General features: G+C 44.4%; 2 protein-coding genes across 8 annotated transcripts in view; both read left to right on the top strand.

Moving 5' to 3' along the window:
* Positions 1-5943, top strand: part of GORAB (golgin, RAB6 interacting) — a 14232-nt gene extending 8289 nt beyond the window's left edge. For 4 of the 6 annotated variants that reach the window (XM_050963327.1, XM_050963329.1, XM_050963332.1 and 1 more), the window contains 2 exons: positions 1262-1402; positions 4123-5943. In XM_050963327.1, the coding sequence (XP_050819284.1) occupies positions 1262-1402; positions 4123-4573 (592 nt within the window). In that variant the 3' untranslated portion in view covers positions 4574-5943. Of the gene's footprint in view, positions 1-1261; positions 1407-4122 lie in introns of those variants that run through there. The other 2 variants (XM_050963328.1, XM_050963331.1) reach the window with 2 other exon arrangements.
* A 42427-nt stretch (positions 5944-48370) lies between these two features.
* PRRX1 (paired related homeobox 1) lies at positions 48371-142080 on the top strand. Of its 2 annotated transcripts, XM_050963409.1 has the most exons (5): positions 48373-49442; positions 128639-128814; positions 131545-131726; positions 134057-134125; positions 141092-141183. In XM_050963409.1, exons 1-4 carry the CDS (start codon positions 49202-49204, stop codon positions 134109-134111), a joined length of 654 nt encoding a protein of 217 aa, XP_050819366.1. In that variant the 5' UTR covers positions 48373-49201; the 3' UTR covers positions 134112-134125; positions 141092-141183. The 2 variants fall into 2 exon arrangements, with proteins under 2 accessions (XP_050819365.1, XP_050819366.1); XM_050963408.1 differs by lacking the exon at positions 134057-134125 and having other exon boundaries at positions 48371-49442; positions 141092-142080.
* Positions 142081-144179: the final 2099 nt, after the last annotated feature.

Genomic DNA, 144179 nt, shown 5'->3' with positions numbered 1-144179 from the left:
TTCTCTGGAATGGAGAGGATCTCCGTTAAAAACATCTTAATGAAAAATGCAGCAAGTTGAATCTGATAGAAGAGGACAACCAGCTGTGCTAAGTTCAGACTGAATGCACACTGTGCAAGAAACAAGTGTTGGTATTAAGTCAGAGACCTTTAATGCTAAGTGAAGAAGATGTGTAGAGATAAATGAAGCAGCAGTGTCCAACAGGCTTCAGAGTATGGGACTAGAGAATACAAGAATTGGGTGAGTGAAACAGAGAAGACTAGAAGATGTAGTTGACGGGGCTAATATGTAGTTTGGAAAAAGTGGTTGAGCTAAAAAGGCTTATTAGTCTACTGGTAGAAGAGTGAAAGATAGGGCTGAGTTAACGTTTAGTTGTGGGAATATCAGGATAAGTCTCTGTTATAGTTGAACGTAAAGGAATTGATACAAGGGGCATTTGGAGGTGCAAAGATGGTATGTATCTGGATACAGGTGATGTGAGAAAAGTATTGGTTGCATGACGAGTTGATGATAGAATTGGTGAATTGATTAAAAAGGTGACAGTGGTTTGCTAATGCTGGTCAGTCAGACTGGAGATTTTAAGATACCCAAGGCTACTTTATGGAAAATCAAACGTGGTTCACTGATATGATGAGCAGGGGTAGTATGGCCTAGTATGAGATCTCTGAAAATTACTTAAGGTGCTTGGGTCTGAACATGCTTCCTGTAGATAGTTTCGGTTCTTGAAAACTTACAAATGTAATAAACGGAGTTGAAGAAGATTATGTAGGGCTTGATTGAAATCTTTCATATTTGATGTGAATCTTTCCATTGACTTCATTCGGCTTTGGATCAAGCCTATAGAGAATAATCCTACAAAATGGAAATAAGTACATTTGGGTTAGGTGACCCAGTCTCTTTTTGGCTCCTGCTGTCTGGGATTCTTTGAAGGGGGAAGTTTGCAGGACAAAGTGCCCTTTTCCTTTCTAGCAATTTTCTATGTTCTTATGCTTAAAGTTACTTAGTTTCAGAGAGTGAGTTTTCCGAGTGAAGGAATACAGTCCATTTTAGGCACTTTGATTGCAGTCATTACATATTTTTGTTTGACTGTTAACAGCAGACACTTTAGATCCCCATAGATATGGGAAGAAAGATCAAAAGTCTTAAACTACAAAAGAGAAATCTTTGAGCAACTTCTAATGAGCTGGTGGGTCTGTAATTTAAACACATCTCTTGTGTAGGATGCTTCTAAAGAGAGAGAACTTGCATCTTGTTTTTTCAGATCCAAAAGAACTCAGGCTGAAACAGTGAAACTAAAGCGGATCCAAAAAGAGCTACAGGCTCTGGATGACATGGTGTCTGCTGACATTGGGATCTTAAGAAACCGAATCGATCAGGCCAGCATGGATTATTCATTTGCTCGGTAAGCAATTAACAGACAGAGCAGCAAGTACTCTTGGGAAAATGTATGCAGTTTCCTTTCACTGAAGAAAGCTGAAGGGAGTCATGTCATTAAAAGACACAGTGCAGGTGTATTTAATAAGTTTTAATATACAGTGGTTTCTCTTTAGATCATAGTGGCCTAAACAGAAGCTTGCAACTAACATAAGTTTCCTGAATGAAAACTTTATTTGCCATTCCCCCACCTCCCTGCCACCCACCCCTTTCATCGTACATATGTGCTGGTCCATTATGGTAGAGTTATACATAAGCACTTCTGTGTTATAGGGTAGTTTTGTTGTTGGCTTTATTCCTGGGAAAGGAGCAGTTTTAAAAGAAGAATCAAACACATGTAACGTATTACATCAACTCTGTAAACAAAAGTCCTGAGTCAGTTAAGCACCCTAATTCAGGACAGCACTTAAGTTCTATTGAAATCTTTCACTTGCATACATGCCTAAAGCTAAGTAGGTACTTTCTTGAATTGGGACCAAATGTAGGTCAGTCTTCAAGGTTCTCAATGTCTCTTTCCATCATTTGAGGGTTTTTTTATTACTATTCTTTTTATTACTACTACTACTGCTACTACAAGGGACTGCAACTCTGACGGTTCCCTTTTGCAGCATCCTTCAACATGTAAAATTAATCGAGTGCCTCATTAGTATAGGGTAAACCACAACATAAGTGCGTAAATATAAGCATGTTTATATAGGCATTTACTGAAATGGAAAATGTCTGGTTGTGATTTTAGTTCACTATTCAACATGTAGAAATTGTAGTTTTCCCTGTGACTTTTGCTGTGCATTGACCCACAGGCCAATAAACATGGTAATTAGCTTTTAAATGAATACCAGTGGTAGCTAAGAACTGAGGATGGCTATCGACCAATTATCATTTTAAAATGGCAGGGACTAGCTGACATTATGTAGTTCCACTATTTTAGGATATTTTGGAAAAATCTCTGTTTCAGATCTATGTCAGAGAAGACTTTTCAATGCCAATGTGTTTGAAGGATTTACTCATAGATTTCAGAAATACATGTCTAAATGTTTCATGATCATAAAACATTACACCCCTTTGAACTCTGCATCTTAAATTCTCAGTGATAGGGAAAAATCATACAGAATGTTTACAGGAAACTGTACTTAGATAACAAAGATGGAAAAAGGAAGGTTACTAGGGAAGGAAGGCAAAGCTTTAAAAATATGCCTCATGAGATTGCTGTGTTTTTGTATAATCAGTTTTTCATGATTTGGAAAGTAGTTACACCTGGATTTTCAGTGTTGTAGAATATGCCACCCACCATTAAAAGCTTTCATTTACCTAACAAGCAATGCCTTTCTGAGCAATTATTGAAGTTTTGCCTTATATATTAAGGCTAAATGCCAAATCAGTTTAAGCCAACAAGTGCAATATTTATGGTCCTAGTTGCATAGTTTGGACATCTGAATGTTATAAAATGGAATATTTATAAATATTCCAATGGGGGGAAAAAAAACCTGTGTTCATGCAGGTTAAAGTTTTAATTGGACACGTTTCCACAGTAACCTTAATTTTGTTCCTTGCATGCATGCTTCATTTCTGAGTCCTTCATTACATCATCTCTGTGACTCACTTGTGACAGAAAGAGGAGTGGGTATTTTGGGGCCCTGTGGACATGACTTTGTCATTCACTGCCAGGGATAGAGCTCCAGCTGGGAGCAGAATCCTGCAGTTATTTATTACTGGAATATACTCTGAAAGAATCCTGCTTCATTTTGTTCTGCGTCCTCAAACAAAAGAACCACTGTGTCCCTCTATTGCTTGGTAATGAGACACCTGAATATGGCTTTACGAAGCAGCTCTGTTTTTACAGGCACTTTTGTGATTGAGCATCCACAAATACAATGTCACAAGATGCAATACAGGGTCATGGTTCGTATGGTCCACAGCCTCCCTCCTCTCTTAGCCAGCCTGTGGTATCCTTCTACTAGTTAAGTCCTTCCACCCTTATGTTGCCCCGCAAAATATTTGTAATTGTTGCTTTACATTAGAAAGTTTGTCATGTCAGAATGTACAAACTGATAAGTGTCCATGCTGATGATACGATTATTTCTACATTGGTGGCTCTGCAAAAGCTGTGGTTGTTATATGGTGTCATGTGCTGTGCCCATCTGTACTGCTAGTGACATAGGTAAATGTTTTTTTGAATGACGGAAAGTACACTTTCAGAAAAGACTGAAGTAGCAATGTAACTACTTCATTAATTACATAGAATTTATATCTGTTGGATTGTTAATCTGTTTAGCTAACAATAAAATGAACATGAATCGCTTTGGTATCTTTCTGAATAGTTAATTTTCCATTGGAATACATGGAGCAGTTACCAGTGATGATTTCTTTCAGCATGCTGGAGATGAATCTCATACAAAAGTCAACAAAATTGTTTGCCACCTGTGCATTTCAGACAAGGGAATTTACTCCTAGAATGCAGCAGCAGTGGAAACTGATGGAGTGGACTTTCTTCTGCTGGCACATTCTCCTTTCCATCCCTTGCCTTATAATTGTTGAACAATGTTTGTGTGTGCTATTAAATAGCTGTCATTGCCCACTCCAGAGGAAAATGCCTTTCACTAATTGATCAAGTATTCATCCATGTGTGTAACTTGTAAAGTACTTTGGGATTCTTCAGGATGAATAACACCAAAAAAATTATTTTTGCAGGAAGCGATATGATAAGGCAGAGTCAGAGTATGTAGCAGCAAAGCTAGATTTCCAACGGAAGACTGAAATCAAGGAGCGTCTCACAGAGCATCTATGCACTATAATACAGCAGAATGAACTCCGTAAGGCCAAGAAGCTGGAAGAGTTAATGAAGCAGCTGGAAGTGGAGGCAGATGAAGAAAATCTGGAACTTGAGATTGAGGTGGAGCAGATGCTGCAGCAGCAGGAGGTAGAAGCAAGGAGACAGGCTGCCCAGTCTCAGAATCTGTCTCGGACTGCTGAGGAAAATGCAGCTCCATGTGCTACAGTGAAGGAGAATGAGCATGCTGGTGCTGCTTCTGAACAGTTAGTGGAGCAGCCTGGAAATTCCTGTAGCAAGTCACTTTCAAATATGGGTAGCCAAAATCAATCAGTAAACACTACTCGGGATGAAACCCCCAGCTCACTCTGATACATTATTGTTATATGCAGATAAGGTAGCATCTGATGGATGATACACTTGATTTACTGCATGCTGTAGGTTACTCCAAGGCTTCTGCAGTGTCAGTAACATCCCTCTTACATTACCTCTATTTTTAATTTGATTTAAAATAATCTATTTTTAGTGACCTGTCAATCTTCCATTCTGGGTCACCTGTCTGTCCTGTTTTGTATTTTTAGGTCCATTCATCCCTGGATTTGCTCACTATTTATGGAGCTTTGTGAGACTGGGGCTTGCGAGGAGAGAGTACTAAGAAGGGAGCAGCAATGTTTGTCTGTAGGCTGGGCTTGTGTGAGAATGAAAATTCCCAGCTGACCATTGCAGACATCAAACCAAGAAAGGGAGATGTTTGTTTTCTTGAGAAGGTGTCATGAAAGGTTAGGTTTTATTACAGAGATGTTCTTTTCCTCATGTACGTAAGAAATTTCCAATGTGTCCACAAATTTCCTTTGCAAATTTCTTTTAATCGTGTAAAACCCAGCAAGTTTTCCGAGACATCCTTGGATATGGTAGCTGATACTTCAGTCTGTAGAGAATTATAAACAAATTTAGATTTTTATGTTGCTACAAAGGCCAGATTGGCTATAATATTTCCTGTTTATAACTGGTGTCTATTTTTACAAATTATTGTAAAATTCATAATATCTGGTCTTTGGAGTCTGATTTGTGAAATTACAGCATCAAATGTGTTACAAGAGTATCAGCTTAATGTATGGTAGAAAGGAGGTGGTTGCAGACAGAAACAGTACACTAGAGATCTAGCTAGTATTGACAAATGCGGTTACAAATATTTTCTCATTTTCAGTAACATCATAGCTGCCTTAAATCCGAGACATCAAACTGGTGTTGATAAAATCATGAATAACCCCAAAAGTAAATGGGAACTAAGCCTTTCCATACATTATGTAATGTTCAGTAAATTCAAGTTAACAACTTCCTTGTCCTAAGGGTGGGTGTGTATAACCCCAGTAGAACCTTGTTAATTTGCTCAATTATTGTTTTCAAAGGGATTTTAAAAAATCATTCCAGATGGGGAAAGACAAAAATACAATTCTGGTTTTGCAATGACCTCTTGGAGTAAGGTGGTTTGCAGAGAGCCTATGATGCAACCATGAACCAGACAGAAATTTTCATTTCTTCTCTGCTACACAATCTGCAGCTCTCTTTCACTATGGAAATTTTAACTCTCTCTTATACTGAAGGTTTGTGTCTCACAGTTTGACAATCACTGGAGTGACCCCACCAAATGCGATTGTGAGGGACCAATTATCTATTCAGTCATTGAAAGCCATGACACTTTATTCACAATTTTTATTGTAAAAATAAATTAATGTATCTTCCATGTGGCTTGTTTACTTTCAGTTATAGTATTTGGTGTTCAAGAGATGGGACAAGAATAGGTTCTGAATAATGTAGCAAGCTTGAAAGATAGACCCTTTGATAGCCTTCACTCTATATACAACCAACACCCCAAGGGTAGCTCTTCCAAACAAAAAACTGTGTAAAATAGCTTTGGAGAGCTGTGTCCCATAACATGGAACTCCAGCTAACAGCAATCTGGAGGAGCAATAGGGAACTTCTTTGTCACAGTGGCTGCAACAAGCATCTTCCAGGGGGAAACAGTCTCAAGAGAAGTTCTCCCACACACATTCCACAATTACTATTTGTCTCATGGATGGCTTATAAAACGAGACTAGAAAATTCAAAACCCATCTTTGTTATATATGAAATATTCTTGTATCTGGGGCACTGTGTGGCACCACAGTACTATGGGAATCCTATTACTCTCCTGGACAGAACCTAGAGATCCACCTGTGTTCTGCAGAATTAGGATTGGACACATTAATTCATGCTGCAATTATGAACTGGCTTGTGGCTGATGGTGACAGCTGACAAAATTGGAGACCACGTTCAATAAAAGCATTTGGCAGGTGCTTGGAAAAGGAGATAGTGCTTAATTCAACACCCAGGTCTGCTGTCCCAAACCCTTCTGCTATATTATATGTTTTTCAACTTCAACTGGAGAAGGGCCCTAGCTGGAGCACTGACAGGTAATTGAAATAGGCAGAGAGGGACAAGCCACAAGTTTTAGTTAAGATTGTACCTCTGATAACATAGTTTCCACCCACAACATTCAGACTAATTTTAAATCTGATCTCTGCTGCTACACTAGCTTAACTTTCTAGCTGTAACATCTCAGCCCTGACTTGACCCAGATAGTTTGGAGGGGAAAAAACGTGTCCCCAAAATTGCTTAATCCTGCTGATTGGATGAAAATCAATTCACTTTGAAGATGGAAGCCAATCAGGGAGCAGAAACAAGAGCATCTCCCTGAAATTACCTAATTGCACAATGGTGGTAATGAATAACACATGCCCACAGTGAACATGCAGTGTGAGCATCTGATAGGCAGAAATGTGTCTGTAAAATGCTCTTCCAATAATTGCAACAAAGTGAACACTTCAAAACAGAAACAGAGGGCAAAATTTATCAATTTAGGAGATTTAAGAGTAGCTAAGAGATCTTAAGCACAAGTTCTATTAAAAGTCATTTCTATAGCATGAACAATCTTATATACAGCTGAAACATCTGAAAAACAGCACCCACAATGGCATCCAAACATAATGCTGAGGATTTTTACTGTGTCAGAGAGCAAAGTGTTCTGAATCAGCAGTGCCAATTTGTGTAATATGGGGGTTTTCTTTTCTGGTCCCTCCCTTCCCCCCATCTAACTTCTGACCAAGTCTAGCTCTGGTTAGCTTCTGAGATTGCAAACTGAAGTTGTCTGGCTAGAAGCCATAAGGAGATATTAAATGCAAATGGATAACATTTGATCATTTTTCTCTGCAGGAAAGAGTTAAATTGTTTTTTCTCTTGTTTGCTCTGACAAGTGATATAAAACACTACAGTTGTGTCATTTCCACTTCAGCCTGACCCAGTTTGAGTAAGTTCACAAATATTTTGATGGGTGCCAGTCCGACAGTTTTAAATTCTCCCCATGCAGGAATTAAGCAGTCCAATCATAACAAGATGTACATTAGTCAGAAGTTCCAAGAAATGGTTTGGGGGAACTAAAGAGTTTTCTCCTCAAAAGAAATAAAAATTGAAATCAAGCAAAAGCTACTCTTAGCTTCATAGTTAGGGTCCTACTAAATTCAGGGTCCATACTGATCAATTTCACAGCCATAGGATTTGAAAATTAGTCTATTTCATGTTTTCAGATGGTATGTTGTAAGCATGAGGATCTTAACGCAAAAGGGGGTCATGGGGGTATTGCAAAACTGTTGGGGGAGGTGGGATCATGGATTGCCACCTTCAGTTCTGTGCTGGGCTCCAAAGGCAGCAGCACCAGAGCTGCTTCCAGCCACAGCAGGTTCCTGGAGATGAAGGAGTCTCTGATCTCCCCTATACTGTTGGGAGCGCTGCAGCTGGAGGCTCCTTACTGCTAGTCCTGGCTGGACTGGGAGGAACAGGACTTGCTCTTCTGCTTGACTGTGCTTGCAGGGAGGTCAGGCCCACCTCTGGGTACCTACCCTGACTGCAGAATGTTGCTGGAGATGGAAGTGAGTGATCTCCCTGGTGCTACTGGGAGCACCCCAGCCAAGGGAGGTATCTGGAGGTGGGTCTGATTGCCTCCCAAGTGCTGCCATGCAGGGGAAGAGTCCTGACCCTCTCCAGCCTGGAGGGGACTAGCAGCTGGAGCTGGGGGCACAGTAGGAGCGCACAGCTGGGGTGCCCCCAGCCCTGCCCGTCCCCTCCAATAGCTAGATTTCACAGGGGAGGTCTGATTTCCATGGTCTGAGACACATTTTTCACAGCCCTGAATTTGGTAGAGTCCTATTCATACTATTTAATACATTTCACAGCATTCAGTCTACTGCATTGTGGAGTGCTCTGATGAGCATTATGAGTGTTACAGCATGGCAATATTCAAATGGATGTCTTCAGAATTTTGAAGATTTTTGTGGGTAGATTAGTAATGGATGTGCTGATTCCTCAGTCACAATCTGTTGTATAAAGGTCTGACTTTGGGAGTACAATCAGCGTGTCCATTCTCAACCCAGGGTTGAGCACATCTTAGTGAAAGATTGGGGGACGGTAGCAATTTACAATATCTTAAGGTTGTATTGAATGTTTCATCCCAAAGCACTTTACAGCCAAAAATCACTTGACCCATTTGTGATGCTGACAGACCAGACAGGCGTCAGCTCATGCCAAGGTCCCAGGGTCTCAACTGAACACAGACAAATGCATAACTGGAACCAGTCTGGCTCCCAGGAGCGGCGCCAGGGTTTTTGGCGCCCTAGGCGGGGGTCCTTCTGCCCTCCCGGTCGGCAGCAATTCGGCGGCGGGGGGTCCTTCCGCGCTCCCGGTCTTCGGCGGCAATTCTGCGGCAGGTCCTTCACTCGCTCTGGGACCGGCCGCTGAAGTGCCCCGAAGACCGGGAGCGCGGAAGGACCCCCCGCCGCCGAATTGCCGCTGAGGGCGGCAAAATGCCGCCCCCCCCCCAAATCCTGGCCCCCTACAGTCGCCTAAATGGAATCGCTGGCCCTGCTGGCTCCCCTGTGTGTTTGTATTGTTAAAACAGTTATTAGAGTTATAACAGTGTGTTTAGACTTTATGAAATGCTTGTAAATTGCTGCATGCATTAATCTCACTTAGAATATCTGTATCTCATGTTGTCAAAGAAGTATATGAGTGTTTGTACCTGTAAATCACCAGACAGGAGAGAAGCATTAATGAGTGTGAAATACTAGTTTCCAACATGAAGTGTTAGCTCCTGCCTAACAAAAAAGGCCCATCAACACCAGATGAATGCTTGTGGAACATCAGAGGACAAAAAGCTAATGCAGTCCTAGGATGCATCAGGCAAGGTAGTTCCAGTAGCGACAGGGAAGTGTTAGTACTATTATACAAGGCACAGGTGAGATCTCATCTGAAATACTGTGTGCAGTTCTGGTGTTTAAGAAAGATGAATTCAAACCGGAACAAGTGCAGAGAAGGGCTACTAGGATGATCAGAGGAATGGAAAACCTACCTTATGAGACGAGACTCAAAGAATTTGGCTTGTTTAGCCTAACCAAACAAAGGCTGAGGGGAGATGTGATTGTTTTCTATAAACACATCAGAGGGACAAATATCAGGGCAGGAGAGGAGTTATTTAAGTGCCAAGAACAAGAACTAATGGCTATAAATTGGCCATCAACAGGTTTAGCCTTGAAATTAGGCAAAAGTTTCTAACCCTCAAAGGAGCCAAGTTCTGGAACAGCCGTCCAAGGGGAGCGGCAGGAGCAAAAACCCTATCTGGCATCAAGACTTAACTTGATGAGTTTATGGAGGGGATATTGTGATGGGACTGCCTATGATGGCATGTGGCCGGTTGGTGACTGCCAGTAGCAAAAGTGCCCAATTGCTGGAGACAGGACACTAGATGGGGAGGGCTCTGAGTTACTACAGAGAATTCTTTCCCAGGTATTCCACATTCTCAGGGTCTAACTGATTGCCGTATTTGGGGCCAGGAAGGAATTTTCCCCCGTGTCAAATTGGCAGAGATCCTGGGGGGTTTTGCCTTCCTCTGCAGCATAGGGCGTGGGTCACTTGTAGGTGTAAACTTGTCATAAACAGATAGTTAAGGGTTAATGTCTCTTTTACCTGTAAGGGGTTAAGAAACTCAGTAAACCTGGCTGACACCTGACCAGAGGACCAATGAGGGGACAAGATACTTTCAAATCTTGGTGGAAGGAAGTCTTTGTTTGTGCTCTTTTGTTTTTGTTCGTTGTTCACTCTTGGGACTAAGAGGGACCAGACCTACAGCCAGGCTCTCCAAGTCTTTCTAAATCAGTCTCTCATGTTTCAAACTTGTAAGTAAGCAGCCAGGCAAGGCCTGTTAGTCTTATGTTTATTTTCTCAACTTGTAAATGTCTCTTTTTGCTGGAAGGATTTTTACCTCTGTTTGCTGTAACTTTGAATCTAAGGCTAAGGGGGTTTCCTCTGGGCTATATGAATCTGAGTACCCTGTAAAGTATTTTCCATCCTGATTTTACAGAGATGATTTTTACCTCTCTTTTTATGAACCTGATTTATTTTTCCTCATTTTAAGATCCAAGGGGATTGGGTCTGGACTCCCCAGGGAATTGGTGAAGTCCCTCAAGGCAGCCCAGGGAGGGGAAAGTTTTTTTTGGGGGGACAGGTAGTGCCCCGGACACTGAAATTTCTGGCTGGTGGCAGTGTTACCAGATCTAAGCTAGTAATTAAGCTTAGAAGTGTTCATGCAGGTCCCCACATTTGTGTTCTAAAGTTCAAAGTAGGGGAAAAAACCTTGACAAAACTAGTGTAAATGGTGAATTCTCTGTAATTTGAAGTCTTCAAATCATGATCTGAGGATGTCAGTAACTCAGCCAGAGGTTAGAATAGGTGAGGTTCTCTGGCCTGCAATGTGCAGGTGGTCAGACTAGATGATCATGATGGTCCCTTCTGACCTTAAAGTTTATGAGTCTACAAGATTTTGTTGATTACTCCCCTCACCCAAGAAAAGGAGATATGCAAGTGAATTCTTCCCAGTACCTGAATTTACAACTCAAATCAGAAGAGGAAAAGGAATAAAAATCTCTAACAAGGAGGAACTGTAATTTTATGCTGCTTGGACTCAGACGCAAGCATTACTAAGCATAAACAACGGAGCCTCCGTGCTTGACCCGGGTTAGCCCTAAAGTACAAACAGAGCTTTGCACGTTATAGAAGCTTCTATTACTTTTTTAAATCATAGAAGATTAAGATTGGAAGAGATCTCAGGAGGTCATCTAATCCACCCCTCTGCTTAACGCAGGACCAACCCCAACTAAATCATCCCAGCCAGGGCTTTGTCAAGCTTGGCCTTAAAAACCTCTATGGATGGAGACTCCACCATCTCCCTAGGTAACCCATTCCAGTGCTTCACCACCCTCCTAGTGAAATAGTTTTTCCTAATATCCGACCTAGATCTCCCCCACTGCAATTTGAGACCATTGCTTCTTGTTCTGTCATCTGCCACCACTGAGGACAGCCTAGCTCCATTCTCTTTGGAACACCCCTTCAGGTATTTGAAGGCTGCTATCAAATCCCACCCTCACTCTTCTCTTCTGCAGACTAAATAACCCCAATTCCCTCAGTCTTTCTGTGCCCCAGCCCCCTAATCATTTCCGTTGCCCTCTTCTGGACTGTCTCCAATTAGTCCACATCCTTTTTGTAGTGGGGGGCCTAAAAACTGGACACAATACTCCAGATGTGGCCTCACTAGTGCCAAATAGAGGGAAATAATCACTTCCCTTGATCTGCTGGCAATGGCCCTAATAATGCAGTCCAATATGCTGTTAGCCTTCTTGGCAATAAGAGCACACTGTTGACTGTTGACTCATCCAGCTTCTGGTCCACTGTAATCCCCAGGTCCTTTTCTGAAGAACTGTCACTTAGCCAGTCAGTCCCCAGCCTGTAGCGGTGCATAGGATTCTTCCATCTTAAGTGCAGGACTCTGCACTTGTCCTTGTTGAACTTCATCAGATTTCTTTTGTCCCAATCCTCCAATTTGTCTAGGTCACTCTGGACCCTATCTACCTTTCCCCCCAGCTTAGTGTCATCTGCGAACTTGCTGAGGATGCAATCCATCCCATCATCCAGATCATTAATGAGGATGTTGAACAAAACTGGCCCCAGGACAGACCTCCTGGAGCACTCCGATTGATACCGGCTGCCAACTAGACATTGTGCCATTGATCATTACCTGTTGAGGCTGACGATCTAGCCAGCTTTATCCTCCTTATAGTCCATTCATCCAATCCATACTTTTTTAACTTGCTGGTAAGAATACTGTGGGAGACCATATCAAAAGCTTTGCTAAAGTCAAAATATATCACATCCACTGCTTTCCCTTATAGCCAGTTATCTTATCATAGAAGGCAATCAGGTTAGTCAAGCCTGACTTGCCCTTGATGAATACATGTTCACTATTCCTGATCACCTTCCTCTCCTCCAAGTGCTTCAAAATGGATTCCTTGAGGACCTGCTCCATGATTTTTCTGTGGACTAAGGTGAGGCTGACTGATCTGTAGTTCCCCAGATTCTCCTCCTTCCCTTTTCTAAAGAAATTTAAAATCAGAACTCATTTGTGTTTGTATGTATGTTTACCTGCTTTAATCTTATATGTAACTCTTATTTCCTTTTCCTAGTTAATGAATCTTCAGATAGTTTATTATAGGATTAGTTACAAATGTTGGCTTTGGTGTGAGATCTGAAGTGCAACTGACCTGGGGTAAGTGGCTGGTTCTTTGGAATAGACAGTAACCTGAATATTGCTGTGATCTTTGGTGTAAGGGACCATCTATCACAAAGGCAGGTTTTCCTGGGTGGCAAGACAGATCGGAATGTCCAAGGGGACTGTGTGTGGCTCCATGTTAAGGCTTGAGGAGTTCATACTTGGTAGTCAGTAGGTGAAATATAAGTATGGAACTCACAGCCATTTTGGAGGTTGGTGTTCTGGAGCCCTGCAGGACAGCTTGACACCACTAGCAGGCGCTTCTGCACAGCCCGCCAACACCACACAATAATTTAAGGGAGGAAGTGCAAAAGAATGTCACATTCAAATGAAGCAGCCAAGGGAATGTAAGGAAGCAGAATATAATTTCCTCAGATGAAATGGGGTCACGACATTGGTGCTAACCTACTTCCTCCTATACCAAGGGATCTTGTTCCAGTGGTCAAGACCAGAACAAGACATGGCACCTCCGGCAGCATAGTACCATCCGAAAGCATCTGGTATAGGGTTTGGCTTTTGATTGGTCCAAAAGTAATTGACTGGTCAAATATTGATCAAATATTGTCAAATAATATCAAAAATGGTCAAATATTTTAAACTTATTAGAACAACGAGTAAGACTTTATGACCTAGGTTTAGCTTTGTCATTTTTTTAATGTCTAATTACAAAAGACAGGTTATTTAACTTAGTTATTTGAACTCAGAAAAATGTGAAACACAATGAAATGAAGTTTTAAAAAATGAAAGAATGGCTCCATGATGTGATCAAAAAAGCAGGCTACTGCCTACATCAGGGCATTCTTACTGGAATATTTGACTGTAGTCAAATAATAGGCAGTCACTTGACTGGCTTGCCAAATCTAATCTGGGGTATCGTTTCAGTTCTGGTTCAGGGAGAGGAATGCTACTCACTATATAACCAATAAAACTCCCTACTGTGTGCTGGGTTTTTGTCTGGCTCCCATCTGATTACTGATTCAGCAGATCCCTGCTTAGTTTATGAGACCTGAAGAGCTCTCAGCCCAAGGTGATTGTCTCAGAAAAGATTTAAGTTCTATAAGATAAACTTTCTAATACTTTCCGAAATACAAGGCTATTCTTTCTGTGAAGCTCTTACACATCCTCAGGGGTAATAAAGTGAAAACACAAGGAGGTCAGACTAGGTGATCATGATGGTCCCTTCTCGTCTATAAGCATGAAGAGCGCTTACCAGCTAGATGTGGTGTGTGATACAGCCAGCAGCAATAAACTGACTATTTTAGGCCTCCAGCTGCTTGCGTCTGCAAATGTAAACGGGACAACTCCAAAGAAAAGCATGCTGGGAAAGGTGCCTACTAGAAGAGGACCCTACCCTGGGGGGTTTCAGAAGCCACAAAGGCACAGAACCTCAGCTATTGGACACCTCACCTCCATCAATGAAACCAATGAGAGTTAGGTACCTAAATATCTTTAAGGATGTGGGCCCAAGCAGTCACAAAGCAAATTGCTTTAACAGAAAGCAGCAGGACAATGTCAGTCTACCTGCAGTGTTGGAATACCCTTTCTCCTTCGTCTCCTGCTTGGTCCAATAGAGCCTACACCCTAAGACCAGTTTGTTCCCTAAACCTTATGAGAAAGAATTGGGTTAAAAGGGATTTAATGTGGATTAAGGTGCTTTTGGTGGATTCTTGTTTAATTGTGATTGGGTTATCAGGTCTTTATTATCTATCTAAGGTACTTATCTGCACTCCAATTGTGTAGTACTGGAGCGCCTCACACTCTTTAGTGTGTTTATTCTGACAATACCCTTCCATTGCCACTATCCACTGAATTCTACTAGCACTCTTTAGTTTCCAGAGTGTCAGTTGCTAGTCTGGGACCTTTCAGCAGCACTGACTTCTTAGCACAAGGGTGAGCAAACTGCAGGCCGGATGTGACCCATCAGGGCTTTGGAATCCGGCCTGCAGGATTGCCATGCCCCATGGTGCCATGGGGCTAAGGCAGGCTCCCTGCCTGTCCTGGCCCCATGTTGCTCCCAGAAGCGGATGGCACTACATCCCTGCAGCCCCTGAGAAAGTGGAGGACAGAGGGCTCTGCACGTTTCCCTCACCTGCAGACACCGCCCCCTGCAGCTCCTACTGCTGGGAATGGGGAACTGTGGCCAATGGGAGCTGAGGGTGGTGGTGCCTGCAGGTGAAGGCAGCGCAGAGCCCTCTGCCTCTCTCTTCACCTCACAGGCTTTAGGGACTTGGTGCCAGCCGCTTCTGGGAGTGGCATGGGACCAGGGCAGGCAGGGAGCCTACCTTAGCCCTGCTGTGTGCTGCTGCCACCCCGGAGCCACTCAAAGGTAAGTGGTGCCAGGCTGGAGAATGCACCCTGAACCCCTTCTTCACCCTACACCCCAACCTCATGCCCTGAGCCTCTTGCTGCACCCTGCACCCCTCCTGTACCCCAACCCCCTGCCCTGAGCCCCCTTCCACACCCCAACCCCCTGCCCCAGCCCTGCATGCCATTTCCCCACACAGATGTGGGCCTTGGGACAAAAAGTTTGCCCACCCCTGTCTTAGCATATTTGTGGGAGATGAAACTACTAGTAAAATATCAAATATACAACTCTCTACCAGACCCAGTGACTGACTGAATGTTATTCCAGGCCATCAGGAGAAAAATCTTTGGAAGAAAATTTATGTCACTGGAAAAAAAAAAAAAACCAAAAAAAACACAAACAACCACCTATTTTGAGAATTAAGATTTGTTTTAAAAAGTTCAGCATTGCAAAGACTGTGTGTGTGTGTGTGTGTGTGTGTGTGTATAAACTATGTTTTTATCCAAACTGCAATGAAAAAGGAGGCATTGAAAAACCTGACTTTGGCTGAAAATTTTGAAAGATATTCAAATCACAAGCCAGTGGGTGTGTTTCAAACACTGCATAATGCAAACTTTTTGTTTTTGAATCCCCCTCCCCACCCTTTTTCACCAGCTCTACTTCAAGGAAAAAGTTGCATGTAAGGGCCTAGTCTTACAGTTCTTGCACAGATGAAACTCCCTTTGACTTCAGTAAGCCAAATCAGGAATAATTTGGGAGGTTCAAAAAAAACCTCCAGTCACCACTTTTTCTAGAGATTGACCCAGCTCAACCCTCAGGATCCAGACCAACAGAAGAAATCTTGTAATTCCACATACAATGCTATTCTTGTGGCATTTCAGGGGGCAGCCTGGTCTCGCAAACTTTCCATCACACTGTTTTGTAGATGTAAGAGGTTCTGAATAATGATAATTAAAAGTACTGGAGTCTCAGTCCTGGGGCAGGAGCTCATTGTGCTAGGTGCTGTACAAACACAGAGCAAGACTGTTTCTGTACCACAGAGCTTGTAATCCACGTAATAAAGTGTGGATGAGCACCTGGCCTTTTGGGTGGTGATCTAAACCAACCATCCTCTTGGAATCACGTTCATCAATAATACCTAAAGGAAACACTTGAACGCTCTTTGCTGCCAGTATTCCCCAAACTGAAGTGACACTAATAGGTAACAAATAGACTTAGATAAATGTTCATAATGTGCCCTATCTTCTCTCCACCCATAGGAGTGAAGTTAATTATTCTTGTGTGACAGAGGGGAGTCGTTGAAGCACAGAGCTTAGACTATCGCAAGGCCCCAGAGGCAGTTGGTGGAAGAAGCTGACTGGGAACCCCAGAGAGTGTAGCTTTGCAGACTTGTCTCCTTCCACTACACAACACTGCCTGTCCTGAGGTCGGGGGTTTTCTCCGAGGGGAGGGCTTTGGGGAGAGCTGTAGCCATTTTTCTTGGCATAATGACAACCACATGCTTGCTAATTGCCTTCTTCTTCTAACTCTATTAAGGTGGGTGCAGGTTCCTTTGAAGGGGAACAAGACTGGTTTCTTCTGGCATTTCTCCTGATTTATGTCCCAGGAGCAACCTCCCCCAGGCAGGATGGGAAAGGCCTCGTAACTGGAGAAGTGAAGCTTTAAAAAAAAAATACATATGTATATATAGGATGTCAGACAAAACTTTTTTCTTCAAATCCTTGCCTTTGGCAGCCTGTTAAATCATACCTTTAAAATACAGATTGAGACACTAAAAGGCTCAGGGGCTCTATGAACTGAAGACTGGATAGAAGAGTTAGTCATTTTCTCAATTAGCTGAACATAAATCAGCAGTAATGAGCCACTTTAGGAGAATGGGCAGGTTTAGTGCCCCTGCTTCTTTCCTCTCCTAGAATCCCCCACTCACCAGCTCCCACCTGTTTGTTAGGCAGCGCTGTCAGCTATTTTATTGTTCCATCGCTACAAATCTGAGCACTGGTTTTAATGTCTCCAAACTGACTGCAGCACCTGGCGCGTGTGTGGAGGGGAAGCGTGTCCAAAATATTCTACCTGGGGAAAACATTTGTATTCAATAAGTAGAATGCAGTGCTTGTGTTTAACAAGGGAACAGAAAATGAGGCAACCTTGAGGTGTTTTCCTCCTGTATGTGGGGAAAGGCTCAGAGTGAGTAGGAACTGGAGAAAGGATGTCAAGTTTCAGGAAGGGCATAGTTTGGTGTGACACCAGGCCTCTCAGTTTAGATCTCTTTCCTACAACTCTGCCTGCCACATGCTTTTTGTTAAGAGAACAGGGTACAGGAGGAAGAGGGTTAGGCATCATGATAGCTGTGAGGTTTGATCACAGAAACTCCCTTGGGACTGTCACCTGATGTGCTGAGAGACTACCTCTGAGCCTGTTTTCTCTGCTAGTTTGGGCCTCCAGAACCCTGCCTTGTTGAGCCAGACACACCAGTCTGCTCCAGCACAGACCAAGGGTCAGAACCCCACACACCAAAGCTGAAGACTTAAAACAGCTTAAGAAGTGCTCCTGTCTCCAGCACCCAGACACCCAACTTCCAAACGGGCTCCAAAACCCAAATGAATCCATTTTACTTTGTATAAAACAAACTTACAGGATCAACTCATGTCTGCCCTCTAACAGAGAGATATGCACAGTTGTTTGCTCCCCCAGGTATTACTTACTCTGGGTTAATAAAAATCACTTTTTCCTCTTATTAGTTAAGTATAAAAAGTAAGTGGTTCCAAGGAACAGACAGAACAAAGTTACCAAGCAAAACAAAACATGCAAGTCTAAGCCTAATACATTAAGAAACTGATTACAGATAAAACCTCACCCTCAGATGTTTCAATAAGCTTCTTTCACAGACTAGACTCCTTCCTAGTCTGGGCCTAATCCTTTTCCCCGGTACAGTTTTGTTAGCTCCAGCTCAGGTGGTAACTAGGGGATTTCTCATGGCTGGAACCTCCTTTGTTCTGTTGCACCCCCTTATATGGCTTTGGCACAAGGGGGAATCTTGTCACTGAGGGTCTCCACCCCTCCTTCTAAATGGAAAAGCACCAGGTTTAAGATGGATTCCAGTACTAGGTGACATGGCCACATGTTCTGTGAGACCCCAAGACTTCGTTCTTCCTGACCTGACTCACAGGAAGCCTTGCAAGTAAACAGAAGCACAAGGAGGGGAAGGTACTGTGAGCTGAGGTGCTTAGAGTGCACCCCTCACTGAAAATGTGGCTGCAAAAAGGAGATTAGATTCTCCCAAACCTGGTGGTGAACACTGAATTTAGACTTGTCAACCAGTTAAACTGTGCTTCTGATCCCCCACAGTGGCTATCAAGAAGCTAAAAAGAAATACCACAACTCCATTTATTGCATTCCAGTTCCCTGACTCCCAATTAGCACATCGGTCCAGTACAGTGAGCAGTTATTTAAAACCTCTGCACCCTATACAAAATATTCTGACTCCAAAGGGCCACTCATTACAAGGCCAATATTGGTTTGGATCTTACCCAAAATACCATGCTGCCAGCCAATCCTTTAGCATCTAAACTTAAAGCTTTATTATAAAAGAACGAACAAGAAGAGAGTTGTTGAATGGTCAAGCAATCAGTGCATCTAAAAGACTTCAAAATCCATATATCAGGTTCTTAGCAGCATTGGTGGGTTTGCTGGCTTGAAAGTTCCTCTGGAACATATCCACAGCTTGGATGGGTCATTCAGTCCTTTGTTCAGAGCTTCAGTTCGTAGAGAAGTTGCTCCAGAGGTAAGAAGCATGGATGAAGACAAAATGGAGATGATGCAGCTGTCTTATATCCTTTGTCATGTGGCTTGTACTTCCTGTGTTCCAAACACAAGCACGGAAAAGCCAGAGAGTTCAGTCCATAGGCATGCCTTTATATACCTTGCTGACTCATAAGGTGTATCCTCTGGCTCCTTTCAATGGGGTTTTGTACAGTTGACCCTTGCTGGACCATTGAACAAGCTAGGCAGTGCTGATGCCATCTGTCTGAGGTGGTCACCCAGAAACACAGCAAAGTTTGGAACTAGATATATACCATGCATTTCTATAGCTCACAATAGAACAGTGGTACAAACACATAAGATGATTATACCTGGCAAAATCAATATTTTCACTGAACTCTTACATGGCATCTTCATCACAATTCATTGATATTTTAATATAAGTGGTCTCCCATATTCCATACAGTGCCAGTGGTCCCACCCACAGTCAGAGGCACACCCAGGATAGAACCCACATTTCTTGACTACCAGCATATCTGTAATGACTAATAGGAGGTAGTGTTGCAGTCCTCTGTTTTGTATCCACTAGGCAACAAAAATTGGGGGATGGAAAACCAGGTAAAACAAAAATTCCCTTAACCTGCCTTACAGTTCTTTCCCTACTGAACCTTGTATTACTTTTGCTGCTCTTCTCTCTTTTGCTCTAAACAAAGTTGCCTAGAGCTGAATCCATTATTTCAAATCAGGTATCACCAATAGGGAGCTATTTTATTACTGTGATTATCTTTATTTGTATTACCATAGTGCCTAGGAATCCCAGTTACAGCCCTCCTCATTGTGCTAGGGATTGTAAAGTACTAGGGATTGAAAAGTGACTTTGCTGCTTTTAGCTAGAAGACTGTATTGCTGTGCTCCAACCCAGCATTTGCCTCTTCTGCAGCAGCATTCAATCATCAACTCACATGCAATTTATCTTCCCCGCTAACTTGCCCCTTCTGTGTGGTGCTGCCTACCTAAAGTTCCCCTATTCTGTGCTGTGTATTTGAATTACTTTGGCTCCATTTTTTTTTCAGCCCGTTCCTCCAATGTAGCAAACTTCAGTCTGCATTTTGATCTTATCTGCCAGAGCTTTTATGATCCCTCTGAGCTCCAATCTGATATGGGAATGCTTCACTCCATCCCCCAAGTCATTTAATGATTATGATAAATAGTCCTGGACCCAGAACAAATCCCTGAAGGAACAAATTTGATGACTTCTCCCAGCTTGATATTGGACCATTCATAAATTTCTGTCTGGGTTCAATTTTTGTAGCCATCTGTGAATCCAGCCCTCTTTAGTCCTTTGCCAGTATGTCATTTGGGACTGCATCAGATATCTTACTTAAAAATGAGACAAAATATTCACTGCATTTCCTTTATCCACTCATCTTGTTATCATGTGCAAGACAGATATGAAATACTCATGCCAATCTTAGCAATATTTTGAGTAACCTGCCAGCACTCAGCATAGTGTTAGATCTACTGATAGGTTAATCTAACCCAGGCATCCTACTCTTCAAAGTATCTTCCAGGTGTTTTGTGGAAACAGGCTTGTCTGGGGCTGTCAACTTTCTTCATGCAGGGATGGACTCTGGTTTCCAAAATACTGATCTGGATCCAGCTTTATTTTTTTTAAAGCACCACATTTAAGGATTTGTTTAGCTCATGTTTGTGCTGGGTTTGCATATACATACATCTATGGTACTGTTAGCATCACACAAGCTGCATCTCCAACACACCAAGATCCTCTCAGCACAGGAGGTCCAGCATGCAATACATTTTGATGGTTATCTTCACTGCAGGGAGGGAGATGCACATAGGTGCTGAGCTCTGCACATAGAGATCTTGTTTGTCTGCAGGGTTTTTATAACACTGTATAAACAGGTAAATCTTACCATTGTTTGAAGAGCTAGTCCAGATTCCTAGCAGGGATTCCACTTTGCCTCCACTTGTGGGGGTTTTTTGGCACCCCCCCCAGCTCCCAAAACAACAGTTTCTGCTTTTCTCAAATCAAAATATTTAGCAACAGCGATTTTTCCATCATAAAAATCACATGATACCTTCAGCCTGTCAGGGGAAGTCCATCAAGCCAGATGATGCTAAGCCAGGAAGGCAGATGCCAGCAAAGGCAAGACTATTAGCAGAAGCTAGCTTTCCCTGTAAGACTTGCTCAGGTGTCCAGCTCTAGGAGTAGGGCTCCAAAGGATCAGTTTTTAGGGTTTGGGTAAGGGTACCTGGTGTGGGGCTTCCTGGCCCAAGGCTCAGGGCAAAGGGCAGGGGTCACAAGGGTAGGACTCTAGCATTGGGGTTTGAAAGAGCAGGGCTCTGTGCCCAAGAATCAGGGTTAGGGTTTTCAAAGTGTAGGTATTGGGGCTTGGGGGTCCAAAGGGCTTAGCTCCCCAGACCAGGGGTAGGGATAGTATTCCAAAGGGCAGTCAAAAGATCAGGCTCTAGGGTCTTGATTAGGGTTCCAACAGGTAGTGGTGTGGAACACAAGGGGTTAGGTTTCTAATGGATAGGGTGACAAAGCTCTGTCCTTGTCTCTGTGGGTTCCACATTTTCTAGCAGATTTCACTAGCCTCAGAGGCTCACTGTGACCCTCCACATGACCCTTGCTTTAGGGAAAGAAGGGTTACAGCCTACTTATCCATTTTCATCATAAGCCAACAAGGGAGGTAAGGAGAATCTATCCTCCCTTGTACAGTCTCTGTCTCTCAGTCTCAGTGATTAATCGGGGGGAGAAGGGTGATCCCAGGCCCAGCCTCTACTCCAGTCCAGGAGCCTAAGAGTATCAGCTATGGTAGCTGACCTTTTAAGAAGGACACATACAATTCCCTGGGCTACTTACCCAGAGCAGCCTCCACTTCACCATTACCTCAGGGCCTTCTTCCTTGTGCCTGATATGGTATGTACCACTCATTGCCTCCACCAGCACAACCTCTTCCCACCACTTCTTCCATGCATACCCACCTGACTAACTGGGACATTTTTAACTAGTTTCAGCCAGCCCCTGATTGGCTTCAGGTGTCCCAATCAACCTAGCTCTCACCACTGCTTTCTGGAAGGATCTTAATTGGCCCCAGGTGTCTTGATTAACCTGGAGCAACTGTCATTTGGTTACCATAGTAACAGGGATTTGTTTAGCCTGGGGCTAACATACCTGTTTCTTACTACTTTCCTTTAGCTATCTTGCCCCATCACAGTAGATACATGGCCCTCTTTGAAGCATGCTGGGAGATAAACTAACAGGGCTGTTTGAATCCTATTAACCAGGTTACAGCTTTGCTAGATATCAAACAAATTATCTCATGTGTAACTTTTGCATTATTTCATCAGCTAGACAGCTGGTAGGGTGTGTTTGAGAAATCAGGCATTATTCAGCTAATAGAGTGGCTTCCAAACATGAGTGGAAGGGGAGGTGGCATGCATGACTGAATGAGAATGGAAGTGTCTGCCAATCACTCTACTACTACTAATTGGTGATGACAAATACCAATTACCAATGCTTCATATTGCAGTAGCACCCAGGAGCCCCCGTCATGGCCTAGGACTCCACTGTGCTAACTGTTGTACAAACTTTGAACAAAAAGATGGTCCCTACCCTAAAGAACTTCCAATATAAAATGACAGTTGTTAGAGACCAATGGAGGAGCCCAAGGAAATCTATTAAGGTATGGTACACTGTATTTCTGAGAATGCTGGGTACAACATGTTTGACAAAAAACTTGCTTTATATAAGATCAAGTCTACTAACTAATTCATTTAATAGGCTTCAAAGAAATAGACTTAAAATCTCCCAAGTTCCCATCTCAGGCCTGTCACTGATTGAATGTATCTCCTTAGTCAGGTACCTTAATGTCTTTGGGCCTTAGCTGGAAAATAAGGGTACCAGTTACTTACCAGCCTCCTGCTATGTGTGCGGTGCTTGAAAATGTTCTCTGAAACTTCCATGGCACATATTGCCTTTGCATCTCCAAGTGCTTTACAAAGGTGTTAAGTATTATTAGCCTCACAACACCCCTACTTTCTATAAATGGGGAAACTGAGGCATGGAGTGCTTAAAGTGCAGTTTCCTGCTCCAGAAAGGAATTATGTGGATGTGGTTCCTCCTTACTCAACATATCAGTTCCTGTGTATTTTGAGTCATATCTACTTAATTTATTACAATTTATTATCTGTATCCTGATAGCCCCTAAAGGCCTCAGTTGAGATAAGTGCTGTGCACTTTCCTGCCCCCCCAAAACTTTCAGGACAGACAAAAGGTGGGGAAAGGAAACTGAGACATGGACAGGAAGTGATTTGCCCAAGAAGAGACACAGGCCAGTGGCAGAACCAGGAATAGAACCCTGCTGCCCTTATCTACCAGACTGTCCTGCCTTTCAGACCCCAGTTTTACAACTGTGCAGTAGCCATAGTGGGATTACCCTTTTTCTTGGGTTGACTATAGATATCTGAGGCTTATGAGCTCTATTGACGTATACAAGGTTGTCTGCACAAATATTGGTGACATTTCTTCATCTCTTATTACTTATTTCAGACAACTGGAATGTTAGAAGTAGTCACAGGACTATGTTAATCATGGAAAATAAAACTATAATGATTTTATATGACTCTCTAACTGAAGTTTCTGAACATTTAACACACTATAACGAAAACCAGGAATTCCTAAAAGCTCAATGGCCAAATAGAAAAATGGAAAAGACTGATTTTTTTGTTTTGTAAAGGCATTGAAATATCAGAGATGGCTTATCCCATCCTGCTATGAACTGGGATATCAGAAATGGTGATCTGGGTTGGTCTTTTGGGGATTTTGATGAAATAGGGTCAGGTTTTCTAAACCTATCATCATTTTTGTTGCTCTCTGGACTTCTGCCAATGTGTCCACATCTTTCCTAAAGTGTGATGATTGGAATTGGAAGATTACCCCTGCTGAGATCTCACCACTGCCAAGTAGAGTGGGACAGTTACCTCCTATGTCTTGAGTAAGACTTTCCTATTACTACACCCCAGAATTGTTAGTATTTTTGCAGCTGTATCACATTGTTGACTTCTATTCAAATTGTGATCCATTATAACCTCCAGATCTTTCTCAGCAGCACTGTCACTAGCCAGTTATTCCCCATTGTGTAGTTGTAATTTTAATATATTTTTTCCTTCCTAAGTAAAGTGCTTTGCACTTGTTTTTCTTGAATTTCATTTGGTTAAATTTAGACCAATTGTCTAATTCTTCAAGGTGGTTTTGCATTCTAATCCTGTCCTCCAAGGTGCTTGCAACCCCTTGCAGCTTGGTGTCATCTTCAAATTTTATAAGCATACTCTCCACTCCATTATTCAAGTATTTAATTAAAATATTGAACAATACTAGACCCAGGCCTGTCCTCTGTGGGTCCCTACTAGATACATCCTTCCAGTTAGACAGCTAACCATTGAAAACTACGCTTTGATACGGTCTTTCAACTAGTTGTTCACCTTCCCTTTATTAATTTAATCTAGGTCACTTTTCTCTAACTTGTTTGAGACTATCATGTTGGGACTGTGTCAAAAGACTTACTAAAATCAAGATATATCATGTCTATTGCTTCCCTCCATCCACTAGGCCAGACAAAGAAGGAAATTAGATTGGTTTGGCATGATTGTCCTTGTTGTTGACAAATGCTGGCTATTGTTTATAACCTATTATCCTCCAGGTGCTTACAAACTGATTGTTTGATCTATCCGTATGGAGCGGTACTCCAGTGGGAACAGAGTTGGGCCACTGCTGACTGCTTTCAACTATCCCATCTTATACTCAGATATGTTCATGAGAAGTGTGTCTTACCAGCCATCATAAATGATCCAATCTCACCTGAGTCTCTTGGAGCTGAAGGCACAGTCACCACAAATTGAGACAAGACATTTACTGGATGAGGTTCTCTACCCTGTTTCATTCGGGAGTCAGACTAGATGGTCATAATGGTCTCTTCTGGCCTTAATCTGTGGCACTATTTCAACTTCTTTGAAACAAAAATGACCACAGTCACTCTTCAGCAGGTGACTTCCACATCCATAGCAGCAGATGGACAAGTCAATAACTCAGCCCAAACCTTTCTGCTGAAAATGTCTGGTCACAACTTCCTCCTTTCATCTTTTGTCCAGCTGTCCCTTCTCCCTCCCAACAATTGCTCAGAAATTTTCTGGATCAATCCAACTTACATTTCAGGCTTCTGATTGGTGCTCCATTGACCAGAGATGAAATTGTTGATAGCTCAGCTGGCCCTTAGTAGAGAGATCATGAGAGAATACATTGTGTGGGGTAATAAGAAGGATTGTGTTAGCACTCAGTTGAGTTAACTGCATTACACGCGTGTCAAAGGCATGAGTGGGGCAGGCAGGTCATTCTACTCTAAGGCCAGTAAAACACCATTCCATAATGTATTCCATATCTGCCATGTAAGTTTTAGAGAGTTTGAAAATTCCACTGGAACTATATCTTGCATTCTTTCCCCTAGAAAGCCAGAAGCTTTTGTTACCATAAGTCCAGCTAAACAGGACTCAGGCAGACTGGAAAAATTGTAACTAATACATCTTAGAAACCCTTTAAAAATGATGTAAAATTGCTTTTTGAGAGGGGGAAAAATACTCTGTCTTGAAAGTTTGATTTTCCCCGGACTGTCTGGCCTTAGAAGCAAGTACTGTCTCCTATGGAAAAGCTGGAAATCTCCCCTTTTGTATGGCCTGGAGCCCCCAACTCTAAGTCTGGGTGTTGTGTGAGAGCTTCCACCCATCAGCATGATAGAACTGATTATTGCCCATCCTGCACCATAGGCTAGGATAACTTTGGTGGGAGAATTCTACATTTGGTGGGGAAAGAAGGAAACAGCTCCCTGACAGGAGTCTACTCTTTATTTTTATTTTTTCCCCAAGAGGAAGATTAAAAATTTCAGCTTTTGGTGGGAGAAAGGGGCACCTGGCTTTGTCATGCCATAATATGCTGCAAGTGTTGAGAGAATGTGGTTACATAACACCATATTTTTTAATCCGACTGACAGACTGTCTTGAGATTTAAGTGGCTTTTGACAGTTTTTATGCACCTGTTAATTCAAAGCTCTTAACATGTGCCAGTTAAAAGGAGCCAGGCACTAAAACATCCAGCATTAGGATTTGAACGTGGCTCGGCTGCCGAAGTGTAGAGTTTGCACTCAAGATGGAATTTGGCCTCCTCTACGTGTCCAAAGGAATAATCAGTGGAGCAGCTCTGAGCCCTTGCACCTCCCATCTCTTGCAGACAGCTTATCATCTCCACACCCCTAGGAGGAATAGGTGCATACATGCCTATCACTTGCAGTATAGTCTAACAGAAAGAGTTCAATGGTTTAGGCCACAGTCCTGCAGGAGATGGCATGATTGCTAGGTCTGCATGGAGCCAGGTGAATTTCAACAAGCCTCTTTGTGGGCACAGTGGTCCGCATGTGAATTGCAGGCTCAGGGCCTTAGATTACAAGCTTTTTGAGACAGGGAATATCTTCTGGGGTGTGTGTGTGTGTACAGTGCCTAGCACACTAAGGCCCTGATCTTGGATAGGTGCTAATTATCAGTAATAATTCAGTGATCTGCTGGAAATGACTCCCAGATGCCCCTTGTTAAAATTCTGCCACCTATTTTAAGGGGTGGTATGGATGGTTTCCCTGTCTTTAATGGAGTTCAGGTCCCTCCAGATAATATCATACCCTTTCCCGGCAACTTGAGCAATACTGTAGTGAGCAGCTAGGACCAATCTCTGACCTCAGGTGTCTGAGGATACTAGGAAAGGAGAAAGGTAGCCACAGCCAGTGTCAGACCCTGAACACACTGCCCCCAGAGCTGACATGGTGGATCAAAGCGTTTGTGTGGATGACCCTCAGCACCAGTGGATCTGCTGGGATATATGGGGATTCACCAGGCTTCAGAGTGGGTTCCATGGGAGATTCCATAAGAAGGGAAAACTCTGATCTCCCTCTACCCCCATTGGAATGACTGAAGAGAACATAAGAACAAGCATAGTGGGTCAGACCAATGGTACATCTAGCCCAGTATCCTGGCTTCTGACAGTAGCCAGTGCCAGATACTTCAGAGGGAATGAACAGCAGGGGGTAATTGTCAAGAGATCCATCCAATGTTGTCCAGTCCCAGCTTCGGGCAGTCAGAGATGCTAGAAACACCCAGAGTGTGGGGTTGTGTCCCAGACCATCTTGGTTAATAGCCGTTGATAGAGCTATCTTTTGATGGACCAGAGAAGCTTCTTAAGTGACCAGAGAAGCTAGCAAACAAGGAGTCTAGAGATGGAGGGTGAGAGATATACACCCAATACGCATTTTCTAAACTTAGGCCAATAAACATACCTCCTCAAAAAGAGCAGACAACCCTGCAAGAGCAAACCAGAGCATGCAGAAGTCCAGCAGCAGAGTGAGCTATACAGTTTATTGCACCGTACAATTACCTGCCTTGTGGGCAGGTGGGGTGTGTGTGTGTGTGTGTGTGTGTGTGTGTGTGTGTGTGCATTCGATGCAAGCAGCTCATGGCCCTCAGAGACTGTGTTCAGGCTCTGGAGACCAGAGTTACTGAACTGGAGGAGCTAAGGGAGACTGAGGTACACAGATGAGACTTTCAGGGACATAATAGAGCGGTCTCAACCCTAGTCTGACACCTCTGTGCTGCTGAATGTCTCAGGGAAGGAGATGATCAAACTGGAGTGAAGGGAAATGATTCCATAGTTGATACCTTCCTTCCAGATGAAGTCCTGGTATCCTCTCACACTGAGGACAACTTCTGGGGGAAGAGGACTCCTGTTATTAGGAAGAGACAGGTAATAGTAATGTGGGATTTGATCATTAGAAATATAGATAGTTTGTGATGACCAGGAGAACCACATGGTGAATTGTCTGAGGGTATGAGGGTTGTGGATCTCTCAAGACATCTAGACAGGCTTTTGTGTAGTGCTGGGGAGGAACTGGTGATAGTGGTATATTAAGTTACTAGTGATCCTGGAGGCCAAATTTAGGCTGCTAGATAAGAGATTAAAGTCCAGGACCTCCATGGTATCGATCTCCGAAATGCTTCCAGTTCCACGCCTAGGGCCAGTAAGGCAGTCAGAACTGCAGGTGTCTCAATGCATGGATGAGACAATGGTTTTGAGAGGAGGGATTCTGGTTTATTAGTAACTGGGGAACCTTTTGAGAAAGGAGGATTCTATACAAGAAGAATGGGCTCCACCTAAAGCAAAATGGAACCAAATTGTTGGCATGTAAAATTAAGAAGGTTGTAGAACAGTTTTTAAACTAAGGGCTGGGGGAAAGCCAGTACTGAGGAGCGCACGGTTCAGATAGACACATCCCTTAGGGGAGGATTTATTAAAGGAGATTCTCTATATCCTAGTAAAGAGGAGAGGATAGAAGTTGGTAAAATATAATTAGGAACTGAAAACAGTCAAGCAAAAAAGATTCCCATTCAATTATCACATGAAGTCAGAGAGCAAAATATTGACAATTTTTTTTAAGTGCTTGTATACAAATGCAAGAAGTCTAAATATTAAGATGGGTGAACTTGAGTGCCTGGTATTAAATGAGGATTGGGAGTATTTTTTTCCAATGTGCGCTACTTAGTGTTTATCTACATTGATTTTCATCTGCTGTTTTGTTGCCGAGTCACCCAGTTTTGCGAGATCCCTTTGTAAGTCTAATTTTGTATTGTCAGCAAATTTTGCCACTTCACTGTTCATCCTCTTCTCCATAGCATTTATGTATATGCTGAGTAGTACAGATCCTTGGGAACACCACTATTTATCTCTCTGCATTGTGAAAACTGACCATTTATTCCTACCCTTTGTTTTCCTGTCTTTTAACCAGTTACTGATGCATGAGAGGTCCTTCCCTCTTCTCCCATAACAGCTTGCTTTGCTAAAGAGTCTTTGGTGAGGTACCTTGTCAAAGCCTTTCTAAAAGTCCAAGTACACTGTATTCACTGGATCACCCTTGTTCATATGCTTGCTGACACCCTCACAGAATTCTAATAGAGGTGGTGAGGCACAATTTCCATTTGCAAAAGCTGTGTTGACTCTACTCCAACAAATCATGTTCATCTGTGTATCTGATCATTCTGTTCTTAAAATTGTTTCAACCAACTCTGTAATCTACTCTCCTCTCCCACCGAGATTATTGTGGAGGGGGCAATCCAGCCCTCACTAATCATAAGCCTATTCACTTTGTATATGGCCCAAACTCCATTAGCAGTAGATGAACCAGCCCCAAACTGAAAAATCTAGAGATTAGCAGGAAATATCTTTACTTTATTCAGTGATTTCCAGAAAACAAACAAACAGGAGTCAAGGATTATTTTCCAGTGGCAGGGAAATGTCTGAAAACACCATGGAAAACAGCTAAGCAAGCTCCTAGCTCACAGAGGGAAGCAAGCATCTTTGCCAATGCTGCACGTCTGTGAGGCTGTTAAACTCCTAATCCTGCCTCTAATATCCCACCAGTGTGAAGATTCATAAAAAAAGAATGTGTGTGTGTGTGTGTAGCCAAAGGACATTAATTAGTTGGGTCTTTTTTCAAGAGGAATTTTGATGGCATATAATATTTTATTTCACACTTTGTAATTTAAATGCTACAAAACTTACAGCTTTAGTGGAGAAACTCCAAAACCAAATAAATCTGAAAACCACTGAAGAAGTCCAATTTACTGATCACAAAGTTCTAGTATCCCCCCCAGTCAACATACTTAGTTAAAATTTATATCCGCTGCAATGTTTATGCATCTTAAGCTTTGTTTATTTAAAGGATATGTAAATTGTGAGACCAATTTTAATGAGACATGTTGAAATCTGTAAGGCACAGTGCAACATTTGTTCTAATGAGTACTAAATCTCTTCTCTTTACCTCTTCTGTGTTTAAAAACAGTCATGCTGGTGAGGAAGGGGCATGTGTATATATAATATATTATAATAGGGAAAGCATTGCATCTGATTCTTTATTGCCTTACAGTCATCATTTACATCAGTGGAAACTCTTACATTGCATTCTAGGATCTGAGCCTCGTATAACAACCACTAATTGATTTTATCCATGCATCAGCCCTGTGAAATAGGGAAAGAAACTGAGGCAAAGAGCTAAACAGAAAAATGTTCAAATGTCCAAGTGGTTTAGAAACCTCCATTTTCAAAAGTGACTTATAAGCCTGAATTCCATTGGCTTTCAATGGAACTTAGGTTCCTATGGCCCAGATCCTCAAAGGTATTTATGATCTAAATACCTTTAAAAATCTGGCCCTAAGTTTCATTGAAAGGCCATGGAATTCAGGTTTAAAGTGGCTAAGTCACTTTTGAAAACAGTATGCAGCTTCCTAAATCATTTACAGAAATGACTGTCACCAATATATAGGTAAGGAAATGGATTATTATTTTTTGACAAAACTGAAAAATGTTCTCTTTTTATTTACGTTTCTCCAGTTTCATTTGTAAACCATCAAATTTTCAGTTTAAAAAAACTCAGTTGCCAAAAGCTAAGTACAAATTGGTTTCAATTTTTTTTTAAATATTTGGGTTTTTGTTAATGAAAAGGGAAATTTGCCTTCCACAAATGATCAAAAAGCCTTTTCTGGTAGAATATTCATCAGAGTTTCTCCTGAACATTTTCAGTCACCTCTGCTCAGACCCCTTAGCCCAGCCATACCAGTTTGGAAACGTGCTAAATTTTCAGATCAGATATCCTAGATTTTTTCCCCACCTCCCTTCCTCAACACACGAAACCATTTCTCTTCCCAATAATTTCCAGGTATAAAAATTCCTTGCAGAGTAAAATGAATTCTTTGGGGGCATGGAGCACCGTGGAGTCTGTTGCAGTGAGAATATTTGCTTTAGAATGAAAGGCACTTGGAGAGAGGGAGTGAAATGGGACCTAGAAGTGCCTGATCAAGGAACTAAAAGGGGGGCTTAACTGAAAGGGGGAGCTGAATAATAAAGCACAGATTTACTCTAACAAACTCCAGCACTCAGCAGATTTTTTTTTTTTTTTAGACATATGGAAATCTAGTTAGAAAGAAAATTGCTTGCAGCAGCTAATAAAGGCCTAATCCAAACCTCATTGGAGTCAATGGAAAGACTCCTGTTGATTTCAGTGGGCTTTGGATGAGGCCCATATAGGAACCCAGGTGCCCATTCAGCAAAGCACTCAGACATGTGCTGAATCAGCGGTCCCTTACTCACTCCAGTCAATGAGATTTCACTGCTGCTTGAGGAAAGGCAACTCAGTCAATTAAAGGGCTAGAAGCTCTGACTCACTGCAGCCATGACTAGCAGTAGAGCCCTAGATCCTCTAAGGTTTTTAGGCACCTCCCAGTGCTTGGTTTTGCTGGAAGTTGAGGTTCTGAGCTCATAGGCCTGATTCAACACCTATGGGCACATGGATCACTCCAAAGCAATGCTTTCCTCTCTCCTCCTTCCATTCCTGTCACACTCCCTCACTCCTATCCATATGGAAACCGTCTCACTTGAGAACGTGGCAAAGAAGAGAATTTGGCTGTGGTGCGATGTCGCTGTGTGGACCACTGCATTTTACTTCGAATTGATTGTCTGCAAATCAGATAATTAACACCTCAGCTTTGAACTTCTGGCTATGTTAAATGAAAATGTTATCTGGGTGCACCTGGGCCTTAGCTCGGAGTCAAACGCAGCTTCAATCACATCAGCATGCCAAGTGTATCCCCCAAGAAAAGCCTGAAAGAATGACTGACTGCCTGTGTTCTGACAGCCAGAGGCTTTATTTATTGCTGGCTGTAATTCTTTGACTTTGTTGTGTAATTGAATGTATTGGACGTGCTTATCTGGTGATCAGCCCCCTTAGTCTGTTACTTCGGCACAAACGCTCTGCTAATGTTGAATTGATACTCAGGCAATTGGGGGTCATGGGGAATCTAGCAGGGATATTTTCAGCAAGGGAAAGAAATAAGTTCTTTTGGAGTGCCTCATCCTGCCCTGCTCTGTGGAGGCCCTACTCCCATTGACTCAGCAATAGAAGTAAGTCAATAACTTGATTTTCAGTTTGGTGCCAGGTTTTGGGGCAAAAAATGCTCAGGTTTGGGTGGAACTGAATCTGAAAATTTTGGGTGTTTCAAAAAAATCCATTTTGAGTCTTTTCTAGAGCAGGGATCTGAACCAAGGTCTCCTACATTACAGGTGAGTGCCCTGCCCTCTGGGCTAAAAGTTATAGCATGGTAGAGGGGTGGGGCAAAGAACATACAGTAACTCCCCCTCCTCTTCTGGCTCTTTTTGTGATTGGCTGAAACTATTCATGTCAAATTTGAAAATAGTCTCAGGTAGACTGAATCTGCATTTTTTGTGGAATAAACTATTTGTCCAGAAAATTTCACCCAGCTCTACTCAGGAAGCAGTAAGGAACCTACCTAGCCATTTTCATCCCAACATTTCCTACCTCATCCCACCCATATCTACAGTCCCTTCCTTTTTATTGTAAATGGGTTCCATCAGAAATAACTCCTTTTAGGATCCAGGATTCTTTATCCCACAGTATTTTAACTGCATCTTTTTTGCATCCAGGTTTCAGGAGGTTAAAGCAAAAGCTGCAGTAATAGAGAATTACTGTAACTTTCAGGGAATGCTGATTTAGCTGGAGTTTGCACGAAAGAAAAATCTACCAGCAAAACACAAACTATGAGAGACTCTTTTAATCTGTGTCACAGGAGAAAGGTTAATACTAGGGAGGTCAATTATTCAGTTAACTCAAGCAATTAACTTGAAACAAATTAATGCAATTAAAAAAATTAATCGTAACTAATTGCAGTTTTAATCTCACTGTTAAACAATAATAGAATTTCAATTGAAATTCGATTATAACTATTTTTGGATGTTTTTTCTACATGTTTTTCTCCCAGAATGGAAGCATGTCCTCTGGAAGGGTGGTCAAAGCATGAAGTGGAATACAAATGTTTAGCATATCTAGCAAGTTGGTAACTTGCAACACCAGCTACAATAGTGCCATGTGACCGCCTGTTCTCACTTTCAGGTGACACTGTAAATAAGAAGTGGGAATTTATGGGAATTATCTCCCATAAATGTAAACAAACTTCTTCTCTTAGCGATTGGCTGAACAAGAAGTAGGACTGCGTGGACTTGTACGGTCTAAAGTTTTACATTGTTTGGTTTATTTTTGAGTGCAGTTATGTAACAAAAAAAAAATTCTACATTTGCAAGTTGACTTTCAAAATAGAGATTTCACTACAGTACTTGTATAAGGTGAATTGAAAAATACTATTTCTTTTTTACAGGGCAAATATTTGTAATAAAAATAATATAAAATGAGCACTGTACACTTTGTATTCTGTGTTGTAATTAAAATCAATATATTTGAAAATGTAGAAGACATCCAAAATATTTAAATAAATGGTATTTTATTATTGTTCAAGTGTGATTAAAATTGCAATTAATTAATTGCAAGATAAGAATTAACTGCAATTAATTTTTTAATCATTTTATAGTCCAGTATTAACATAATATATGCAGAAATGACAGAATTTCATTTGACAGTGGGGGAAATCGATATTTGTACCTTGCTGGGAAATAATCACAGATGGGGTGATAGGACACTGGACTGGGAGTCAGGAGTCCTGGGGTTTGTTCCCAGCTCTGCCGCTGACCTGCTGGTTGACCTTGGGCAAGTCACTTTCTCCTATATTTCCCTGCCCATCCTTTGTCTGTCTTGCCAATTTAGACAGTAGGCTCTTTGAGGCAGGGCCTGTTTTTCACTGTGTGTGTATACAGCACCTAGCACAACATGGTCCCCAAAGCTTGGTTGGGATCTCTAGATGCTACTGGAATAACAATATAGCTGTAATCTTCTATTCCTACCTTTCAATAATGCTGGGTGTGTGAGCACTCTTTTTTTTTTTTTTTCCTCGACTTCTCTGTAAAGTTTGAAGTTTTTCCCTGGCCAGTCTGGACAACCAGTGTGTTCATTGCAATGGAATTACATTATCCACTTCAGAAATAAAGCGGTGTGGTTTTATCCTCATTACAAAAACAAACAAGGCTGATATTTATTATGCTACAAGGCTATTCAGCAAGGGTTGGTTTGGACCCCTAATAAATTACTGAACAAACTTTGCAGCCATAGTCCTAAAGATGGATTAGATTTCTGAGCTCCTGGGATACATTATTTGTTTCCTGTTCTATTATTTGAAAGATGAACCCACAGCACTGGGCATTGTTAACGTTGTCCATCCCGCTTCAACATGAATTCACACCATGCATATTCATCCAGGTCTGAAGCAGTTAACAGTTTCTAATTAAAAACATACTTAATTATTAGTTTGAAAAATGTGGGATGGATTTTCACCCTTCCCACTCTGAGACTGGTATTTAGTTGTTTGCATCTCATTCGAGCTGCTTCAAAAAAAATGTGGCAAGTACTACTTTTTTTTAAACCAAATTCAGTTCCAGGTCTGCCAAATGCTAGCAATCTAAGATTCTGATCCACAACGTTTCATGCATGTACTTCTTAACTTGAAACGTGGGTGTAAAGTTGAGCATATTCATAAGTCTTTGCAGAATTGGGACCTAAAATCTAAGTATGCATTCGGCTCTGAGCCAACAAAGCACTTAAGCACATGCTTAACATTAAGCACGCACTGAAGTGTTTTCCTGGATTAGGGCCCTGGTATTTAAATATTTGCTTTTAAAAGAGCTCTAAATGCACTGAAAAGTTTTTGGTTTTTTTTTTTTTCCCTTTTCAATTCATTAATAGCTTGCAAATGACATCATTCATTTGTAAGATCCAAATGAGCATTTAAAATAGATTTTTAATTACATTAGATGCTATTTAATGGCCACTTACACCGGAGATTTATGGAAAAGCATAAACTCGCTTTCTGTGAGTGAAAGCTGAGCTTTTAAGAGTTACCTTCCTCTGTTCCCTCACCCCCTTGCAATATAATACCCCCAAATATTTGTAAGTTGTGACTAAACTCTGAGGACTTAGTCCTCGCTTGGAAAAAGAAAAAAAGCACTGGTGCCAATTTGTCTGCCCAAGCTCTGATTATGGGATGCATTTTTTGTCAGCAAGAGGGGTTTGGTGGGAAGGTTTCTTCCTTCAGGGTTAGCGATATCTGATATCCAGTCTGAAAGCCACTACAGGGCCAAACTTTCATCTCCAATTGCAAAGAGTGGGGGGAAAAAAATGTATGTGGACAAAAATTCTTGGCTAAATTTGCAGTTGGTCTGTAATTCCTGCTGGGCAATTACAGCTCTTCTAGCATTTCTGATTGTAAAGAACACTGATTTCTTTAAATATATAGATCACTTGAAGCGGGGCTTTAAATGCACTTATTTATTTATTTGGTTTCCCTCTTCACTACTCCTGTCTCCTGTCTCAGAGTGCTATCCAGTGACCCCTGGTGCTGATGAAAGTTTCTGGATGACCCCTGAGTGCTTTTGCAATGCTGGCTGGTAATAAAAACTGTTTAAACTGCTGGCTTATCCAAACTCTGGGTTTCTGCGCAGAAAGCGCCCAAGTCAGTTTCAGGTCTCAGCCAGAAAGAATGCACAGAGCAGCAGGAGTGAAACAGGAATGGGATTAATTCTGCTCCCTTTTCTCACAACAAGTAGCAACTCACTGTGCAGTTGATTTCAGGGAGACTCCTTGGGGAGTTGGGTCTGACTCAGCGCAAGTGAGGCTGGCAGAATCAGGTGCTCAATGGTCACCTACATCAGAAATATAAAGTAAGGGTGGAAATTTGCCTCCCTTGTTCAGGCTGAGTAAGTAACTTACCACATAAGTCACCCTAGTGAAGTCCATAGTAAGGTTCCGCCTAATAAGAGCTAGAATCAGGCTTCCTGTGTAATCTGGGTACTGGAGCCCCTTCAGTTGTAGTTATACACTCATCTTGTATTCTACCCCAAGTCTCTGATGCCCTTTGCCAGCTGACTATACTACCAATGACAAATCAAGAAACCCATCATCTCAGGCCAAGATCGGTGCTCAGCTTGCACTGATCCACACTCCAGCAGCTAGACAGTGGCCAATAGGGAGGCCATATTCATGTCCCCTCTACAGCTTGTTGTCATAAAGAAGCAGATTTTCTGTTTTGGCACTTCCTTGTTTCGGGTTTCATCCAACTCCTATTGAAGACAATGGGAGTTGGGCCCACTATAGTAACTGCTGCCAGCTTGTGCTCCTTTGTTTTAGCAGTGTTTTGTGTGCCTTCCCCTCCTCACCCAGGCATTTCTTAGTGCTGAATGGGACAAGAAGTCCTCGAGATTTGGGCTCTTTCATACAGAGATCCCATCACAGTTCTTTTCCAATGGACAGATCAGCCTGTGTTGAGGCTTTAAGGTGTGTGTGTGTGCATATTGGCGTAGATAGACTGTTTCCCCTTCTTCCCCCCTTCTCCTGCCGCCCAGTTCTACTTCTTTGCATCAAGTGCATCTTATACCTGACTAAAAGCCCTTTTGTTGAAACCCCTGGGAAACAATCCATTATGCTCTCCCGCCTTAATTTTGGGCAGAAAAGACAAGTGTGTGTTTGGGGGGGGTAATTTATTTTAACATTACTTTAATGCAGGTGTAAGATCCCTGGAAACTAAAGCCCTTTGGATAGCCACGAAACAGACATAACACAGATAGCAGCAAATCCCCCCCATGTCAACATGCCACAGTCCTGAACCACAGCGACCACTCTTAGAGATCACACAAGCCAGACGACTTCTTCAGTAGAAGGTAATACCTCCCAGGAGGCACTCAGCACCTGGCAGAGTCAGTCTCTTACAGGGATGATTCCAAACGCATTTAATTCTTAGCTGCACCATTGAGGTTGCTGAAGAAGCTGCTAGCTAGCTATCTACTGTAATGGCAGCTTTCTTGCTGGAGGCTGGGCTGAGACCACCCAGACACATTTCACACACAGTGTTATCATCTCTTGTGATTTTTTTTTGATGATTGGTGAGGAGAAGAGTATTAAAGTTCCAGCTCCTGGAGCCCTGTGATTATGTGAGAATCTCAGCTGACATCTTTTTAAAGTATTTTTCTAGGCCTTGGAAAGCAATGGGGATTGAAGATCTCATTCAGAAGGTACTGAGTACCTCAAAGGGTTAGGACCTAAGAGTACAGACCAGTAATATGATGATTTTTGTTAAGTAGGGGGAGGAACAGAAGAATTTTACAGCCTTTTAAACAGGATACCATGGCCATGAAGAGTGATCTGCTGCCTCATCCTGGCACTCTCTTCAGGCAACATTGTCTAGTGGATCAGGCCCTACACAGGGAATACAAAGACCTGGGTTCTAGCCCTGGTTTTCCCTTGAGAAAGTGTGACTTTGGGCAAACCAATTTCTGGCTGGTTCCTCTTCCATCTATTATCTATATAGATTGTAAACTCTTTGGGACAAGGACTGTCTCTAACTATGTCTGTACAACCCAAAGCACAACTGGGTCCTGCTCTACACTGGGGTCTGGAGGTGCTACTGTAATAACAGGGCAGGAGAAAGTGAGAAGTTTCCCCTACCACGTCTAGCTGTAAGAGGATCTTCAAGTGACATCGCCAATGCCGAGGTTGTCAACCATCACCTTCTGTCTTTCGCAGTCATGACAGATATGTAAAACTTCTGCTTTCCTTGGGATACCAGACCATCTGGTGGTGATTCCAGTGTAACTTGCTCTTTCTTCCTCTTCCTAGTTTACTTGTGATCTTGACGGATAGTATGAGTGCTGGAATTGAGTGGCTCTTTGATTGGCGAGTTGTGTGTCCTTACTAAGATGTTTAATCTTTTACCTACGGCAGGGGTGGGCAACCTTTTTGGCCTGAGGGCCACATCTGGGTGGGGAAATTGCATGCACAGCCATCAATGTAGGGCTGGGACAGGGAGTTTGGGTGCAAGAGGGAGTGTGGGATGTTGGGGGGGTGTGGAGTGCAGGAGGGGGCTCAGGGCAGAAGATTGGGGAGCAGAAGGGGTGTGGTAGAGTCTCAGGGCATGGGGTTGGGGTGCAGAGTGCAGGAGGCAGGGCCAGTGCAACCATTTAAGCCACCTAGGCGGTCGCCTAGGGTGCTGGGATTTAGGGGGCGCCATTTTCTTTGGCAGTGACCGCGGCGGCCGGATCTTCGGCCACCCCAATTGCCGCTGGCATTTAGGCAGAGGGAGCTGGGGCAGAGGAGCACGGGGAGGGCCACCTGCAACAGGGGAGGGGCAGCACGCAGGGGAACTCCCTGCCTCAGCTCACCCCCACCCCGCCTCCTCTCCGAGCATGCCCTGGCTGCTTCACTTCTCCCGCCTCCCAGGCTTGTGACGCCTAAGCTGATTGGGTGCAAGGTGGAAGTTTTGCCTAGGGCGTGAAACATCCTAGCACCAGCCCTGGCAGGAGTTGTTCAGGGTGCATGCTCCAGCCTGGTGCAGCTTACCTTGAGCGGCTCCAGGGTGGCAGCGGTGTGCTGCAGGGCTAAGGCAGGCTCGCCTGAAGGCACCACCCCCCACAGCTCCCATTGGCCGCGGTTCCCAATTTCTGGCCTATCAGAGCTGTGGGGGACAGTGCCTGCAGGCGAGGGCAGTGCACAGAGCCCTCTGCCACCCTCATTCCCCCAGAGGCTGCAGGGATCCTGCCTTAGCCCCACAGCACCATGGGGGTGGCAATCCCGCAAGCCAGATCCAAAGCCCTGCCATAGTTTGACCACCCCTGACCTAGGGTCTCAGGTAGTTGTGCTCCTTTAAAATTCATTCTCATAATTTGCAGTTTTGGCTAACAACAGATTTTTAACATTCTTCTAGAACACAAAACTTGAACACTCTGAGTTATCTCTAATCCTTTGTAAGTGTCCCACTCTCACATCCATACAGGAGGGTTGACCACTTCAGCCATCTAGTGTAGCTGCATGCTCTTAATTTTCTGGGACAACCCAGAAGTCTTTTAAAGTTGTCAAATACACTCTTTTTATAAGCTGTATCCTTCACTTAATTTCTTTGTTGCATCTTCTGTCTGATGTTACTAGACTTCCTAAGTAGGGGAAACTATTCATTTATTACAGCACTTGACTCTCCAGGTATAGATGTGGCCTACTTTGTGCATTGCTCTGTTTCCTTATTACCCTACTTTTGTCATTGTAACATTGATCATTATTCTGTATTTCTTGCTGCCATTGTTCACAGCAGCAAGTACGGTCTGAAGCTCTTCCCTATTGAAGTGCTGCCAACCAGGTTGTCGTCGTATCTGACTCCAGACAGGACAACGATTATTTCTGAATTTGTGTAACTTTTTGTATTCCTCATTTCTATCTTTGCATTCTTGTCTTTATTTATTAGGGTTACACTTTTGTTAGTCATCCAGGGTTGCTTAACATCACATCCTTTCTCTCCTAGTACCAACATAGTGGCTATATGACTCCTGTCTTAAACTTTTTCCAGTTTTCTTCTACAGTGTCTTCATTGTATTCATATGAGAAATCCAGATGTGGTTGACTTTTGAAGCGTGATCCATGCATGAGTCTATCCAAATCAATCTGTAGTCTTTTGTGTCATTTAGGTAGCTTTTGAAACAGTTTCAGATTCACAGCAAGCAGATTGAGATCACTAGTGCAGTCTGCCAGTGGAAATGTTCTAGTATCTAAAACTGCACTGTGAAATCTCTTTTGGATATTAAAACACAATCTATTAAGAGGATAAGAGTCTCAAAAGACATCAGTCTCAGACCAGTTAATCCAGCACCTTTCACCAACATTAAATCTGTTTTTAAATAGTTTTTAAAAAGGGATTTAACTTGGAAAGGGAAAAAAGTTTCCCTCTCCTGTTCCAATACAGGAATAATTACAGTAAAACAGAACTACCGTGCCATTATTGTACAATATTTATGGCAATCAACTCAAGAGAGAGATGGTAATCTTCAATGATAGTCTACGATCTGGCCTGGGACTTGAGATCTGTGTTCATTTCCTGGCTCTGCCAAAGACTCCCGAGGCCCTGATCTGGTGAAGCATGTAAGCATGCTCTTACATTTAAGCACCTGAGTAGTTCCATTGACATAAGTGCTTTGCTAGAAAAGGGCCGATTGACTACAGGCTTGACTGCATCTTTTAACATGTGGCAAGTCCCATTGATGTTAGCAAAATTACACAAAGGCTCCAGGATCACACCCAGGAACAACAACAAAAAGCGGGGACACAAACACAGAGAACCACAAAACCCAGGCAGCCTTCTTGGGGTTGCATGGCTGTAAACTTCTGCCCAGACTCTGGTGCACTGAACTCAAACTGTATGACTGTGATTTGGTTCAGTGTCTTTTTCTCATTTTTGTATTTGTTAGTCTCCAAAGCTCTCTGTATTTGCTATCCTGCCTGCCCGACCCACTAAGATAGGGACTTTGAAAGTCATTTAGCTACAGTTTGCAGTAACTGGAAAATCTTTCCCAACCAAGTGTAACCACAGTCTCCTAGAAGCACATATTTAAACAATAAGAAGAGTGAGCAGTGCATTTCTGAGTGATTATAATACACCTCAGGTAGCCTCATAAAAGAGAAGGGCTCATTTTTACTACTTGACAAGTGCACTGCCTGGAGTGTATCTTATTGCTGGTTTGAAATGGAATATATATCTATAAAAATACAGGAATTAGACCAGTCAATGGGCATTATAGACATGGCTATGATGTCACCAATGACCAATCAGAAGGCTCCAATTCTGTGTTCCAAAATCAAGGCAGGGTATATTGTTATCCTTCTAACCTCATCTTCTGCAATAATATATCACTTTTTTGTTCCTTTTCATTAAGATCACACTGTCAAATAATGCACTATAAAAGAATGTAATTTATAAAGTGAAATCTAGGCCTTGTGTTTTAAGAAGGGAATGCCATGAGAGTGACTCTAGATATATCATTTCTTTCCACTAGGTATTGATGGACACAAATTCACTGTAGGGGAGGAGGATAGGGGAGTCAGGAGCAAATCGCAGTAGCTAGTTTTACCCACCTATGTGCAGAATGAATTTTCTTATGTGCACCAATATGGAGGTGATGTGTGACACCTCACCTTCATATTGGTGCACATAACAAAATTCATGTTGTGGGGGTGAGGCTGAGGGGTTTGGAGGGGGGGAGAATCAGGGCTGGGGCAGAGGGTTGGAGTGCAGGGGGTGAGGGCTCCAGCTAGGGGTGCAGGCTCTGGGGTGGGACTGGGGATGAGGAGTTCGGAGTGTGGGAGTGGGCTTTGGATGGGAGAGAGGACTCTCCCCAGCTCTCTCTCTCCCTGCAGCAGCACCTGGGTCCGGGCTGATCACTCCAGCCACGGTTGGGTCTGGGCTGGGCTGCTCCACCTGGGTCCGGGCCAGGCACCCCAGCCATGGCAGGTTGGGGGTCAAGTCTAGGTGGGGGAAGGGGTGGCAGATCCCCAGGCAGAGTTCCTGAGCACCTGTGAGGTGCTAAATAGGCTGCTGTGCAGCCGCGCAGCTTACAGGGAATTTAAGTCAGTGATACTAATAAAAATATGAGCCAGGCCACTATTCACTGGTGACAACTGAGAGGACAGGCAAAATTGACTGCAGATTAGCCCTACAGTATCTGACTCCAGACAGGACAACAGTTATCTCAGGGACCCTCTGTCTCCACCATGTGACACCAGGGTGGGTGGAATCTTGTGCTGCTTGCATCAAAGCCACTGGGAGTCAAGAGTGGGCAAGAATTGCAGGACATCTTTTAAGATATAGGCCCAAATGAGTGAGAGGATGTACTAATCCAGGTGCTTAGTCTTTACTGAAGGATTTTTATATCCAGGAACAGTATAGGTCTTGGGAAAGATAGTGGGAGATGGATAGCACCAAGAAAGAGGTAGGACCTGCACTTTGCAAGGCCAACAGATGCTGATCTAGTGGTGCATGAAGGCATTAGCCAAAGGACTAGAAAAGCAGTCTGAGAAATATGAACAAAGGAGAAGTGGACCTCCAGAGAAGAATGAATGGAAAGTGCAGGACTGGAGGAAGGGTTTTAAGCAGAGCTGGATTTTTACAACCCAGGAGTGGTGGGAATGAGTGGTGAATTGGACAGTGAGCTGCCTCGAGGCAGCTCCTGTCCCATGGGACTGGGCTCAGCTCCCCACTCTGGGTATTGTGACCTGCCAAACAGGATCACAGAGCCATCCAGGTTTGGCCAAGTCACCTCTCCATCCTGGCCAAATTTGAGTGTTGTTGCGATATGGTCCATGGGGTCACCACCATGACCCTTTGTACCATGTGGCAATGCCTAGTCACAGCCGTGTGAGACAGGAACTTCCACTTCCTGGTGCTTGCAGTGCAGAGGGTTTCTGCCCATGTGAAAGTTGGTGTCCTACACCTCCTTTGGTCAATTGCACTTGAAAAGCCCATTTCTCCCCCCACCCCCAACACATGCAGCCAAAGCCCTGCTCCTGGTTTTAGGTGTTTTCTGGGCGAGATGGCAGCTGAACACAAGGAGGGGAATCATGTGTTCAGCTTGAAGTAGACTAGTGATAAGTCAGCAAGTGCTGAAATCACAGGTTCGCGACCAGGCAAGTGTTGAAATAACATGTTGTTTCAGCATTTGCGGTGTCATTGTTCAAGTACACCATATAAATCCTGTTATGTTATCCATACTGCCGGGGAGCACACAGGGCCGGAGAGTCTTGGGCTAAAGCTTAGGAGTCAAGAGAGCTGTGTTCTGTTCCCACCTCTGCTATTTGCTCATTTGTTTACTGAAGGCAAGACAGGTCACTGCCCTCTGCCTCCGTTTCCCCCACCTATATGGCCCACACGACTTGAGTCAATTAATATTTGTAAAATGTGCTGAGATCATTGTGCCTGGCCAGCGGCTTTATTCTGATGTATTATGGAGAGTCTTTGCAGAATTCAATTTTAATGTTTAATAATTGAGATAAAATGGATTATTTTAAGCATGTTTTTCAATCTTTATCTATTCAGATGTTCACACTTATGTGGAATTATGGATTTTAAACATTTTTTTTCTTTTTACATTTTCAGTTGCCAGAAATTAGGGGGAGGGGCCAAATAGTGAAAGAGTCAATTATTTAATAACAGTGGATGTTAATATCTTTTATTGTAGTAAGAAATCTTTCCCTTCCGCACCTTGTCTCTCTAATATCCTGGGACCAACATAGTTACAACCACACCTCAAACAAAATGCAAATGAAACGGACAGGTTAAGCTACTCTAGGGTTTGCTTTAGCCTTGACGCAAATCAACAGAAATGGCTAAAGTTTAGGGAGAAGGAAAGAAATCAGGCTCATTTTTGGACAGGTCCAGATTACATTTGTAATTAGGTCTGTGCGTTGAGATTATAAAGTTACTGCCGAATACTCATTCCCCTCAATCCACAGCAGCCAACCAGAGAGATAAGGAGAGATGAAATTTGCTTGTCTGGTCCAACTACAGTTTGTAGCCCTTGGCAAGCTTTGAAGCATCCCCTGGGCAGGGCTGGGCTGTAGAAGAAATGCAGGCAGGATGGGGGAACGGAATAGACCTAGATTATAGGCAGCAAAAGAATTGGCTTCTACGTTGTGTTGCATGCACAGAGAAACAAGCCAAAGCCAAAATAACTGCGCTGCGGAGGATTTGAGAGTTACTTTCGTTAACTGCATCGGAAGACAGGTGAAAAGAATGGGATGCCTAAATAGCTCCTTTGCACGCTTATTAGTTCAGGAGGATGCTGTTTTCCATCAATTTCCAAAAGAAGCTTACAAAAATAGAAGTAAAGTTTTGAGAGAGAACATTCCTTTCACATCTCCAAAGTTGTTTTGTGGAATTTAATGTTGCCATTTACAAAGGCTTCATTTTTGTTTCTCTTGCTCAGACAGATTTGAAAAGCTTAATCTCCAGTCAATTAAACGCGAAGGCAAAATAAGCAGGCGTGTAGGTTACATTTAAAGGGAAAAAAAGAGTGGGTGCTGTTGCAGTGCAAATATTAATTCATATGAATTAATACACGGTGTTTATCCCGTTGAATAGGGTTTTGGTGTAGAACGCAGGACAAAGTTCTTAATAGCTGATTGCAATATGGGCAGAAAATCCCGAATAAAAAAACAACCTTGACATTGATTTTATGTACATTTAATTATTGCATGTACCTGTGCCATGGTACTAACATGTTACATAGCTACATTTACTTGTATTATCAGCTGCTTTGGTGAAAACACGTAAAATAACATTCAATAAATGTGCTTTAATGAGGTAGGTTTGCGTGTTACCTATACAACGTACAGCAAGATTAAATCTATACCTCTTTGTATATTATGGTATCAACATACAAACATTTTAACTCACTAAGCTACGTCAAGTTTATTGCATACATGCTGTCATAGTAATATGCAAACATTAACACAGCAACATCTACACGTATGTATAATACATGTTACTGATACACAACATACCATATACGTCAATGGGGCCATGTAAAATGTTTTGCATGTTCTTACCAGGATAAACATACATTTCACGTAGCACCGTGCACATTTATTTTGCAGGCTAGGGCTCATGGTAGCAACGTACAAACATTTGACCCTACTACTTGTCCACGCCCGGCAGAGGTAGCCTAGGGAAACCTTTGCTCGTTCTCCCGACGCCAGCTCCACCGTCCCATCTCTGGCTGGCCCACTGAGGGGTCCCACCGGCGTGGCTCGTGTTTAAGGTACGCGGCACGTGCGTAAGGCTGTGCATTGCCCACGGCGCTGCAGGAACCCCAGCTCCTGCCTGCTGAGGGGTGCTCAGCAGCCGCGGGTGATGTTCAGTTTCCCTTCCAGCTACGGTTGGGCTGGAAGTGGTCTCAAGTTCAGGGGTGAGCGGAAGGGGATGATGGCCCCTTAGGAGAAGAGTTCGCAGCAGCCCCACCATCCTCAGCCACACCCAGGACGCAGCAGGGCCTCTCCCTCTGACCCAGCCGGTTCGGTGCGTTCAACTCGCAGAGGCCCACTCTCCTGGAGCAGCGATCACAGGGGGGATCGTTCCTGCCACCACCCGCCCCGATTTCAGTTCCCGTTCACACCGCTTAACTCCTGCAGTGCGCACAGCTAAAACGGATCTTCCCTCCTTCCCACAGGCACCCTCTCCCCTTCTCTCCATCCCTCTTGGGCAGCTGGGGTGAATTGCCACTGTGAAAGTCCAGGGGCCTGTACCTAACGCCCATTGATCCCCAGCTGAGGCTTTGGCCACTCATATCTGCACGGCTTGATTTGGTACACATGAAATGAGCTAATTTCTTGTCTCTCCCCTATGGCCTGTGTGCAATTCCACCCCCGTCTCCTAGAGGAGGTGTGTACCTGATAGAGATCCATTGCCTAGATGTGTCTCTCTCCTTTTATTTACCACCCTCTCTAATCACAAGCTGGGGAAATCTGGGGCTGATTTGAGTGTCTCCAGCCCTGTTCATTTTAAAGGGCGGGCCGGGACAGCGGGCTCTCCCCCGACTGGTTGTTTGTTGCAAAGAGCTGCGTTAAATAAACCCAACTCGCCTAGGTAGCTGTTTGAGGAATTAATGAAGATTTCGGAGTATCGTCTTGTTCCTCTCTCGCGTGGGGGAATTTAATTCCGCGACGGGGCGTGAAAATCGCCCCCCTTTCCGCTCATGTTATGCTGGCTGTGGGGAGTGGGTCACCTGGGGCTGGTTCTGAGCCCTGGGAGGTCTTACAGGCCGCAGCCCGATCCCTGCGCGGAGCTGGGTGCAGTTTATAGTCCCCTGTAAATACAGATAGGAGCGAGCCCTGGCGCTGGGCGCGGGGACTGGACACGCCATCACTCAGATCCGACTGCAAACCAGCTCTCCTTCCCATCTGGGGCACTGCGGGCGGGGCTGACCCTGCAGGTCTGGCCGAGAATCGCAGAATAAAGCCCATGGCTCGGTGTCTTGGCCCTATGCATCTGCTCTGGTCACGGGTTGGCTGCCGGCCCTAGATAGGGGTGAGCACCTCCCGGCTTGAGGGTGGAGGCGACAATAATTCATCCCGAAGGCACCCGGAGCGGAGAAGCTCCAGTGTCCTCCCCCCTTCCGTACTTTAAAGATCCCTCGTTTCTCGCAGCACCCACGCTGGCTCTCTGGTCTCAACCCCTTCGCCCGGTGCACCAGGCGCAGCTGCTTGGACCTAGCGCAGCCGGGATACTGCCCCTCGCCCGCAGCTGTCCCGGCCCGCGTGTCCCCCACGCGCGGCCTCTCTGCTGCCCCACGTGGCCAGCCGCGGCAGCTCGGGCTGCCCTCGGGAACAGTAACCCCACCTCCCCTCTGCACCTCGCGTGCAAACCCGCACCACCAGGTTGTCCGGCCACTCCCTAGCACCAGTGCGCACCAGCCGCCCGGCCAGGCATGGACGAGCGGAGCCAAATTCAAAGCGAAAGCAGCAGCATAGCGGTGAAAAAGCAGGAGTCGGGCTCAGCGTTGGGGAGCTGGCTGAGATGTGCCTAGCTACCTGGCTCCTGAAAGGCAGACTCGAGTAAGGGAAACACAAAGCTGCAGCTAGACAGGCACCCACGCGCAGATCCCCACATTCGTCCAAACACACCCAAACACAAATCTAGGCCCACAGGCAGACCCACTCAGGAAGGCAGACACTTGTGTTCAACACACAGACACGTTCTGCCCTGAGCTTCCGGACGGACACACACACAGAAAAACATTCCCTCCAACCCCAGGACACACACGGATTCCAAGCACGCATTTAATCACGCACACACAGGTCCGCGGATTCTCCAGCTAGCACAGATTTGTCCACGCAAAGAGAAAACGCGGCGCTGGCACTGCTCTGAGCGCTCCAGGCTGGGAAGGGGAAACTTTGGGAGGAGGAGGGGGGAGACCTAATAATGAAAAAGTCTCCTCTATCCCGCCTTCTTAATTAAATGCATGGAAAGAGCCTAGGAAAGCACATCTGGTTTCAATCTGCAGCCCTTTGATGGCATCAAATGTTCTTTTCCCAGATCAGGGGGCTGGAAATTCTGGGCTGGCTATGGCAGCTTGGAGCCCAGACTCCGGCCATTTAAACACATGGGTCTTTCTCTCTCCTGGGGAGTTCCCTCACTCAAAACTCACGCAACCCTCTTGGTTCTCGCTGACCCCTCTTCAATAGAAAAGAATTTTTTTGGAGAGAGAACGAGCCGCAATCTCTGCAAATAAGCAAGTCATATTTTACCTGCTGTCCGTGCAGTAATTCATCCCTTATGAGTCTATTCAAGCTGCTACAGCATTACACTTGTGGGGCATGTCAGACGCCCCTCTCTCTTGGTTCGACTGTTCAAGTCGAGGACAGAAGTTTGTGAGTACATCTTTCTGCAAAACGGGGCTCACGAAAACCTCTGAACTGGCTGAGCGCTAATTGAACGAATCAGACGTTTTCCCATTTCTCCACACAGCTCTCCCAGTCTATGGGCCCATCTCTTTATTCGGTCACAAGCCCCGTTGATGGCAAAGGGAGTTTTGCCTGGGTAGGAATTCAGGATCTGGGTTCAAGTTAAATGCCTTCGCCTACTCTCTCTGCGGCTTCAATGATTTCTGATCTGTCCAGAGTTAAGTGTAGATCAGGGGTCGACAACTTTTCAGTAGTGGTGTGCCCAGTCTTCATTTATTCACTCTGATTTAAGATTTCGGGTGCCAGTAATACATTGTAACGTTTTTAGAAGGTCTCTTTCTATAAGTCTATAATATATAACTAAACTATTGTTGAATGTAAAGTAAATACGTTTTTTCAAATGTTTAAGAAGTTTCATATAAAATTAAATTAAAATGCAGAGCCCTCCGGACCGGTGGCCAGGACTCAGGCAGTGTGAGTGCCACTGAAAATCAGCTCGCATGCTGCCCTTGGTATGCGTGCCATAGGTTGCCTACTCCTAGTGTAGATCGTTCAGATTTACTGAATGGGTTTTAATTATTTAAATAATCTCTTCCACTCCCCTATTTCTAAGGATTCTAACAGCAAGGAGACCTGTTCTCCCACATGTTGCTGAATGAAGGCTCCTGAAATATCCGTCCCACATCTTAAACAGATCGCCCTATCCATTAATTTTCATTAACAGTTGCTTGCTGATGCTTGTATTTAATAATATACTGTCTGGTTCAAATATCTGTATATTAAATCCAACCCCTTGTTTGGATTCTTCTCTTCTTTCTTAATAGCCTGAAGCCAAACGGTTGGAACAGCAGGAAACGTTAAAAAAATAGGAGAAAACTTGATTGGAATGGACATGGACTGTTTCCAAAAGTTTCCCCTGCAGCTGTTATCAAAACATGCAGATGAGAGTCTCCAACAAGATTTAAAACAAATCAGGAGGAGTTAATGCTGAAGCAAAATAATCAGCCTGTTTGAAGTGACTGTGGCTTTCAGTTTAACTTTTCTGCCAGAGATCCTAGTGCAAGGGGGGAGACAGAGATAATTCGATCGTTATTTAAGAAACGCAAAGGGTCTTCCCCGCTTGCTCGCTCGCAAGATCAGATGCTGGCGAAGGGGGGAGGGGAGTTCTTAATCCATGTGTTTTTGGTGGCGGAGGGAGAGTTTGCGCTGGAGAAGAGGGGTCTGTAAAACGTCAGAAACAGCACAAAGACTTTGCCACGTAATTACAGGCCCCTATTAAGTCTCGAGCTGCCCTCCCTTGGGTCTCCAATTTTCATGTATTCCCTGCAAAGTCTCCCCTGTGTGCCAGACTGGCCCTTTTGAAGTGCCAGAGAGCGGCTTGATCCAACTGAGAGGGGTGGGGGAGAGCAACTGAGAGCAAGATCAGGAGAGGGTGGGGGGCTCTCTCGGACTCCTGAAAACCCTCGTCTTCCCTTCGGTGAGAGTTAATACTCGCGAGTACATCTGCAAGACATCAGCACCCGTGACCTGAAACCTCAGTCACTCCCAAGACTCACCAGGAGCGCAAAGGGGGCAAAGCGCTCTCTTGGAGATGGTTTAAAGCCGGGACAAGCCTCCTGCCGCTGGTGCCTGCCTGGGAATACGCCGCTTCTCCTGTGAAGGACACGTTTCGATTCCTCTGCCCCCCTCCCCCATCCCCTCCCTCAATCTCTCTCTCTCTCTCTCTCACGCTTTCTGTGTCACTTTCGCTTGAGAACTGGGCAGACGGAGGCCTGATTCTCCCCCTGGAACCTGCCGAAGGAAACCCAGGGAGCGCCCCTGCTGCGGGGACAGAGTCTGAGATTTTGGGGAGGGTCCCTTGTATCCCCCCCCCTCCTGTTTTGCCTGCACTTCCCCTTTAAGACTTGGGGGAAACCATGACTTCCAGCTATGCCCACATCATGGAGAGACAGGCCGTCCTAGCCACCCGCTTGGAGAGCCCCAGCAACCTGGACAACTTACAGGCCAAAAAGAACTTCTCCGTCAGTCACCTGCTGGATCTGGAGGAAGCCGGAGACATGGTGGCGGCTCAGGCGGACGAGAGCGTAGGGGAAGCCGGCAGAAGCTTGCTGGAATCCCCGGGGCTAACCAGCGGCAGCGACACCCCGCAGCAGGACAGTAAGTGAGACCTGGGCTCCCCCGCGCGCGGCGCAGGGGCGCAGATAAAGCAGGCGGTAGCGCTCAGGGGGACAGCCTGGGATCAAACTAATTTTGGGGTGGGGGGATAAGGGGAAGGCTACCATAATGACACTATGCACAGCTCGAGCGGTGTCCTTTAGCAGAGGGATCGATATTCTGGGGGAATACTGGCCTTGAAAGGGACTGTCCTCGTCCTGGAAAGAGAGAGTCGGGCTGGGGGTTCAGCCTGAGCTCTGCGCGCCTGAACGGGTTGGAGACAGCCGGCTGGAAGTGAGCAATTGCAGTTATTGCTGGATCAGGCAAAGGGGCCGTTATCTGGTGGGGAACGGCTACATGTCCCGGGAAATCAGGCGCTAGTGTCAGTACCACAAGCTGGAAATCGGGGGGCTGGGCTGGGGAGGGACCGTGTGCGTCTGGCAGGAGAGGTTGGGGAGACGTTCACCAAGAACGCACGGTTGTTAATCGCACAGGGGGTGGCTGCAGTAGGGGTGCGCATGTGGGTTAGGTACCCAGGGAGCTAGCGCGGACACACCGCGCTGTGTAGGGGGACTGGCGGAGCAGTGAAATCAGCATCTAAAGCTGCATACCGGGGTTCTAGCGCCTTTCCACCCTTGGCAATGACTGCCCTTGAAAAGGAATCCGTAATCACAGCTCGGATTCAATCCGAATCGGTCTTTAAATAAGAAGACTTGTAAACTGAACTACAAACTAAAAAAAAAAATATTGGAACCCGAAGAGTTTTAATAAATCTCTGGGATTTGCTGGGGTGATGGTTCGGAACAGGGCCTTGGAGCAACCGGTAGCAGATACCTTTCCCCCATCCACCTCAACGCAAGCACCACAACTATACACAATCACATCGCTAAGATATCACACCAAAACCAAAGAACGTCCTTCCCCGTCTTCTCACTCTCGCACTAAAAAGATAATTATATTTTAGGGTCTCAATATTTATTTAAATTTGAGTGGAAATGTAGAGGAACAAACCTGCAGACTTTGCCCTGGCGGGATGCTTAGTTTTACTATCATTTCTTCTTCTCAATTTCCCTTTACTTTATAGAAGGAGATTGGCTTTTCATTCCACCCTCAGCTAGTAAAACCTGACTGCCCTAGTACATTCTGAAAAATAAATACAAATAAATCCTTCCTCCTTTACGTAGTAAGTAGTTGAAAAAGCAGATGCCCCATTAAAGTGGGAGACATGGGTTTCTTCTCCCATATTGGCCAGTTTTAATATATGAGCTCTTCAATTTTATTTCATGCTGATTTAAAAACCTTTGTCCCAGGTCAGCTGTAGTGAAAACGCTCTGTAGGATGGGGCGAAGAGAAAGAACTGGAGCTAGGGGAAGTCTCTGGTACTCTAGATACAGGACAAAGTGCCTTATTTTTAAACACGCCTTCCAACGAGTGTTTGAAGCCCGAAGAGAAAGGGCAGCCCGCGGGTGGGGATGGATTTCCTAGTCCTCTGCTCTCACTTAAGAGCCGGATCCTTGCTTGACTCCAGTGGGAGCATGATTGGATGGCGAGTAGCTGCTACTTGCTGGCTTTTTGGGAGGCGCTTTGCCGTTGGGAACAGGATCGGGATTTCGGCGTTCAATCCAGATTCCAGTCTCTATGGGCGTGGAGGGGGGTTGCTGGAGGAGCGAAGCCGAAGAGCCCAGAAACTCTCGCTCCAGCCTGGGTTTACCGGCACTGCCCGATTGACTGGACCGGGGTTTAATACTGAGACACAGGCGGTTCCAGTCCTGCCAGGCCAACTCGGACGTGAGGGGGGCAGGCCGGAGCTGGGGAGCCGGTTTAAACAGCGCTCCCCCTTTGCCATATTGGACGCCCGGAAGCTCCTTGTTTATCTGCCCAGCAAAGCCATCCCACCGGCCCCGGGTAGAACTGAGCATGGATTTAACCTGGGGGCTTTGGGTTAAGGGCTGATGGACTAAATCTTGGGGCATCCCAGCCACAGGGTCCTGACGCTGCCATAATGCCCATCCCTGTTATTTTCAAAGGGAATGGCTCAGGCGCAGGTAGGGCCATTATTTACTGTAGGGCCGCCCCAGGAGCCCCATTGTGCTAGGCGCTAGGGAGAGGCCAACAAGCGACCAGTGCGGCGGGTGTCTGGCTCGAGGGGATAGGCCAGGCAAGATCGCTGATTGTAACGGAGCCAGGAGGGCCGTGGCTGCGGGGGAAGGGGACAGAAACAGTCCCACACTCCTGCACCTTTCTGATAGGATCAAACCGATCACCTTTCCCTTCGAAAGAGGCCCCAGCAACCCCCACAGCGCGGAGATATGCATTGAAGCCAGCCAGCCACACGACTAAAGCTAACCCCCAAAACAGTGAGCCCTGTACTCGGCTGGCTCCGCTATTCACGGGTGCATCCCCCCAGCCATCCCTGCATGAGGCTACCCCTTCTGCCCACCAGTCCGGGGCTACAGGTTTGAGGAGCTTTGCTCTCGTGTGAGCCAGCATCCCAGACAAACCACGTTCGCTTTGGGACGTGTTTGCAAGTAAATGAAAAAAATGCAATTTTTACAAACATTGCATTTGACTGATGTGCAACATTAGAAACAAGAAGAGTACAGAAGACCCCATTCGGGCGTAGGGTTGCAAAAGCCAGCTACCCCCCCTTCCCCCCCCCCACACACACACACCAATCCCAGGCAAACATTACTGATCTAGCCATTCATCCAGACCTAAGCTGTGGTGGTTTCTTTTCAGTAGACAGGATCTTTCAGAAGTTCTGCGAAGCACAACAGAAATGGACATACTCAGCTCTTCTCAGTCCTCTGCTATTTCATGGCTAAGGCAGGCTGCGGGGAGGGGGTCATGTTAATATTTGCTTACCTAAGGGGGGGGGGCAATTCTACCGGTGGGCTTTGGGAGTAAACTGCACGCACCAACACAGCGAAGGAGACTAGGTACTGACCATGTACGCCCGAGGGAAGCTTTCCTTATGCCCTCATCAGATAGATTTAAAATATCCCTTTAGAGTCAGCCGCCTGGGAAGGGCTTTAGGCCTTGTCCCTCTGTGCCAAACTCCCCCCTAAATCCGAGAATTCATTGTCAGACGGCAGAGAGCGAGTGAAACACATGAGAAAGCTGAGCCATGTGTAGCGACGTGTCCTTAAACGTGTCTTCCTCGATCGGTCTCTGCGCGTGCATAACTTTCCCGTCTGAATCTTCCAACACATTTATGAAAATGTTGCTGTCTGTATTAAAAGAGTTGCGTTAGTTCTCACTGAGGCGGTGCTTTAAACAGTTTGTGGGTTAATTTTTTCCCCGTGTTGCTTTTCCTCTAACTGGGAGGGTTTTATTGATTTATTTAGACTGGTTGAGTTGAAATCGTAAAGCTAATGGTTCTGAGCACATGTGACATAGCAGCTCACAATTAATCAGCTTCCTAATTGGCACTTGCCCGTGTCTTGCTTTTCCTCGGACAGCTGAGTCCGGCAGCCCTTCCCCATGCGCGTAAGCTTTGCTCGGGCGAGTTCGCCTGGCGCGCAAGGGCTGATACAGGATCTCTGCCTAGGTAGCCTTTCACATGCTTTTTGGCGCTTCCCTGGGATCTGCGATGCGCTACAGGGGGTTAGAAATGGAATCATCTTCTGAGGAGGAGACTGGTTTGCCTTGGTTATTTGATCTTAGAGACCCGATGCAGAGTTTGCAGGGAACCTTTCCTTCCCTGAATCCTCTAGAGTTGGTGGATCTGAAAAACCAGCCTGCCTTCCGCATTCTGTAACTCTCAATTAGTGAAAGCAGCTTGTCCTAATAAGAGCTTTGTGAGAAACACATGTCGCCACTAAAAGGTAGACTAGAAGTCAATTAGAGACACCAGGCTGAAGTGGGGGCTGGGCTGTTCGTCCCCCTACCCAAAACAGAAACAAATCGGAGCCCTGGCAGGAGAAATCGGTTAATCATGAAGAAAGGGATTAAAGGGAAGATATTAATCATCTGAGCTCAGGGACAGCACGAATTGTAACTGAGTCTCTCCTGGACTGACACTTTGAGTGAAATGACTTCCCCCAAAGCAGGGATCGTTTTGAGGTATAAAAATAAATGCATCAGTGAGCGGGACTTGTGCTTTGAGACGGAATTCTTGCAAAGAAACCACATGACATGTGGTGCCCCGATCCAGCAGCACGAACTGTTGTCCGCACTGTGCGATAAATGCTTGATTACCTAGGAATACAATTCCTGAGATGCATTATTTTTCTCTAGGAAATTGCCATATGATGTGAAGCAGCCACAACCTACAGATCTGGTTTATAAATGCGATGTAGCCCACTTTGTAATGTATCTGATATTGGCCTCCACACTATTTCAAAATCTTTTCTAATTTCGGATCACAGGGCTCAGACTAACAGACCGCACCTTAAAATACCAATCTCTACAGCAGCGAGAAATTCTCCTGTACGCACAAATGGATCTCGCAGACATACTCCCACTTTCGCCACGTCTGGTCGCTTATACAGAGAACATTCCTGCAGATTTCAAATACCCGATCCTTTTTTAAAATCCCCCCAGCGTATTATAATTAATGACCCAGCTCGTTGTTTATCCCCTAAGTGGTATTTCCGTTAGCCGCTATTCTTAAAGGCTCGATCCTGCTTGTGTTGGAGATCGTGCTAAAATTCCCATTGACTTCAGTGAAAAATCCGGCCCTGATCGAATATGTATATCCGGCAACTTCATTTAGTGTGGTGTCATACTTCTTTGAATGCCTCCATATAGCTTTGCAAACTCCATTAGGGCTCGTTAAATTAAAAACATAAAATAACGTTGTCTGGTTTCCAGTAACCATCTAACCACAGCATGAAACAAGGTAGCACATTCCCAGTGTATCTGCTTAACTATCGTACCCAGGGAGGCAAATAACAACAGACAGGCACAACCACGGTATCTAGTTGCTGGGAGGCTGCATTTTATAGGCCTGTTTCTCAAACAAGCTTATCAAACACATGTAGGGCGCTGTGAGATCATTGCCGTTGTTAAATTTTTACTGAAGGGTGGAGAATGAACGCAGCCGCAAATAGACCCCGAGCCTGGAAAATGTTACAGCTCATGTGGAAAGGAGCCGCTTTGCAGGAGTCCCGAATGGAGAGGGGGGCGGGGGGGGGGTTTTACAACTCTGTCACCAACAGCTGCGCGTTACCCCGATCTCTCTCCGTGGGAAGCCAAAACGGCGAATGAGGGGGGCAGAGACTGGGACTGCAGATATCCACCGATCCCACGGGGAAGGGACCCAGCCCCTGACAGAATCCGGACCCTTAAGTCAGTTTGAATGCCCGGGCTGCAGTGAGTGCTCCGTGTGGGAGAAGCGATGGGGGAACGCGGCTGGTCTCTTTCAGGGATTATTCCAACGATTCTCCAATCTGGCCTCCCAGAAGAATTGACTATCCACTGTGAAACGTCAGGTTTTACTCTGATACTTGTGCTAAATAATCAGGTTGGTATCTGAATTTCAGCTCTTAGCTTCCTGTGTTCCCGATAGGATTTACAGACGAACACCACTATCGCTACGAAATCGACACCATCAGACTAACGTTCTGTATATCCCACTTTATTTCTCCTTTGCTGTAAGAGATACACTGAAATCGGGGCGCATGTCATATAATCTTGAGGCCAAACAAGTAAACGACGCAGCTGCGCCGTAGTGATTTCTCGATGTAGGAGAGAGAAACTAGTCGAGGTGAATTTAGGTTGGGACCAAAATGCTTTTCAAAATCCTTTCTATGCGGCGGCAAGAGGCTTGTCTGTTTGCCAGGAGTCCCGTTTCAGATTAAGTAACAAGGGTCATTAATAAGGCTTATGACAGGCTCATACAAAGCGTTAACGGGGTAGAGAGGACTGGAGGTTAAAAGACTGTTTGGATAAGGATTGCGTTTCCTCCTCCAGCCAGTCTCCAAACATTTACAAAGCAGGCAGGGATTAGACACACCAGCCACCCCGGCCCAGATCAATGGAACCTCCAGCCAGCCCTGCTTTTGACAGCGCTAAAAAGTCGCTGGAGTTTTTAAAAGTCTAGTATCTCTGTAGTCAGTCAGTCCTTACAATACTGCTGTGAACTCCAACGGGAACTGGAGAGCTGGGCCAGATCCTGGCTCCAGAGACGTGCGATTGGAGTTTTTCTATTTGGAATAGCAGCTAGTCTTTGCTATGTAAACCGCAAGAGCCTACACATTAAATAGACAAACCCACAGTAACAACAAGAGTATCTATCTATCTATCTATCTATCTATCTATCTATCTATCCAGGGCTGCCCAGAGGATTCAGGGGTCTTTGGGCAAAGTAATTCTGGGGGCCACTTCCATAAGAAAAGGTTGCAATACTATAGAATACTATATTCTCCTGAGGGCCCCTATGGGGCCTGGAGCAAATTACCCCACTTGCCCCCCCCCCTCCCGCGGCCATCTATCTATCTATCCTTCCAACAGTCCCAATATTAGCATAGCTATCATTGTCATTTCTTATCAAATCTGCTACCTTCTCGTTTGCTATTGTTGACATTTAAAAAAACTTACACTTTTTGGTTTTAAATAATTGTATGTATTGTATGTATACTAATGTCTATGTGGTCCAAAAATCTCCTTAGCTCTGTAGGGTTCTTCCTCCTGAAATTCTTTCTCCTGAAGCTATAAAAAGGGTTTGCTTAGCCTTAACCACACCAACAAGCAGATATACACAGCTAAAATGCATCCAGGTTGCGTGGATCTGCTCATATTTTATCCAGTGCAGCAGCACAGAGCAGGGAATTGTTAAAAAAAACTCGAACTTGATTTTAGAGGCGGCCGGATCTGAATAAAGCCACCGGTGTCAGTTCTATACCTCTCCTTACCGATCCGGTGAAATGAGATCTTTTCAGAGAAAAACTGAATTCCCGTGGAGGGCCCGATCCCGCAGCAAAAGTACCCGCAGCGACTTCTGCGAGATGCCTTTGTGAGCAACCTTTACTCCCTTGAGTAAGGTGCTGGGGGATTTAGCCCTGAAATCTATTCGGAGTATCTAAGGAATAAAGAATCGTGGAGTGAGGGTTTTCAAATGCCGTAAGAACTCGGGGGTAAACATAGTGATCTCACCCCTATCCCCCACCATGCCAGTAATTAAAGGTTTGTGCCTAACAGCCCTGTAGAACAAGAAACCTTCCTTTAAAACAGCATGTCCAGGTGCTTGCTACTTTATGACGGGCTGTTGTACGTAACCCCTAGTTGCCTGGGTTTCCAGGTTTGCTGGAGGTGGGCGGGGGGCAGAGGACAGACCTAAAAGCCCTGCTAGCTAAAGCACTTTGATGCCAATATGTCTCTGCTGTGTGGAGCTCGCTAGCTGGGCGCGCGTTTGCTGAATCCCCTCACCACTGCTGCACCACTTCTTGGGACGCTTACTAGAGATCGCTTCCCATTCGGGGGATGCACAGTGTCAGCCCCCAATTTACAGCTGGTTACTCCTCTGAGGATCCCCTGTGTGCATTGCATGGGGGCTGCCTACTCTGCTGGAAAGGCCGGATCCAAAGTGCAGTTGTAAAAATCTTGTTAAAGTCAACAACCTTTGGAACAGGTCTTAAGTTTCTCTAGGCTACTCTGAGCTCCAGGGCTCTGTCTGAAATCCGATTTTAAAGGGACTTCTTTCTTTTTCTGAGGAAGAAAAATATGAAGCTGGATTTACCCCTGAATTAGTAGCTTTCTGGGGTGGATATAGCAGCAGCCCCTGACATGAGGGTGGAAGAGATTGTAATATTCCAGTAAAACATTGCCCAGGATTGATCAGGGTACTAACTCTTCAGCTCAAAAAAGGCAAACTTGTGTAATCATTTAGTATTAGTGTGTTATTGTGTTTTGTTTTATTGAAGGTAAATCCAGCAACTGTAACCTGCAAATGTTGTTTACCCACAATGTTATCCTTATTTTCAATTGAAAGTCAAAAATCATCTATCAGATATCCCCAGTCAGTCTGAACTTCCACACCAAAATCAAAGCCAAGGTGGTTGTTATCATTATTATTTATGTTATTAACTAGCGCTCGGATTGTGCTTCTCATTGGCAAATTTCAAAATACAGTAAAAAGAGAATATTTACATCTCAATGTTACCAACACACACGTGTTTTGCTGAGTCAAACCAGACTTGGGGAGGGAGACTTGGGGAAACACTGAAAACCAGCCTTTGGGTTTTCTTGCCCTTATATCCAAAGTAAACTCCTCTGAAGCTGTTAAACTAACACAGCTGATAGAGTGACATTTTGAGCTGATACTGGAGAACTGAGCTTCCCCAGAGTCCAGGGCTGTTGTTTTCTCCTTGTCTGATGTATCTGAGCTTATGCTGCTGGCTGATTTTAGAATTAGATTGAGGGCTGGTGTACAAAGTTAATCGAAATGAGTTGCCTTGCATCCATCTAGTTGTGCATGTATCTACTTTTAAATTCATCTCCCACTGGTGTGATGTGAGTGCCCCATTATGGTGATGCAGTAACACCATGTCCCTGAACTGCATTGAGCCCTGGTCGATGTACTGAGGTTGATGCAGCATGAATGTAGCCACTGCATTACTTCTGTCTATCCTAACAGTCCTCCAGCAGCCGTCCCACAATGCCTGACACTGACCACTCTGGTCACAATTGTGAACTCCACTGCCCATCACAGAAACACGAAGGACCCCACCCTTTTAAAGCCCCACACATTTTTGAAATGCCTTTTCCTGATTGTCCAGCTTGGTGAGCACAACTAGCAGCTCTCCATTGTGTGCAGTTGCCCAGCTGGCCATGCTCCAGCAGCGCTCTGGCTTGGAGTAGACAGAAGATATTGGATCTCCTGGGCCTGTGGGGAGAAGAGGCTGTGCAGGCACAGTTACAGAACAGCTGTGGAAATATGGACATCTATGAGCAGATTGTAGGAGGGATACAGGAGAAGAGATAGAACAGGGATCAGCAGCAGTACTACATGAAAGCAAAGGAATTGTGGCAGATGAGGAAGGCAAACAGTCAGCCTGGTGCTGAGCTGCAGACCGGCGGCTTTGACAACGAGCAGCGTGCCATCCTTGGCGGAGACTCCACCACCACTTCACGAACCACTGTGACTACCTCTGAGGAACCCGAGTCACAGGCCCCTAGCATGAACAGCGAGGAGGTGGAGGAGGAAGCAGAGGAGGATAGAAGACATGGACAGGGGGTCCAGCTATACCTGAAGCCAGGACCTGTTTGAGACTCCAGTCCAGTCAGTCCTGGCAGTGGAGCACAGGCGAACCCAATGCAAGGAAAGGAACCTCTGGTAAGTGTATAATTGTATTTCCCCATTACAGTGATGTACTGATGGCCCCCCGCAATTTAACAGGACACAGCTATCACCTTTCATTAATTTACTCGCACTAGAAGAGGTAGCAGTAAAACAAAGAGAGATGGACTTGCTCTCTGCTTTTCATTCCCCTGTAGAGTTAGGTGTGTGTGGGCGGGGACGGACCATGTGGAGCAGTTTGTTTATGTACACAGGGACATTCCTTGAATCCTCCTGAGAGATCATGATGAAACTTCCATGGAGATACTCTGCAATGGCAGCTTTATTTCTTCCTCCGTGGTAGGACACTTTCTCATGCCAGTCAGCGATAACTTTGGCTTACACCATTGCAGTAAACAGGCTGGCAGCTACTGGCCCAGGCATCTTCAGGATGCCAGCAGCAGCTGTGCTCTCTGTGCCTTGGTTATTCTCAGGAGTGAGATATCAGCTAACATCACCTCTGCTGGTGCCAGTATTCAGTGCCATTACCCTGTGCTCATAGTTTCATGCAGCTGAGCGATTCCCTCCCCTCACCCCGGTGAGCCATACTCTCCATAGTGCTGTGAATGGTGCTGTGCACAAACACTCCAAACAGAAGTGTCAATAAGGGTGTCCTGTTCAAAACTTTAGGGGAGCAAGGGAGGGGAGTTCTGAATTTTAACTTTTGCTTTCTGTGGTGACTATAATGACAATGGTACCTGTGTGTGTTTTATCTGCAGCTACTGCCATTGTGGCCTTGAGGGGCTCTCCCTCCACACCTGTAGAACACCTGAACCAGATAAAGAGGAGAAGGAAGAGGACTTGGGATGACAGGTTCAGTGAGATCCTGCAAGGGCTGCATCAGACTAAGGTCCTGGAGGGTGAGCATTGCAGACAGCCCAGAGAAGGAAAGAGTGGGCAGGACAAAAGGCCCAGGAGTCCCAGCAGGAAAAGGAGAGGGAGACCTACCAGGACATAATGGGGCTTCTCTGCAAGCAAGCACAGATGCTGCAGACTCTGGTGGACCTATAAGTTCAACAATCCCAAATTTGCCTCCCTTTGAAGTCCATGAAGAATTCCATTGCAGCACCTCCTTATATCTCCCTTAACATTCCATATGGCATCAGGGTCTGCATTCCTACTTTTACCAGTGCACCCCAGGGGACATTAAGGACAACCAACCACAGCTTCACATACACTGACCTGTGAGAGCCACGGTTGATGTATACATAGGTAAAATTGATGTGAATGTTTTTTTCCTCCTGTTCTGTTCCATTTATTTATGAAGTTTTTAATGTATTTGCTTTTAAATTGCAAAGATTTTTCTTTGTGCTGGTTTTGTTACTGAATAAAATTCTATTATTTGGAAAATAATTCATCACAACATATGCTACAGAGTGCCTAGAAGTTCTGAACACACCTGACACAACTCACATGATCAGTGAAAAACACAGTGTTATTGTAAATGCACAGGAAGCACTGCAAAATTAATAGGTGCATTGACAGAGTTATATTCATAGATGTACTCCAAGGACCATACAGCTTCTAACTGACCCCAAACAGCAGGGCCAGGTAGAACACCGTACATCACAATGTATTACTGTTGGTCACTGTTACAGTGCTTGTTCAAAACTTTCCTGTGCTTTATAGCTCTGTGTTGAGCTTTTCTAATAACCCTTGTGTCTAGCTGTTCAAACTCAGCAGATAGCTGCTCTACCTCTGCCCTCAACCCCAGAAGCATCTTTTCTTCCTTTGCTTCACAGCTATTATATAGGACACAGGAGGCAGCTATACCTACTAGGATATTTTTTTTCGCTGAGGTCCAATCTTGTGAGTAAACAAAACCAATATCCCTTCAATCTACCGAAAGTGCATTAAATTGTCATTTTACACCTGCTGAACCAGCAGTTGGATCATTCCTTGGTGCTGTTGAGACAGCTGGTGTATGACTTCAGGAGCCAGGAAAGCAAGGGGTAGGCTGAGTCCCTCAGGATCACTGTTGGCATTTCAACATCAACAATGGAAAGCCACTGGTCGGGAAAGAAAGTTCGTGCTTTTAGCTTTCTGAGCAGTCCTGTGTTCTTAAAGATGCACTCATCATGCACCTTCCCTGACCAGCCAACACTGATGTCAGTGAAGCATCCTCTGTGATGCACCAGTGCCTGCATAACCATGAAAAAGTAGTCCTTTATGTTGATGTACTCTGCAGCAAGGTGGGCTGTAGCAAAATTGAGATATACATACTGTCTATCGCTACACTACAGTTTGGGAACCACATTGCTGCAAATCCATCTGCTATGTCCTGCACATTGCCAAGCATCACAGTCCCACACAGCAGGATATAATTAATGGCCCTACACATGTGCATGACAATCACCTCCACAGTGGATTTTCCAACTCCAAAATAATTTGCCACTGACAGATAGCAATTTGCATTGCAAGTTTCCACATTGCGATTACCACTCATTTCTCCACTGTCAGTGCAGCCTTCAGTTTGATGTCCCTGTGTTAGAAGGCTATGCTAAGCTCGGCACACAGGTCCAGGAATGTTGCCTTGCACATCCAAAAGTTCTGCAGCCACTGCTCATCTTCCGAAACTTACATTACAATGCAATCCCACCAGTAAATGCTTCTTTCTCTGGCTAGAAGTGGTGTTCCACCATCTGCAGCTGCTCCAGGAACACCACCAACAACCTTGAATTAGTTCTCCGAATGTCTCAAGGCAATCTGTCCTCCAAGAAATCATGTTCCCTGCTGATCTGGTTTTTTTGTAAGGCTCTGCAAATAACTAAGGATTGGGCATCCCGTGTTTGCAAAGTTTGACAATAGTGCATAGCTATGCAGGTTCCATGCTTCTGTCAGAGAAGTGCTGAGAAGATTCATAGGAGTTTTTAAAAAGATGCAAAAGTTATGGGAATTCGATAATATGATGGGATGGAGACAGTTGCATGCTGGGAAGCTGACCCCTTGCTCCCATTCACACATGCATGACTCCTTTCTGCCCCACCAGGCATTGCCAAAATGTCCAAAAAGACAGTGCACTGAATGGTGGCGAGTTGCATGCTGGGATGCATGCACCACACTGTACAGCGACACAAGCACTTCTGGTGAGTATATGCAGCGCCAACACTAGTAGCCTAGTATGCATGTGCACAAGTGATATATTAACTGCGGCGGCTTTACATTGACATAACTTGCGTCAACCAAAGTTTGTACTGTAGACATGGCCTGGAGGCAGGTTTGTGCATTTCTCGGGGGCTGGAGCACCTGGATTTAGCTCATATCTGGCTTCTGCATTCATCCTAGGTACAAAACATTGGAGAATAGAGCGTTCGAACTTTGACAAATCCCTGGAGTCTGAACCAGCTCCCGTTTAAGTTAATGGAAAGACTTCAGGGAAAGTTGGATCAGGCCTACCGAGAAATGGGAATCAGGAGGGGCTGCTCTTCTCCAGCTCCTAAAGACGAGTTCTTTCTCTGAAGGGCTGGAGCTATGTGTCAGCGGTGGTCTGGGTGAATGCGGAAAGGAATGGGCTTCTCTTCTCCTGGGAAATCCAACTTGAGAAGCAGATGTAAGGGGTTCACTGGGTCTTTGCATCTTCTCCCGGAAACACTGCCCCCAACTGAGGACGAACAGAACACTTGTTCCTTCTGCAAATACATATCTCACCCAGCCACCCACCCGAACTACCCATCATTGTTTTGCATTGAGTATCCGTATTTCCCTCTCAAAAGAGCTCACAGCTACAATTCCAATATGCCAGTGATTTAACATGTAAAGTTGCAAATGCTACCATTTGCCTGGGTAATTTTTATTCCATCTGAGCTTGTAGTGGAACTAGAAATGGTTATGAGGAATAATATAAATAACCTTTTTCTTTAAAAAAAACCACCCCAACAGTCTATGGTAGGTATTGTTTAGACTGAAATCTATCTAAAGTTTAATATTTAAAACTAAAGCCATTTTTAAATTTAGAACAAAAGAAGTTAAATAGCATATTTCAAAATAGCTTATTTTCAACTCCTTCTGACTTCTAAATAATTAAAAAGCTTTACTTGTAATAATCCAGAAAATGGAATCTCCCTGGAAGTGATTGGGTTAATTATGCCTACAATTAACATCTGTTTACATTCCTAACAAAATTGCTTAAACTCCACTTTAACTGAAAAAACAAATATAGCGTTAACTATAGCATTTCTACCAGCATTTCCATAATTATTTATATTGCTCTCTAGCCATATACATTGTTTTATGACCTGCAACTAGAGCAAGGCATAATTTTTCAGCTGAAACTATTTTTTGCAGAAAAATGCACATCTGGGTGGACAAATCTGTGCTGAAATTGCCAAATTTTTTCAGTCAAAAAACAAAGAAACAAATTCTGACAAAGTCAAAAAGCTTTATTTCTACATTTTTTGAAATTGAAATGTTTTGACTTTTTGTTTCACAAGAGTCTTTTGCTTCAAATTTAACTGCAATTATAATTTTTAAGAAGGTTAAAAAAAACCTGAAATGTTTTGTTATAGGTAAAATGAAACATTTTGTTCAATTCAAAGTAAAATGTTTCTGACATTTTTGCTTCACGAAAAAATATACAAATTTAAAAATCTTTTCAGGTAAATCCCAAATGATTATATTAATTTAATTTAATATTTAAGTTCAGCCTCCACACTAAAAAATTGATTAACAGCGCAGCTCTACCTGCAAAATAGATCACACAGAGAATATAATTCCTGCCGTCAAAATCTGGTAATGTAAAGGCAGTGCAGTTTCAGTAAAGTGGCCGACTGGATCTGCTGTTGAAATAATAATACAGTTATAATTAAAGACCCAATCTTTCAGCTCTTATTCACATGAATACAGACTGTAGGACTGGGAGCATAATAATATAAAGTGCAATGTACAATAATACAGAGGAGCTGAAGAACTAGATTTTTTTTCTGAAAGCTCAGTTCTAGGAATTATTTGCTGGCTGTTCTCTGGCCTGTGATATACAGGAGATCAGACTAGATGATCACAATGGTCCCTTCTGGCTTTAGAATCTATCAGAACAGCAACCACAATTAATAATAATAATTAATAATAACTATGTTATCCCTACACAATCCAAAAGCCCCTACAGGGATGTATTTCACAAGGATACTATTATGACATGTTACTAGTAAAGACTTAACATACAATTTAAATTGAACCCAATACATAATTTTGCCATTCAGATTGCATTTCAGATAAACAGTAGTAAGAAGCTGTTCTGATTTGGGCTCTTCTAGCTTGCAAAGCAAGTCACACTAAAGATAAATGGAATTGGGATTGAATCTATCCATTGCCATGTTTGGCACTGGTGAATGGCACAGTAAGTATTTCTGTGAACTAGGCAGAGGGGAAGGTTAGAAATACCAGCTGTGTCCTTTAATTATCTCAGTCCTTCAGGAATCGAGTATTTTATGGGAGACAGACAGGAAAGTGACAATCAAAAACTACCTGGGATTGGAACTTGCTTGCTCCTGATTAGGGCTAATTTGGAAATGATTTTTTTTCCTAGTGAAAAATCAACAAAAACAAATATTTTTCTTAGATTTTTTTTTTTGAGGGGAGGAGGTTTGTCAAATCCCACAAAAATCATGTTTCAATTTTCAGAACCCAAACCAGATTTTTTGAGGGAGGGTAAAACTGAAACATTTTTTGCACTTCCATTTTTTGACGAATACCCAAAATATTTTCATGAAAATGGACATTTTGCATAGAACTTCCTTTTCCATCAAAAAGCCGATTTTCATTGATGACAATATTTTGTTGCCTAACTGTACACCGATGTATAGACATGAATAAGTAATCTCCACTAATGTCCAAATCAGCTCACAGTAATAGCAAGAAAATGATTGTCCCCCAAACTCAAAGGTTTGATTCCTGCAGGAAAAGGACCAAAAATATCAGATGGTTCCTTCCTTGCTGAAGGGAATTTTTTTTGTGATTCCAAATATAGTGATCAGTTTGACCTTGGAGTAATGGTCCTGTGGCAGCAGACATCCCTATAAGGTAGAATTTAAAAGGATTTTAAGGTAAGAAAAATATACTGGAGATAATGGAATTATCTTTTCTCTTTCTCTGAAAAAAATCAGATCTGTTTTAGAGGACAGATCTATCTATCTCTCTATCTTGGCTTCACTGTTGTATACATTGCTTAAGGAAGAACCATTCAGAGAAATTTTTGTAGTGGGCAGAAAAAATCAAAAATGGATTTTTCTATCTTGTGGGAAATTCCAATATTTTGGTGTTTATTTTAGTCCCAAATTGTGAGGAAAAGAATTGAAACAGTTTGTATAATGAAAAGTTACAGAAAGTTTTGAATCAGAAATGGTGAAACATTTTTGTTCAGACATTTTTGATTGAAATGAAACATTTCAGATGAATTTGATTTTTTTTCCACTGAAAATTTTAATTTCAATGAAACATCATTTTCCAATGGGTAAATGTTTCATTCATTTTTTCCCCATTGTAATAGCATATAGAATCTGACCAAGTAGTGACTTTTATCTTAATGTCTATCAGGAGAATATTGTCAGCATAGTAAAAGGCTGATTTTCAGGATTGTTGACTTGAGATGGAGTTGCAAATGTTCAGCAACTCTGAAAATCAGACCCTAAAAGACTAAAAGCCGATTTAATGTATAGCCAACTGACCCACATCTGCAGCTGAACTGGAAGTCTTTTAAAGGCCAAGTTCCCCCACAACATAAGACAAATCAAAACCAATGTTCAGTTTAAGATGCTGTTGTTTCATGAGTCTCCTACTAAAGCTGAGATGGACCTGTATTTCGATTTTCAACAGGGGCACTGACCTCCATTCCACAGAGGACAACCCCTCCAATTACAGATAACCAGTTATAGCTCCCATCTCATTTTCCCTGTGTACTTCCTTGGGAAAGTTCTCTTATGCAAAAACCCAGCATTACTTATCTTTGAATGTCCTTTGTATCCTTCCTTAGGAGAACACCCTAACGGAGGTGGCATGGCTTCTTCAGGGTGGGGTCTCTAGACGTCCTGAATCGGAGTGCTGCTACAGGATCTCAGCTTTAGAGCTGATCAACAGTTTTTTGGCTGAACCTTTAAAAACCCTTTCTACTGATTTTTTTTCTTTAAAAAAATGAAAACCTATACAATTTTGGAAGAAAAATGATGACAAACATGAGAAAATATCTGTTCCCTGAATTTTTTTATGGGGAAAAATAATTCTACCTGATTTATGTACAAATCCCTGGCATCTTTATTTATTATAGTTCTTTTAACTGGCTTAGGACTGAGGCGTCTTTCCCCAGGCTAAGTGGTTAGATTCAGTTGTGTCTATGGGCTAATGGTTAAAGCACAGGCCTGGGAGTCAGGAGTCCTGGCTTTTCCTATGTCTTGTTGTGTGATCTCAGCAAGTCACATAACCTCTCTGTACCTTTGTTCACTTCTATGAAAGCCAGAACTAAAGTAAGGGGAGCAGGTAGGAACACAGCTCGCTGCTCCCCATCCTCTCCTGGGCTTGGTAAGCAGGGCTCTCCCACAGCTCTCCTCTTCCCCTTTTGTTGGTTCAACTCGAGCTTCCAGTCCTGGTTTGACCACTTTACGTGCTGGCTGTAAATAAAGCTAATGCTTCCATATGAAGGGGCGTTTGTAGAGTTGTTTGAGATTCTCAGATCAATGGCATGATAGATGTGGGGTGGGATTCACAAAAATATTTAGGTGCCTAACTCCCACTGGTACGACTACGTGTTCTTATTTGCATAGACACTCCCTTAAAACAACCTGCTTTTGAAAAGAAGACACAACATTGCATTCTACCCGAATGTGATAGCCTGCCACCAATATGAAACATCCAATCTCTCCAAAGCTGTACGAGTGAAAACTTGCCTTATGGATTGGGTGAGATGCACAGACCACAGATGCAAGATAAGGGGCAAAGATCATCCAGAGATCCCATTCAAGCTCTTTCTTTGGAAAGGTTTATTTTAGCATTCCTGATTTTAGCATCTTTTATTCTCAAAACTCAGAGTTTTCCCCCAGAGATGTGGAGTTTATGGACTTGGGAGGGACAAAAAATAGGAAAAAAATAATTAGGGACTTTACATTGACTAGAACTAGCAGCTGTCAGTGTTTTCTCCCCCCATTTTCTGTAATAGTAGGCAAATGGAATTTGTACAGAAATGGTTAGCTGGTTACATCAACAGGTTACAGACCATGTAAACAAGGCAGACCGGTCAATGCATTTAACTCTTGAATGTAATTGGGTATCCCCAAAGGAATGCTGTCAAAATAGAAATTCAGGGTCCAATCCTGCTCCTACTGAAGTTAATGAGAAAAATCCTTTCCACTTTGTTAGGTTTAGACCAAAATTATTTTTAAAACATTAATTACCTCCATTTTAATAACCACAGGTGATAGATCCTACAAACTTTACTCATCTGAGTAATAGTTGTTCGAGTGAGTAGTCCAATTGACTTAACTGGGACTTCTTGCATGAGTAACAATTGAGTAAAGGTTGTAGGGCAGGACTTAGATAATTAAAAATGAAAGAAAATCTGTTTAAAGTCTGATTTACTTTTCTCCATTTATGTTTCTTGTGTATTTTTTGCATGTCACTCACAGTCCTGTGAGTCTTACAGTATTTGGTATTTGTCTTAAAGCCCCAACTCCTGGAGTATATGTGAATCTCAGCTTTCCTTTCCTTTAAAGCAATTTTCTCGCTCTCATGGTTGCAGAGGAAAGCTAGAAAACGTGATCCAAGTGCAACCTGAAGGCAAAGAAAAAGACTCCAAAATGTATTATTTTAAAAGAAGTCTGATGGTTTTCTGGAGCTTGATTCATTATTTTTGAACATTATCCTTATTTTGGAGAATAAAACTAGACTTTTCAGTTTATAATCAATTTCATTTCCCAATTTGCAGTAAAGTGGTAACCAAGGTGTTAAATGAGTTACTTAGAGTATAATAGGTTGGAGCCATGCACCACCCCACCCTTATTTCCTGTTTACTTACTGGATGTTTTGGCCCCCACTCCTCCGTTTGTTATGTAGCTCAGTGGGTCTCAGCCAGGGGGTATGCATACCCCTAGGGGTACAGAAAGATCTGTCAGCGTGTACTCAACTCATCTAGATATTAGCTTAGTTTTACAACAGGTTATGTAAAAAGCACTACCAAAGTCAGTACAAACTAAAATTTCATACAAGCAATGACTTGTTTGTACAGCTGTATATACTATATACTGAAATGTAAGTACAATATCTATATTGCAGTAAGTTGATTGATTTATTTGATAATTATATGGTAAAAGTGAGAAAGTCAGCAATTTGTCAGTACTAGTGTACTGTGACACTTTTGTATTTGTATGTCTGATTTTATAAGCAAGCAGTTTTTAAGTGAGGTGAAACTTGGGGCTATGCAAGACAAATCAAACTCCTGAAAGGGGTACAGTAGTCAGGAAAGGTTGAGAGTCACTGATTAGCTGAATAAAGCGTCATGTTCTCTGTCTGCAGTACTATTAGTAAAATCTCTTTTCTTGTGCACTGAGCAAATTGTTATAATCAGGTTTCAGAGTGGTAGCCATGTTAGTCTGTATCAGCAAAAACAATGAGGAGTCCTTGTGGCACCTTAGAGACTAACAAATTTATTTGGGCATAAACATTTGTGGGCTAAAACCCACTTCATCAGATGCATGGAGTGAAAAATACAGTAAGCAGAATATATATATATATATTATAGCACATGAAGGCAACTCCCATCTTTTCATGTGCTATAATATATATATTCTGCTTACTGTATTCTCCACTGCATGCATCCGATGAAGTGGGTTTTAGCCCATGAAAGCTTATGCCCAAATAAATGTGTTAGTCTCTAAGGTGCCACACGGACTCCTCACTGTTTTTTTTATTATAATCAGTTTCGAATCCTAGTTCTCCTGCTGTGTTTGTATTTTTTATACTTCAGCACAAAGTTTCCAACTTTTTTAATTTAAAAAGGTTTTTACTGAATTTTATTTAAAAAACCTCAAACAAATGCAGTGAAAATATTTTAACATTAGATTTTGAAATCAATTATAAAACCAAAATGTTCTGTCTAAGGTATTTGACAGAGTGCCTTTAATGACCATCAGCATTCTGTGTTCTGCACTGAGTTTCTACTACGAGGAAGTGTATTTTGTCCCATTTAATGATATATAAAACAATGACTGATTGCATTGCATAGGGGAAAATATGATTTTAGGGTTAATTTGTGCAAGGTTGACTTACACCAGTGATTTCAGTGGGACTGCTAATGTGAGTAAATGCTGCTCAATGAGGGCAAAGTTTGCATATTTCATTCCTTGGTATTCAGAGGCCTGATTCTGCAGCCCCAATTCATGTGAATGGTTCTCCTGAAGACAATGAAACTATTCCTGTTAGTAGCAGCTTCAGAATTGGGCCTAGATTGTATAATTGCTTGGTGCTCAGAGTAGCAACAGAAGTGGGCCCTTAACTGACAGAGGTTTCCCACAATCAGCATCAGTTATGCTTACATCAGTCATGTTGGAGGTCCTTCAGAGTATGGAGGGGATGGGCATGAGCAGTGTAAAAGCTGGGAAAGGGCATAACAAAAAAAGTTAAGTGCAGGAGAAGATGAGATTTTAAAACACCCATTGACTAAGCAAGTGCTGAATTACAGGGTAAGAATTCATTCTGCGGTTTTCTGGCCATTTGAAATTTGCTCCCCTGGTTTATGACATCACCAGAACCCCTTGATGGGATTACAGCCAGATAGTTCAGTGCTGCTTGTTGTTTATTCTATTCTTAATCATTTGTGATTTACATATTAAGTACACCCTAGGGGGTTAAGTGGTTATTTTCCTGAAAAATGTTTTTGTTGCATAATTAAGCACATCATGAGTAATTTACAATGTGTCACAATATTATATACTCTGGTCTCTGTAAAGTCTGACCTGACCCATGGCAAGTTTGAATCACTGTGTTTCTCCTTCCCCGCCAGAGAAACAATTCCCAAATGAGGTTTGGCTCCTGGATAGAGATGTAGAATGGTAAACATCCCTGCCTAGCAGGAGGTAAAGGGCCATTGGTTCACCTGCTGTTATCTTCCCTGCCAACTTAAAAGAACAAATGCTATGAGGGAAAAGGGCTGGTGTGGAGCAGGGGGAGACTGCACTGCCTTCTGAAGTGTTTCTTTGGGTCTGTCTTCGCTGCAGAGTTAATTTGAGCTATCTACGCTTGAGTTACTCCTCTTAAGTTCGCCTGGCTGGAGTAAGAACAGCCATGTTATGAAATAACTCCCCAGCTCTGTGTCCCCACTGGTGCTGCCCTCATGTGGGTGTGATGCTAAGAAGTTATCCCATGGTTCTTTGCACCACGGTAAACTGGTGGGATCTGTGAATTATTTCCCAGTGAATTGTGGGAGAACTTGTTTGTCTTTTCTGGATGCACAGAGGGAATTGTGGGATGGTGTTGGAAGACTAGCAGCGCTTGAGTGGCACTAGCCTGCCTCAACATTACATATCAGTTGTGGCAGTTTGTGCTGAGCCCAGTTTTAGCTTCTAGCCCCTTTGGAATGAGTCAACTCCTTTAAAAGTATCACTGCACTAGAGCTCAGGATTCATAGACTCTAGGATTGGAAGGGACCTCGAAAGGTCATCGAGTCCAGTCCTCTGCCCTCATGGCAGACCAAATACTGTCTAGACCATCTCTGATAGACATTTATCTAACCTACTCTTAAATATCTCCAGAGATGGAGATTCCACAACTTCCCTAGGCAATTTATTCCAGTGTTTAACTACCCTGACAGTTAGGAACTTTTTCCTCATGTCCAACCTAAATCTCCCTTGCTGCAGTTTAAACCCATTGCTTCTTGTTCTATCATTAGAGGCTAAGGTGAACAAGTTTTCTCCCTCCTCCTGATGACACCCTTTTAGATACCTGAAAACTGCTATCATGTCCCCTCTCAGTCTTCTCTTTTCCAAACTAAATAAACCCAATTCCTTCAGCCTTCCTTCATAGGTCATGTTCTCAAGACCTTTAATCATTCTTGTTGCTCTTCTCTGGACCCTCTCCAATTTCTCCACATCTTTCTTGAAATGCGGTGCCCAGAACTGGACACAATACTCCAGTTGAGGCCTAACCAGCAAAGTGTAGAGCGGAAGAATGACTTCTCGTGTCTTGTTTACAACACACCTGTTAATGCATCCCAGAATCACGTTTGCTTTTTTTGCAACAGTATCACACTGTTGACTTATATTTAGCTTGTGGTCCACTATGACCCCTAGATCTTTTTCTGCCATACTCTTTCCTAGACAGTCTCTTCCCATTCTGTATATGTGAAACTGATTGTTCCTTCCTAAGTGGAGCACTTTGCATTTGTCTTTATTGAACTTCATCCGGTTTACCTCAGACCATTTCTCCAATTTGTCCAGATCATTTTGAATTTTGACCCTGTCCTCCAAAGCATTTGCAATCCCTCCCAGTTTGGTATCATCTGCAAACTTAAGTGTACTTTCTATGCCAACATCTAAGTCATTGATGATCTGTTTGTGGGAATGGGCCTCCATATAGGGATAACACTTGTGCTCCAACGCCAGTTAACTCTGCATGGAAGGCAAGCCCTTGCTGTTAGTTTTGGGATCTGACATTTTAGAAATGGCTGCAGTTGCCTTGTGAGGTCCCACATTGCTTTTCCCCCCATGAAGCCTGGGCTATTTTCTTAAGGATCTTTATAATGATCTTCCCTTTTCATATGTGGAGACCTGAGTAGAATGTTCTAACCATTATTATTCTGCATTTGGAACAACGATATGGGATTCTCGTCTCATTCAGGCAGGAAGAGCTGCTGCTTTTTATCTGTAAACCCAGTGGGGAAGTCACAGCTTGGGACAAACTATTCCCAAGCCGCATGTCATTATGGAAAGTTAGCAAAAACGGGGTCTGTGGCTCCCAAATATTTGTGGGGACTTGCTACTGAATCCCCCCGAAAAGACAATGTTAGGACACGGAGCAGCATTTCCATGGGATGTTTAGCAAACCACTGAGCACTAGAACCTCAGTGAGTGCAAATCAGAGTCGCTCCATTTACTTCATCTCAACCTCGTCCCTATAGAACGACCCCTCACTGGGCCACCGGGCCAGGGACTGCATTTGTGTGCTTCAGGGATGGAGAGATGTGAAGGTGTATGGGGCTACTCGCGTGCACCATCCATTGCTATAACTTATTTAAGATCACTCCCATGTGCCAGAGTTGCAGGACTGAGCCCTAAGTGAGGGTTGTAATGGAGGAATGTGCATGGTTGTAATGGAGGAACATGCATGGAGGAAGACTTCACTGTAGAAATCTTAGTGCATAGGAGCTGAGCTTCCAGAGAGCTTTGTGAGGAGGCAGAATAGGGGTCACACTGCTACCCGCTAGTTCCTGTTATGGGGTGGGTTTGTTTTCATCCTTGTTTCCCTTGAAAAAAAAAAGTAGTCACAAAATTGAAATGCAGGTGGTGGAAAAGAAGGGCCTGCTGCACTGTATTGTTCGAGAAGTAGTATGTAAGCATGCAAGCGAAGGGTGTATTGTAATGCAGGGCACAAAGGAAGCAGATATAAGGTTACACGTGCTTTGCATTGCTTTCAATTGCTCAACTGTGCAACCTTACTGTCCTTTTACCAGAGCTTTTTGTGTGGAATTAATCTAGATAGTGTCAGGGTAGAAGAGAGAGGGGGAGAGATTGTTGGACAGTGAAGGACTCTGTTTATCCACGGAACAGGTACAGTATGTTGCTTCCTTTACACTGCCTGCACCCTGAACTGGAGGGAGGGCTCATTGCTAGGGGTCAGAGGGCAGTGCAGTCTCCATGGCTCCCATTCAATCCTTGGCTTCTCCCTTGTGATTGCCAAGGATAGAGCTGATTGTGGGCACCTATCTGTGAGAACTTGGAGAAAGTAGATTCAGAGCAGGCCAAATCCATACCCAAAATCAAAGTGTCCCCATACTTTGAGCACAGTTGGCTCCTTCCTCTATAATGAACTGAACCAAAAACGGGCTTCAAATCTAATGGCCTTTGAAGGGGTTTTGAAATACTGACCAAATTATGTGGCTCAGGTCTATTATGTTTCAATAGCTGAATAACTGAAAGGGGAGTTCATCATTCTGTTTCCTGTGCACTGCACCTTCAAGTAGATAGGAGTCCCTGTGTCTGATGTGCCTGCATGACTCCACTAATTAAGTGGGTGGCCCTTGTGCAGCCACTCAGGCATGCACCTTAGAGGGATCTATTGCTGACCACCTGAATGGAGCTTGTGGACCCCTGGTGGTCCATGGACCATAGTTTGAGAACCTCTGGCCTAATGGATATATTGTTGAACTAGGAGCCAGGGTCCTATACATACTACTGGCCTGCTGAGTGACCGTGGACATATCCAGTCACACCTTGTGCCTCAGTTTCCCCATCTGTAAAATGGGCATAATGATACTGACCTCCTTTTGGAAAATGCTTTGAGATCTGCTGAAAAGTGCTATTCAACAGCCAGGTATTATTAGTGACACAGTGAGGTTCATTGGTTTCTCCTCTGGCCCTTGATTATTCTAAGCTGGTCCATTACTTTCCAGTGTCTCGATGGTTATTTCTTAGCTAGAAATAAGCCTGTGTTCTTCTCCTGGAGCTGAGATAGTAATTTGCAGCAAATAATTTACTGTAAAACATATCCTCTTTCTCTGCTCATAGAATGCAATTTCCTCGAATGTATTTGAGTTCACTCAGCATGTGTTGGGTAAGTTTTATTTTTACCCAATGGATTGATCTGCGACAGTCTTTCTTATATGATATTCCCAATTTGAGCTGTGTTGGTTAGGTGTAGTCATTTATATCACACCATGGTATGGCTTTGGTGGCCAGAATCAGTGAGAGTTACAGAGAGGGCTGGAGGAAAGCACCGAGGATTTGACTTTGTAAACTGATAATTATTGTAAAACCAGCGAACCATATGATCAGCTGGTGTTAATCGATGCAGCTTCATTGAAGCTGTAACTCCAGTGCAGGTCGCCGACATACATTCATATTTCCAACAGATTTTGATTTGGCCATGTTATTTCCAATGGCTAGTCATTCTTCATGAATATTTTTGAGCAATGAATCTTTCTTCACAGTTTGTTTTGTATATGTGGGTTTCCCCATGTCCCATGGTCACATGGGATCAAGGGTATTTGTGCATGAACAACAGTGGTCACTAGTCAGTAGTGCTGATTACTCATAATTTGTTTCTCATTACACCTTAGTCTCCTTTTTAAAATAAACGTTTCAGACATCCAATCAGGAAACAGAAACAATGTCATGTGGGGGTCAGACCAGAGATCTATCTAGCTCACTATTCTGTCTTCCAAAAATGGCCAGTGCAGGTGCCCCAGAGGAGATGAACGGAACAGGTAATCATCAAGTGATCCATTCCCTGTCTCCCATTCCCAGCTTCTGGCAAACAGAGGCTAGAGACACCATCTCTGTCCATCTTGGCTAATAGCCATTGATGGACCTATCCTCCATGAACTTATCTAATTCTTTTTTGAACCCTGTTATAGTCTTGGTCTTCACAACATCCTCTGGCAAGGAGTTCCACAGGTTGACTGTGCATTGTGTGAAAAAATACTTCTTTTTTTTGTTTTAAACCTGCTGCCTATTACTTTCATTTGGTGACCCCTAGTTCTTGTGTTATCAGAAGGAGTAAATAACACTTCCTTATTTACTTTCTCCACACCAGTCATGATTTTATCGATCTCTATCATATCCCCACTCTTAGTCATTTATTTTCCAAATTGAAAAGTCCCAGTCTTATGAATCTCTCCTCATATGGCAGCTGTTCCATACCCCAATAATTTTTGTTGCCATTTTCTGAACCTTTTCCATTTCCAATAAATCGTTTTTTTAAGATGGGTCGACCACATCTGCATGCAGTATTCAAGATGTGGGTGTACGATGGATTTATATAGAGGCAATATGATATTATCTGTCTTATCTATTCCTTTCTTAATGATTCCCAACATTCTGTTTGCTTTTTTGACTGCCACTGCACATTGAGTGGATGTCTTCAGAGAACTATCCACAATGACTCCCAAGATCTCTTTCTTGAGTGGAAACAGCCAATTTAGACCCCATCATTTTATATGTATAGTTGAGATTATGTTCTCCAATGTGCATTGCTTTGCATTCATCAACACTGAATTTCATCTGCCATTTTGTTGCCCAGTCACACAGTTTTGAAAGATCCTTTTGTAGCTCTTTTCAGTTTGCCTGGAACTTAACTATTTTGAGCAATTTTGTATCATCTGCAAATTTTGCCACCTCATTTTGTTTACCCCTTTTTCCAGATCATTTATGAATATATTGAATAGGACTAAGTCCAGTACAGACCCCTGAGGGAACCACTATTTACCTCTCTCCATTCTGAAAACTGACCATTTATTTCTACCCTTTGTTTCTTATCTTTTAACCAGTTACCAATCCATGAGAGGACCTTCCCTCTTATCCCATGACAGCTTATTTTGCTTAAGAGCCTTTGGTGAGGGACCTTGTCAAAGGCTTTCTGAAAATCTAAGTACACTATATCCATTGGATCCCCCTTGTCCACATGCTTGTTGACTCCCTCAAAGAATTCTAATAGATTAGTGAGCATGATTTCCCTCTTACAAAAACCATCCTGACTCTTCCCCAGGAAATTATGTTAATCTATGTATCTGACAATTTTGTTCTTTACTATAGTTTCAACCAGTTTGCCTGGTACTGAAGTTAGGCTTACTGGCCTGTAATTGCCAGGATCACCTCTGGAGCCCTTTTTAAAAATTGGTGTCACATTAGCTATCCCCCAGTCATTTGGTACAGAAGCTGATAAATTAGTAGTTCTGCGGTTTCACAGTTGAGTTCCTTCAGAACTCTTGGGCGAATACGATCTGGTTCTGGTGACTTATTACTGTTTAGTTTATCAATTTGTTCCAAAATCTCCTCTAATGACACCTCAATCTGGGACAGTTTCTCAGATTTGTCACTTAAAAGAAGCATGCGGAGTTAGCATGGTCGCCATTTCCAAGATCCTTTGGGACTCTGCTCCATTCGGTCTCATGTGGTTAAGGAATGGCTAGTTGACCCTTGACAACATGGGCCCATTGGCTAAACACTTCTGTGCGCAGGGGGCTGGGAGACTGGATGAACAGCCTACAGTGGAGCTCCATAGATGTATTGCCTTTGGCCACCTCCCCTTTGCACACCCTACTTCATTGGTCTTTGTGCAGGGAAAGAGGATGTGGGACTTGGCTATTGTGCAATGCTTCATTTTGATGGGCGGGGGCGGAATTTCTTCCTGATCTCTGTGGTGATCAGTTTGTGCCCTGAAGCTTGTGATCTGATTACCCTTAGCAGGCAGATCAATGAGCATCAGTCTCCAATTGCTACCTCCATCAAAACAGGAGAGCCATTTTCCCAGCATGGGATATTTTTCTTTCTCTTTTGGACACATACAGAAGGCTGCTGTGCTGGGTGAGGTCAGGCGCCCAGGAGGCACCAGGGAGGCATTACGTCATGACAGAACAAGACAAAGCATGTGGGGGGAAAATGGAAAACAAATTCTTTGAGACTGAATCACTGCTAGGGAACTGGACAGCAACTGTTTGATCCAGATCTCTGTGTGTGTGTGTGCGTGCGTGTGTGTGTGTGTGTGTGTGTGTGTGAGAGAATCTGAAAGAATAGAGATTTTGCAAGATACAGACACAAAGTTGCTAAGAAGGAAAACTCCATCTCCATCTCCCACACCACCTTGAGATCTGCTGGGACTCGTGCTTTCTGTGGGAGATGGTTTTGTTACTGTATGTAGCGCCTGGAGGCCTCAGCTGAGATCAAGGTCCCATTGTGCTGAGTGCTGTACAAACATCCAGTAAAAGACCATCCTTACCTTGAAGAGATTACCATTGAAATAGCCAAGCAAAACAGAGAGCATTGTTATTCCCATTGTACACAGTGGGGAATTGAGGCTCGGAGAGATTAAATGATTTGCCCAAGGTCAGACAGGTAGGCTGTGGCAGAGATGGGAGCTGATCCTGAGTGCAGTGCCTTTAGGCACACAATCCTCCTTTCTCTTCATAGATGTGTATTGTTTGTATAATTTGGGGCCTGATCCCATCACCTCTTGTCTTAGCTCTGCTGACCATGCCAGCCTAGATTGCTCTGCTTCCCTGACAACTACTTTCAGGCTTTCTCCAGAACCAGTATGAAAAGCTCCCAGTCCAAATCCATACAGCGACTCCCTTGTCCTCTTTCAAGACACCTTTAATGGAAAACACATAGAAAATGGATAATGACTGGGCATGTGGGAAGTTGTGATCACTGCTACTGTTCTCTGTCTGACACTCACTGTAGATGAAGATGGTGATTTTCTTATAGGAGGCACTGAGCTTTCGGTTTGTTCATGAACTCTTTGATGTGTTTAGTGTTTCAAGTATTCCAGAGATCAAACTCTGAACTGAGAATGTTTTGATTTGGCATATGATATGTTTGTGTCCTCAGACAGGATGAGTATTACTCTTAAAATCAGGTTTCCCTTGCAAATATTTATCATTTTGAATTTGAAATTTGCTTTCCATGAATATCTCTAGTGGAGAAAGGCAGGACAAGAGTCAATGGCTGAGAAATTAAAGCCAGACAAATTAAAATTAGAAATAAGGCACAAAAAGTGAACAGTGAGGGCAATTAACAAACTACCAAGGGAAGAGGTGGAGTCTCCGTCTCTTAAGTCTTTAAATCAAGACTGGCTGTCTCTCTGGAAGAGCTGCTTTGGTCAAACTTAAGTTAATGGGCTTAATACTGGAGTAACTGGATTCAGTTCTATCGCCTGTGTCACAAATGAGGTCAGACTAGAAGATCTAGGAGTCCCTTTTGGCCTTAGAATCTATGAATGTTTTGCAACATTCACTTACAATTTGTGGTTTCAGTGAACACTCCTGCCAGTAAACTTATTCACTGGAATGGCTGCAGAAAGGAAACAAATTCAGTGCAAATTTGGTTATAGGTGTGAACAAAAGACAGCATTTTTTTTTTTGCATTATTTACTTAGCTCTGATGATAATGCAGGGGAAGATATCCCAGTCCTTCCCTTATTAGAACCAGACTCCATATTCACTTACAGAACAAAACAAAACAAAACAAAACAATCCCACACACCCTGTTAATGGTGATGCTGGGAAAGCCACTAAGGATATAGGGTTTAGTAGGCAACTAAATGGATATCTCTATGCATCTTCTCTGAAATATCTGGATTCCTTGAGTCCACAAAAGTAAATTGGAATTCTTAGATGAACAAGATTTCACATGAGATTTCTGGTATTTCCCACTTCTGGCTATGCTGAATATTCCGTGTGAATTGCCTTTCTGGTAACTGTGGTGCTTTTGATCTTATTGAACTTGGAAAAAGGTTATTTAAACATTTTCTAGCCTCAGAAAGAGCAGCAAAGAATCCTGTGGCACCTTATAGACTAACAGACGTTTTGGAGCATGAGCTTTCGTGGGTGAATACCCACTTCCTCAGATGCATGTAGTGGAAATTTCCAGGGGCAGGTATATATATGCTAGCAAGCAAGGTAGAGATAACGAGGTCAGTTCAATCAGGGAGGATGAGGCCCTGTTCTAGCAGTTGTGGTGTGAAAACCAAGAGAGGAGAAACTGGTTCTGTAGTTGGCAAGCCATTCACAGTCTTTGTTCAATCCTGAGCTGATGGTGTCAAATTTGCAGATGAACTGAAGCTCAGCAGTTTCTCTTTGAAGTCTTACCTTAAGGTGGCCATCCTGCAGCAAAAAAACTTCAGGACCAGACTTCAAAGAGAAACTGCTGAGCTTCAGTTCATCTGCAAATTTGACACCATCAGCTCAGGATTGAACAAAGACTGTGAATGGCTTGCCAACTACAGAACCAGTTTCTCCTCTCTGGTTTTCACACCTCAACTGCTAGAACAGGGCCTCATCCTCCCTGATTGAACTGACCTCGTTATCTCTACCTTGCTTGCTAGCATATATATACCTGCCCCTGGAAATTTCCATTACATGCATCTGATGAAGTGGGTATTCACCCACGAAAGCTCATGCTCCAAAACGTCTGTTAGTCTATAAGGTGCCACAGGATTCTTTGCTGCTTTTACAGATCCAGACTAACACGGCTACCCCTCTGATACTTAGCCTCAGAAAGGGTTTCAAATTTGGAGTGAATGTGGGTTTTTGGTGAAATTCTGGGTTGGCTGCTCAATACAATGGAGTCCTGGTCCAAGAGGATGTTGTGAAGGTCAAGACTATAACAGGGTTCAAAAAAGAATGGCTATTAGCCAGGATTGGCAGGAATGGTGTCCCTAGCCTCTGTTTGCCAGAAGCTGGGAACGGGTGACAGGGGATGGATCACTTGATGATTACCTGTTCTGTTCATTCCCCCTGGGGCACGTGGCATCGGCCACTGTTGGAAGACAGGATACTGAGCTAGATGGACCTTTGGTCTGCCCAGTATGGCCGTTCTTATATTCTTATAATAAAAATACTGCAGAACAATTGCTGTGAACTTTCAGTTGGAAATTTAAGCCAGTTCTTCAGCTGTCCGCACTCCATTTGGTGTTCACTTTCCATGAATATCCTAGCAAACAAGTTTACTAGCAGGATTGTTTATGAAAATGGAAAAATGTAAACAAATCTTGCAGATTGGTCCCAGAATCAAATCCTCAATTCCTAATCATGAGTGTTTCACACTGGTAAGCTGATCCTATGATCTCCCTTTGTCACACTGGGGAACAAAAACAATCACATCAGTCCCATCGAAGCTGGTTGAATTTTGAATTTCTAATATTAAATCACACACAACTAACTGCCCCCATGGTTCTCATCTTCAAAGATCTTTCACAAATCCACTACATGCAAAGGATAATTTGCAGAGGGTGGTATTTTCAAATGCATCTAGCTCTAGTAGACACTTTGGAAAATCCCAGAAATTATTTTGCAAGTAGTAATAACTGTATTTGAAGAAATGCAGTTTGCTTATGGACAATTCATAAACAGGAAGGCAGAGACCACCGAGCCTGCCAATAGTGGAGGGGCAGGGGACACAGAGTGAGGGCAGCTGGCTTCAGCAGTGTTACTGAGCATGCTCAGTCTGTGTGAGCATGCTCACTCCAAGCTAAGCAGCAAATCTGGGGGACATATGACCTACATGGTCCCCTTCCCCCCACACATTGCCTCTGCGGGGGCGGGAGGGAAGCCAAAAATAATCAAATAAATTATTGTGATAAATTATTTGCTGGAATCTACTCCAAATATACCCCCAGGCTCATGCCAAACTCCCCCTGGATATGCTAGTTGGAACTTGGTTCAGACATACCCCAAACTCACCACAGATGTACCCCAAACTAGCTCATGTTGGCTGAAAAAGTCAAGCCCTCAGTAACTATAGTTGTTCTTCACAGTGTACATATCTTGGGTACTTATCTGGTACTGGTTACCCTAGCATCTGAGCACCTCACAAGCTTTAATATGGTTATCTACCCCAGCCTGGTAACAGGGAAGTGCTAGTGTACAGGTGGGGTACTGAGGCACAGAAAGACTAGTTGACTTTCCCAAGGAAACCTGTCACAGAGCAGAACTTGAATCTGAATCTTTACTTTCCAGGCTAGAGTCCTAACCAGGCAGCTATCTCGGCTTGGCCTACCCTGGAGCTTCCATTGTTGGTTTTCATCAGGGTTCTGTGTGTCACAGCTGAAAAAAGTATCAGGTGAAGTTTAGTGGCTCTGAAAGGAAAACGTGGCCCCCATTACTAGGTTTAGGATAGGTAACCCTGTGCCATAATCATCATCGCCTTATGTGGCCAGTAAGAAGAATTGGGTTTGTTCTGGCTGATTGGGTTGTGTTGAGGCTGAAGGGGATAATATATAGTTTTTTTTTTAAAAAGGGTCTTCATCTTTATAGACATTTTAGTTTTGCTCTGTCATAAATGGAGACTTGCTCTGTATGCCAGTGGTTTTCTTCCGCCACCTGTGCCATAGCAGTATATAAGGGCCTGGGCAATTCCCGCTGATGTGTGTGGGAATCTTTCCAGTGATTTCAATAGGCACCAGATTGTGGTCTTAGTCAAAGGGAGCCTTCCCTGGATTTATCGCTAGTCATCCTAAAGTCCCAGGTGTGCACCTCCTTCAGTAGGTGGCTTGTCTCTCCCTCAGTGGGTGGGAGAGCCCTCAACCATCTTGCTCTGCCTTCCTAGCTCCTACCTCTCTTCAAATCCTGCTCATTTCCCCAGCCATCTTTTAACTCTCTTCTTGAGAAAACAGGCAAATCCTACACCTGGCCACTCGCCATTCTCATCTCGTGCTGAGTCCTCCTTGACACTCAGCCATTGCAAGCTGGAATGCAGCAATAGGGGCTCCTTGCCTGACACATCACTAGCTAGACACTTTATTGATCTTGACTGTGAAATGCTTATCAAGGCATTGCTTTTCCCTGGACAGAAATATTCTGCACAGGATCTGAACCAGGGAGGAAATGATGTCTGCTGGTCAGTATAGGACTTTGGGGGCCTGAAATCCTGACTCTTATTCCCACCACTTCCACTGACTCATCCAGTGTCCTTTGGACCAGTTTAAAGCAAAGCTTTGCTGGATCGGGGCTGGAGTGCTCAGCACCTTTCAGGATTGAGAACATTGGTCCCACTGGTGTAAATCAGGAGTAATTCCAGTGAAGTCAGTGGAGTCACAGCACTGCCAAGCCAGTGGAGGACCAGACCTCTGGGTTCTACTGGCCTCTCAGGGCCAGTGCTGCTTGTTAAACCTTTCTGGAGCTTGTATGACTCTCACGCACCAGACTGAACCCTGTTGTCCCGATGAGATCAGAGCAACCAGGTGTGCGCATTACAATCAATGTGAGTCACTTTTCTCCAGCTGTTTCAGCCCAGCCCCAGATGCTCATTCTGCATGCGTGTTATTGAGACGATAATCCACCAGCTGACTTGGAGCTGGCAACTGCTGCACTTCATAATCATGCTGACAGTCATGGAGAAGGAGGAGAATTAGCATACAGGAGCTCGCTCTTGGGAACAAAGGGTAGGCAGGTTTGACTTTCCCAATGGCTCCTTCTGCATTAAACTGCTAGTTATACAGTTGTGTGTATGTGTGTGTTCTGTGAAGAGTTACTTGACTCAAGGAATTAAAGGGATCATTTAATCTATTAAGTGTTCAGCTGAAATATTTTGGGGTGTGAAATTGTCTTGTGAGAGGGAGGACAGAGCAGTTAATTGGAGAGCTGTGGGAACTCCCAAAGAAAAGACTTGTACGAAGGACTCAAGCTTCCTATTGAACTTGAAGAAGAAGGTCAAGAGTTTCCTGTGAGTCCCCCTGTGACTGGCTTTACTAAAAGCTTTCATAATGGCTATCATCTAATGATAAATAGTACACAGGGTAAGATGAAGGTAATCAGCTCCTGTTTCAGGGCACCAGTTGAGCACAGTATGGTTCCAGAAGGTAACTGTGTTCACCATGGTGCAACAGACTGGTGGTCATTATGAGGTATTTCTCACCTTCCTGTGAAGCATTGGATACTGTCCGCTGTTGGGCACAGGATCCTTGACTTTCTATGGTCTTACTCAGTCTGGCAGCTCCTCTATGGAGAGGGATTCCAGATTTGAATCAGAACTTTCCAAAAGTTCAGGGGTGTTTGTATTGAGAATTTTGGTTTTGGCTCATCATAGCAATAAGTATGAGACACAATGTACAGATCCAGAGCTGGCATTTCCCAAAATGGAGGCTGAGGGAGAAGCTGGGGGTGGGCTGGGGCTGATGCTGGGTTCTGGTTTGGGCTTATCTTGCGTTCCTTTGGTATTAACCCTTCAGTGCTGCTGCACCCGGTTGGTGCACAACTGTTCAAAATGACTGGGATGCAAGGCATTCTGGGAAAAGGTGCTTGCCTTCGCATGACTGCCACGTATGCATTGCTCTGTTTCATTGGTTTGAATGAATGGTCTCTGGGCACAGCTGCAAAAGCCCAAGCCACGTCCAGTGACGGGGAATGAACCAGATTGGATCTGGGCTCTGGAAACTACTTTAAGAGACTGTCCAGTCAAACTTGGGAAATACAAGGATACATGCAGCATACCTGGCAGCCCTGCTGGGCTGAGCACTTCTTTACCAAGGTGCAGCCACCAACTCCTTACAAGATGTTCACTGATGTTGCTAGAGGCCTGTATGATGTCATGGAGTGGAGCTGGACTCAGAAGAACAGGCCAGATAGAACGACCAGTAATATAACTAGTGTGCACTAAAATAGGTCAGTACAGGAGGCTCCTGTTGCAAATAGATGGCTGAAGGTAATACATGAAGATGGGAGATTCTTTGGGTAGAGATGGGTTGGAGCGGTGAGGTTTGGATTCAGCCCTGGATCTAAAGATCAGAAGGGTTCAGGTTCTGTGGGCCAGTATGCTCTCATCTTTGGATTAAAAGTGTGACTACCCAGCCCATCTCCATGTCTGTGAGCAACCTCCCAAATGTCAGAAGGTGCTTGTGTCATAAACAGATAGCTAAGGGTTAATGTCTCTTTCACCTGGAAAGAAGTAATCTGAAACACCTGACCAGAGGACCAATCAGGAAACAAGACTTTTTCAAATCTGGGTGGAGGGAAGTTTGTGTGTGAGTCCTTTGTTCTTGGTCTTGAATCTGTCCCTCTTGGCTATGGGAAGGATTTTTCTATTTCCTGCTTTCTAATCTTCTGTTTCCAAGTTGTGAGTACAAAGATAGGTTTGTTTTTTTGTATTTACATGTATGTAGTTGCTGGAATGTGTTAAATTGTATTCTTTTGAATAAGGCTGTTTATTCATATTTCTTTTAAGCAATTGACCCTGTATTTGTCACCTTAATACAGAGAGACCATTTTTATGTATTTTTCTTTCTTTTTATATAAAGCTTTCTTTTTAAGACCTGTTGGAGTTTTTCTTTAGTGGGGAACTCCAGGGAATTGAGTCTGTGCTCACCAGGGAATTGGTGGGAGGAAGAAGTCAGGGGGAAATCTCTGTGTGTTAGATTTACTAGCCTGACTTTGCATACCCTCTGGGTGAAGAGGGAAGTGCTTGTGTTTTCCAGGACTGGAAATAGAGAAGGTGGAATCCCTCTGTTTAGATTCATGGAGTTTGCTTCTGTGTATCTCTCCAGGAACCCAGGGAGGGAATACCTGGAAGGGAGAAGGGAAGGGAAATGGTTTATTCCCCTTTGTTGTGAGACTCAAGGAATTTGGGTCTTGGGGTCCCCAGGGAAGGTTTTTTGGGGGGACCAGAGTGCCCCAAAACACTCTAATTTTTTGGGTGGTGGCAGCTTTACCAGGTCCAAGCTGGTAACTAAGCTTGGAGGTTTTCATGCTAACCCCCATATTTTGGATGCTAAGGTCCAAATCTGGGACTAGGTTATGACATGAGTGGCAGTGGTGAGATAGATAGAATCCAGAAGCCAGTAGGAATATTATATTTTTCTTTTCTCTGCTAGGGGCTTTTTAGCAGAGAGGGTTTGATTTTAAAAGGAACCAGAGAGAATTTTTTTTTCTCTGCTCTCTCTTGCAGTTTCTGGCTTGCATATTAAGCAAGGAACCATTAAGCTGTGACAAAAGGGTCTTTTGTGACACAATAGCACTCCCATTAGGAGTCAAATACCAGCACTATACACATGCAAATAAAGTGGTTTTTCTGGTTTACTTTACATTTAAAAGATTAGCTAGAGGAAGAAAGGGAAAAAGGCACTGTTGCTAGGCAGACCCCAGGAGGCAACAGAGAACCTGCAGTGCAGACAACAAACACCAGAGGGCACCCCAACACAAGAAAACAGGAACCATGACTTCCAAGGAAAAAAGGGAGGCAGAAGAACAATTCAAAGAAGCTGAACACAGGCGACAACTGGAAATAAAACAAAAAGAGATGGAACTAAGAGAAAGAGAGGCGGCCCACAGAAGAGAACAAGAAGCCAGAGAGGTGGCCTACAAAAGAGAGCAAGAAGCCAAAGATGCAGACCACCAAAAACAGCTGGAAATAAAAGAGAAAGAGTGGGAACTCCAGAAGGAAGCCCACCGACAGGCCATGGAATTAGAAAAGGCTAAGCAACAGGCTTCAGCCAATTTAAACAATCCTTCACCAATTATGGTTCCACATCCCAGGAAATTTCCCACCTACAAGGCAGGTGATGACACTGAGGCCTTCTTAGAAAATTTTGAAAGAGCCTGTCTTGGGTACCGCATCTCTGAAGACCGGTACATAGTAGAATTGAGGCCACAGCTCAGTGGACCTTTAACAGAGGTGGCAGCTGAAATGCCTAAGGAGAACATGAACGACTATAAACTTTTTCAAACCAAGGCCAGATACAGAATGGGGATAACCCCGGATCATGCCCATCGGCGTTTCAGAACCCAAAAGTGGAAACCAGATGTGTCATTTCCCAAACACGCCTACTACGTTGGGAAAAATTATGAGGCCTGGATATCAGGACACAATGTTAAATCCTTGGAAGAACTGCACCTCCTCATACAAATGGAGCAGTTCTTGGATAGTGTTCCTGAGGACATAACACGGTACATACAAGATGGAAAACCCAAAAATCTCGCCAAGGCGGGGGAGATTGGAGCCAGATGGATGGAAGTGGCAGAAAGCAAGAAAGCTACTGTCAAGGGGAATGAATACCCCAGAGGGCACACCGACCATAAGCCCTACAACCGAGGGCAGCCAAAAACCCCACTTACAACCCAAGTAAAGCCATAGACACACTATTCTTCCACCTCACCAATCTCCAGTAACTCACCTCGACCCAGTGACCCATCAGATGGAAGATGCTTTAAGTGTAATGAACTGGGACATATCAAGGCCCACTGTCCAAAGAATGCCATTCGAGTGCAGTTCATTACACTACCATCACCCAAAAGATCCCCAGGCCCAGATGCCTCTCAAATACCCTTGGAGCGAAGGGAAAATTTGAGAGTGGGCGGAAAGAAGGTTACTGCGTGGAGAGACACTGGGGCACAAGTGTCAGCTATCCACCAATCCTTCACAGACCCCAAATTCATCAGCCCAAAGGCCCAAGTGACAATTTACCCCTTCGTGTCACAAGCTGTAGACTTGCCTACAGCTGAACTGCCTGTCCAGTACAAAGGCTGGTCAGGAATGTGGACTTTTGCAGTCTATGACAATTATCCTATCCCCATGCTACTGGGGGAAGACTTGGCCAACCAGGTGAAGCAGGCCAAGAGAGTGGGAATGGTTACACGTAGCCAAACCAGGCAAGCTTCCAGACCCATTCCTGTTCCTGAGCCGTCCACAGACGCCCCGTCTGTGTTACCAGAGACCTAGCAGAGGTAGTGGACCCAGATTCCATGCCAACCACTGAAACAGCCACAGTGCCTCCAGTCCCAGGCCCGGAACTGGAACAGCAACCAGCCCCACGAATTGCAACCACATCTTCAAACTCAACGCCAGAGGGCGCCAGTGAGCCAAAACTGGCAGAAGCAACAGACAGCCATACCCAAAAGGCTCAGCCAGAGCCTGAAATACCCTCAGGTGCACCAGCGGAGAGTGGTTCACCAGCAACGGAAACAACTCCATCACCTACATCGCTTCCAGAGGGACCAAGCCCAAGTCCACAGTCTGAGGAAGAACTGGTGACCCCAGCCTCAAGGGAACAGTTCCAGACTGAGCAGGAAGCAGATGACAGCCTTCAGAAACCTTGGGTGGCGGCACGAAGCACCCCACCGTCTCTCAGCTCTTCTAATCAATCCCGGTTTGTTATAGACCAAGGACTTTTATACAAGGAGATTCTTTCAGGTGGACACCGGGAAGAATGGCAGCCGCAAAAACAGTTGGTGATTCCAACTAAGTACCGGGGGAAGCTCTTAAGCATAGCCCATGATCATCCCAGTGGCCATGATGGGATGAACAGAACCAAGGACCGGTTGGGGAAGTCCTTCCACTGGGAGGGGATGGGCAAGGACGTTGCCAAGTATGTCCGGTCTTGTGAGGTATGCCAAAGAGTGGGAAAACCCCAAGACCAGGTCAAGGCCCCTCTCCAGCCACTCTCCATAATTGAGGTCCCATTTCAGCGAGTAGCTGTGGATATTCTGGGTCCTTTCCCAAAAAAGACACCCAGAGGAAAGCAGTACGTACTGACTTTCGTGGACTTTGCTACCCGATGGCTGGAAGCTGTAGCTCTAGGCAACACCAGAGCTAACACTGTGTGCCTGGCCCTAACAGATGTTTTTGCCAGGGTAGGTTGGCCCTCTGACATCCTTACAGATTCAAGATCTAATTTCCTGGCAGGGACCATGCAAAAACTGTGGGAAACTCATGGGGTGAACCACTTGGTTGCCACCCCGTACCACCATCAAACCAATGGCCTGGTGGAAAGGTTCAATGGAACTTTGGGGGCCATGATACGTAAATTTGTCAATGAACACTCCAATAATTGGGACCTAGTGTTGCAGCAGTTGCTGTTTGCCTACAGGGCTGTACCACATCCCAGTTTAGGGTTTTCACCGTTTGAACTTGTGTATGGTCACGAGGTTAAGGGGCTATTACAGTTGGTGAAGCAGCAATGGGAGGGGTTTACGCCTTCTCCAGGAACTAACATTCTGGACTTTGTAAGCAACCTACAAAGCACCCTCCGACACTCCTTAGCCCTTGCTAAAGAGAACCTAAAGGATGCTCAGGAAGAGCAAAAGGCCTGGTACGACAGACATACCAGAGAATGTTCCTTCAGAGTAGGAGACCAGGTTATGGTCTTAAAGGCGCAACAGGCCCATAAGATGGAAGCATCATGGGAAGGGCCATTCAAGGTCCAAGAGCGCCTGGGAACTGTGAACTACCTCATAGCATTTCCCAATTCCTCACTAAAGCCTAGAGTGTACCATGTTAATTCTCTCAAGCCTTTCTATTCCAGAGACTTACAAGTTTGTCAGTTTACAGTCCAGGGAGATGATGCTGAGTGGCCTGACGGTGTCTACTACGAAGGGAAAAAAGACGGTGGCATGGAAGAGGTGAACCTCTCAACCACCCTGGAACGTCTGCAGCGGCGACAAATCAAGGAGCTGTGCACTAGCTTCTCCCCATTGTTCTCAGCCACCTCAGGACGGACTGAACGGGCATACCACTCCATTGACACAGGTAATGCTCACTCAATTAGAACCCCAACCTACCGGGTGTCTCCTCATGCCCAAGCTGCTATAGAACGGGAAATCCAGAACATGCTACAGATGGGTATAATCCGCTCATCTACCAGTGCATGGGCATCTCCAGTGGTTCTGGTACCCAAACTAGATGGGGAAATACGCTTTTGCGTGGACTACCGTAAGCTAAATGCGGTAACTCGTCCGGACAACTATCCAATGCCACGCACCGATGAGCTATTGGAAAAGTTGGGACGTGCCCAGTTCATCTCTACAACAGACTTAACCAAGGGGTACTGGCAAGTACCGCTAGATGAACCTGCCAAGGAGAGGTCAGCATTCGTCACCCATGCGGGGGTGTATGAATTTAATGTCCTTCCTTTCGGCCTTTGAAATGCACCCGCCACCTTCCAGAGGCTGGTAGATGGTCTACTAGCAGAACTGGGAGAATATGCAGTTGCCTACCTCGATGATGTGGCCATTTTTTCAGACTCCTGGCCCGAACACCTACTACACCTGGAAAAGGTCTTTGATTGCATCAGGCAGGCCGGACTAACTGTTAAGGCCAAAAAGTGTCAAATAGGCCAAAACAGAGTGACTTACCTGAGGCACCAGGTGGGTCGAGGAACCATAAACCCCCTACAGGCCAAGGTGGATGCTATCCAAAAGTGGCCTGTCCCAAGGTCAAAGAAACAGGTCCAATCCTTCTTAGGCTTGGCCGGGTACTACAGGCGATTTGTACCACACTACAGCCAAATCGCTGCCCCACTGACCGACCTGACCAAAAAGACCCAGCCAAATGCAGTTAACTGGACTGATGAGTGTCAAAAGGCCTTTACCCAACTTAAGGCAACGCTCATGTCTGACCCTGTGCTCAGGGCCCCGGATTTTGACAAGCCATTCCTAGTAACCACGGATGCATCTGAGCATGGTATAGGAGCAGTTCTCATGCAGGAAGCAACTGATCACAACTTCCATCCTGTCGTGTTTCTCAGCAAGAAACTGTCTGAGAGGGAAAGTCACTGGTCAGTCAGTGAAAAGGAATGCTATGCCATTGTGTACGCCCTGGAAAAGCTACGCCCATATGTTTGGGGACAGCGGTTCCAGCTACAAACTGACCATGCTGCACTAAAGTGGCTTCATACTGCCAAGGGGAATAACAAGAAACTTCTTCGTTGGAGTTTAGCTCTCCAAGATTTTGATTTTGAAATTCAGCACATCTCAGGAGCTTCTAACAAAGTAGCGGATGCACTCTCCCATGAGAGTTTCCTAGAATCCAGTAGTTAAAAAGTGTTCTTAAAATGTAGAAGTCTGTTAGTTATATACTTAGTGGTATATGTAAAGGTGCATGTGTTGTATTACTCTATTTATTTTAAAGTTCTAGGAGGAAATCGCCGCCAGTGAGCTTCCCCACTGTCTGCAATTTGGGGGGCGTGTCATCAACAGATGGCTAAGGGTTAACGTCTCTTTCCTGGAAAGAAGTAATCTGAAACACCTGACCAGAGGACCAATCAGGAAACAAGAATTTTTCAAATCTGGGTGGAGGGAAGTTTATCTGTGAGTCCTTTGTTCTTGGTCTTGAATCTGTCCCTCTCGGCTATGGGAAGGATTTTTCTATTTCCTGCTTTCTAATCTTCTGTTTCCAAGTTGTGAGTACAAAGATAGGTTTGTTTTTTTGTATTTACATGTATGTAGTTGCTGGAATATGTTAATTTGTATTCTTTTGAATAAGGCTGTTTATTCATATTTCTTTTAAGCAATTGACCCTGTATTTGTCACCTTAATACAGAGAGACCATTTTTATGTATTTTTCTTTCTTTTTATATAAAACTTTCTTTTAAAGACCTGTTGGAGTTTTTCTTTAGTGGGGAACTCCAGGGAATTGAGTCTGTGCTCACCAGGGAATTGGTGGGAGGAAGAAGTCGGGGGAAATCTCTGTGTGTTAGATTTACTAGCCTGACTTTGCATACCCTCTGGGTGAAGAGGGAAGTGCTTGTGTTTTCCAGGACTGGAAATAGAGAAGGTGGAATCCCTCTGTTTAGATTCACGGAATTTGCTTCTGTGTATCTCTCCAGGAACCCAGGGAGGGAATACCTGGAAGAGAGAAGGGAAGGGAAATGGTTTATTCCCCTTTGTTGTGAGACTCAAGGAGGTTTTTTGGGGGGACCAGAGTGCCCCAAAACACTCTAATTTTTTGGGTGGTGGCAGCTTTACTAGGTCCAAGCTGGTAACTAAGCTTGGAGGTTTTCATGCTAACCCCCATATTTTGGACGCTAAGGTCCAAATCTGGGACTAGGTTATGACAGCTTGACCTTACCATGTCCTTCCCAGAAGGACCAATCAGCTAGGGCTATGGAGCTGCCCAAGGGTAGCTGAGAGAGGAATTTGGCTCAGAGAAATTAATATGGATTGTGTATAAATAAACATTGCAAAAATCCCACACACCCCAGCTGCCCCTGACACCCTACAGCTGCAGTATACAGGACCAGATCCAATGCCAACTGAAGTCATCAGAAGGGCTCCGCTGACTTCAGTGGGGATTGGGTCAGGGCTTCTATTCAGTAAGGCACTTAAGCAGTGAACAAAATGGGATGCTTCTTATGGTTGAAGTTAGGCACATGCTCAAGTACCATACTGAATCAGGACCGCTGTCCTTATGATCATGTGCTTCTTATTCACAAGTACTCCAGCCCATACGTGCTCCATACCCGCAGGATCAGCAGGTAGCGATTGATCTATTGGGGATCAATGTATCGCGTCTCATCTAGATGCGATACATTGATCTCTGAATGTGTTCCCATCGACTCCGGAACTCCACCAGGGCGAGAGTCGGAAGCAGAATTGACAGGGGAGCCACAGCCGTCGATTCCACGCTGTGAAGACGGGAGGTAAATCAAACTAAGATACATCGACTTCAGCTATGCTATTCTCGTAGCTGAAGTTGCGTATCTTACATCAATGCCCCTCTCCCCTTCCAGTGTAGACCAGGTCTCATTGTAACAATTGCCCGTGAGAGGTGAGAGTTTGCTTTTTTGGTAGAAAAGTACTGGACTCGGTGCAGAAGTGGAGGCTGTGAATGTAATTCTGAGTAGAGCTCAGAAAAACCGTTTTCAATACCATCTCAGAGGAAAGACGAACGTTTGGCCTTTAGATAGTAAAGCAAGAGAGAAGGTTGCTAGAATGGGCTAATGTTTGAACAGAGGAAAGGACAGGAAGAGAATGGGAGACTATTTTTTTCATTACTGTAGTGCCATCTGCTGGTTGAGTTCAATTATGGCTAGACCTGGGCAAAATACTTTGTGTGAAACTCAGGTATCAAAGTGGTAGCCGTGTTACTCTGTATCCACAAAAACAACAAGGAGTCCAGTAGCAGCTTAAAGACTAACAAGTTTATTTGGGCATAAGTTTTCATGAGTAAAAAAACCCACTTCTTCAGATGCCTGGAGTGAAAATTACAGATGCATGTGTCGCCGGACTCCTCGTTGTTTTTGTATTAAACAGTTTTTCAGTGAAGAATGCAGTGGCAACGACACTGAAACATTTTGTGAATTTGTGTTGGTTTTGTTGCATTGTTTTGGTTGAAAAAGGGGAAAAAACCCTAAAAAATTCTGAAAAAAATCAAAACATTTCATTTTGACATTTTGTGAAATAAAAGCTTATGATTTTTTTTTGGCTTGAAACAACTTTTTATTTCAAAATTTCCTTTACATTTATTTTAAAAAAAATCAAAAACAGAATGGACACAAAACATTCTGAGTTTGTTAAAATGAAGTGATTTGTTAAACCTGAAATTGTTACTTTTTGATTTGCTGGAATGTTCAAATGATACATTCTTGGTTCGGCTTGAAACTAGTATAATTTTTTTTCGAGAATTGTCAGCAAACCAAAAAGTCCATTGTTCACATGGGATGTAACCATGACAACAGGAAGTGACATACTGCGAGATTTGCATATTAAGAGTCTCTCTGTCTTCTGTGCCTATATGACTGTACAGTAGTACCTGTGCACCTCACAGTGCTAAACATATAGCAGGGGTGGGCAATAATTTTCTCAGGGGGAGCCACTCCATGAATTTTGGTAAGTCGTCATGAGACGCATATTTCTACTATATTAATGGGGGTGCAGGGTCTGGGAGGGAGTTTGGGTGCAGAAGGCAGCTCCGGGCTGGTGCTGAGTGTTGGGATGCAGGAGAGGGTAGTGGGCTCTGAGGGGGGGTTTGGTGCAGGAGGCGGCTCCAGGTTGGGGCAGGGGATTGGGGTTCAGGAGGGAGTGCAGGGTCTGAGAAGGAGTTTGGATGCAGGAGGCAGCTCTGGGCTGGTGCCGAGTGTTCAGATGCAAGAGAAGATGAGGGTTGTGGGCTCTGGGACAGAGTTTGGTGCAGGAGGGGGTTCTGACCTGGGGCAGGGGGTTGGGATGCAGGAGGGGATGCGAGGTGCAGGCTCTGGCCAGGAGGCACTTACCACAGGCAGTTCCCGGACAGCGGCGCAGCAGGGCTCAGGCAGGCTGCCTGCATGCCATGGCCCCATGCCACTCCTGGAAGTGGCTGTGGGTGGCTGCTGCTGGCATGTCTCTGAGCGCTCCTTCGGGGGAGGTGGGCAGTGGGTCTCTGTGTGCTGCCCACATCCAAGAGCACCGCCCCCACAGCTCCCATTGGCTGGTTCTAGTCAATGGGAGCTGTGAGGACAGAGCTGGTGGCAGGGGCAGCATGCGGAGTGGCCCCCTGCCCCCTTCCGCCAGGTGTGCGCAGAGATGTGCGAGCCGCAGCCAGCCACTTCTGGGATCAGTGTGGGGCCATGTCAGGCAGGCAGCGTGCCTGAGTGTACTGCTGTGTGGCGGGACTTTTAGTGGCCCAGACTTGGAGCTCGTGAGGGGGCAGAGGAGGCCAGACAGAAATGCTAGTCATGGCGGGCCGGACAAAAACGTTAGATGGGCCAGATCTGGCCTGGGGGCCGTATTTTGCCCACCCATGACATACAGCTCCCTCCTGCACCTGAACTCCCTCCCAGACCCCACACCCCTTCCATAAAAGACCCATAACATGGCTGGCCCAGTTCAGCTGACTCAGGCTCGTGGGGCGTGGCCTGTGGGGCTAAAAATTGCTGTGTAGACATTTGAGTTGGGACTGGACCCCGGGGTCTAGGACCCTGCAAGGAGGGAGTGTCGCAGAGCTCAGGCTGAACCTGAATGTCTACACAGCAATTAAACAACTCCTTAGCTCAAGCCCCGTGAACCCAAAGCAGCTGGTACCAGCGAGTGTCTAGCTGCAGTGTAGATGTACCCAATGAGGCCAAATGTTACACAGGAAATCAATAGCAGACAGGAAAGCTGGTCTCCCAGGTCCCAAGGACCATCCATCTTCTCACAAGGAACATTCTGAGTTGTGTACAGTTTAGGCTGAGATAAGCGAGCAGTATGAAAACCTATCCTCACTGACTGATTTCTTTAGAGGGTTCTTTGGCTGGCTGTGCTGTGCAGACAGCCAACTTGCTAAAGAAAGAGGCCAGCCAGACTGGTACTTGCCTAACCAGCAGGTAAAGGCTTCTCACTGTAAAGATGTGACTAGTAAAAGTCTCTTTCAGGAGGCGGTGTGGGCTTGCAGACAGAACATTGGGCTGGCACTCAGGAGATGTGGGGTCTGTTTTTGACTCTACCACTGACCTTGTATGTGACCTTGAGCAAATCACTTCCCCACTCTGGGCCTGTTTCCTGTCTCATCCTTTGTCTGTCTTGAGGGTTTAGTCTGTAAGCACGTTGTGGCCTTCACCTTAGTTGAGGTCTTTTAGGGACCACTGTAATATAAAATCTTGGAAACCCCTGGGCCAAATGACCCCAAATTTGGATCACTAACCCTGCCCCATGCGGCACACCAAATTTCAAGTCAGTCTGAATAGTTGTGCAGGCAAGAATTTAGAAGAGTCAAGCTTTAAACAGAGAGATGGTTTTGACCTTAGCTATGGTAGACCTGGTTGTCCACTCTAATAATGATGATAATAAAGGACATTTAGGATGAAAGAACAGAAATGAGGCAGCAGCTTCAAACCTGTGTTTGTCCTCTTGCTGTTTAACATGACAGAGGGTAGAGTCACATTTTAAAAGTGATTAAATGGAAATAAATGGAAAGATAGAAGAACAATGCTAGTTAGGACAGCAACCAACTACAGAGTGACCAGAAGATAGACAACTGCACTGGAGATGCTCAGGACAGGACAGTGTAATGTCCGGGGGTTAACCACTTCACCCACGAAAGCTTATGCTTCAATATGTCTGTTAATCTATAGGGTACCACGGGACTCTTTGTCGCTTTGTACTGATCCAGACTAACACGGCTTCCCCTCTGATACCTGAAAAAGACATAGGATCTGCACTGTGTACTCAAGCAATAGTAGGGTATGCTGGGAGTGCCACATGACAGATCCCTGTTCTGTTCACTCCTTCAATATGGGAGTCAGGGCAGGAATTTAACACGTGAGAGACCTCCATAAAGCTCACTTATCCAAGACTAGGGGGCTGGATTGAAACAGCCCAGGTGCCTTGCCCTGTACACAGCTGTTGTTGCTCGAGTTAGCTCCAATCTAGCTAGATCAAAGCTAGCTTAGTTATGTCTACACATGCTGCAATCACACCGCCCCAGCTGCAGTGTAGACATACCCTAAGGGTGGAATCCTGGCCGTAGGGAGGTCAATGGGAGTTTTGCCATTGACGTCAATGGAGCCAGGGTTTCTCCCTATATTCCTCCAGTGCTGTAGTCTTACGGCGGGCAGATTGTTTGTTAGTCTGCCAGAGCCTGATTCTCCAGCTGCAAGATGTAAGCAGCTATCTGATAGTGAAAGGACAGGAGCCCCAGGGAGTGCAGCTCTCTAGGGATGGTGGTGGGAATAGGGAAGAGGGTACTGAGGCATAAGGAAGTGGGATGGAAGGTGGAAAGCTTAAGAATTTAGGCCAGGATTTTCAAGGGAGCCTAAGAGAGTTAGACAGCCAACTCAATAGGATTTCATTGGGCAAATCACCATTGGGTAAATTCTGCTTCTCCTGCACATACCCAACTCCCACTGAAGCCAATGGGAGTTACGGCTCTTGGATTCTCTCTGTTTCTTGCTCTCTTCTGGAATGCATTCCCCACTGGCCTGATTTTGTCCATGACTCCGGACAGTCCCACGCGGTGTTTCTCCAGGGAGAAAAGGCCTTCTCTGTTGTGGCTGCTTTGAAAGTCCCAAGTTCATTTCTACAACATGGCAGGCTGTGAAGAGAGCTAGATGCCAACTGTCCTGAGTGCAAAGCCCAGGAAGAAAGAGGAAGAAATGCTTAGTTACTCTGGTGCTTTTCAAATTTTCTTCCCACTCTCCTGGTATGTTGTTAAGCATAGATCTCATTTTGCTGCAGTTTAAAGGTGCAGTACAGAGAAACCAAAAGGGGTCATTGACACAGATACAGTGCACTCCAGTTTGTCTGAATAGCCAGGAGGATACTGGAAACTTTTGGATAACTGAATGTTTGGATAAAGGGTAGTGCTATTAACTAACTAGGGTTACATGGGAGACACCCTGGATTCAGATAACTAGGATTTTCAGATAACTGGTCTTGCACTGCACAGACACTCCCATATAGCTAAGGTTGCGAAGATTTTTCCTTTCTGTCCCCCAGTTTTCAATAACCCATAACTTTCTGAAGCATTCATATTTGAAGCTGAAATTTGCCAGGTTTGTTCTCTGCCCCTAGGTGAATAGTTTGGAAAAGTTCAGGCCAAGACAGTTGAAGGACTTTTGAGTGAGAGGAAGGTGGAAAAAATACACTTTATCCTGAGGGGATCTAAAAGCTGAAATGGCTCAACTTTTAAATGTGCAAGTTGCCATGGAAAAAGTCCTGTCCGAGGAGCAGGACCCGGCCTTGAAGGAAACTGGTTTTCATATGCCCCAGTCACAACCATTTGAAAACATAGTAATATTTGTAGCTAGTTTCATTCAGTATGGAGGAAGAAGCATGGTCCAGTGGTTCCACAGACTTCCTTTGTGAGTTGGGCAGGTCACTTTGTTTCTCCATGCCTCAGTTTCCCATCTGTGAAATGGGGATAATAGCACTTCCCTACTTCACTGATGTGCTGTGAGTGTAGATACATTGCCGATTGTGAGGTGTCAGGCCCTATGGCAATGGGGGTCCCATGTATGTACCATGGAGAGATTTCCTTAAGAAAGGATACACTGTTTATGCATTCATGGGGTGCTAAGAGCCTGATCCAAAACCCATTGAAATTAATGGGAGTCTCTCCACTGGCTTCACTTCACACCCTAAACTCCTTAGGTATGTACTTGTGAACAAACTGGTGACAGGTAGAATTCATTCGGAGTTGAGTGGAGTTGCAGTGAGTGTGATTTGGACTATTCGCTCATAACTAGTCACGAGAAGTAGAGGTGAAGGAAGTTGTGTTAGGAGTAGCACAGAGGTCAGTGACGCTGCTAGCTTGACTTATGTAGCCTGTTTTCTTTGGATCTCAGGGCAATAATGTTTTCTGATTCTGGGTATTTTGCATGGTGCAGTTTTCTTGTATTTGGGGAATTTGTTAGATACCCTATAAATCAGATGCTGCTTTGATCAGTTGCTTCCACAACACTGAGCTGAAAATCCCAGGAAAAGAGCTCCCTGGCAGCCTCTGATGGCTTCTCTGAGCTACAGCCTGAATACACAGAGGCAGCAACGAGAAAGAAAAACAACAGCAAAAGTTATTCAAGCTTTTTAAGTCAGGGGAGCAGGAAGGCTTAGTTCAAGTAAGGAATGAAACTCCAGGGAATCAGGATTGTTTTATTTAATCTGTGCTGTTTCACCATCCCTAGCTGGACTTGACCTATAACAGGTCTGCACACCTCCCTATCAATCTAACTAAAAGGACAGTCGGGGTGGCATTACACATCAAATTGCCTCAGTGCAGAGCTCTGAGTACAATGGAAGTTCTTCCATGGGAAGCAGCAGCAGAGCTAGCTCTGTATAGATGGCATTTGTCCCACTAGAGTAAAGCTGGGATCAAAAGTGTTCTGGCCACAATTTTCAGATGGGACTAGTGATTTGGGGTGTCCAGCTTAAGCCAGCTTAAAGGTCCTGAGCATTTGCTCTCTCAGAAATAGGCTAAGGTGTCTCAAGTTGAACATGCAACATATGGGACACCCAGATTCACTGTCTTATGTACTTATATGGCTTTATAACTGTTAAAACACAAATTGTCCAGATCACGTTACAATGTACACAGCAAATATTATTAAACCAAACTTTTAAGTTTTGCAGCAGCATTTTTCTTACTTTGCCTATCTGTACATTTTGATTATTATCAGTGGAAGTACTTTTTCATCAGTTTGTGTGTGTGCGGAGATATTTACTGATATTTACTGACACCCATCAGTTGCCCTGACCGTTCATCCCGGGAGGTATGCTGCCTGCCAGGGGCCCATATCCGAGATGTTATAGAGGCATTGTCGAGGATTATCCAGCCTTCTGACTACTACCCCATGCTACTCATCCATGTGGGCACAAATGATACTGTGAGGTGTGACACTGAGCAGATCAAGAGTGACTACAGGGCTCTGGGAGTACGGGTTAAGGAGTTTGGAGCGCAGGTGGTATTCTCTTCGATTCTTCCTGTCGAAGGTAGGGGCCCGGGCAGAGACAGATGCATCGTGGAGGTGAATGCCTGGCTGCGAAGATGGTGTCGCCAGGAGGGCTTTGGCTTCCTCGACCACGGGATGCTATTCGAGGAAGGACTGCTAGGCAGAGATGGCTTTCACCTTCGAGGAGGGGAAAGGCCTTATTTGCACACAGACTGGCTAACCTAGTAAGGAGGGCTTTAAACTAGGTGCGATGGGGACAGGTGAGCAAACCCCACAGGTAAGTGGGGAACAAGACCTGGGAGATGGGTCGGAAACAGGAGGGAGCATGGGCTATAATGGCAGAGAGAAAGGAGGGTCAGGGCAAAGCTGGGAGGCAAGATCAAACCAGTATCTTAGATGCCTATATACAAATGCGAGAAGTATGGGTAATAAGCAAGAAGAACTGGAAGTGCTAATAAATAAATACAACTATGACATTGTTGGCATTACTGAAACTTGGTGGGATAAAACACACGACTGGAATGTTGGTGTGGATGGGTACAGCTTGCTCAGGAAGGATAGACGGGGAAAAGGGAGGAGGTGTTGCCTTATATATTAAAAATGTACACACTTGGACTGAGGTGGAGATGGACATAGGAGATGGAAGTGTTGAGAGTCTCTGGGTTAGGCTAAAAGGGATAAAAAACATGGGTGATGTCATGCTGGGAGTCTACTACAGGCTACCTAATCAGGTGGAAGAGGTGGATGAGGCTTTTTTCAAACAACTAACAAAATCATCCAAAGCCCAAGATTTGGTGGTGATGGGGGACTTCAACTATCCAGATATATGTTGGGAAAATAACACCACGGGGCACAGGCTATCCAATAAGTTCCTGGACTGCATTGCAGACAACTTTTTATTTCAGAAAGTTGAAAAAGCTACTGGGGGGAAGCTGTTCTACACTTGATTTTAACAAATAAGGAGGAACTCGTTGAGAATTTGAAAGTAGAAGGAAGCTTGGGTGAAAGTGGTCATGAAATCATAGAGTTTGCAATTCTAAGGAAGGGTAGAAGGGAGTACAGCAAAATAGAGACAATGGATTTCAGGAAGGCGGATTTTGGTAAGCTCAGAGAGCTGATAGGTAAGGTCCCATGGGAATCAAGACTGAGGGGAAAAACAACTGAGGAGAGTTGGCAGTTTTTCAAAGGGACGCTATTAAGGGCCCAAAAGCAAGCTATTCCGATGGTTAGAAAAGATAGAAAATGTGGCAAAAGACCACCTTGGCTTAACCACGAGATCTTGCATGACCTACAAAATAAAAAGGCGTCATATAAAAAATGGAAACTAGGTCAGATTACAAAGGATGAATATAGGCAAATAACACAGGAATGCAGAGGCAAGATTAGAAAGGCAAAGGCACAAAATGAGCTCAAACTAGCTATGGGAATAAAGGGAAACAAGAAGACTTTTTATCAATACATTAGAAGCAAGAGGAAGACCAAGGACAGGGTAGGCCCACTGCTCAGTGAGGAGGGGGAAACAGTAACGGGAGACTTGGAAATGGCAGAGATGCTTAATGACTTCTTTGTTTCGGTCTTCACTGAGAAGTCTGAAGGAATGTCTAATATAGTGAATGCTTACGGGAAGAGGGTAGGTTTAGAAGATAAAATAAAAAAAGAGCAAGTAAAAAGTCACTTAGAAAAGTTAGATGCCTGCAAGTCACCAGGGCCTGATGAAATGCATCCTAGAATACTCAAGGAGTTAATAGAGGAGGTATCTGAGCCTCTAGCTATTATCTTTGGGAAATCATGGGAGACGGGGGAGATTCCAGAAGACTGGAAAAGGGCAAATATAGTGCCCATCTATAAAAAGGGAAATAAAAACAACCCAGGAAACTACAAACCAGTTAGTTTAACTTCTGTGCCAGGGAAGATAATGGAGCAAGTAATTAAAGAAATCATCTGCAAACACTTGGAAGGTGGTAAGGTGATAGGGAATAGCCAGCATGGATTTGTAAAGAACAAATCGTGTCAAACTAATCTGATAGCATTCTTTGATAGGATAACGAGCCTTGTGGATAAGGGAGATGCGGTGGATGTGATATATCTAGACTTTAGTAAGGCATTTGATATGGTCTCGCATGATATTCTTATAGATAAACTAGGAAAGTACAATTTAAATGGGGCTACTATAAGGTGGGTGCATAACTGGCTGGATAACTGTACTCAGAGAGTAGTTATTAATGGCTTCCAATCCTGCTGGAAAGGTATTACAAGTGGGGTTCCGCAGGGGTCTGTTTTGGGACCAGCCCTGTTCAATATCTTCATCAATGATTTAGATGTTGGCGTAGAAAGTACGCTTATTAAGTTTGCGGACGATTCCAAACTGAGAGGGATTGCAAATGCTTTGGAGGACAGGGTCAAAATTCAAAATGACCTGAACAAATTGGAGAAATGGTTTGAGGTAAACAGGATGAAGTTCAATAAAGATAAATGCAAAGTGCTCCACTTAGGAAGGAACAATCAGTTTCACACATACAGAATGGGAAGAGACTGTGTGGGAAGGAGTATGGCAGAAAGAGATCTAGGGGTCATAGTGGACCACAAGCTTAATATGAGTCAACAGTGTGATACTGTTGCAAAAAAAGCAAACGTGATTCTGGGATGCATTAACAGGTGTGTTGTAAACAAGACACGAGAAGTCATTCTTCCGCTTTACTCTGCACTGGTTAGGCCTCAACTGGAGTATTGTGTCCAGTTCTGGGCACCGCATTTCAAGAAAGATGTGGAGAAATTGGAGAGGGTCCAGAGAAGAGCAACAAGAATGATTAAAGGTCTTGAGACCATGACCTATGAAGGAAAGCTGAAGGAATTGGGTTTGTTTAGTTTGGAGAAGAGAAGACTGAGAGGGGACATGATAGCAGTTTTCAGGTATCTAAAAGGGTGTCATCAGGAGGAGGGAGAAAACTTGTTTACCTTAGCCTCCAATGATAGAACAAGAAGCAATGGGCTTAAACTGCAGCAAGGGAGATTTAGGTTGGACATTAGGAAAAAGTTCCTAACTGTCAGGGTAGTTAAACACTGGAATAGATTGCCTAGGGAAGTTGTGGAATCTCCATCTCTGGAGATATTTAAGAGTAGGTTAGATAAATGTCTATTAGGGATGGTCTAGACAGTATTTGGTCCTGCCATGAGGGCAGGGGACTGGACTCGATGACCTCTCGAGGTCCCTTCCAGTCCTAGAGTCTATGAGTCTATTTACTAATACATATCAAATCCTTCCAAGCCTACCTATAGTTATTGTTTCTATAATAAAACTACTAAGGTTAGTAAAATACAAACTAAGAGGAAACATTTGGTCTGTCGTAATTTTAATAAAAATAGATTTCTTGGGAAACCTTTACATTCTATAACTGTATTATACGACTTGTACGTTATCTGCAATTAATCAATAGTCACCAGGAGCATTTTTGCTTCTTTCAATGTATTCACAGAACTGCCAATCCCATTAGCTAAAATTAAATGTAATATCAGATTTCATAAATGTTAATTCCTTTATTAGGGAATAGGAGATGGAATCTATAGTTTAACAGGGGCTTTTCCTCTCCAGCTCCCAGAATTCTAAAATTGCGAGCAGAGTTGGTCAAAATATTTGTTAGGAATAATTTATGTGATGAATTTTTCCTTAAGTAAGACCTGATTCAGGGAAGCATCCCTGTTCAGAAAGGGCACCTAAACCCATGCTTAAAGTTAAGCTTGTATGGAATAAACATCTTTCTGAACTGGTGCCTAGATCATTTGCAAATATATCTTTAATTATTTGATCAATTTTGATTGATGGTTTGATTAGGTGAATAACATTCTGATACATTTTTTTACATCAATTGTTGGAAAAAATAGATTCAAATAACTGTTGGTGTTATTGGCCCTGCTCTGATGGTGACCACGAGTCTCTTCACTGGTGTGTAGCAGAATGAACTTAAAAATCTTCTTCAGTGGGCGCTTTACCTGAATAAGAACTGAGAAAGGACTACAGGATTTGCCTGAGTAAAATTACATAGTATTTGGCCAACATTTGCAAATATTGTTACCTAAAGCTAGTAATCTAAATCCATATTTAGGCACCTAACTATAAATGAACTGATTTTTCAGAGTGCTGTGATTCCATTGGCTTCAGGTTTCTAAATATGGATTTAGGTGGCGCACTTTAGGCACTAAAAATAAAAAAATTGGCTAAACTAGCTAATCACTGGCTGTTATTAATGGGATCCCGCTTTTTGTGTGGCTTGCTTATTTAGACTGTAAGCTCTTTAGGGCATGGACTGTCTCTTACTACATGTAGGTGCAGTGCCTGGTGCAACTGGGCTCTGGTCTTAGTTGCAGTGTTGCCAACTCTTGTTGTTTTATTGTGAGTCTTGCAGTGTTTGGTGGTTCTTTTTCAAGCCCCAGCTCCTGGGGCCATGTGAATAGGTGAGAACTTTGGCTTTCTTTTTTTTAAAAAATACATCAGTCTCTAGCTTTTATAGCTAGGGAGTAAAACTTGAAAATGTGACCCAAATGCAGCCTAAAAGTAAAAAAAAACAAAAACAAAAACAAAAAAAACCAATCAGGAGATCAATAAAAATAACCTTCAATGTATTATTTTTTTAAAACATCTCATTATTATTTTTAAGCCTATCTTATGATTTTGGGAGCTTGACTCATGATTTGTGAATGCTTGGGGTTAGTAATACTTCTGCCATGTTACCAGTAATAAATCATAATAAGAATGGGAGTTATGCAACCTATCAAGAAGGGAATAGGCCCTATGGAGAATTATACAGCCACATCGAGAAGAGCCCTATAAATATTTCTAAAATATTTCTTCGTTCTATGTCCTCCATCCTGTAATCAGGGCCACCCATTTGCAGGATTAGGACTCTAAACTCAGATGGTCTAATTTAGCGATTTACCCCAACTGATGATCTGTGCCCTCAATTCATGCCCAGAATGCAATGAATTATTATAGCCATGATGCAGCACAGCTAATATCTCTGACCCTGATCCTGCAAGAACTTTCGCATGTGCTTAAATTTCATGTCAACGAGACAACTCACTTGCTTAAAGTTAAACCCATTGGTAAGTCTTCAGGATCAGGGGCTAATTCAGGTGCTATGTGGAATGTGCTAGCATTTTAAAATCTGTTTCAAACAGGACCAAATAACATAAGGCTTTTTTTAATTTTCTTTGTAATCCTATGAATTTCCAGGAGCTCTTCCAGCAGAAGTACTGCTTTAGCACATGTTCCCCTTGTGGAGGTAGATGAGCTGCCCTTTGAAATCATTTTAATCCTCCTGCCCCCCCAAACCTTCTTTTCTGTTTTGAAAACCCTATAAACATTTAAATATCCCACCCCAGCAGCTTAAATTAAGGGTCTTTGTCAAATAAAACTGGTCTTTACAGGTTGTTATGAGCTGCTTTCTCTGAATCAGAGCGTGGTCTCCACCAGAGGAAGGAAACAGTAAAGTTCTCACAGAGAGAACAAGAACATTTACCACTCAGGAAAAGGGCCTGGGGTTTGCTGGATGAAAGCTTTAATTTAGCTCAGGCTCACTTCTTGTGAGTTCATTCCAAGAGCCAATGGAAAGAGATTAGTTTTGGACTGAGAATCGGCTTCGGTCCCTCTTTTAATTTAATAAAATTAGAGATATCCAGAGTGGTGTGATTCTTGGAAAAGGATAGCACCAAGTGACAGCTCATTGATTAACTCACACACACACTTACCTACCTCCCCCTATTTCCCCCTGGAAATGTCTGAAGTGTTTTAAAAGAATCTTGAGGTTTTTCTTTGCAGAGCTCTCAGCAGCATAACCTCTAATGGTAAGGGTTGCGGGGATGCACTTTCTCCCTGCCCCACAGATCTCAGTGGGAAAGGAACCACCCTTCTGCAAAGAGGAAAGAGCTGTCCTGCAGGGACATCTGCCTCTTAGCTGTTCCCCTCTCCATGGTTGATTTGACTCTTGCAGGATCTATGTTGTAGATCCTCCAGGTGCTGTTCAGTAGCAGCCACAGAAATGACCCAGAGGAAGGTAATTGCCACATGGAAACCCAGGTGCACAGCAGGGGATGGAATGCAGCACTTCCCCTGCTTCATGCCCTGTCACCTTCAGACTCCTCATGGGGTTCCATGTGCCCCACCAGAGGGACCTGGTAGGAAGAGGATGCTGTGGAGGAAACATCCTTCTGAGAGGAGTCCCTCGGGATGTAGCTCAATGGGGGATGGGCCAGGGTACAGGAAAAGAGAGACATGCACATGCAACCTAACAGACGGAAAGGGTAATTCTCATTTTAAAAATATGCAGCTCCTTGCCCTTCTCTAGTGGTTGAAGACGCTTGTCCTTTAGTCTTGTGCCACACAGTTTGAGGTCGTCAGAATGCATGAGACAAAGCTTGTGATAGGGGTATTTAGTCTAGAAAATATTGGCTGCAAACTAAGGGCCAGCTCCTCAGCTGGTATGAACTGGTACATCTCTGCTGATTTCACTTTACACCCACTGAAGATCTGGCTGAAGTTTCCTCCATTAAGTGTGAGCAAACAGGTGCAGACAGATAAACAGTTTGTCTAAACCTTCTCCTAACACTCATCCCAAACCTGAGAGGAACCTTCTTACGGTCCAAAAAAGTTTAAATAACATTTTTAATGCTCATTTTTCATTTATTCATATCTTCTGCACTCAATTTGCAGCAGCAGTCAAAAAAAAGCAGTCAGACTGCTGGGAATCCTTAAGAAAGGGATAGATAATAAGTCAGAAAATATCATATTGCCTCTATATAAATCTATGATACACCCACAACTTGAATACTGCATGCAGATGTGGTCGCTCCATATCAAAAAAGATATATTGGAATTGGAAAAGGTTCAGAAAAGGGCAACAAAAATGATTAAGGGAATGGAAAGGCTGCCGTATGAAGAGAGAGTAATAAGACTGGGACTTTTCAACTTGGAAAAGAGACAACTGGGGGGGGGGTTGATATGATAAAGGTCTATCAAATCATGACTGGTGTGGAGAAAGTAAATAAGGAAGTGTTATTTACTCCTGATAACACAAGAACTAGGGGGCACCAAATGAAATGAATAGGCAACAGGTCTAAAACAAATAAAAGGAAGTATTTCTTCACACAACACACAGTCAACCTGTGGAACTGTCTGCCAGAGGATGTTGTGAAGGCCAAGACTATAACAGGGTTTAAAAAAGAACTAAATTCCTGGAGGATAGGTCCATCAATGGCTACTAGCCAGGATGGGCAGGAATGGTGTCCCTAGCCTCTGTTTGCTAGAAGTTGGGCCTGGATGACAGGGGATGGATCACTTGATGATTACCTGTTCTGTTCATTCTCTCTGGGGCACCTGCACTGGCCACTGTCGGAAGACAGGATATTGGGCTAGATGGATCTTTGGTCTGACCCAGTATGGCTGTTCTTATGTTCTGGCCTCTCCTTGCTCTAGGGAATACCCTGAAAAAGACCTTTCTCATGAGACTTCCAGTGCAATTGGGTAGTCAGGCAGTTTAAGTTAGTTTGTGCCAGAATGAAGAAGCCGGTAACTAAAGGCAAAACTTTTCTCTTTTATGCCAGTATAAATCCAGAGCAAACAACTCTATTGACTTCAAACCGAAACAAACAGAGGCAGTCTCTCAGTTGGGATAAACTGGCATAGCTCCATTGACTTTGATTCACATTGGGTGAGAATCTAGCCTACAGACTGCATTGGAGTTACTCTGGATTGCCACTGTTTGAAGTGAAGTCAGAACCCAATGTATTCAGCATTTTAAATAATGTACCCCTTAAACAAGCTTAATGTTGCTTTGTTGCTAGGGGGTTACTTCGCAGCCTGGCTGGAGCCAGTGGCAAGAATTGGTTATCAGATTGCTGATTACCTCTGACAGGCTATTCTAAAAGGAAAAATTAAAAAGCATATCAGCCTGACTGTAGCTCGATCCAAATGCTCTGAATTTGTCAGCCACACAAACCAAAGGAATGGGGTTGCGGAGAGTAATTTATTGCAAAATCTCTGAAGAAGGGGCACCAAACATCAACTTCTTAACTGTTCCATCCTGAATTAGCTGTTCACTGCCAAACACATTGAAGCAGAGTATGTGAGTGTGCTGTTTATGGTGCATAATCTGCACTGCAAATTCCTTACTTTGCGGCCAATGATAAATAGATCTTTTAAAGGTTGTAATTTTTTGTTTAACTGATGCCAGTTGCAAATACTTTGTGCTGAGGAATAATCCTTCCATGCCAAATAAAATACAGTGGAAGTCTGTGGCATGTTTTTCAACGTATTGTTAGTTACAACCCCCTGACAGAGCACATTCTGTGCCAAAGATAAATGCTCAGCAGCCCTTTGCCAACTTCAGTCCAAAAGGGCTTTTCTTGGATGTCCTCTTCTGTATGGAAAATGCTTTTCTGTTTTTCCAGCACACACTTAATGAGCTGCATTTAAAAAAACCCATTTTAGGATCAGACGGCCAATTCTGTAGTAAGGGTCCTCTCCTGACTGGATTTAAGGCCCATCAGCTCTCCAGTTTTTTAAATACTATCACCTAGCATTTAAACAGGACTTTGAGTGTTCCAGGAACTGTCCAAAAGTTAATTAATCTCCACAATGCCCCTGTGAAGCAAGTATTATATACCCACTCTACAGGTGTGGAAACTAAGGCACAGAGCAGTGCCGTAACTTGCACAAATTTACTGAGAAAGTCAGAGAAGAAGGATAGGAAAGTCAAGATGGAAAAGGCTGGAGCTGTCTCATAGGGTTCCCATTAGTAGAGCTCTGCAAATCCATGGATATCCATGGACCATGTTTGTGGATTGTGGATCAGATGCGGATACAAATTTTGTATCTGTGCAGGGCTCTACCTGTTGGCAGTAGAGAGGCAGACTTGGAGTTGATTCTCTGCTAGCTTCTTGATTAGTTTGCTCAGAAATGGGAGGGACACCGAGCAGTAATTTGTGAGTCAACTATATTAAGTAATGATTTCTTAAGTTCTGCTCAGGGTAGTTCATGTTTCAAGGCAGGAGGCAGATTTCCTTCTTCAAAGGAAAGGTTGGTGATCCCATTTACGAAGGGTTCCAAATTCTCTAACCTCTCTCACTAGGCATGAGTGGTAGGTCATGGCTCAGATTTCTATTAGTGCTTCCTAAGCATGCATGGACCAAATCCTTGGAGGGAGAAGGTTACTGGGCCTGGGCTTGGCTTGGCTTGGCTTGCTGCCCCTGATGTCCAGAGAGGCCATCGCAGTGTGGGTGATCTCAGGGAAGTGGGCTGGTAGCTCCCCACAACAGAGGGGCTGGGTTCTGGAGTTCAGGACAAGCATTGCTGGTTGAAGATTTGATTTTCAGTCTGGGTTAGTTCTGTGGGGTGTGACTCAGTGAGTGACGGTGGAAGAGAAGATCTTTGTCTCCTCCACAGCAGGAATGTTGACTTGTAAGAATCCCTTCTGGCAAAGCCTATTTATGCCTGTGCTGATGTCTCTTCCCACTTCTCTGATTGGGTCATACGAGAACTTTGGATGTTGCCATGAGAGGAAGGAGTGTCCATCCTACAGTGATTGTAGTGTCTGACTGGTTCTTCTGTCCCGCTGAGCCTATTGGCTGGGTAGGATTTTCCTAAGAACATTTGGGAAAGAAAAAGGGCCCAGGATGTGCTTTCACGAGCAGACCACCACAGTGGTTCCTTCTTGCCTAGAGACAGGAACAGCTCTACCTTCCACCTGAATGAGTTAGTGATCTGCACAGGACAGAAGGGGGAATAGCATTCTTCGCTCTGTCTATGATCAACCCAGAGATGAGGCCTAGGGTGTAACTGGTTGTGTAGTCCCAAAGGCTATCTATGAGAAACCAAGTTGGTTCTGAGCCCAGATGGCAGAGATCTTGACAGCAAAAATGCTGTGGTCCCCGCAGGCAGTGACAATAATGGCTGTCAGCAACCTGAGAGCCCTATGTGGATACAAAGTTTGTATCTGCATCTGATCCACTAATATGGTGTGTGGATGCTCTAGCAATCAGGTCCTCAAGAGAACCTTTGCCATTTGGTAATCTTAAAAAATGAATGACATGCCCACCTTGGCCTGTCGCACAGGCTAAATGGAGGTATTTAGTTACCTTTCCACTAAGCTGGCATTTCAGTGACACTCATTTTGCTCACCTCCTGAATGCTGAGTTGGTACAAGCCAACACTGTCACTGACACCTAGTTTCTAACCACCCTATACCCAGCATGTAGCCTTTACCTTATCATTTATGCCACTGCTGAGTTTGTCCCACTGGATGAAATTCATCCCTGGAGTAACTCCACTGATATTGCACTTAGAGGTAACTGGCCTTCTATGTTCATCTTGGTCTAGATCTCTGATTTGTTGCATCTGCCTGATGTGCATTTGGTTAAGGTACTAAACACAGAAAAGACCCTGCCTGTCATAGGGCATGCCTGCCCTGTAGTGCCACCTGCTGAGTTAGTATGGTGATGCAGCGACTCCCAGCCTCAGTTTCCCTTCTCAGGAAGCCAATAAATCCACTTCAAGCCATCTTGATGCTTGACTCAATAAATACCCTCCTGGGAGGCTGGTTTATTGTAAAACCTCATACAAAAGGGTCCATAACAAAATCCCAAATAAATTAAAGGTGCGTCTGGCTTTTAGGGTTCCCCTGAAGCCTGTCCTGTAAGCTCTGTTCCCAGTCCCTTCATAGTCATTTCTCAGTCTCCGTAACTTCTCCTTATAGCAGAAGCCCCAGCCCTCGTCTTGGAGTTGGGTCATTCAAGCAACTATTGTCCCTCTCCTTACCAGGGCTCCCCAGCTGTACTTCTGGAGCTGGGCTGTAGGCAGCTTCTCTCTCAGCAGCCCCAGGGCCGGCTCCAGGCACCAGCTAAAGAAGCAGGTGCTTGGGGTGGCCAATATCAAGGGGCGGCACTCTGGCCGCTATTGGGGCGGCACATCCGGGTCTTCGGTGGCAATTCAGCAGTGGGTCCCTCAGTCCCTCTTGGAGCAAAGGACCTGCTGCCGAATTGCCGCTGAACAGTGGAGCAGTGCGATCACGCTGCTGCAGTTTTTGGTTTTTTTTTAGACGCTTGGGGCCGCAGAAAACCTGGAGCTGGCCCTGGCCAGTCCCACTTGGTCCTCAGGCTCAGAGGGTTTAGCAGTCTTCTGCAGTATTTATGCTGGTCCCCTTCTCCCAACTCATCCCTGATTGGTTGGGTGAGAGGGGAGTTTTACTCCACCCCTTCTGCAAGGCTCCAACTCTTAAAGAAGCAATAATGGGATTTCCTCCCAACAGGGCGGGTGCAAGGATATTTCGCACCCTAGGCGAAACTTCCACCTTGCATCCCCCCCGAGCCCTGTGGCAGGTCTCTGCCCCCCCCCGCCCTGACGTGTCCCCCCTGTGGCAGCTTCCATTCTCCATCCTGTGGTGCCCCTCCCCCCCGCAGCAGCTCCCCCTGGCCCAGGGAGCTGCGTGGCAGCTCCCCACCCAGCTCACCTCTGCTCCACCTCCTCCCTGAGCATGTCATCACCACTCCACTTCTCCCACCTCCCAGGCTTGCAGAGCCAATCAGCTCTTTGGTACCGCAAGCCTGGGAGGGAAAGAAGCAAAGTGGGGCAGAGTGCTCAGGGGAGGAGGTGGAGCAGAGGTGAGCTGGGGCGGGGAGTTCCCATGTGTGCTGTGCTACCCCCTTACTTGCAAGGCAGGCCTCCCCGCGCACCCCTGCCCCAGCTCCCTCTGCCTAAATGCCAACAACAACCGGGGTGGCTGAAGATCCAGCCGCCGTGGTCACTGCTGAAGGACCCAAAATGCCGCCCCCCAAATGCTAGTGCCCTAGGCGACCACCTAGGTCACTAATGGGTTGCACCAGCCCTGCCTCCCAAATACTTCTTACTTGCAAGACTGCTTCGTCTCTTCCAATATCTCCCACGTCCTTGTGTCTACAATCAGATCTTTCAACTCATAAAGAGCCATGCCAGATGGCAGGATGGACTTACCATTAGCCAGTAGTGCCTTCAAGGGACAGACTACCCCACCACACTGGCCTTTGGTGGATATAAGTGAGGCCAGGGCACTAGATTATCTTTGGGCAGTTTGGTGACATCTTTCAGTCTCTAGGTAGCACTAGGACTTGTTCTGTTTATTGCCTTTTGTGGTCTTGCATAGTTACAACAATCTGATACTTAAATACTTTTGATTTTAGCTTCTGTTTCTTGCCCCTACCCTAGACATTCAAACGTATAGCTGGAAGTCTGCTAGGAGAGATTTGTTAACCGAATGAGTGTGAGAAACATACGGTTCTGCTGGTTTCCATATCTCAAATAAAATGATCCTGCTTTAATATAATGGCCATTCACAAGAGATGATCAGGGGTAGTATGAGAGGTGACACATGCGGCATTGAAATGTTTACGTTTAGAGAGAGAAAACATTGGTTAAATTTTATTGGCTGTTAAAATATTTCAGGTTTCTGCTGCAATTGTCGTTAACATTGTCATTTTTTGGTTTTAAAACACTGATTTTTTTGGAAACAAAAATAGTTAATTTTTTCAGTTTTTCTCTTTTATGAAAAAAATTTTCTGAAGGAATTTTGGAAAAACAAAACAAATGAATTTTAAAAATCTTCCTATGCAAGAATTATTGGCTTCTTTTGGCCAACTCTATGAAATTTATCCAAGGTGTCGTACTGCCAGCCCTGGAGGCAGAAATTCTCTTTCAGCAGAACACAGGAAGCAGGGAAATGGCAATATAAATCCCTCAGCACTGCCCTGCCAACATGTCTAGACAGTCCATAGCCAAAAGTGAGAGCGTTGCTTCCTTTTTGGCCCATTCAAGTGTTGGCCTCTCTGACGAGACAAGCATACTGAGTGATGTCATCATCTACTGTGTTGGTGGCTTTGTATCCAAGATCCAGATTTGTGGCTGAGCTAATTGACTGATTGCAAATAGCCCGTGAAACAGTCATCGCATGACTTTTGTTCACTGAGACACCATGTCCTAGTGGCTAGAGTAGGAGGGCTGGGGCTTCCATCCCTTGTTCTTCTAGCTATGTGACTTTGGGTGAGTCGTTAAATCTCTTTGCTTCACTTTACTCATCCATAAAATGGGGATGATGATAACATGCCCTAACAGAGGTGTGGTAAACTGTATGCCTTTAAAGTGCTTTGAGATCCTTAGATTAAAATGCAACAGAAGGGTGAAGTGCTGTTACTGCTCTGAACCAAATTTAAAGCAGTATTCTAGGATGCAATGTTCTGTAGCTCATTACTAATCCCTTGAATCATCCAGACTTCCAGGTTGGGGTGTCAGCTAATTATGACTGATTAAGGGCAGTAAAGGAGAATTATTTGATAATATATTCATTACATGGAAGTGAAGATCATTTTGCAATATTGTACAGTGTAGATTCCAACATATCACTCATTCTCCCCAATTCTCAAGAGCTCTGATGATAATAATTACCCTGCCTCGTCTACTGGGAATGAATAGGTTTCCATTTCTCATCCTTTTGATTTCAAATCTCTAGATAGCTGTTAGACTTTGGCAGAGGACCATTCAAAATACATTCCAAATATTCATCATTCCAAAAGGTTAAGAGACATAAGATGGAGCAATTTATTAGCTAATATGAAATGCATTCAGTGTATATAATAGGCTAAGTATACAAGTTGGGTCAGATTCTGATCTCTGTTTACACTATTGTAAATCTAGAGAATTCCCGAGAAGTCACCAGAGTCACTCTGGATTTACACCATTATAGACCAACTCTGAATCTGGCCCATAGTTTTGCTAATTCTGCAGAATCTTATTGTCTTGTGTGAGTTGCAAGTTGTACCTAAGAAAACACAGACTCTTCCTTTTTCCAGTCCTATCATCTTTCAGCTAGAACCAGCTAATAGCAGGCTATCGGTTTCAGTGAAAAGAATGAGGAACAAAGTTAGTTTTTTAAGTAGCTCTAAACTCTCTAATCCCACAGACTCGGTACTCTAACAATGTTAGATAAAAAGGTTTTTATTCAGCACCCACAGAACACAGTGCCTCTTTGGATGTTCCATTCTTGGATGAGGCATGTAGTCTGGAAGCTAATAACCTGGCTCAAGTTCTCTTGTTACTGGATCTCTTATGCCATCATTTTTCCAGGTCTGATCAGGAGGGACCCATAAAATGCTTTAGTGGTTTAGATCGGGATTTCTAAATGAAAATCTGCTAATGGTTCCAAGATGCATGCGTTACTCGGGGGAAATCATCTAACTGGGTCGAAATACATTTGGATATGAATGAAAGGAAAATGACCTTTTCAGAGATCTGACCATAATGTTCTTTTTCATGTTCATCTGCATCTTATGTTTTCCCATAACATCCTGTCAATGCCCTGAATTACAGCACTATAGATCCAGTCCTTGGTAACAAGAACTAACAGGATGTGGCACACTAGGTGATCTGTAGCTAACATTCTTCTAGCTGTCTGAGGTCTGTGTGTTAAAATTATAAATAGATGAAATATCTATTGCAAATACCATTCTTGTTTACTGAGGAGGCCAGCTGGCGCTCATATCACACAGGCCATTGACTGTGGGTCCACATGGGCCATACATACAAAATAACATGTCAAAGTGAATTTCCAGATACAGGTGGGACAAGGCTATGTAGTAATGACACTTCCCAGCAGCAAAGCCAGCTCTCTGTGGGACCCAAACAAGCAAAGATATTCATGAATCAAGTAGGAATGAGTAAATCTTTGCCAGTGCAAGCTAAAGGGAGTTCTGGGTGGTTTTGCAGAGCATTGTAGTTCCCACAGAGTTTGGAGAAGGCTGTTAGGAATGCACAAAATGCCAAACAATTGGTTTGCAATTTTTTTTAATTCTCTTGCAAAAATATTTTTAGTAGCCCTGTGCAAAATATCTTTTATTTTTCCATTCTTTCCAATTGAAACCCACATGGATTTTTGCAGTTTTCTGAGTACAAAGTAAAAACAAGTGAAGCCATATGTGTTCCTGGCAGCAGATTGGCCTGTTTGAGAGAGAGGCTGGAAGGCACAATGGGCAGCAACCTCATTGGCCTCTAGCCAGTACCACAATATAAATGAATAGTAATAACGATAACAGGTGAGATTCTGTGTGTAACCCACACACCTCCTGGGTGTGGTGTTCTGTCCCGTCTAGTGGCACCGAGACCACTTAGAGAGAGATTAATGAGCCTGCTCTACAGCCTTAGCTAACAGTCACATGGCTTTTAGCTTATCCACTAAGCTCCCAAGGTCCCAGGTTTGATCCTGCCTGCTGACGACCGTGGTCTGTCTGTATTACATGTGCACCACAGAACTCACAGCCCAGGGGGATGCAAGTTGAGCTGGATTTAAGACACCTTTGTGCCTGCCAAAAACTGAGCTGCTCTCTAGAGAGCCCCCTATCCTAAAGAATTGCCCTGTTGACTGCAGTGCTACCTGGAGTCTCCACCATACTGCATGTTCCAATCCTGCCTCTGACACACCCCTCTTACCCCCAGCCTCATCCTCAGCTTGCTCCTACACCAGGGCTTGCAAGAGGGTCCTCTGACAGCAGCATTACCACTCTCTCCTGCAATGCCTATGCCCAGGGAAGATATGGGGCTTTAACAAACCCTTCACATTGCTCCGGCACTTTTATGTGATACACAGGGACCAGAAAAGGGCTGAGGATCTTGGGAAATAATCTGTAAAAACAAACACACTATATTTTGCCATACTGGAAAAAATGTAAATGACGAGGGATACCCTCCAGGTGTTCTGCTTTTTATGAGTATGGTCCAAGGATGATGGGTTAAATTCTGCCTAGATATACACCACATGCAATCCGTTAACTTCAGTGGAGTCACTGCAGATTTAAGAGGGCAGGAGTGTGGCCTGATGGGTTTTTTTGCTGGTTTTCCTCAGGGTGCAAGTAAAAACCAGACAGGTATTGGGTACTCTCCTCCCTCATAAGTCATATACATCATAGGCTTTGAATAAGGAGAATAATATCGCTAAGAATTCACCAAGTCAGAGGGATGTTGTGAATTCCATCCTGTTTTACCATGACTCCAGGAATTGTGGGATGTTTACCACCTAGCATGGCTCCTCCACCAAAGTGTGAGATCTAGTGAGGGCTGAAGCACTCTGCCAGGATAACAGATAGGAAATAATATTCCCAAAGATGGTTTTACTAGGGTTTTATTCTTCCAGTGGTCCAAAAAAACAAAAAAACAAACAAACAAAAACCAACCAGCAGTTTGGTCCTTGAAATGCCAGGGGGTCCTTAGGAATACTCTGTGTTTCTCTGCTGATTTCTTTTTACACTATGACTTATGGTGGTCTCATGTGACTTTAAACCTGTGCACAGCTTCAAGATGTTTGTGGGCTTTGTCCAGTTAAAGTGATCAGTCAGGCACCCCTTACTTTTGCCCCATACAAGGAGAAAGATATCCAAGTACAGGAAATAGAGGGCACCAGCTAAAACTTTAAAGGGGCAGCAACTGTATAAGAGATATCTGGAAATACTTTTTGTTGATGCATTTTACAATTACCTTGTGGCACTTACTGCTTCTGGATACTAATGAGGCAAATTGATTAGTATAGTTTGCTTGTGAGTGGGATATTTCCTCATTACCTTTTCCATGATATTTTACTCCTTCTTCTGAAGCATCTGTTACTGGCCACCACTGGAGATGAGATACCAGACTAGATGATCACTCATTGGGGTCAGGAAGGAATATGACGCTAACCCATTGATGATCCTGGAATTTTCACAATGAATGAACAGAGGGAGAATTTTTTTAGAGGGAAAAAGGAAAAGTTGTTTTGGAGTGAAATGAGATGGTGACAGAAAAGGAAGCAGACAGGCAGACATGCTGCTGGAGGAAATGAAAATGGAGTGCAGGCACTTTTAAAACTGTGTTGTACAATATTTGATTTCAAACAGTTGCACTAAAAGATATGAAGGGTTTTTGGGTAGCAAGAGACATCACCAGACATGACTGAGGGGTTGAGGAACAGATGGCCAGAGATGCAGATGTTGTAAACCTGGCTTTGAAGCTGGCAAAGATTTATGCCCAGACTTGTATTTTCACTCTTGAGTAGTGCTATAGACTTCAATGTTAAATGCGTGTGTTAATTTTGGCAGGGCCAGAGTCTTGTGAATATAAGGTGGGTAATGGAACCCAATGTTTCTGTGTATATAAGGGAGCGGATGATATCTATTGACTTTGTAGTGCTGGCTTTGGGATTGTTTTGCATAGTTTTATGTCACTGTGTGCTCTTTAAGAGATGTGACAACAGGCACCAGTGGATTGGGGTGTGTTGACCGTTATAAACACAACATAAGGTACGTCTATATTGCAGTCTGAAGTGCAATTGGAGATTGGGTAGAAATACCTGTGCTAGCTATACCTGTAGTAGCATGGTTAAAGCTAGCACTGTAGATGCAGGGCTTCCAGCTTCTGCAATGCAAGTACATGCCATGGGTACTGGTGGACTTATACATCTTGTGCTGACGCCTACCAAGTCACACCTACACTGCTATTTTTAGCTGTACTAGTGCATGTAAACCTAGTGCAAATACATCCACTGGAGCTGCAATCACACCTCTGATTGGAGCGTAGACATGCCATAGATTCATAGTTTATAGAGCCAGGGGACCTTCGTGGTCATTTAGCCTGACCTCTATAATTCGCCACTGGCAAGATTTTTTACAATGTATTTGTTTTTGATTCATTTCCCAAGGACAAATGTGATAAGTCACATAAAAATTATAATATGTAAAATAAAATATGAAACAGACAAGGAATTCCAAACACATGCCTTGGAGTCCGAGATCCATAGAGGACTTACCATTTTATGGAAACCATCTGACCTGGAGCCCTGGTTGAAAACCCTGCTACAAAAGGAGAACTAACCATTCTCCTTAATAATCGCTGAAGGACACAAAGGGCTGGGTCCGTGCATGTATATTGGGGGCAGAGAAGGGTGTGACAAATCCTAACTGAAATCATATCCAGAGTAAAAGGAACCCAGTTACAGCAGTTTAGTCTTGACTGTGGCATCTAGTGAGATGCTCCTTGGCTTTATATCAAATTATAAATATGATTGTAGGTGTATTTTTTCCAGTAAATACTTTTTTTGACGGTTAACATCTAGTGACAATTTTTCCAAACTACTGGTATGAGAGAATCTGTGCCCTTCTTCCAGTTCTGTCAGGATTACATTTGTGCCCAACATCAGTGCTACACTGATGTCAGAGGTGTGACTGCAGCGTGTGCAAACATAACTAGATCAAAGCTAGCTCAGGTAACACAGAAAACAAGTGCACTAAAGCTGCAGCAGCACGGATGGCCGCATGGCTGCTCTGATGGAGTACATACCAGGGTCCCAAGTGAGCTTGTACAGCTTCACTGCTATTACTGTTCAAAGCTAGCTCAGGCATGTCTATACTGGCTACAATCACACCACTTATTGTAGTGTAGACATAACCTTGTTGGTGTGGTGTCTACACTCCAGCTAGAGGTGTAGTTTCCAGATCAGGCAGACATACCCAGGTTAGCTCTGATTGAGCTAATATGCTAAAAATAGAAGAGTAGTCATGGTGTGAATATATGCATTTGGCAGCTATGGTTGCTCAGGAAATAATACATACATGTATCCACACACACAAGTTCATTTTATATTTAAAGAAGGACTCGATCTTTGTTTTGAATGAAAAATACAACAAGTGTTTACTGCTTTCCAAACTTATCACCCTTACTCTTTTGAGGACAAGTGACTTTTCTGAGAATTAACAAGGAAATCTGTTTTTTTTTTAGTTTGAGTTAAATTAAATATAAACTGGGTCCTTTAAGACATTTAGCATCTGACTCAGTCTTTCCTTTGTCCCGAATGACTTTAACAATGGTATAATGTAGAGCCAAACTTTCTATATAGTTAAAATCAGTTAAAGTCTTGTGTACAGGCTATATCTGAAAAAAAAAAACCCGTCAACTAACTTAACAATGATAGTGTGCCATGAGGGGGGAAAATGTGAAAAAAAATTGATGTGTATTAAAAATCAGTACAACCTGATCTGGGATCACAAATATTAAATTTTCTTAATTATAATTAGAGAGACAATGTGGGTGAGGTGATATCTCTTATTGAGACAACTTCTGTTGGTGAAAGCTTCTCTCTCCCACCAACAGAAGTTAGTCCAATGAAAGATATCACCTCACCCACCTTGTCTTGCTTCACTCACACAGTTGTTATTGGGGCATTTAGTGCACTGGATGAGTTACACCATATGTTTCAATAAGTATGTGTCAGAGCCATGGATCTTGAAAGGTGTGTTCTGGGGGATGTTGATCATTGTAGCAGTGGAGATATGTCTGCAGGTTTTGCATCTGTTTTTCTGGCACGGTCTGGTGCCACTTTGAGTGTCCTGGTCTGTGGGGAGCTTGCTTCTGATGAAGTTGGGTTGTTTGAAGGCCAGAAGAGGGACTTTAGAAACTATTTCTTTCAGGATGTGGTCCCCAGCAAATATGGTTGTAATTGTTTAATGAGGCCCCCTCTGGGTTCCAATATGGGGTAGTAGGTCACAATCTAGTAGTGTGCGGTCAGATGGTTTTGGTTTTTTTAAAATTATATTTGTGTGGTCATTGCATTGTGTCACTAAAGGGCAGAGTTATGTTGTGTGGATCACTTACTTGGGCATTTCTTACCTGAACAATTTTATATTTATTTTAATTGTAACCTTAACTCTTAGTTTCCTGAGTTTGCAGTGCTTGATTTGGGGTAATTGCAACAACTCTGTAATGACTTTTAAACATAAAAATAAGGGTTTTGTATTTCTAAGGGGTGTTTGGAAGGATATTTTGTGCAGGTTTGAGAGCAAACCCTTACATGCTTGGGTCTCTTCTCCCCCTTTTTCTCTCTGTGCTCACACCTGCCTGCTGCCTTTCCAGTTTTAACTTTGCTACTGCTACTCCTGGTAAATAGACTCTTGCAGAGTGTGAGGACTGCATGAGAGTGATGTCAGCATGAGACACCACATGCAAATGACCATCAACAAGGGAGTGATGAAATTAACCATACACCAAATGCTGTCCAAGGCACAAAATAAACTGAAGAAAAATAGAGAGGAACTTTCTCTCAACTCTCTTTCCATGGTAGGAGTCTTCAGGGTTACTGCTAGCAATAATAAATAGAAATTTTAAGGGGAAAAAGTGATCTTCAGATTGACACAGTCTCTTTAAAGTTGCAGTTGAAACCTTAATGTTGGCATTTTCTAACCACTGAATGTTAGAAGATGTTCTCTTAAAAAGACTTTTTAAGAGAATATAATATTCATTCACATGAGGATTTTTTTTTCCAGTTTCACTAACTCACAGAGCAACTCAAAAACATATGGACTCTGCTCCCGAAACTGACACTGCCTCTCCAGAATTTGTCTGTGTTAATAGTTTTTGCCTTCAGCAATTTGTAATGGGAAAAGTAACTTCTGTTGATAATTTGGAGCTGGATAGATTGCTATCATGCTGTAAGGATTGCTTTCATGATATCTTTGTTAATTTCTTTTCATAAACAAACCCAATGCTAGTTTTGAATTCCTTTTCTCAGCCCTTTCCCCTCTAAGTTCCCTGTTCTGTAGTGCACAATGTGTTGCTGGGGGGGCACACGGTATTTCAAATATAAAAGGAAATGTCACTAGGGCCAAGCAAGGACCGAACTGGGCAAAGAGTTATAGCCATACACCAAGTTTTACTTTGGCAAGGAATCTCCTGGAACTCCTGGAAGTAGGTTGCTCAAAAATTTCCCATCAAACCTTTTTTTTTGGTCTGGAAAATTTGGTTTTTGATTAAACAAAAATTTACACAGCAAGTATCTATTTTTCTCAAAAAAGTGTTGCTTTTTTCTATTGGCAAACACTAAACCTGAATTTTTTGTTGGCTTTTGGCAGAAAACTTTCAGTTTTACTTTTTTCTACCAAAAGTCAAAATTTTCCACTAAATTTTCTCACTTAGTATTTTGAGACCTGAGAACATATTTCAATGCTCTTGTTTTCTTGCTGGAATTAAGTCATTGAGCTTCCAGCTTACACAACTGATGTGAAAAATCTTTCCTGGCACATCCTATGCTTTGTGGTTAAATGTCTTGGGTTGAAAAAGCCTCATACCCTTCTTGGATTAAATCAAACTGTTTAGTTTCAATGTGGATTTGATTATTGTGTTTATAATAATCAGTAGCTGTGTCTAAATGATTCCTCTTTTACTTCAGTTTCTGACATTATTATCATTGCAGTGGCTGGAGCATCCTACAGAGAACAGGAGCCCATTGTGCATGGTGCTGTACAAACATATAGTCAGAGGCAACCCCTGCCTCAAAAAGCTTAATGTCAGCATCTTGGGCAAAGTCAGGTAGGACTAGTGGCAGGGTCTTGGGAGCCAGGAACTGATGCCCGGGATCAGAGCTGGAGTCGGAGTCAAGTTGAGGGTCAGAGCTAGAGTCTAAGGCTAGGTCTACAGTGGGGTGGGAGTCGACCTAAGATATGCTACTTCAGCTATGCAAATAGCGTAGCTGAAGTCAGCGTATCTTAGGTCGATTTACCTGGCCGTGAGGACGGCGGCGAGTCAACCGCTGACGCTCCCCCGTCGACTCCGCTTCCGCCTCTTGCCACAGTGGAGTTCCGGAGCCGACAACAGAGCAATCGGGGATCGATTTTATTGTGTCTACACTAGACGCGATAAATCGATCCCCAGTAGATGGATCACTACCCGCCAATCTGGCAGATAGTGTAGACATACCCTCAGTCAGGAGCCAAGGCTGAGGGTCAGAGACAAAGTCAGGAATTGGGCCAGGGATCAATACTACATATCGGAATCTTAGTGTTGGGGTTGAGGGGGTCAATCAGAAATCAGGATCCAAATCAGAGCCAAGGTCAGTACCGGGAATTCAAAGGCAGAGAAGCAGGGTTGTCATGGCAGCTAGCTGGTAATCCATATTGTTGCCTGGACCCTTCCCGGTAAACCCCATGGGCTTATGTAGGATCAAGGAGCCAATCAGGGGTCGCTAAAGACAGCTGTCCATCAGTCCCTGTGGATTGTGGCTCATAGGGAGCATCCAGGTTGCAGCTGCCACCGGGGGGTGTTGGTTGTGTGAGAGGCCTCCAGGCTTGCGTTCAAGTCCTGCCAATCCTTTTACTTACAATCTAAATAACAGCAAATGTTGACCCACAAATCTTGTGTCCTATTATAGTATTTCTCTCTTTCCTATTTCCCCTCTTTCTATTTCCTCCTCTCAGGCTCTCTCTATGGTATTTATACAGCCCTTATCTCTACAATATCTGAGCACCTTCCACCACACCTGCGAGGCAGGGCATTGCTATTATCTCTACTGGGGAATGATGCCTCTAGAGAATACATGATCTGTCGCAGGCCACACAGGAAGCATATGACAGAACAAGGAGTTTAAGCCAAATCCTAGGCTAGTGCTCTAACCAATGGATGGTCCTTCCTCTCTCTTTTTGCATGTGCTGAGTAACCTGGACAGCAAAGTGCTATATGCCCTTTACTTCTGTTTAGTTCTGGGCATGTGTCTACCCTGCAATGTTCTCTCCTTGCCCTCTGGAGGGATGTCATGGGTCTCATCCAGAGATGGGGTGGGTGTGGGTGCTTGGTAGGCAGGGACAGGTGTGGGCATGCCAGGGGATCGGGCCTTGGAGGATGTGAACCAAATTGAGCCATGATATATTTTCTGTTTCTGAACTACCAGAGAGCAGAGGTCAGATGCTGGTTTTGACCCCTTTCTGCTATTCAGCAAATGCAGGAAAGGATGAAGAAGAAAAGAAAAGGGTGTTCCAGGCAATGAAATGGTGATAGTGGTAGGAGGAGAATTAGAAATCAAGGTGCTGAGGATGGTTGAGATTTTTCAAAGCTACCTAAGAGATGATTTAGCCACTCATTGACGTTACTGGGAGTTGTGTGGCTACACCCTCTAGTCGTCTCTGACCCTGTAATTTACCCAAGCCTGTGGTCAAGGAAAACCACCACTGGGCTTAGCTGCCTAGCAATCAGTGTCCAGATACTTCCTGTAATAGGTGAGTAATGTCCACGCTCCATGCCAACTGATGGCAGAGGTGAATTGGCCAGGGGTGACCTTCACATGAGTCACTGGAATATAACGATTGCTCATAATTTTCCATTCAGTGTCTTCACCAAGTCACCTTTTATTGACCTTTTGTTTTTTGGATCCCGTCTGTTATGAGTGAGCTGTGAATCACTGGCATCTCCCTTCATGCCAGGAAGAACCAAGCAAATTGCGATGATGCTTTTGGGGCTGTTGGCAGGATGCACATTTAATCTTTGGCATTTTTCAGGCCCTCTCCTTTGTTCTCCCATCCCCATAGCACTGAGCTAATGGCTCCTCGTGTGTAACAATCACACAGGAATGTAGTAATTGCCAGACTGGATCAGACCCACTGTCTACCTAGCCCTACATTCTGTTTCTGATAGTGGCCAGTACCAGATGTTTCAGAAGATGAGGTATGAAACCCCAAGAGAGCCCTTAGGCACTAGCTTCCTTCTGAGAAATGTTTGGGACATGAGAAAGCAATGATCCAATGATCCAGCTCTTCAAGATATTTAAGGGCCTAACTCCCATTAAAATCATTATGTTTATCATCTTAGAACTGGTGCATACACAGTTTGGGATCTGATTTGTGACCCCCCTTAGATACTCTTGAATCTAATTAAGAGAGGCAGTGTGCTTGGTGGATAGAGTCTTGGACTGGCATGCAGGAGACCTGGGTGGGTTCCATTCCCAGCTCTGCCACTGGCCTGCTGGGTGAGCTTTGGCAGGTCACATCACTTCCATCCCTCAGTTTCCCCATCTGTAAAATGGGGATACTGACACTCTTTTGTAAAGCACTTTGAGATTTATGATGAGAAGCGCGGTATAAGAGCTAGCCTAGTTTATGAAGTCCCCCACTAGGATTTGTACTAATTTAATTTTAGCCATGTTTCTAGCTAACCCATATTCCCATGAATATTAAGAGAAGCCAATGGTTTCTCCTCTCATCTACGATGGTGTAAATTGGGAATATTTCCACCAAAGTCAATGAAGGCACACTAATGTAAAACTCCTATAAGTTGGAGAAAAACAGTTCCATTGTGTCTAGAAATGACCAAGCAAGATAGAAATAAGGTGACCCGTCACTATGGTACCACAGGAACAAACAATCTGCTTTTTGGCATTGGACCAATGGGCCATCTAATTCTGTATCCTGCCTCCAGCACTGGCCAAAAATTGATTCATCAAAGGAAAGTGAAAAGCCTATAATGCACTTCTCTAGTCCGTAGGGTCCCAGATGGAGCAATGAGTTGGAGGTAGGGTAACAGATAACAATGCAGGCCTCCTGGTATGCTGAGCTGAGCTGTTCCACTCTAGGAGGAAGATCAAGCACTAAGAGGCAGAAAGAAGACCAGAGTCCATCTGGGGTGTATGGAGAGAGAGATCCTCAGGTGGCAGGGATGCTAGGCTGAAGTATGTGTGGATTTGGATCCCTTTTATTCTTCCTCCGTCCCTAGGAATTAGATTCTGGTCATAAAGGGCAATGAGCTAGACTCTGAGCTCAAACGCAGAACCGTCCCTCTTCTGGGTGCTTAAAGCACAGGACATTCTTGGCCATCAGCACAATGTGATGATGTTTGCAGCAATGTAACCCAATGGATGTTGTGATCCAAATGTCATGAAGTTGTGGTGAAGCTATGCCTGCCAAACTCATAACAACTTGGGCCAGTCTTGGAGGTGGAGGATCACACAACACATGTGGCTCAGCTGGGCGGGGTTCAGAATCCTTCCCAAACTCCCTACACAAAACAGTCCAGCTCAGGCCCCAGGCACTTGGGTTTTCCATTTGAAGAGTGAGGTCGTATTATTTGAACATTGACCCACCCACCTATCCGCAGCGCCGCTGATTGGAAACAGCTGCCTGGTTCCCACAGACGTACTGGGGAAAAAAAACCAACCTGACCCTTCATAGCCGACTTACGCTGAACCTTCAACACTTATGAGGGTTGCCCATCTTTTGTCAGTGTTGCACTAGGGTTCCACTGTGGAGTTTATGCTTCTGTTCTATTGCCCTTACTTCAGGCCCAATCCAGTGCCCACTGAAGTCAATGGATAGACTGCCTGATCTGACCCTCTTATCCTCCACTGACCCTGTATTAATAGAGACCTTCATTTGTATTCCAGAGGAAGTCATAAGTGAACACTTCCCTCAAAAGCCACATCTCTAACTTTGTATTGGTGCTTACCATTTTCATTAATTTTTTTAATGCCTCCAGGAACGATTTGTGGGGCCCACAAACCATAGCAGCTGCTCTTACAGTGTTTCCACTGTGCAAGGGACTGAAACACTGTGAGACTGATTCTCCCATGCCTTGCGCTGTGTGCTCCAAGGGTAAAATGCTACCCTGTCAGAACTGTCCCCTCACATCACTGGGTGAGTTCTCTCCCTCTGCACAGGTTTCGGTGACTACACAAGGTGGAAGGCAGTGGAGCATCATCTCCTTCATATGATATCAACCCTGTCACTGGCTGAAATAAACCCATGAAAAGCATAACCAGAAATGCCAACACTACACTCAACCCAAGTATTAATTAAATTGTGTCCCACTCTCTCCCTCACTCATCTTCTTGTAGCCTGATCAGGATGACCCATTGTCACCACGTGTGGCCATACTTTAATGCTCCAGAATTCCTAAACACACTTGCTTTTCTAACACATTCCTGCCTTTCCATCTCGGCTTAAAGATTCAAAACTCCTGTTTAAAACTAATCTCCAAACACTTCCTCTCAGATACAAGGAAATCATGGGCATGTTTGTATCCAGGCATTCCCAGACTGGAAAGGAATCTGTCCAGGGATTGGCTGTCTATTGAGGAGAGGAGAAGATATGAGAGCTGTAAACCTTTTGGAATCTGAAAACTGCCTTTTAATTTAAGTGGAATGTCCCTTTGTTCCCAATTGTATGGATTTTAGGTGTTCAGGTGCAGTAACTGTTACCAGATGGACAGCAAAAAGTATCCCAAATAGGTGCTCAGAAAAACAACACATTTTGGATTTCCTTTTCTTAATAAAAACTTTCCTGTTTTGGGACTGCATCCTTTCCCAGGGACACTAGGGAGAAGGCAGTATCGCTATGGGAGAGGCAAGGCAGGGTTACTTCACAATGCTTTATTTTATTCTAAATCTATTGGGCCAGATCCCTAGATGGGTGTAGCTGATGTATCTCCTTCAACTTCAATGAGTCCACACTGATATACATTAGCCAAAGATCTGGTCTGTTATATATAAGAATGTTAAGGTCCCAATCCAGCAACATACTTAAGTAGATGCTTAACTTTAATCACATGAGCGGAGCCATTAATTTCAATGGGACTATTTGCATGCTTAAAGTTAAACACGTGCTTAAGTGCTTTGCTGGACCCAGATCTTTTCCTTCCCCCACATTGCATGGAAACAGATGCTGACCTGACAGACAGAGGTGCTGTGAAACTGTTCATGCATGTTTGAGCTCCTCAGAGAGAAGATGCTGTCAGTGCAAATCATTGTTATTAATATACCTGCTCAATTAGGAGCTCAATTCCCTTTGGAATTCCATGGCAGTTGGGTGCCAAACTCCCATAGACATCTCTGAAAGTTCCAGCATAGGATATGTCTACACTGGGGAGGAAAAAGCCCACAGCAACAAGTCTCAGAGCCCAGGTCAACTGACTATGGGTTGTGGGACTCACACAACAGGGCTAAAAACATCAGTGTAGACATTCCCGCCCAGATTGGAGCCCAGGCTCTGAAACCCAGCAAGGGGGTGGCTTCTCAGAGCTGGGGCGTTGCTGGAGCAGGAATGTCTACACTGCTGCTTTTAATGCTATAGTGGGAACCTCATGAGCCAAATCAATTGACTTGGGCTCTGCGGCTCGCTGCTGCCAGTTTTTGTTTTGTTTTTTTCAGTGTAGAGTTACCCTTAGAGTTGAATAATATGAAGCCAGGCAGGGTACAGATTACAGAAAGCAGCCATGTCAAACTATTACGGGTCTGATTCTCTACTCCAGGACACCATGTTCATGCAGGTGCAACTCTACTGACATTAGTGAAGTTCCCTTGGTATAAAACCAGTGTAAATAGCAAATAATCAATCATGGTGGATGTAAGCCTCGTTATAAGGCCAATGAGTGACTTAAAGGGGAGAAAATAACTCCCCAGTGTTTTCATTAAGACTAGTTCAGCAGAAACAAAGCCACTGAGAAAAGGAAGGAATCTCAGACCATGTTTTACGTGGTCTTATTGCTCCAGCATCTTGGATAGTTCCCTACCTAGCTGGCCAAAGGTTTGACTACCCAGTATATAAACATATAGCTCCCTAAATGCTTTGGGGGATATCTGGAGCCACACTGCCACATTACTGCATCAAATACTAAGGGTTCTGGTGGAACTAAAGGGCCCTGTAGTCTCTGACAAAGCAGGAACCGTGATGCTGTTATGGAAGAAGTAATGAGGGAGCAAAGGGAAGGACAGTTTGCCAAGCGAGCTAGTTTGCATAAGGTGGAGTAGGGAGTAATGAGAGGAACCAAACTCCACCTTTGCCTGGGATGCCTTTGCACTGATTTGCATTGGAATCTGGTGAGCAGGATAATAATGATCTTACAGTGCTTTCCTTAGAGAAGCAACCAATCAATGAGTTCTTCAAATAGTCTTCCTGTTTATAAAGTGTAGCTCTTCCAAACTGGGTAAATGGAAACCCAACCATGTGAGTTAGGTGACTAATCACGTAGGGCAACCAGTTGTTGTCAGTAGCTACCGGTGTGGGGGTGCTCTGCTCTTGTTCAATGATGGTAACAGTTGGCTGTGTGCATGTTCCCTCTGTGTGCTGCCCTGGCTCTGCGCAGATCACTGACACAGCAAACCCCAAGAGAACCCCCCAAAGACCACAGACTCTAGTAAGTTACGAAGGAACCCGAGCCAGGTTTATTGTCAAACAAAACACAGTAATAGTTTCCTATAGACTCTACAGGACATACTACGAATATGTGCCCCCTGGCAATGGACACAGCTAAATCAGTGGCGGGACACTCCATTGCCCTCTAGGCTGGACAAAGATATGCACTCCAGGACCTACTTTTATACAGTTACAGGATAGATTACTCATCCCTATGACATATTGAGGTACAGCCGCTTGGCTCAGTAGGGTGCTGTCTTCCCTTTTGATCATGTTGTTCCAGACAAACAGATCTATCCATCATGCTGTCCTGTCTTTAAGATGCACCTGCCTGTTCCTTGTTATGTCCATGGAGTGTCCTTGTATCGGGCTGTCCAGGTGCCATCTTGGCACAAGTTCCTCTTGTTAGCACTTATATGTGTGAATGCACCTGCTTCTAACAACTCTCTTCTCACCAACTTCTGTGAGCGGGGCCTGCCTCTGGCTCACAGCCCAGCTTTTGCTTAGCAATGCCTGGAAGTACTTTGGTTCAGGCTTCAGGCCTCAGACTAGGCCTCTGACACAAGAGTTTATATTTCAGGGCCTCATCTTACTACACTGGTGACTCGCGAACGATGCATACTGGCAACAGACACTTTGTGAACAAGGCCTAAGCTGAAATTGGTTCATGCTCAGAACTCATCCAACAATGCTGATGAGCAAACAAATATGTAAAAATTGCCACCTGTTTGTGGACAATTCGCAACAAGGAACTAAATCAATAAATAATTTGGTGGTGAATTGTTCATCCAGATCAAGGTCAATATCACAAAACAGCAGAGGCTGGGTCTGCCCATGACTAGCTGCATCGTGGCAGAACAATGAGTAAGTGAATCAGCAGGGCAGCTCCCCCCTCCATCCTGAGGTGCCCCCCCCGCGGCAGCTCCCCTCCTTCACCCTAAGGCATCCCCCTGCAGCAGCTCCCCGTCCCCCATCCTCCGCCCTGAGGCCGCCCCCCCAGCTGACCCCTGCTCCACACACGAGTACGAGCACCCCGAGCGTGCCATCGCTGCCTCACTTCTCCTGCCTCCCAGGCTTGCGGCGCCTAAGCTGATTGGCACCGCAAGCCTGGAAGGCAGGAGAAGTGAAGCAGCTCACCCCTGCCCTGCCTCCTCCCCGAGCACGCCGTCGCTCTTCACTTCTTCCGCCTACCAGGCTTGCTGCTCCAATCAGCTTAGGCACCGCAAGCCTGGTAGGCGGGAGAAGTGAGGCAGCCATGGCGTGCTCGGGGAGGGGGCGGGACAGAGGTGAGCTGGGGTGGGGAGATCCCCTGCGTGCCAACCCTCACCCCCTTACTTGCTGCAGGCAGCCCTCCCCGAGCTCCCCTGCCCCAGCTCCCTCCACCTAAATGCCTGCGGCGACCGGGGCAGCCGAAGATCCGGCCACTGCGGTCGCTGCCAAAGAAAATGGCACCCCCCAAATCCTTGCGAATGGTTGCACCGGCCCTGCGGCTCGATTACCATTGTATCTGACCACTGTGCTATTCATTCAGTATCCTGGGACAATTATGCACATGGGAATAGGATTGTCACTGCATTTCTCTATTAATGCAGTGCGCATGGTTTTTATCTTGGTGGTGCTAAATCCTCAGCTCAATACTTGTGCTCTGGCTTCAGTGCAACAGGGTAGGTGCTTGACATGGGTGGTGCTTGTACAGCTGGTCCTTTGCTCAGCCATATGAACCAATCACCTCTGGCCATAAAGGGATGGAGGAAGGGGAATATGCAGCAGCCACTATTTATGATAGGTCTCGCTGGCAAAGCTTTGGAGCAGAAGAAGATGGCCAGTCAAAGAATTTCAGCTGCAAAAAAGCAAAGCAGGTGGGAATTAGGGAGATCTCAGCAGCATGCATCGAGTGTAGCAGCTAGTGATAGAAAACAACGTTATCCTCTTCAGCACAAAAACTGTGCCAAGAGAAAAACCAAATACAAAAATTCTCCAATAATAATGTGTATTAGGATAGCTTCTAGCAGTCCCAACTGAGATGAGAGCCCGATTATGTTAGTCACTGTACAAACACATAGTAAGAGGCAATTCCTGACTCAAAGAACCCACTCTGTAAATGAACAGACGGAGAAGGTGGGAGGAAGGAGTTGTTATCCCTACTTTATATCTGAAGCCTGCAGAGATTAAGTGACTTTCCCGAAGTCACAGAGAAAATCCATGGCAGACCAAGTCTCCTAAATGCTATGCCAGTGCCTTCATCCCAAGGCTGCTCTACCTTCACAGAACAGTCCATTGATTCTAGTCTAATGGGGTGGAAAGACGAATTAATGTCAGAGCAGAAGAGGCAAGGAGGCTGGCCTTCTAAATCATGTAGAGTTTGAAGGGCTTTGAGGAATCCCAGTCCAGACCTGATGGACCTTGGACATCTGCTGTAGCAGGGTAATTTCTCTGTATCAAGGGCCCTACACGCTGATGGTGAGCTCCAGAAGCTGAATAGATCCAGAGTTCCTATTTTCTTTTCCTAAAATTGATTTCAGTGAAGATTTGCTGATTTACACCAGATGGGGATCCAGTCCATTGACTTCAGTGGAGCTATGCCAGTGTATATCAGATGAGGTTCTGACCCTATATCTGTGTTAAGTTGTCTGCGCAGAAGGGCTTCTATCAGCACTGGGCAGAGGGAAGCATTCAGTCTAGTCTCCACTTCCCTCCACATTTCCTATCCAAACTTTGGAAGGTTTTCATTGATTTGCTCCCCTCTGCAATGTGGAACAGAGGGAAACATTTGTAGTAGAAAGACAGCTTCAAGAAAGGGGACAAATAGGTGAAGAAAGGGACCTGAAGCCATAGACCCGGACTTCCAAAATCGATGTTGAATCTTTTTTTAAAAGGTCTGTTCTAGCTCAGCCAGAAGTTATGGGTTTTGATACAAGAATCACTGGGGGAAGTTCTCTGGCCAGTGTTCCAGAGGTGTTCAGACTAGATGATAAGGATGGTCTATTCTGGCCTCCAAATGTATTAATTTATATGAATCTATGAAAAATCTGTGTCTCAATTTTGATCCAAGTGTCCAGGATCTTGGTTTTTATCTCTCATCCAAATGATGCAGAGATCTAAATTAGGTGCGTTTAAAAAAGGAAAAAGGAAAAAAAAAAGTAAATGCTGATGCTTCAGAAACACGAGTAATCTAGTTCCAGCACTTCACCTGTCTGATTCTCTCCCATTCTAGATGATCAGCTGAACTCAGAAGAGAAGAAGAAAAGAAAGCAGAGAAGAAACAGGACCACCTTCAACAGCAGTCAGCTCCAGGCATTGGAGAGAGTCTTTGAGAGGACACATTACCCCGATGCCTTTGTACGAGAAGACCTTGCACGCAGAGTCAACCTCACTGAAGCCAGAGTTCAGGTAAGTAATACCAGAAGTCAATCTTCTGCCCATCTCATCCAAGTACTGTCAGCAAGCCACGGCTTTAGCATTCACTCAGCCAGCAGGATGGCTGCAGAGACAGAGGATTGTTAAAGAACAAGAGCCTTAAAATCATTAGAAGAATATAGGTCTTAACTGTCAGTAAAGCTCTCATACAACTAAATGCTATAGAGATCCTTCTGAAAAGCTCTATCATATTTCACAGGGTGAAACATTATAGTTTTCCAAAAATCAAACAGAACAATAACAATAATTTTATCACAGTAGAGCCCCGGAACCCCAGATTGGGATCGAGGCTCCATTGAGTTAGGTGTTGTACAAATCCATGCAAAGACAAGGGTCAAAATTTTCAGAAGTGACTTAGAAGCCTATTTTCAAAAGTCTCACTGAAAGTCAATGGGATTTAGGCTCCTGGGTGCATGTTACTTTTGAAAATGGGAGCTTCTATGTCACTTAGGTACTCTTGAAAATTTCATCCTCAGTCCCTGCCCCAAGTCTATCTGAAAAATCCAAAAAAATTAATAGAGAATAGGATCCTTTCTGTAGAATTTTTCAGCCAGATTATGGAATTCTATAGCAGGGAGAGAATTCACTAAATTCTGTAGGAATGTGCCATGAAAGAAACACAACTGCAGATCTTATCTGCTTTAGCAATCAGAGACAACTCAGCAGGGGCTTGGAAGTGGTGTCTATTTTTGTAATCAGATTGATGACACAGGCAAAAATGTCAAGTCAAGAAGCCTTCTCCAAAGTGAGCTGTATGGGTTATACACTGTAGACTGAGCTTCCTATGGAGGCATTACACCCAATATTTAATTATGGTGGCAAATGTATGCTATTTTGGGGGGTAGAGTAGAAGGTACCGGATCATGATGAGGGAAACCTCAAGAGGTTGAGACTTTCGGGTCAGATCTCAAAGTTGAGTTGTGCATCATGGCTTTAACCTTCTGGTCTGGCTAAGGTGCACTCCGTGTAGACCCAGTATGGCAAGGAAAGGCGGGTTTGAAACCCCCTTGTGCCCCTGTGCAAGATGAAGCAACCTCAGGACTTGTGGCAGCAGTAAGAGGCCCCAAAGGGCTATTATGTTGGATGCGAGTTGATGGAGTGCAGCATCACTCTAAACATGTGCTGTTGCTTAAAGGTCCGGCAGAGAGGGAGGCAGAGAGAGCTGGTTATGCCAGCTTTGTGCACCCAAGGAGTCTCATCACACCACCAGAGTGCCACCAATGGTCCGCATCAGCTAAAGATCCCCTTGACTTGTTCTGAACCTCAAGAGTTTTCGAGATTGGGTAGGGAATCACAATAGGATAGGGTTCTTCATGGGATTGCCAAGGCTTCCTGCTTCTGCTCAGGCTAGAAACACAGCCTGTGAGTGACCTTTCTCAATCCTTGCTAGAGCCCAGAAACACAGAGCTGTATGAAACTGAAAGTTACAAGGAAACAAATTGCTCACAGCCTTATCCAAGTGCCGGAGACTTGGATTCCACCAGAGGTTCTAATGAAGGTTTAAGTTAGATTTATTTAACCAGAATGGATGCACCCACTGCCAAGTGAGTATCCAGGCCTAGAGTGGCATTGCAGGGAATAGTCCACCTCCCAAACCTCTGTTCACATCAGTTGTCACCAGAGTTATAACAGCATAAACTCTCACTTGTTTTTACATTTGCTAGTTTAGCTGAGCAAGATTTCCCCAAGAAGTGTGGAGGGTGAGAGTAAAGCCCTTGAGCAGTTTGAGTTTGAGAGCACAAGAGTGAGACGGGTCAGGGAATGAATGAAATTGGCCTTTTAAATTCTGATAGTTCTTGGACTGAAGGGAAGAGCTTATGGGTATGTGCACGTGTGCGTGTGTGAGAGAGAGAACACCTGTGTGCATGTGTGTATGTTTGTTCATTGATAGATTCAGAGTTTAAAGCCAGAAGGGATTGTTAGATCATCTAGTCTGACGTCCTGCGCCACACAGGCTATTCAAATTCACCTAGTACCCCTGTACTAAGCCAAATAACTTGCACACACATGTGTGAGTGTTTGTGTGTGCGCATACATATGTGTGTGCATGCATGGGCTAGCAGCAAAGATATGTGTGTTGAATTTTAGGGCAGGGCATGAGTGCCAGGCATTGTCAGGGGAAGGGATCACCATGCATTAGGACAGCAGGGCAAATCGTAACATAAAAGCAGCTGCTTCTACAGCTCAGGGCAATGGACCAGCGGCAGCTTCCCAAGAATCCCCCTAATTCAGGAATGAGGTTCAAGCAGCCAGCAGCCTCTCCCAGAGCAGCCGTGATCTTAAAGGCCAGACAGGACATCTGCATCTTCACTGAGAGGATCCTTGGTGCTCGGGCACTGGGGTGGAGACATGAGGCCACCAGCATCATCCTGGGTCCTGGAATATCCAGAAGCAGGAGAGGTCCAGCTCATGAGCATCTCTCCTGTGGGTCCCAGCTTGGAAGCATATGACCTCCCACATGCTGCTGCTTCACCTTGGGTAGGGAAGATGATTAGCTGCTCAGGCATAATGGAAGCTCCTCCTGCAAACACAGTTCATCAGTCCACTGCTGGTCCTTTCCTCACAACGGGGTTCTGGCTCTCCAGGCCACCATCACACCAGGGTGCCTGGGCCCCCAAGTATCTAATAATGCAGGAAGAGTAGCAGAACATCGGTGGAGCAGGTTTTAATCTCTGGCCTGTCTGTCTTTCCCCCTCCTCCTAGGTGTGGTTTCAGAACCGAAGAGCAAAGTTCCGCAGGAACGAGAGAGCCATGCTGGCCAACAAGAACGCCTCCCTTCTCAAATCCTATTCAGGGGATGTGACTGCGGTGGAGCAGCCCATAGTACCTCGCCCAGCTCCAAGACCCACTGACTATCTCTCCTGGGGAACAGCCTCGCCTTACAGGTGAATGCATATCCCATCTCTAGGTGATCAGCCTCCTCTGGCCTTGTTCAGCCATCACCTTCAGAGGTCCTTCTTCATCTGACAGTGACGCTCACCGGGAACACCCTGTGAGAGCCATATCTTGGGCCAGATTTCCTGTTGCTCCTTTCCCACACCCAGGCTTTAAGCCACCTTTGTGCATCCCTAATTCTGACCTGTGAGGCTTCCTGGCACAATTTAGGGCAGCCCCAGCACTGCTCTAAGTTGCACTGGCTTGTAACAACACCCTATAGGCATTGCACAGCTGGAGCACATAGCATTCTGGCCAAACCCCTCCTGCCCTGGACCATCTTCAACACACTCCCTATGCCTGGGGCTGCAAGCGGGGCTAGCATAGAACATTTATGTCAGCCTTGTGCCAGGCAAGAAACCCCCTTGCAACAGAGATTCTCTAGGGGGCTGTTTCTTGTCTCTTTGTGGCCCCTTTATGCAGTTCAGACAGCTTGAAAAAAGAGTGGAGGGAGAAGGGAAAGGAGGAGCCGTTATATTTTGTGAGCTTGCTTAAATAAAGAATAGAATTTAATGTGACTAATTTCTGGCTTGTTTCATTTGAAATACAGCATCTAGATTAAACGGGGTCACCACAAGAACACCCACATTGGTAAGGGGATGCTGATACAATAGTAGCCTTTGTTGAGCACTTTAAGGACCTGACCACTTTTGTTGTTAAAAAACTAGAACCGTTGTGCCCTGGGGTGGCTAGCGGGAGCGGAGAGGGAATACCGAGTCTTTCCTCTGGGGGATGCTTGTTTAAACGCACATGTGGGTGGCACCAGTCTCTGAAAGAAGTCGCCTTCTGGTGGCAAATGTAAGATTAGTGAGTGGTTCCTCTCTCTTGTTCCTAGTGCACAGGCATTAACTTGTTGTTGGCACTCTCAGCAGAGAGGCCAAGAACTGACGTGACTCTTCCGTCCCTAGGCAGGTTGGCAAAGTTCCAGGAACTTCCCGTACCCTGATCTAGCAATAGGCTCAGCTGGGTCATCCCAGCATTGTCTGGTCAGCTCTAGGGCACAGGGGCAGGGCTGCGTAAGGAGACAACAAGACTCAGCTGTTGGGCCCCAGAGCACCAGCCTGAACCTGCTCAGTTCTGGGGCTTGCAAGCCAGCGAGCTCTCAAAGTCTCAGGTCTTTTATTCTAACTAGGACAAGACTAAGCCAAGGGGAAAACGTGAGCGGGGGAGGTACATTGCTGCCATGGAAAGTGTTTTTCCTGGCACTGGTGTTGTTGCTCTGGTAGGTCTGGTTGCTCCCACTGACACCCAAGGTGACTTGCCAATATTGGAAATACACAAACAAGGTAGCAAAACAGGGGCCCAGCTTCCCTCTCTGCTGAACCACATACCAGAGGGAGCTTTCTGGAGCGGCAAAGGGAGGAAGTGATAAATATGTTGCTAAAAGGAGCAGGGGCGGGCATTCCTTTCCACGAGTGGAAGCTGGCCTGATAGCATGTTCTAGGAGTTACTGGGCCATGTGAAATGCTGCCAGCGTAAAATCAGAAAGGGAAAAAATCTCCTTAGCATTTGCACTTCATACAATTCACAGCCCTCGCCTCCCTTCTCTGGGCAGTCCCCAGCCAGCTGGGGCCTGCTCTCTAGGATATGGAGGGAACTCAGGTTGTGCTAGCTTGTGGGGAGGGGGAGGTGGCTGGTGGATGCTTTTAGCACAGTGGCTTGAATTTAAATGAAAGGCCTGAAACTCTTGACCATTGCTCCACCCTGTCACAGCCCAATGTCAGCCCAGCTAAGCCACATCCCCTGTGCTGGCCTTAGAGAGCCATACCCGATCAAAGGTCTCAGGCCCAAAGTCAATCGGGCCTATTCCTCACAGCACTCATGCAACAAACAATCACTCGCCACGTGGCATCCCCTATATGTTGGTACTTTTGCTCAGTGGTCCTCAACCATGCACACACCACAACCTCATGTTAGAATAAAGAGGGGGTTAGGACACCCCCTCTGTACAGACAAGGAGTGTGGTCTGGTCATGACACTAGGTGAACTCAATTAACCCACCTTTTTGCCCTGTACACTGGGGCCAGGCCTTTCCCTCTCGTTTTTACCTGCCTGGCTGGCAGAGCCCCTTCCCATGGGGGTTAGCTCCAGCATGCATCCTGGCTTGGGTGCTTTGCCCGCAGTGTTGCTTGCTGGAGAGGAGTGGGGTGGTGAGACGGTCCAGGAGAGATGAGTGCAGATGGCCGCTCCCTTCCCACCCCCTATAGCTATTATGGTCACGGTAACAGGGATCTGTGGAACTCATGTGGCTCATTTCTACCTCTCACACTTTTAAAAATAGATCCTCGTCCCTCCCAAGATGTTGTTTACACGAGGGGCTTCATAATGGATTCTAGAAGACACTGCAAAGGTAACTTCCAGGGGGCAGGGGGCATTCTGTATGGGCTGTATGGGGCGGAGGCAGCACGGTCACTGGAAAGGCAAGGAGGAGACTGCCAGCTGGCTAGGCTGGTCTGGGCTGCTGTAAAGAGGAGGGACTGAAGTGGGCTCAAACGGAAGCCATGCCAGGCCCTGGAAGTGAGCACAGAAGGGAAGGCAGCAGGAGGAAACTGTCAGGCTCATGCATTAAGTGGGTGGGCCTAGGCCAGATGCAGTGTTTAGAGGGGTGCCCCATGCTGCTCCAGGTCCGTGTGGATGGGTGCGCTCCCCTCTCTAGGTCACAGTGTTTAGGAGTGTTTTGTCCCTTCCAGGCCACTGTTTATAAGGGTTCCCCTACCCTGAGTTAACTCATAGAGGTTCCCCTCCCACCATACGACAGTTGATAGGGAGACCCCTTTCCTTTCAGGGTCACAGTTCATAAGGCTGCCCTCTCCCCTTCAGGGTTGCAGTGTGTACACAAAGTCTTATGGCTGGCCCAGAAATACATGGCAAGCATGTGGCCTACAGAGTGCTCAGTGATTTTGGAGTCCAGCTCTGTCAGCACCCAGTCCCAGCACACCCCTACATCCTCCGGCTTCCTGCTGTGACTCCCTAGTTTGCTGTAACATGGAGTTCATCTTTCAAAGACAAGCAGCCCTGTTCCAACCCGCCCACCCCCAATCACTGATCCTCCTCTTCTCTGCGCCCTCAGCGACAAGCCCCTCTGCGGGCTACTTGGGCTACTGAAGCCCAAGTGTCTTAGCACAGAGTCCCGCAGAACAGAAAGCTATGCCCTTTGTGCTCTGGGACCATCCTTTCTGCAGTTACTAGAGCTCTGCTGGGTGGAGAACGGGCCCAAGGCAGGATGGCAGAGCAAGGGAAACCTGTGGTCTCTGCTGCTCACACCTGCAGGCAGTGGCCATGGGCAGATATAAGGCGAGCAAAGGTTGGAGATCCACAGAGATGATCTGCTTTCCCTGAGGTAGGCATGCTAATGGCTAATGGCTTCCTTACCACACCACCCTGCCCTTCACCAGCAGCAGAGTCCATGAGACAGAGGCTGGGGTGATCACAAGAAAGCCCTGTAGGGGGCTTTCTTCTGGGAGGAAAAAACTCTCGTCACCTAGCCCCCCCTCCCAGCATCTCTGCCAGAGCTGCCTTGCTATTGGGAGATGCAGGAAAGATGCACCTGTGCAATTACTTCAGTGGGTCTTGGAAACACCTGACTGAGTTTTAAATACCATTGTTTCTATCTTATTCTGAAAAATAGGTTAATGGGCTGCTGTCAACTCTTGTGCCACCCTATAATGGAGAAAGGGAAGACCCAGGAGCTTATAAACTTATTGTGCTTAACCATACCACATATCGCTGAACTTTGAGGTAGTTTGCAACCTCACGCAGTCTCACAGCACCCCTGTTAGCTAGGGATATATTATTCCCATTTAGGAGACAGGCAAAGTGAAGCAGAGAGATTAAGGCCCAGATCCTTAAAAGTATTTTGGCCCCTAAATTCCACTGGAATCAAGTGACTTGGCCAAGGCCTCAGAGAAACACAGTAGCAGAGTCAAAATTAGAACTAAGGTGGTCTTTGCTTCAAATTCTGTGTCCTGGCCTCTTGGCACCATTTTACAATGTATGCAAACAAAGCTTATTAATGTTGGTGGGAGTTAAATGTAACATCCCTATGTTGGAACCAAAAGAAGACAGCAGTGGGGGTATTAAACTATTGATCTTTTATAGGCAAATTGCCATCCTGTGTGTACTCTGTTCTCTGCACCCCTCAAAATTCAGTCAGTTGCTAGTCATATTTTGGAGTGGATTAAGAAATTCACTGGAATAGAGTTGCACAAACTGTGAAGCAGACTATGGAGTAGTTCAGTGGGCTGGGGTCGCTATAGTACAATATAAGTAAGTGAAAGAGAAATCCAGCCCTAGGGTCCCAAGTTTTATAATAACCCCTTACCATGACTACCCTAGTATTCTACAGTAATGGCCCAAGATGCTGCAAGGACGCTGTTGTTAGCTGTTGTGTTTGGGACCGTTGTAGAGCCCTGCAGCATTAGAGCTCATGAATTTCAGCTGAATTTTTTTTCGGTGAAGAATGCAGGTATAGCAACATCAAAATATTTTGCAAATTCAGTGAGTTGTTTTGGCTGGAAAAAACCCTAACAAAATATTACCCCAAAATAGATTTTTTTTTTTAGCTTGAAACAGCTTTTTGCTTCAAAATTTCCTTTCATTTAATGAAAAAACAATTGAAAATGCTTGAAACTGAAACGAAACATTTCATTGAGGGTTGAAGGAAACTTTTTTTTTCTTTTACTTTTCAATTTTCTGAAAATTTTGAAAAATGGTTTTAAGTAGACTCAAAATGACATTTTATATATATATGTATATATATATAAAATGAAGTTTGATATAATAACCACCTGGTTATTATAATTCATGGTGTAGACAGGATGGTTAGCAATGACTTGCCGGTGAACCGACAAATTGGTTATTCACTCAGCTCTATGCTGCATTTTACAGAATCATAGAAATGTAACACTGGGAGGGACCTTGAGAGGTCATCTAGTCCAGACCCCTATGCTGAGGCATGACCAAGTATACTTAGTCCATCCCTGACAGGTGTTTGCTCTTTTGTATAATGACTTCTGTTGAGGTAGAATGTGTCTAGAGTGGAAAATTTAGTCTCTCCTCAAATTCTCCTATCCCAAGTTATTGTTGAGAGGCCTTTGACCACCTGGTTATTATAATTCATGGTGTAGACAGGATGGTTAGCACTGAAGTCAAACCAGCCTCTACCAGGAGCCACTGTAACAAAAAGGTTGAGGCCTGGTCTATACCTAAAACTTATGTCAATCTAGCTACATTGCTCAGGGCTGTGAAAAATTTCATGGCCCCCAACCCACACGGTAGGTGCAGCAAAGCTGATTTTAGGATTCTTCTGTCAACTTAACTTCCACATCTCAGAGAGGTGGATTATCTACATCGATGGGAAAACCCCTTTTGTTGATTTAGGAAACATCTAAGGTAGTGGCACTGCTGTAGCACCGTTGCTGTACCGTGGCTGTGGAGATGGAGCTTTTCAAAGGAGTTTAAAGGAATTAGATGCCCAAATCCTATTGAACTGGCACCTATTCGGGATTTATGTCTAGCCATTTCCTGGTGAGGAGAGATGAAATTTCGCCAGATCTGTCATATAGTTGTGCATATGAAGTTGGGATTTTTAACTGAATGAAAAACAGAAACCTTGAGTTGTGCTACTAAACGCTACAGTATTTTTCCATTCTCCAAGCAGGCTCTTCCTGTTTGTGATTCTGGGTAGTGTAATTATTATTCACTATTGTGGTAGCTCCTCCAGGACCCAGTAAAAAATCTGGGCCCCGTTGTGCTGGGTGCTGTATGCCAGTATAATGAAAATATGGTTCCATACATCTTACAATCAAAGTATAAGACAAGGCAAGAGACAAGTACAACCCAGCAACAGGCTTTTTTCCTGTACTAAGAAGTACTATAATGAAAAGGACCACTAGAGGGCTTTCAAAACTTTGAAGGTGACATTCACCTCTATGCAGAGAGCGAGCACAAGGATCAGGTGGGCTGGGATGCAGGGCAGAAGAGTAGGACAGAGAAAGGGGAGATATTGAGACTCAACATGGGGCAGGAGGGATGGCAGTTGGCTCCAGGCTGGGAAGAAGTATCCCAGGGGATCCTACCTGCTCCCTGGCCCATTCCAGACCCTCCAGATCCCACTCTCTGCTCCCCAGCCCAGTCCTGGGTGCCACTCCAGCTTCTGCAGGTCCCCTCCATGACTCCCCCAGCTGTTCACAAGTTTACGTGGGAGCAGAACTCCCAGCATATTTCCATTGCAGAGATGCTAGGCCTTCCTACACTGCCCCCACCCCCCACCCACCAGGTTTGCACCCAGCCCCAGACACCACTTAAGTCTCGTATAAAATGTTTTTTAAGGATGTAAGTGGTGCATGGCCTTTTGCACAGGAGTTAAGAGTGACCAGACAGCAAGAGTGAAAAATTGAGACAGGGGTTGCGGGTAATAGGTGCTTATAGAAGAAAATACCCCAAATATCGGGACTGTTCCTATAAAATAGGGACATCTGGTCTCCCTACCAGGGGTGTATGCCAGCCTATTAGCATAAATTACATTACAATATTTAGATATAGCTAAAAATCACAGAAAACTGAGATCAGCCTTGACAAAATGCCAAACCGAATTGATTTCCTGATACTTCTCAATTGTCTGCAGTACACATGAGAAATGTACCCTGTCAAACTATTGGGATTCTTTTAAAAATTGTTTCACTCATTCAGTGCACTTTATTTCCTCGGGGTCTTTAAATCAGCATCGGGCAATCATTGCAAGTTCCCCAGTTCAGATCGGGCTTTTATCTGAATGACCCACACCTGTTGTTCCTGAAAAACTGCTCAGGGAATTTCTTGGGAACAAGGAATTTCTACTTTTGTTCTGGAAAGGTAGATGTAGCATTAAAATGAAACATAGTTTCCACAGGGTATGTCTAGACTGCAATCATGGGGTACGACTGCAGCTTGAGCTGATGTATCCGAGTCTGCCGTAATTTGGCTAGCTCAGGTATTGGAGCAGTGAAGCTGTGGCAGCACGAACTAGTCCTGGAAGTGATTCCTCCAGGTTCCAGGCAGGATCAGATCGCTGCAGCAGCGTGGGCTATCTGATCCTGCCTAGAACCTGGGGTAATCACTTCCAGGGATAGCCCATGCTGCCACAGCTTCCCTGTTCTGGGACCCGAGCTAGCCAGATTCAAGTTAACTTGGGTATGTTGGCTTGAGGAGTGTAGGTATACCCTTAGATTGCAAGCCCTGTGGGACACAGACCATACTTTTGTTCTATGTTTGTACAGCACCTAGCACAATGGCATCCTGGGCTGTGACTGCAGTTCTTTGGTGTTACCACAATACCAATAAATATTAATAATAAATTTAACCAAACGTTATTGAGCCTCAGGAAAGCTTCAGGGTTCAAGGTTTAAATTTACAGTACAAGACAAAGGTGCAGGTGGGTTTGTATTTTATTCCAAGCTGTTCATCCTTAATGCTGTTTTGACATCTTTCCCACATTATTTCTCTGCGTCAGGCTGAATATCTTTCCCATCCACAAAGTTAATATGAGTCGAAAGCAGTTTGAGCTTTTGTAATAAAGACAGTTTGGAATCCCCTTGATTACAGTAGGTTTTGGATTGGGCCTTATGGGAGATGACTGTTAGATCATGTATGTGCTGTCCAGTGATGCTTAGTGGCAGCTACTGTCACACTCTGTAACACCTTGTGCATTCGTTCTCCAATCGGTGCTAGATGTCTCAGGTTACAGCCATACGGTGGCTGTAAAGGGATATGCCACTTCCATGTTCACAGTTACCAATCAGCTGTTAAACAGGAAAAGGGACAACAGAGAAAATGGAGCAGGGCCATGGGAGTAAAGTGTCTCAATAGGAATGCTGCTGAAGTTTTATCCAGTGATAAAAATCCATCTTATCCCACAACCAGGGGCGGCTCCAGGCACCAGCATGCCAAGCGCATGCCTGGGGTGGCAAGCCGCGGGGGGAGGCCTGCCAGTATCTGTGAGGGCAGCAGTCAGGCAGCCTTTGGCGGTGTGCCTATGGGAGGTCCGCCGGTCCAGCGGCTTCGGTGGCAATTTGGCGGTGGGGACACCGATGGTGCGGCACCAACAGACCTCCCACAGGCAGGCCGCCGAATCTGCGTTACCAGCGGACCCATGCCGCCGAAAGCCACTTGACTGCCATGCTTGGGGCGCAAAAAACATAGAGCCGTCCCTGCCCACAGCCCTACCAAAAGTGCAAAGGAAGAGTTTAGAAAACAAATGTCTGAATGGATGTGATGAGTCAAATAGTTCCTGTAGTCTAGGAGATGGTGTTCCCTAAAGCTAAGGTATGGCACTGCTACCGTGCCCATTTCTAGGCTGGGCAGTGAGAAATGCGAGTGTTCATGATCTGTTCTTTCTGTTTCTCGGTGGTGTTTGGTATGAAGCTCAGTTTTCTCTCCCTGGCCAGGCCACTCAGGTGATGTAACAATGGATGCTAGTGACTGACAAAACTTGGCTGGGATGCAAGTGACAGAAAACTGCTTGCCATTTCATACAGGAAGTGGTGGCACAATCCATCTGGGTCTTTTTGGCAAAATGGACTTTCCTGAGTTTATTTTCCTGTGAAATGTGTCTGGTAGCTGCTTGACCTGGAATAGGGTCTGTTCTGGATCATCTGAAAGTTTCTGTCTCGAGCAGCAAATATAACTGATCTGCATTTAAAATTCTAAGGGTCCAGCTCTGACTTGTGCAGTCACTTAGAAATATCACCAGCAATTTGGAATATGTGCAACACACTGGCAAAACCTTTGCTCTCTTACCTGCAGTAAACCCTCAAATTTTCCCAAGGTAGACTTGCCATTAGAAAGAATCTCTGATCATAGAAATCAGAGGTGGAAAAGGGCTGTGTCTAGTCTATCCTCATGCTAATGCAGGCGTGTTCCTTCCAGTATATTCTAGAGCCAGGACCTCAGACCTGAAAACACCTGAACTTTGACAAAGGTTGGCTCCATATGTGAGCTTTGCATCTGGTAACTATTTGTAGTACATTCTCATGTACTTTGGTCGTTGTGGGCCTGGTTCATAATCCTTTGACTTCAGCTGGCTTTGGATCAGCCTGTAGTCTGGGAAGTGTCATTAGATAGGGTGACCCATCAATGCGCTAAAAGAGAAATTACTAAAATGTCCAGTCATGGTAAGGAATGTTGCATCCAGTAACTGAAACATTATACATCATGATGTATGCCCATGTCAGCACCCACTCATCTAGCAACTGTTTTCCAAGTTCAGTGCAGCCCTGATTTGTAGCTGGATTCTGATTTTGTTTTTCTTTCTTTTTTCCTCTTCTCTCCACCCTAACAGCGCCATGGCTACTTATTCTGCTACGTGTACCAATGCTAGCCCTGCCCAGGGCATGAACATGGCCAACAGCATTGCCAACCTGAGACTGAAAGCAAAGGAATATAGTTTACAGAGGAACCAAGTACCGACAGTCAATTAAACACTGTCTCAAAGAAAGAGTAAAACACAATGACACCTGTCCTGCTTAGCAGTTTGCTCATGCTGAAAAAGTAAACCCTGAAGTGACTATTGGGACAAAAGCAGGAGAAAAATGAACTGCAAATTAGTTATGATGTTCCTCTTTCATTGTGGGATAATGCCACCACTTTGTGTCAGGTTTATCGCTTCTGCTCAGTATACTATGAGCTTCTTCAGTTAAGGACAATTCCATCCTTGTTGTTTATTTTATACGTGACTGCAAAAGAAACTCTATCAATCCAACCTTTGATCTTCTCCCCTAGACTTTCCGGAGGTTCAGCACCGGGTCCCTCACCTCCTATGCCCCAGTTCACTCTAGAAAAGGGAATTCCGAAGCCAAAGCCCTCTATGTTGTATCTGGATGAGATTGAAGTCTCCTTCCATCGCTCCAGACCAAGGCTGCAGCTGCGAAGTCGTTATCATTAGCCTCTAAGGAGGCTTTATGAGCAACACGGTGGGTTCCTCTCATCCAGTTGCCTGGAATGTTCAGCATTTCATTCACACCCATCTTGAGTTTAGAACTTATTTGCCTCTTTCTGATTATTTCTGGCCCAGCCTCTTTAAAAAGCCAAAGAAGAGAAGATCCTTCTCAAGCTAGAGTGCGTGTCTGCATGGGGGAGATTGCTCGAGAGCTCAAAGATTAGGACTTTGCCTTACTCTTCTTTCTATGCCTTATGTTTTGTGCCACAGGTAACGGTGTTGTCCAAACGCATTTGTTTTATATATACTGTATATATTTATATATATAAGATATACATGCAAGCTTGGTTGGTGTTTTTTATTAAACAAAATAAAAATACATTGAAAACGTTCAGGATGTGTGTGCTCCAGCCAAGTTCCTATAGAGACAGATACATATCAGAGTGCCAGATTCCCATTTATGGTCGTATGCTGCCCTCAATCATAGCAATAATAAATAGCTTACACTTAGAACATTTCATCTCACAGAAGGCCACAGCACATTACAAGCTGTCAGCCAAATCCCCATGTCTTTAGTCAGGCAAAACTCAGGATCCAGTTGATCCAAATCTGGAGGTCAATATTCCGAGCTAGATCATCTCTTCCTATGGGAAAACCCATCCGACGTGGCCCTGGGGGAAGAAATATTGTTAAGTTCCCTTTGTGGAGTGAGTAGGGTTTGCTCCTTCAGAGAAGTGAGGACTCTGGCCCTCCAGCACTTCAGATCCAGTCAGATCTTGGGAAATTCACCGAAGACACAGGACCATCCACTGGGTGCGGTGCCAAGCGATAGAGGAGGTTCTCCCACCATGGAGGGATTACACACCAAGGTAAGACAGCAGGGGCCAGCAGTGCTTTTTCCCCTGAAATGTCCTCCCCCTTGTGAAACTCAGACAGGGATGAGATTCCTATCAGATCCCCTTCTGTACTTCCCCCAACCCTGTGTGGGTCTAGAGAGAGAAGGGACAACATTATGAAGCTGTCTTGGATGTGTGCCTGGAAAGTTTCCTTCTGTCCATACACCCTGAGGGAAAGTTGATCCCCTTGTGCTTTTACTGCTGCCAGTGGGAGTACACCTGAGTGAAACCAGAGGGCCTGCTTCTGCCAGCCTTTCTCACGCCAAGTAGCACTTACGCACAGAAGCAGAGCCACTGAGGGCCAGGTGCTGAGACCTGTGCTCCTTGAATGGCCCCACTGAAGTCAATGGACTGTTCAAGGTACTACTCGATGTGAGTAAACATTGGGCATTGATCTGATGATTATATATACACAGAGCATTTCCCTAACAATACCATAGATCTATATCTAGGTGTTGAAGCAGCCACCTTTTGGCTGGAATATGGCTTTGGTCTGGCAATAGGCCCCACCATTCTAAACCAGGCACAGCCATTTAAAATGAAGGTGAGATGTTAGGTAGGCAGAATATGAATTAGAATTTAGCCCGAGCATCAGGCTTAACACTTGCAAAAAGCATATGAACCAAGGGCCAGATTCTCTGCTGGTCTAAATGGGTGTCGCTTCGCTGACTGCAGTGCTGGGCTGATTTGCATGAGGTGATGAGCTGGCCTCCATGCAGCCAGGATTTTGGTTGTATCTAAAAGACGGCGCCTCCGTGCACTTTGGCGTGGATTCGTTCAGGACTGAATCCAGGGGATGAGCGCCTCCTGCTGAGTCACCAACATCAGGGTGCAACTGTGTTGCCCAACCTTACAGGTCGGTCCATTTAGGAGTCCACATGCCATGCCGGACAGATAGACTTGCCTTCCCTCCCTCCGACTTGAGTAGAATTTGCCCTTCAAAACAGATCAACTTTTTAAGCAGATTGGCCCACCTCTCTAGTTCTCTATCTAACTCTGCTTAGCTTCTGAGCTCTAGCTGGCAGGGTCACATGCAGTTGCGGATGTCCCTAAGAGTTCTATGCATGGCACGAGGAGGTCATAATACAGCCAGCCATTGCCTAGTCAGCATCAGCATTCTGCTTCAGACTTCCCACCATTGCATCAAGGTTACTGACCCTCGTGATTTTCTTGGGATATTTGGTGGGGTTCCTAAAGCCACAGATCCTGGAGTCGCATGATTGCAAGAAAGTCAGCTTTCATTTAGCATCTCCCTACTGCACCCCACAAAATTCTAACCCTTGTGGTTGTGAAGAAAAGAGAGACAGTGTGACTCAAGTGGGATGAATACCCACTTCGTCGGATGCATGTAGTGGAAAATAGTCAATGCATCCGACGAAGTGGGTATTCACCCACGAAAGCTCATGCTCTAATACGTTTGTTAGTCTATAAGGTGCCACAGAACTCTTTGCCACTTTTACAGATCCAGACTAACACGGCTACCCCTCTGATAAGTGTCACCTAATGACTCAAAAGTTAGACAGTAAAGAAAAATGACCCAATATTTACAAGACCCAATGCCCCCAAGTACAGGGCGGGGGCAGGCCCGGCGTTTC

This window comes from Gopherus flavomarginatus, chromosome 7, assembly GCF_025201925.1.
Source record: "Gopherus flavomarginatus isolate rGopFla2 chromosome 7, rGopFla2.mat.asm, whole genome shotgun sequence".
Taxonomy (NCBI): domain Eukaryota; kingdom Metazoa; phylum Chordata; order Testudines; family Testudinidae; genus Gopherus; species Gopherus flavomarginatus.
This window is presented reverse-complemented; position numbering and strand designations above follow the sequence as displayed.

What these genes read in the sequence shown, in the direction of transcription:
- PRRX1 (XM_050963408.1), top strand. Translation starts at nt 49,202, where the DNA reads ATGACTTCCAGCTATGCCCACATCATGGAGAGACAGGCCGTCCTAGCC. An exon ending in CGACACCCCGCAGCAGGACA is followed by an intron (nt 49,443 to 128,638) that starts GTAAGTGAGACC and finishes CTCCCATTCTAG; the next exon opens with ATGATCAGCTGAACTCAGAA. An exon ending in GGAACAGCCTCGCCTTACAG is followed by an intron (nt 131,727 to 141,091) that starts GTGAATGCATAT and finishes CCACCCTAACAG; the next exon opens with CGCCATGGCTACTTATTCTG.